Source organism: Pinus tabuliformis, chromosome Q, assembly GCF_031772625.1.
Source record: "Pinus tabuliformis cultivar Carrire ecotype Pingquan chromosome Q, CPIR1, whole genome shotgun sequence".
Taxonomy (NCBI): domain Eukaryota; kingdom Viridiplantae; phylum Streptophyta; class Pinopsida; order Pinales; family Pinaceae; genus Pinus; species Pinus tabuliformis.
Window position 1 is genome coordinate 244278454 of NC_142296.1, and position 144179 is coordinate 244422632.

The 144179-nt window shown below is 39.0% G+C and overlaps 1 protein-coding gene and 1 pseudogene across 3 annotated transcripts; one reads left to right on the forward strand and one right to left on the reverse strand.

Moving 5' to 3' along the window:
* Positions 1 to 9909: 9909 nt before the first annotated feature.
* Positions 9910 to 102272, forward strand: LOC149219097 (phosphatidylinositol-glycan biosynthesis class F-like protein). 3 transcript variants are annotated; one of them, XM_089384259.1, is made up of 8 exons: positions 9910 to 10374; positions 10480 to 10545; positions 10636 to 10678; positions 11893 to 11947; positions 12207 to 12255; positions 61508 to 61575; positions 62223 to 62331; positions 101796 to 101909. In XM_089384259.1, exons 1-8 carry the CDS (start codon positions 10213 to 10215, stop codon positions 101883 to 101885), a joined length of 642 nt encoding a protein of 213 aa, XP_089240385.1. In that variant the 5' UTR covers positions 9910 to 10212; the 3' UTR covers positions 101886 to 101909. The 3 variants fall into 3 exon arrangements, with proteins under 3 accessions (XP_089240385.1, XP_089240386.1, XP_089240384.1); XM_089384260.1 differs by lacking the exon at positions 101796 to 101909 and adding an exon at positions 84708 to 85187 and having other exon boundaries at positions 9912 to 10374; XM_089384258.1 differs by having other exon boundaries at positions 9917 to 10374; positions 101886 to 102272.
* LOC149219098 (chaperone protein ClpB3, chloroplastic pseudogene) lies at positions 64422 to 65323 on the reverse strand (annotated as a pseudogene).
* Positions 102273 to 144179: the final 41907 nt, after the last annotated feature.

Sequence of the window (144179 nt, forward strand, 5' to 3'; positions counted from 1 at the left end):
CTACGCTCCCCTTCCTTTAGCCATTGAACTCTAGATTTTTGTCTCCAAAAAATTTCCTCTTGTTTACATAACTGTTCCCATTCTTGATAATGTTTCTCTACTTGATCATTTTTGTTCTTATCAAATCCTTCCTTGATCAAAGCTTGGCTGAGCTCCCGGATTTTATTTTCAACAGATTTCTTGTCTGCAAAAATGTTTCCAAATTCATTCTTGTTCCAATCTTTTAGCTTCATCTTGATGTGCTTTAATCTTTTGTGTAGCAGGAACATTGAAGATCCCTGAATCTGCAGATCTTCCACCCACCATTTCTCAATGTTGCTTCTGAAATCTGGGTGTGAAAGCCAAATATTTTCAAATATGAAAGGTCGGTTTCTTGGGGTGCCTATGCCCTTGATCTCCATTTGAACCGGCCAGTGATCTGAGCCTCCAAAAGGTAGAATTTCTGTAATTATTTCCTTGTCTAAAAGCATGAGATCCTCTGAGATCATAAATCTGTCTAGCTTGGAGGCTACCTGGGAATCCCCTCCTCTTTTATTATTCCATGTGCAGAAGCCATTGTTTGTCTCAATATCCACAAGCTTCATGTTTTCTGAAAAGTTTTGGAAGGATGAGGAATCTTTGTTTAGAGCTCTTGTGCCCCCTTTTTTCTCCGAGAGGGATCTGATCATATTGAAGTCTCCTCCAATGATCCATGGTAACCCTTCATGCCTGGCCCGTAGATCCACCAAGGAGTTTATAAACCTGATTTTGTCATCTAATCTTTGAGGGCCATAAACATTCGTAACTAGAAAAGTGTCCCTGTCTCCTACAGGTTGTATGACCACTGATAAATAATTCCTTAATGCCTTTGCATCGATTATTCCAATCTTCATGGGGTTCCAGAGGGTGAGGATACCCCTTGCTGTGTTTTCTGCTTTAACTTCTAGAAACTCAAATCTACTGAGCCATTTGCTATGAATTTGTCTTAACTTTTGAATAGAGCATTTCATTTCTTGGTAAAAAATTATATCCGAGGCTGTTTGCTTCATTCCGTTATTCAAAATTCTCTGTTTTCTCTTGCTGCCTAGACCTCTAATATTCCAAGTTGTGAAATTCATGATTAAATATTGGTGAAGGAGTAACTGGTTAGATCTTTCATCTTACCTACGTCTACCATGAGTTTTCTGCATTCCATCATAAGCTCATTCTGCTTTTTCCTTCCTCTTTTCTTTCCAGGATATCTCGGTGCGAGCCCCGGAGTTATTTTTGCTGCTTTCACTCCTTCATTCCTTTGTTTATCAGTGTTGTATACTTCCTCCAAACCCTTGGCCTGAGTTTTCCATAGGAATGACTGCTGAATTCTAATGATCGCTTCTTGTGGTAGTGATTCTACCCCACTTGTAGTTCCCCGATGTAAGAACCCTTCTAGATCTGGGTTTTCTCTGTCCAGAATCTCCCGTAGCTCATTGTCTTCTGTTTCCATCTCACTCTGGTTCATCTCCTGATCCATTCCAGTTCTGAAACACTTATCATTTTTCCTTTCTGTTTTTCATTTTCTTGTGTTTGTTCATTATCTTCTTCCTTTTCCCTCCTTTCATATCCTTCCTTCATTACTTGATCTTCTCCTACTGTTTCTTCTTCCTCTTCGAGAACTTGGAACTGATTCTGACTGGCCTTTTGAGCTCCCGCTTGGTGTTGTTTTGGCCCTTTTTTGATGTTTTTTCCTTTGTGAACTACTTTTTGAAAACTTTCTATATCTTTCATTGTGTTAGTGTTTCTTTTGTTTTCTGCTTTGCTGAGAGGACAGTCTCTTAAAAGGTGCCCATGTTCATGGCATCTATGACATCTAAATGGAATATGCTCGTAGTCTACTGTCTGTACCCATTCCTCATCAAAAACCTCTAAGATGACTTCATCCTGAAGAGCTCCAGAGAGATCCATCTCCATACAGATCTTAGCAAAGGAAGTATATTTTCTCCTCCTAGTGGCTTCAACAGCTTTGACAAACCTTCCTAATTTATTGCCTATGCCAGCTAGCGATTCTATTTGCCAACAATCAAGAGGTAGAGAGTAGAGTCTTACCCATACCGGCACTGAAGTGAAGGTTTCCTTCTCCAGAATGAAATTCATCTTCCATGGCCTCATATAGAGCCCTGTTGCTGCATAAAAGTAGGGCCCGCCTTCAAACACTCTGTCTTTATCCTCAATGTTGGTGAACACCACAGTGAAGAAACCCTTGGACCCTAGATGAAGATCAATGCTTCCTTTAGGTTTCCAGTGGTATCTGATCCAAGATTGTAATGCTTTTTCAGTGGGCCATAGTCCCATGAATTTGCATATGATTGCATAAGTTTGCATGTGCTCCCTGTGTGCCTGCAACTCAGGATTATTTAAAACTACTCTTGGAGTGAATTCAGCCTTGGGTTTACACGGTCCCTTCCGATTTTTGTCTTTTGTTCCTTGTTTTTTGTCACTTTCCTCCTTGTCTTTTGTGCTATCATTCTCCGTCGATATGGGTTCCTCTGCTTCCTCTTCCCTATTTTTCCTTCCATCCTCCGCATTACTCCTGCCTTTATCCGGAGGTTTTTTGCTTTTGTTGACCACCGCTGCTTTGTAGGAGGGGGTGGAGCCCCCTCCTCTGTGCCCATCCATGGAAAATCCTCGTTGAAATAAAACCCTATCTGCTTCCGCTGTGCCTCCGCCGCCCGTCCAGTTCAACCGAATCCAAAACTACTAGCTAAGGTTTTCTCCAATCACTTATTGTTACGCTTAATCCTTTTGCCATTATTATGGACACGTATGAGGATAGGCGGTCTCCTTTCTTGATTCCCCTAGGGATAGGGTAGAAAATTGATGAAATGTAGCTTTGAACTCATTAAATCCATAAAACTTTGAACCCACTGGTATTTTGGAGTTGACTCATAACGTTATAGTTTTGCCTATCACATAGCTTGGATATATCAAGTTTGATCAAATTTCTACTTCTTTTATATTTATTCATGTAATGGGTTGTTTCTTGGGTTATGGTGAACCCATGTAGAATTTGCCAATCTCTACGTCCCAAAATTGCATGAAGAAATATGTTGGGAAGTCATTTAGCCTTAGAGATTTATCTTTTCCTATCTCCAGCATGGCCTAAAACATCTATTTCTTGACCTTTTACAACTAGTTTATATTTTGGTTTTATTATCCCATTGTTGAGATATGTCAACATACTTGGTTTATGGTTTCAAATATGTGTATTGAAGGTTATGTCATGAGATGGTTATAGTATAAGCCTCGTTTTATATATATATATATATATATATATATATATTTATTATTATTATTATTATTTTTTGTCTTGGGTTTAATGTATATCCTTTTTGGCTTTGAAGGTGAATTATTTCATTGCAATTGTTATATATATATATATATATTTTTTTTTTGTCTAAGGTTTAATGTATATCTTTCTTGGCTTTGAAGGTGACTTATTTCATTGCATTTGTACTTTTTTTTTCTCTTGCAAGGAAAACTTTGTAGGAACACAACCCCCCCCCCCCTTCAAACCCCTCTTGCTTCCTTAGAATAAAATCATGATTACTCATGTTAGTCCATTGAAAAAACTAGTGTTATTGTCTTCCTTCTTTAACAATTTATTTCTTAACTTTTGTACCTCAAAAAGTTTACATTAGTGGGTTTTTATGCCCTAGTCTAAATGTTTTACGTTTTGCCTCTTTCATGGGCATATTTTTTGATAAATTTTGCCTAAAACCTAACATGGAATTTTAGAATCCCAAGTTTAGTTTTGTGGTCTACATAGTCCAAGTGCCCTAGGGATTTTTCAAGGCGTTGAATCCATGTATAGATTGAAAAACACATTTTAAACAACAAAATATTACAATCACCCAAAATTGTATTGTCGGATTTCGGCTAAAAAAGCCAAAATATAGATGAGTTAGACAATGCTGTTTTTTAATTTTGAATTTTCATGGGGAGATATTTTCCCTAAATTTGAGGTCATTTGTTAGGCTTATCATATACCTTAATCATTTCCTTATCAAGATTTGTCTTGTTGAATATATCTTCAAGGATCCATTATTCCACTCATCCATGTCCTACTCAAGTCTTTTTTATTTTTGTTGTAACATGTACACATTTGATCCTCATTGATTTATGTTCAAGCACCAACAATTTTGCATGTTCAAATATGGGTCTAGGTCAGTAAATTACATCAATTCAAAATAGAAAAGGGTTATTGTGGCCATCTTCTTTGCTGGAAATGTAGTATGATTAACCAACAATTGAAGCTAACTCCCTTGAGTGTAAATAATTATAGTCTTATGTTATCTAAGAACAACAAGTCATTAATTAAGAATCAATTTAGTCATTATGATAATTAAAAAGGCTCAACTTTTGTTGTTCCATGTGAAAAAGCCATTTTGGGCACAAGACCCAACGATTGTAGATTGTTCATTGCATCTTATATTTTTAGCACATTGCATCATTTTTTTTCTTCTCCCCCTTGTATATATGTAGTTTGGTCTTGAAGTCCCTTCCTATGATTCATGTTATTGTAAGAGTTTCTAGTGATATGTTTCCATCATTCACAACATTCCAATTTAGCTTCACAATAAACAAGGGTATACATATTATTTTTCCCACCATTCATGTCATATACCTAATGGGAGGATGATGTCCAATGTTTCTTCCCATATTGATTTTCATCCTTGTTACCTTACTACTCTATAAATAGTTTTAGTTTTTTTTTTTTTTTTTTTTTTTTAACACTCATGGCTAATTAATTAATTTGTTTATTTATTTAAAGGGTAATGACATTATCCATACCATAGAAAAATGCATAGATTTTTGTAACTCCATTAGGTTGATTCCTTTTCCCAAATAAGGATATGTAGATTCCAATTGTTATAATCTATTATACTCATAAACTAGTTATAGAGTAATCCACAAAATACAACACTCATACACTCTTAGAAGAGGTACTCCTAACACATTTTAAAATTTGAAGGAGACCTTGTAGGATGCATTTTACAAAAGAATTTCATATATAAAACGAGTGAGTATTGGATACTCAAAGCCATATCCCCTATTAGCTCATTTCACTCACACTTTTGGTTGGATTTGCTTCCCTAAGTGGGTGGAGGTGAGTTGCGAGGAAGATGCTTTTTCAATTTTGAAGAGGCACTTCTAAGATGATGGACTAATCCTTTTTCATTTCCTTTCTATTCCTCTTTCTTTATTTATGTGATAATATGTAGGTTAACCTGGATGTTTTTTACTCTACTTCAAGCGTATGGGTTTCTTCCTTTATTTTGTACGTGACAACACCTGTGTGTCTCATTGTTCAACTTCTTTCGACTGGGCTACCTACGGAGCAGTAGTTTGGCCATTTGTTCTTTCACCAATACCTTTGAAGATATATATATCTCCTATAGTTTGGAATCAATTTGTGTTGTAAGGGTTGGTCTTCGGAGCTCTTCAATCCTTGATTGGGCAAGTTGTTTTTCTATTTTCCAATAATAGGTTTGAATTTATTATGACATCCCTGAGTGCATAGTTTTTTTCCTTTTCCTCAAAGTGTCGAAGATGCATGTCAAGGACTATTTGACCTTAGAGGAGGGTTAAATTATTGGTAGCATTATGCAAAATTCCATAGACATTACACTGGTTACATTTAAAGGGAAAATATTTGTAATCTAACTCTTAACAAAAAACGTCATTGCCTAACTAGAGAAGAATCCTTTGGAAGAGCTTGTCTAGTTCTACTTCAATTCACACACAAATCCATGTGTATTGGCATCCCTTTGGTTTTATTGCTTTCATGGAATTCCCAAAGTTATTCTTAAGATCCTTTAGGATATAATTGTCCCAAAATATCAAAAACAAATAGGGGAGTTAAACCAAGATAGACATTATGGAAAGTTCTCCCTATGGGCATGAGTAGAAGATTTGATCTTGATACTTTTTTAATTGGAACAGGAAGACAAACAATCTTTCCCATGGGTAAAGGAATGGAATATGCCATGGATCTTAAAAGATTAGGGGTTTGAAATCCACTTATCAATTGAGATAAGACAAGGCCAAAAGCCAATTGAACTTTTCGATTAGAGACTGCTTTAAAATAATGGGTGTCTTTCATTTATTATTGCCATCCTTGTGGATTAGAGAGAGGTTGTAAGCTTATATTCATGTGTAAAGGCATCCATAAATATGGACAAACCAACAATCAATGGTGCGTCTACAAAAGAAGGTTTTAGGTATAGGACAATGAATTTGAGTGTAACTACTATAGGGAAAATGATGAAAGTGGAGAAACTAGGACTAATAGGGTAGCTAGGGTGAGTAGGGTAGACCAAGCGCTTCTAGGCCAACTTCTCTAGGTATGAGTGACGATGACGATTAGAGCAAAAAACCTAGCTGTAGCAAATCATAAGCATATTTCCTTACAAAGTAATTAGTCCCATAAAATAATTAATCTCATAAAACAATTAATCTCTCATATGTAACCTATTAAATCGAAGATAAAAGAATCACAACCTTTCCAATCATATTGAGCAAATTAGTCCATTAATTACTAACTAGAGTACTATGTCTAACTTTCCACCACAATTTTTTTATTTAACTAATCTTCTTCTATTTAGAATAATTAACCTTTTGATATTATATCACAATATTTTCACTAGTAATTACTAATGATTTTTATGTTGCATTGCAGAATATTGTAGTGATATTTGCACATTACCCAAATTAATTATGACTTAACTTTCTTATGGAATGTGCTTGCTTTTTAGTCATCCATAAACATATAATAAACAATCATATACATTGTAATTAAAATCTTACAATAATCTATATAGCCTCATGGACGTAAAATAATTTTCTTTTTTTTCTTTCTACGCTTCCAAAACTCCTCCCTTAATTTTTTTTTTTTTCTAAATTTTTAATATTAAATATAATTTTTTTTTGACTTTATTATAAATATCTAGATAAAATATTGAGAAAATTGATATAGTTCCAATTAATTTTTGGCTTATAAAATTATTTGTTCAAAACATCCTCCAATACATATTCTTCGTAATGATGACCATAAGAATGAGGATATTTTTAGAGTCTCTTCTTCCTCGTGTCTTTATTATCCCTGCTTTCAATTTTCATTGACTTTCAATTAGTTGGACAATTGACCAAAAATTAAATCAGATTTCACCAAAGTTAACATTAAAGTATTTGGTTTTATTTTTGTTTATTGACAATTTAATTTATTTATTTGCTTTTCTTTTGGTTAAAAAAGATAGAGTCTTATTGTGTCATCATTCTACTTGGCACTATGGCTCTCAGGGCATTCAATGGAGGCCAATTCATTCTACTTGTTGATTATTCACTAGTAGTAACTTGTACATTTCGTATTGTTCAAAAACAAGTTTTCATGAAAGTGCTTGCTATAGTGAATTCCTCAGTGTCACGTATCTCTATTCCAACGTTTTAATGCCCTTCTCCTAATACATTGATAAAACCTACCTCTTCATTGATCAACTCTCCTAATCGTGTTAGTTATATAAAATTCATTACAAAGAATACTATAAAAAATTATGGAGCTAAAATCTCGATGGTAAGGCCTCCTTGGATTATTTCACTATTCACGATTGCCAACAGGTGAGCCAGAGATGAAATGACGTGCCATGATTTCAATGGGTTCACATTGCAAGATACGGTCCTATGATCTCCCTTCCTCAACCACGTATGTAGGCATTAATAAAGAAATAAACTCTTGTTATGTATGTTGTCACAATTCAAGTTATTTTAAATACACATATATTAATGAATATGCATGTACATGTAATCGCGAGATCTAAATTAGGTTCAATTCCCACTTTATATACTCCAAGCATATACGTTATTAATGACTCTGCTAAATATATAATTGTCAAAGTTCTATTAACTTCAAATCTAATTCAATTAACTTCAAATCCAAGTGTGATATTCAAGCATATACGTTATTTATGGCTTTGCTTTGCTATTAGTGTATAATTGAGATATATATAATGAATGTATGGATGAGCTGTGAGCATCTTGCTACGAAGAATAATAAATTCCACCATTATTATATATCTATTAAATGGAAGTAGTTGGATTTAAAATGTTTTTAAATTCAATATTATTTATATATTGAATAATAAATGTCAATGCCATTGTAAGGGTTTGTTGGACTTTAGATGCCTTTAAATTCAATAATATCTATTCACTCTATCTTTTTTTTTTGTTGTGGCAAGGATGTTTATAAACTCATTCTATGTAACTCACTACCTAGCATAATGCATAGGAATTTGAATTATTGAATCTGGAATTTGTTACAATATGAAAAATTGATCAAGTTGATTAATCACTGCATTTTTAAAAATCAACCAGGTGGATTAACTTGCCATTAAACATTAAACATATGACTAATGCCATTAAACATTAAACATATGACTAATGGTTTACTCATGAAGTTATTGATTTAGATGCTTAATAAGGTCTAAACACTTTGGTGTAATGTAAAAAGTCAACAAAATATAAAGTTCTTTAAAACTTTCACTTAATAATGAATCATATCAATTAAAATAATTACAACCATAGTACTAACCACCCACACAACACAATGTTATTGACTTGGAGATTTTCTAATAACTAATTCAACAAAATACTCTTATATATAAAAGAGTTATAATAACAAACTTATTGATTGTGAAATTAAAATATATTAATAATTTAAAATAATTTTAATTTGACATTTATTACATTTTAGCATAATAAAATCAAAACATTAATATTAATTACAAATTTTAGGTTAATATTAATTGCATTTAAAAATATTAATTCTTTGATAAATTCGAAACATAATAAAAGTTCAGTTACTAAAATATTAAATATTAAATCACATTAATAAAAAAAACAATTCTATTCTTATCATTAATATAAAGATCATTTCATTTTCACTTATACACAATTATGATATTTTTAAAAGAAAATAAAACTAGTACAATCACATTAAAAATATTAATGTGGTTGATATGAAAAGCTATTGCAACAAAAATATTATTATTAACTTTGATTTTACTTAACCCCTAAGAATCCAACAAAAAAGCTATTGCAACAAAAAATATTATTGTTAACTTTGATTTTATTTAACCCTTAAGAATCCCAGGGCATGATAAAAAAACATAAGTGTTGAAGAGTTTCTAATACGGGAATTTTTCTAAAATTAGGCATGGTTTCAAAATCCCTAGGAAATTGGTGAGCGAGGGAGCCCACTTGGCACAAATCTAATTTTTTAAATTTATTAAAAGTCAATCCAACCTAACAAACCCTGTAGCACACTACAACCTTTGATAAACATTTAGACAAAGCATATGCTGACCATATGTTGTAAAAGAAATGCACAAATCTAATTTTTTTAAATTTATTAAAAGTCAATAAACTCTGTAGCACACTACAACCTTTGACAAACATTTAGATGAAGTTTATGTTGTGAAAAATTTTTATTTTATTTTATTTCCAAAACTTTATAGCAAGACTCCTCGTTAATTAATAATCACAACAAATTCTCGCATAATCTCTGTCATATATAAGTTGAGTCTAAATAACCTTACAGTACACATATTGTAGACATTCAATCCCCTCTATATATATATATATAACTTTAACTTATTATAAAATATTTAATTACATTAAAATATCAATAATTCATCTAATTTATTTTAGAATTTTAATTTTATTATTGTTAAAAACCATTTTTACTTAAACTAAATTACAAGGAAAACTAGCTATCCAACCTTATTCTCTGTAATGTTACTCGTCAGTTCATACTCATCATTTTTTTTTACCAATTAAAATATAATGCCTATTTCTAATTTTCCTGTACATGCTCATACTCGTCATTCTCAGAAGGCTTTGATTCTGGTATAATGGTGGAAGACCAGAATCTAACAGTCTCATGTTAAAATTATTTGTTCCTAACAGCCTCTCGGTTAAAATAATGTCTTTAAAAACAATTTCTTTAGATTAAAATTATTTGTTCTTAACAGCATCTCGATTAAAATAATGTCTTTGAAAACAATTTCTTTAGATTAAATTATTTGTCTGAGGCACACTGCATCCATTTGTGTGCATTGATCCGACTGAATAGTAGACAATGCATCCATTTGTATACATTCGTCTGACGAAATAGTATGAATACGCGTCTATGAGCGAGTACTAATGTCGAGTGATGTTCAAAAACCCACCAACCAGAGCAGATATGGCCTTATTTACGTGACTCTTCCATGTGGGATTGCCTTGTTTTCGGCTATTTTGATCTCTGAAGTCATTCTCGGATGGAATCTTATCAGTCACCCCGTCAAAGCCATCGGCTTCTTATGGGTTCGTTCATTCATGCTTTCGCTTTTTAAATTTAAAAATAGATCTCCGTTTCAATGAAAGTGTACCTTGAATACCTGCTAACAGTCGTAGTTTCGATTATTCCAGGTAGTAGAAGGCCCTGTTGTCGTTCTGGCCTACAGTCAAATCAGACTCAACCCACAAACTTGCTCGGTAATTTTGTCAATTTAAACGAACAAAACATGGTATTTAGATTTGGGTGCCACTGCCATGGATTGCAGCTAACATAAGATTGTATGACAGAAAATGTGGGCTATAGGGCGTGGCCTTCTAAGCTTTCCTATAGGTAAGTACAAGGGTTACCTATTCAATTTTTTTTCTTGGTTGAGAGTTTTTTTGTTTTGTTTTGTTTGGTAAGTAGACCTTTGTTAAGGAAGCGGTTGCCATATACTACGACCAAGAGGTACCTATTCTGCTAAATTCGTCGAGGACTTGCCCTGACCTTTGCCATTGAGATACACTGCATTGGGCAGTCAAAGTGGGACTTAACCTGGTTTTGGATGCAATATTAACTTTGTTGGCTGCTCTAATTTGGCAAGATGACTTCAGCAACAGAAAGTGCTTTGATATTACCAATTAGGGTCGCGAATAAATATTTTCAGCGTAGACCTCCTGAGTAGCTTTGGGACTTGCCGTACCACGTCCAGTTCCTCGGTACTGAAATCTATTATTTTGCTTGCAATTACTTCACGATTTAACTCAAGACACCGAGCTCATCTGCCTATCATTAGGCCAAAGAGAATTCGAGCATACGAGACGTAGAGTTCAAATGTTGATTTGTTTTGATTTAGTGCTGCTGAATTTCGGGTCTGAGATGTACCTCTGTGCTTTTTAAGCACCCATGTTGTCAGTTGTCACTAGTACCTTCGTATGTTGACAACATACACTAACAAAATTGTCAATCGTCTAGGTCTATTTGCTTTTTATTTGTTGATGGTTGTCCTGGTAACTCAGGGCATTCTCCAAGTAACCTTCCCTTAAAGGGTCCAATAAGATCACTCCAAAGAGGGCTGTGAAACGTTAAAGCCCACTAGTCCTTCTCTAGATGCCCCGAAATGAGGGCAGGTTGTGTTCCAAGACACCTGTTTTTGGTTCCATTCCTGCTCCCATTCTTGTTTCAGTACGACATTAGTACATTACTAATCAATTTTATATGTATAATATACTTTGGAAGGGGGAATTGACTCATGTTCCTTATCCCTGAAAACTCTCTTGTCTGTTTCTCATTTCCCATTCTTGCTAATTCAGGCAGGCTCTCTACATATAGGTGTCTGCTCATTGAGGCCTTCATGCTGTAGCATGGTTCAGAGGATGCATATTACATACCATTGCTTTTGCCCTTTACCCTTTAGCTAAATTTGTCCTGCTGATCGTGGGGATTGATTGATTAATGTTCTTGTTAATTCACGTGTCACCTTGCACTTTTTTGAAGCAAAGGGTAAAATGAAGCTGTGAGAGAAGAACCAACAACTACAGATACTAAAGTCAGGATGTATGCAGGTGCTCTAGTAAATGCATTTGGAGCCATTGTTTTTGGTGCACCTCTTGGCCTTGAGTAAGTCTTTGATTCGTATATTTGAATTTTGCAATCTGCTTTTTTGTTGATTCATGTCCAAACTCTAACCTGCTTTGTCTATATCATGAACTTACTGTTAAGAATCATTACTGGCATGTGCCTTTTTGTGACATGACATTGGTAACGTCTGTCATAAATACAGATTGAAGAGTTTAATGCAGACATTAGGGACAGAGTTGTTGTATATAACTGGTGTTTCATCTCATAGATTGACAATGCTGTTCTGCCTCAATTGCAGGTATGCTGCAAGGACTCTACATTGGTCACTGCTTATTTCTTCATTAACTGTGAGTGTATACCTTTAAAACCAAGCAAGCTTACAATTCCAGTTTACTTAAATCACATGTCCATTGAGGCTTTGTTGAGAACGTTATAATATCATGCTTTGAAGTATTTTACATACTTTCTTGTGATCAATGTGAAATTAACTGATAGCATTCAACAATTTTAGTTAATCATTCATGAGTATAATCCAGATCTATTCTCTAATATTCACTTCATCAAATTTGCAAATCATTTTGCAAGAGCCATACATATTATGATTTTTTTCAGGATCCTTTAGAGAAAAAAAAGACTATCCGAGACATACATCCTTGCTTATGGAAAGTCCAGTTCAGAGCTAGTTCAAATCGATGTTGTCAGGACCGAACCAGTCAACCCTAAAAGCTGGAACTGCACTGAAGTGGGTAAAAAAGCTGGACACAAAACTGGTTGACCAAAAAATACGTTAAATATTCAAATTTTGATAAACAGTTATATCTTAATGTACTTCCTGTAAATCCAAACTATTAGACACCAAATATGCAAAGTTTTCTCATATATATAGCATTGTAAGGGTGAATACAGCAAAATGCCACTGAGTACAATAGATATCTAAACCAAAATACATTAATGTTGAGGGTTTAGATGGTCTGCAGAGTCCAAAAATAATCATGCTATAGTACACAATCAAATCAAACTACATTATCATCTGATTCTAGATTCTCTACATTCTCTGCATGGGTATCCTCAACATCTTTATTAGATACTCTTGAAGGTCCAACAGCAATGTCTGTATTCTATGGTGGTGGATGCGCTACAAGTCATCTGGGATTAAGTCTATTCACCGTAGAAAGGGAGATGCCATTATATAGATTAAAATTAGGTTTTAAGGTAGTTGTAGGGTTTTTGCTTTTTGTGTTCGTAATTTTATTTTTGGTTTTTTTTGGGAAAGGAGGCACACCAGTACAATACTGGTCAAACTTGAATGTTCTGACAGATTTTGTCTTGAACTGGTTGCTTTGGAACAGTTCAGACCTGTTCAGGACTGGTTCAGACCAAAACTGGTCAATTCCGGTTTGGGAGGCTGGTTCAACTGGAAACCTCCCAAAGCCGATTCAACCTGGCAGTTTTACCAGTTCTGGTTCAGTTCCAATAACATTGGTTCAAATGCCCCATTGAAACTTCATCTTCTGGAAATTATCTCCCTGCAGAGGGCCGAAACCTGCTTCATTCTTCTGTTGCAAAAATTGTAAATACTTCATCCAATTAGTGTCCACAGGGTGGCCGAATTGTTTGGCCTTTCAGTATCCTTCTGAGTGCAGATGATCCTTGGCCAAGATAATATTTGTAGAGATAAAATGTTTTATACCAAAAGATTCGACATAATCTTTCCTTTAGTTTTTCCTTGAGATGCACATCTGCTTTTTTGCTGTCATGAATGTCTTTCAACATTATATCACAGAATCGTCAAGCCTTCTACAGAAATCACATTCACTTATCGTTTTCATCATATGCTAAACATTCAGCCAAACTATTCTTACATTCATCAATGATTATTAGGTCTAGTCCTCCAGATAACTTCAATACAGCTTGGTAATCATGGTGTAATCATCCTGTCTGCTCATATGTTGATGAGCCAGCTTCGGTAGGGTCAGGTTCCCTCTTCTCTGCTTCAGTGCACTATCAGTGGATTCATTGTTTACATTAACGTCAATATAAGCATTGAAGTCTGTTTGAAGGAAGCTAACTCTTCTGATATTTCTAAAACGCTGCCTTGCAAATGTTTCTACAAGCATATCTTCTTTCTTTTATGTATTTGGTCAATGGGGGTTTTACTTTCTGGACAAATACTCCACTTGTTCAAGAACTAGAAGTGCTTTGAAAGTTCTAACTTCTGAAACACTGGTCTATTATACCAGAAGTTGAAGCACTACTAGTCGGCAGCAGGAAACAATAAGCAAGTGTAAAGCAGAAATTTGTTAAACTGAGAGCTTATACATGCAATCCTGTTTGATATATTCACTCTTAAAAATATTTTAAAACATCTATGTGAGAGTTGAGACTAATAATGTTTAGCAATTTTATTTATTGGGCCTTGGTGTTCTTGATTTTTTTTAATTAATCTGATTCTCCATAAGAGTATCAATCAGCTCAATCAATAATTCTAAATATAAGAAATTTCTGCATCTGACAATTGATAATGAATAAAAGTGCCAGGTCCTAGACAATGATTGATTATAATGGATGCTTTTAATTGTCTCATCTTTCATTGTGTTTTTTTCACCCACCCTTGAAATAATCTTCAAGGATTCACACTGTCTGTCCTGAAATTGTTCAAATTTTCATGCATCCTAGGTAGGTCTATGACTTAACCAAGCACATAAACACACTAAAGATGCTCAACTATGAAACACTTTGCATAGCGAAATATAATAGCAAACAGATTAACAAAAGTACACAAGATTTTTTGGCCCAATTCACATTTCTCATTAGTCCATCAATAAGAAAACACTAGGGCTCATGGCCCTTTACGAACCTTGATACAAAGCTAATATCCAGAGTCTGTCTTTTGACTGGAACAACTAGAGCTGAGGCCTAATCCTTCAGGCCTTCATCTGCCCATAAAACAACTTAACTTACTTGCTGTCTGCCGTCCTTTGCAAGCAGCCCTTTCAGTCCTCTTTGTCCTTGAAGTACCTTGTTATAACCCTTGTTCTTTGGTTGCTACAGGCTTCTTTTGTCCACAGTCTTATTTAGCCTGCCTTTGTTTGTGTTGCACTCAAATTGTCAAAGTTCTAGGGAAGCGGAAGTACAATTTTTTTGAACAAAGATCGGATCACATATCAGCGGTCCATATGTCACGGTTATCCCATTCTGCAAGTTATGTAATGTAAATGATCTTAGTAAAATGTAACAACCTAGGTAAACTTATTTTGATGACGAATTTCATTCTAGGAGGTTTTTTAACCTCCCTGTTTACCTGTGTTTCTAAACACGGCTAATCAGAAGAGTTTTTTCCCTTCAGCTTAAACCCCAAAGCTAGGGTGAAATTTATTGTCAAATTATTAGATGAGTCCTAGTGTTTTTAGTCGAGTCTGATGTAAAAGTGGTTTGGGAATAATTTAAGCTAGTTGACTTAATTATTTTATTACAAATCACTTGGTTTACTAGATCATATTGTGTCGCAGATGGGTTGTGTCTTGAGGGTTTAAGCCAAATGTGTATTCCCCCTTTGAGGGTTGTAAATGTAAAATCTTATGTATTAGAGGGTGAAAAAAATAATTAAATCTTCTCATGTGTAAATTAATTAATTTTTTTAGCAAAATAAAATTAAATCCTAAGCTAGAAAATTAATTAATAGAGAGTCAAAATTAAATTGTCTTAGGAAAAATAATTCTACAAGTAGAAAAATTCGTGGGTTTTGAATGAATCAATTTTAAGGGTCTCCACCAAGAGAATATTGTATATTTTAAGAAAATTTGGACCCTTGGACCTTGGTGGTTAAGTCAAAGTCAAAAACTTGAGGAAATTAACTCAAAATAATTAATTTTGAATTAATAAAAATGAAATTAAATGACAAATTCGAAAATTCTTCAAAAATAAAAAATTAAGGGCAAAGATTAAAAGAGCTTTAAGTGTTTATCAGTGGCGAAGATTATTTTGACAAGGATCAAAGAAACTAGTCGTTGTTTTTCCAGTTGGAGGATAAATCTATAAATTAGAGTGTCATTTGAGTCTCTAGCTAGAAAATTTATGCTGAAGCAATTTTGTAACTATTGTCCCACTGGGAACTATTTTCTCAATCATAATAAAGACTTTGGGGTGTAATTCAAGGTGTTCTTGCTTATTGATTCGTGGTATGTGCCGACTACGAGCATCTCTATGTGTTGATTTGGGGTAGCATTGGATGTGTTCTAGCCACGAAATTTGGTGGAGAGGTTGGGGCACATGAGATCTCCAATACCCAGAAAGGGTTTGGACAGATTCTAAACAGATCTGGAGATATTAAAATAATTAATATTTTTAATAGACTTAGGGAAAATAAAATATTAATGTGTATTAATATGAATTTGTGTTAGAATGGTCCAAAAGACATGGATCAAGCCAGATCTAATCTTAGCCGTTGAGATGTCAACAAGAAAAGTATAAGAGGAGGCTTGAGGGTCACTTGGAGAAGTACACTAGATGATTAGTCATTCTATTATCTAGAGCGGGGTTTGCTAAGAGAGATAGAATCAGTGATCGGGAGAGCAGCTGAGGGGCATTGAGTACAGAGAAACAGAGAAGGCAGAGATTGTGCTGGGGGAGCAGCGCAGCAGCTAAGGAGTGTGACGCAGAGCCAGCAAGGGCTCACGCAGAGGCAGCCAAGTGCTGCGCAAAGCACCAGAGGGGCTAGCGTAGCTGACGCATGGCCTCTTGGGGCTGATGCAGGACTAGAAAGGCTGACGCAGGGCCAACGTGAGACAGAGAGGGGCTCACGCAGTCCAGATTGGGCAGACGCTGGGGTTGTAGGAGAAGTTTTGTGCTGAGGAGCTGCTAGAAGGGTTCTTCCGGTGTTTCAGCCAGGAGATTTCTCTCAAACTGTGAGGTATAGCTGCTAAGGAAATTCTCTATTGGGTAGGCCAGTTTCGACACCCAGATTGTACTCTCATATTGCTTAATAAGAAAACCCTCAGATAGCTGCACTGATTTTCCCGCATTGGGTTTTTCTGGGGACATTGGTCCAAAAATAATGGTGTCATGTGGTGTGTTTGTTCTTGTTTCTTTTAGTCGCTGATCTGTAATATGTTGAGCATGCACTAGTGTTTATTTTCAGTATTTACTTTGTAAATAACTTGTTAAAGAAAATTTAACAAGTAGTTAGGAATAAATCAGGAAAAGTGCATGAAGGGTTTCTAAATTAAGTAAACTTAGAAACTTTAACATGGTATTAGAGCATGATTGCAGATCACAGGAGGACTAAAAGACATCAGCTGAGCGGAGCAATAACAACAGAAAACAACTGTCTTGAGGTGACAAAAGCTGTTTCTAGCAGCGCAGAAGCCAAAGAAGTGTGACGCAGAGCCAGCCAGAGCTACGTAGAGGAAGCCGGGAACTGCACAGAGCCTCAGAGAGGCCAGTGTTGATGACGCAAAAGGTCAGAGGGTTGACGCAGAGCATCCTAGGGCTGACGCAGACCCATCTGGGGTGATGTAGGCCCAACGTGGGGCAGAGAGGGGCTGACGTAGTTCACAAAGAGGAGTTGCTAGAGTCTAGAAGACTGCAGAAATATTGCAGAGTGGCGTTGGTGAGTTACTGTAGTCAGAACAATACTTGACAGAGCAGGGCCAGAGGAGTTGTTACCGAGGGTTTCTAGCTGAGGAACCTGGATCAGCAGTGCAGTTGCACAAGACGATCAGAGTAAGGGGCATCTCGACAAGCGACATAAGGATTTCCAGGAGGGAAATCAGGACTCAGAGGGAGTCCAGAAGAAAACTTCCAGACGGGAAGTAGAGACTCAGAGGAGTCGAACAGAGAACTTCCAGGAGGGAAGTAGAGGAGTGTCATGGCACTACAGGGGGTAAGAGACCAGGATAGACTGGACAAAGCATCGAACTTCGCAGTCTGGAAGGCCAAAATCTTATTAGTGCTTGACAGGAATCGTGTCAAGAACTTCGCTTTGAAGACGATATCTATCCTAGTCGACCCAAATGATAATGACAAGTACGAAGAGGCAATGATGACGGCCAAGTGCATTATCCTTGACGGGGTCAAGGTCATGTGGTACCACTTATAGCCGAGAAGGAAATGACAATTGAGATATGGGTGGCTCTCAAGAACCTGTACCAATTTACTTCTGTGTAGAGAAGAATGCTGCTTGAGAACCAGATGAGGTCGTATCAGATAATGAAGGGTCAATCGATTGCCACCTTCCTTGGAGGACTGAATGAGATCCAAGACCAGTTGACTGCTATAGGAGAGACACCTGATCAGGTGCTTATGGTGAGGACAACTCTGAATGCTGTCTCAAAAGATTGGGAAGTGTTTGTCCAGAGTATCCTGGGCAGAGGGACTCTCCTACCTTGGGACGAGATGTGGGCAGTTCTTCGCCAGGAAGAGATCAGACGACAGTCAAAGACAGGTAGCAGCAGCAAAGGGATCAAGGTTCAGCAGGAGGAGGAGGATGTGGCCCTAGCATTTGAGGGAAAGCAGGAGAAGCGGAAGAAGAAAGATCCCTCCAAAATCAAGTGCTTCCACTGTGGGGAGATGGGTCATTATGCGACCTAGTGCCCAAGAAAGAAGAATAAGGGAGAGTCTTCTGAGACTAAGGCAGCGCTAGCACGGGCATGGAAGGAAGTTTTGACAGACGATGATTGTGCCATGAGTGCACACACGCCACTTGAGCGGAAGTGGGGAGACATCGAGCTGTAGTCAGGAAGACTACAGGGGATGAGGGGCAGGATCCTTGAGGTACCCAGCCTCTTGGATTAGACCTTGCTACGAGAGCCTCGATGAGGAGTAGCAGGACTGGTTGAGTGGGTAGAGACGGATGCAGATGGAGCGACATAGAGAGATACAGTGCAGGAGTCCCGAGACAACGCAGAGCTAACAGGTTGCAGTAGTGCGAGTGGCACAAGAGTGTTGCACCAATGCAGGACGACACAGAGAGGTGTGCAACAGTGTGAGATGCAGGGAGTTGTTGCAGCAACGCAGATGTCAGAGAGGGAGCACTTGTCAGCGATAGAGGGAGCTTCAGCATTAAAGGGTGTTTCTAACCCAACAGGGAGGTCAGTTGGGAGATTAGTTGCTTACTTCTCAGTAACTGAGTTGTAGTGTAGTAGTGGGCAGCACGATGCAGCATGATGAGAGGAGGTGCAGTGCAGATGCAGTGTTGGGAGAAAGGACTAGCAACAACACGGATGCAGAGAGAGTTGTCGTACAGATGCAGAAGTGGTAGTGGCAGAACCATGGGCAACAGTACAGGAGGCAGCAGTGCAGAGGATGGTGGGCAGGAAGGCCTAGCATCGGCACAGGTACCGATGCCGGATGATCAGAGTAATACTCAGTGAGGAGTATTGCTAGAGCATAGTCCTCGCTAAAAGGGAGTGTTGATTTGGGGTAGCATCGGATGTGCTCTAACCACGAAATTTGGTGGAGAGGTTGGGGCACATGAGTACTCCAATACCCAGAAAGGGTTTGGACAGATTCTAAACAGGTCAGGAGATGTTAAAATAATTAATATTTTTAATGGAGTCCCTAAGTCTAAACTTAGGGAAAATAAAATATTAATGTGTATTAATATGAATCTGTGTTAGAATGGTCCAAAAGACATGGATCAAGCCGGATTTAATCTTAGTCGTTGATTAGGGACTTAATCTCGGCCGTTGAGATGTCAACAGGAAAAGTATAAGAGGAGGCTTGAGGGTCACTTGGAGAAGTACACCAGATGATCAATCATTTTATTCTCTAGAGCGGGGGCTGCTAAGAGAGATAGAATCAGTGATCGGGACAACAACTGAGGGGCATTGAGTACAGAGAAACAGAAAAGACAAAGATTGTGCTGGGAGAGCAGCGCAACAGCTAAGGAGGGTGACGCAGAGCTAGCAAGGGCTCACAGAGGGCCACGCAAAGGCAGGCAAGTGTTGCGTAGAGCACGAGAGGGGCTAGCGCTGCTGATGCAGAGGCTTCCAGAGGTGATGAGGGCCTCCTGGGGCTGACGCAGACCTAGAAAGGCTGACACAGGGCCAGCGTGAGACAGAGAGGGGTTGACGCAGTCCAGATTGGGTAGATGCTGGAGTTGCAGGAGCAGTTTTGTGCAGAGTTGTCGAAAGTGTTTTTCCGGGGTTTCAGCCAGCAGATTTCTCTCAAACTATGAGGTATAGTTGCTAAGGAAATTCTCTGTTGGGTAGGCTAGTGTCGGCACCCAGATTGTACTCTGATATTGCTTAATAAGAAAACCCTCAGATAACTGCACTGGTTTTCCCACATTGGGTTTTTTCCAGGGACATTGATCCAAAAATAATGGTGTCATGTGGTGTGTTTGTTCTTGTTTCTTTTAGTTGCTGATCTGTAATATGTTGAGCATGCACTGGTGTTTATTTTCAGTATTTACTTTGTAAATAACTTGTTAAAGAAAATTTAACAAGTAGGTAGTAATAAATCAGGAAAAGTACATGAAGGGTTTCTAAATTAAGTAAACTTAGAAACTTTAGCACTATGTTGTGTTGAACTTTGGTAAGATTTGTTTTTTCATTAGATGGAGATAAAACCATACTATTTATAGTTTTGGGCTAATCTTAGGTGGTTTGATTCCCCATGTGATCTAACAAATTATTTTTGAGATAAATTCATAGTGTTTGTAGGTACTTTAGTCCTTGGCTTCCAAGTTCTCAAACTTGGGGAAGAATCACTGTTGCTTGGATTCTAGATATTTATATGGTGGATTAAATCTTCTTTAAGGTTATAGTATGCATTGGGGTTTCTAAAGTATTTTTAGCCATTCTTCAAAGGAAAAAACTCCATAAAAATATTTTTCTCAAAAATTTAAAATTTTGTAGATCTAACTTGTAAATTATTTTTTCTAACTTGGGTTTTGGGGTTTTGAATTTTTGTTTGTTTGTTTGTTCTTTTGTTAGTTTGGATTGGGTATTTGAGTTTCTATTCTAAATTTGTTTTAGGATTGAGGAAGAAATTGACATTGGAGACGTCTAGGGTTTTTAGGCTATTTTTGCAGGTTTCTTATTTTCAAATCTGGAAAAAAACCCATTTTTTGAAGGCCCTAGCCCTTACCCAACCTAAAAGGCTAGTGTTTGAGATCTATTTTGCAAGCATTAATAATGCCATAAACCCTACAATGGCTAGATCTCATTGCAAAAAAGAGTTTCTTCAAAGTATTGACATTTTATCTCTAACAATTTGTTTTGCAACAATTTTGGCTCAGTTCTTGTGTTTTCAGGTGCCAAGAACATTGGAGAATTTTGGCAAATTTGGGCAAGTAATCATCAAGGCCTTCGGCCTAGAGTTTGACCTCTAAATCCTAGTGTTATCTTTGATTTATTACAATAGTCAAATCAATAACAATTAAGCCCTAAAATTACATGCTACATGGTCAAAATTGTTTAAAATTGCAAAATCTTCATTTTCATAAATTTTGGCCACTTGGGCATCCCAGATCTAGTCTAGATCTAACTTTTATGCTTGCTGAAATTTACTGCATAACTGAAGTTTTCAGATCTGAACTTTCTGAAGCATACACTTAATAAAGGTCTAAATCTTGAAATTTTCAGTTTCCAGTAAAATTTTCTATTTCTAGGCAATTTTGGCATTGATTGTAACTGCGTTAGCTTGCTGATCTGTCAATTATTCGCTGCTGTAGTAAATAGATCAGATCTGAAATTTTCTGAATCACACTCTTTAAATACCCTAAAAATTGATTTTCCTTCCAAGTTGGGTGCATTTTATTTTTTTTGGGTATATTGGGCATTCTTTCTGACATCTCTAGCTTGCTGATATATGGGTCAATTTACTGCTATAATAACTTATTACAAGTCTGAAATATTACTAAATACATCTTCATAAAATAAGCTAGACACAAATTTATTTCTGCTGGTCATTGGAAAGTTCTGTACTTTATATGTTGGGCAAATTTTATAATTTAGAGTGATTTTTCTACTACTGTCATAACATTAATAAGTGCTGAAATTTTCTGAAGTACTACTGCTGATTTAACTGTTGAGATCTAACACTTGTGTGGTTTACTCTAAGTTTGTACAATTTCCGTAATTTGGCACCTAAAGCATTGGTATATTTAAGCTCTAGATATGATCTTGTGATAATTGGAATCTAATTAGCATCTTTGTCTTTGGTAATCACTCTAAATTTTGGCATCTAAGTTTTCATTTGACTATCTTGAATGGTGATTAGTTTATCTTTAAAGTGGTATCAAACATTGTTGAAAAATTGGCATTTTACATTTTGTGAGAATTTGTTGAAGTTTTGCACTGGTGTCTCTAAAGCAATTTATCTTGTTAATATTGTCATCTTCAGTGTTGAAAATATCGTTATCGGCAAAATATCGGCGAGGGTTTAGAAAACATCTTATCAGCAACATCGGCGAAAATATCGGCAAGCATAAAAAATGCATAATAACATATAAAGCAATAACAACATGAACTAAACACATTGGCACATAAATATGAAGAAAGCACTGATATATATGATGTCAAATAGAAATGATACATCAAACTTCAAAAGGCGATACCAAATCCTGTTGATCCCTAATAATTGTCCAATCAAGGACTCAAACAAAATAACATCACATATCCTACTGATCCCTAATAATTGTCCAATCAAGGACTCAAACAAAATAACATCACATATATTAAACTTTAAAAGTATTTCATCATCATGAGTTATAAACTTATATGTAGCAAAAGTTGCAAAACAAATAAAACTAGCAACTATCTATCTGAGACCATTGGCCTCTCCCTAGCAGCTTTCTTTCTGTCTTGTTCAGCAATTGCTTCAGGAGCTTTTTGTATAACCTCTACACTAGAAACCATACAAGGCATTACATTTGCATCATGTGCAGGGAGTCTAGCCAGATGGTATTTCAATCATGTAACCCCTCTTGACATCTTGGTCCCACATAATATGCATGATATATATGCCTGATTTGCCTCATCAACAAGCTCCCCATACTCCCAAAATGGGTCCAAGGCTTTTGGCATATTTGACATTTGTAGTGGAACTAATTCAAACCTAGGGCACAAAAAAACAAAAATTTGGCATTAAACCCTCCAACACAAAAAATAATAAGTAATAACCACCTTATTTAAAAAAAATTACTACATTATTTGCATTTTGCAATGTGAATGAAAATAGCAATAAGAGGGTGCATAAGAAAGTTGAAAAAAAATGAAGCTTGCTGTCCAAATATGGAGAAAACCCTTGCATTGGCTCATGGGCATGAAAATCATAGCAAATGGAAAAAAACAAAGAAACAAAATGTTGGTAGGCAAAGAGGCAAGCAAGCATAACCCTAAATCTATGAAAAAATCATTAACATGGGGGTTTTTAAGAACATACCTGTTAATGGAAGAAATGAAGTTTGTCTCACTGTTCCTCAATCTTTGATCCACAAAAAAATCTTAGTTGGTGGCGATAATCGTTGTTTGATCCTTAAACCTTCATTGACAACCACCACAAAACTCTTCCCCTTCCTTCTCCAACACTCAAAAACAGAAATGAAGAAAAAAACGATTTTCCCTTTTTCTAGCTGCGGCATAACACGCTCGACGATATTTTCTGTTGCCTCGCGATATTTTGCCAAGATATCGACAATATCTCGGAAATATCACGATATTTTCGGGAGCCAAATATTTCGGCTCGCCGAAAATATCGCGATATTTCCGATATTTGGCGATATATCGCCGATATTATCATCACTGGTCATCTTATCATTGTTAAGTACTCTCTCTATAAGCTAATTCACACTAAGTACTCACCCATAATTCAAGATAATCTCACCCATAATCTCTTGCATAAGCATCCTAGATTTAACGTGCATTAAAACTTACCTCCTAGCATAAGCTAGGTTGATAGAAATCTAGGGCAACCCTTCTCACCTAGCTTGAGGGGCTTGGAAACTCTTCGGTGGTTAACACAGTGACCTTGCAATCGTCAGAGCCACAGTTTGTGCAGTGCCAGAGGCATCGGGTGATAGGAGCACAACAGAAGGTATCATTAATTAGGCCCTAGCCTGCTTTCTGTTGGCCTCCTTGCCACAACCTACCTTGGAGCCCAACTTCAAAATAGTTGAGGGAAGACCATACTTAGACTAGGCATATAATTAAAATAAGCCAAGATCACTACATCTCACATAGATCTTAGGACTTGCACATCATATAGGATAGTTAATCATTCAAGCAGCGGGTGTCCATCCGGTCACTTGGTTTCAAATTACCATAAGCAAGAATTGTGACTCCATTAAGGCATTGGTCTCATACTTAAAATCTAATTTAATCATTAATCTTGCTAAATTTAACCAAGTAACTAGGCCACTCATCCGTGTCTCCCAAACAAGTTGGTTTCCAACTTGTTTTCTTTTACTTCATTCCATAGTGATTGCCCCCCATAGCCTGCTGTTGGGAGTCAAATAGAACAGTGGGCGGGGAGCAGAGTGACAGCCCTCGCCCTGAGCGGTTGTCGCGATCCCTGTATAATCTGGCGGCAACCATCTGTTCTGTCCTCAATCCTTGAGGCCCTCGGCCTCCTTCTCTGCTACGGTCTGATCCTCCAGACCCTTTGCCACACTGTTTGTCCACAACCAAGTTGCTACAATAGCTCTCAATCTGCTTGGCTTCTCCTCCTTTAACTGTGGTCAACACTAAATAAATGTGGCCTTCCTTCAACACACAGAACAGGCCCTCCAGGCCACTGTGATCTCTCTGCCAACCTCCTAACTTCACCTCAGTAGGCTCCTTAACAAGCCTTGGAAGCCCTAATAGACCTCGGCTTCAATTGTTACATTTGTGGGTCACTTTAGGAGGTCTCTTTAACTCCTCAGCCTGTCCTACTTGCTTTCTCAGGCCCTTGGCCTGCTCACTTAAGGTCACTGCCCAACCTTGGATGATCTGACCATAACTCTTTAAACCCTAATAGGCCTGTGAAGGCCTCTCTTTTGCTGCGGCCAGGTTATTCCTAGTCCTTGGCTGCCCTGAGGAGGCCTCAACCTACTCTCTTCTCCATGGCTTGCTGCCTAAGTAGCCCTAACATAACTTGGATGCTCTGGAATCTAGATCAGGCTGCAACCAACCTTATTCCACCTCATCCCTCAAGAATTATCCTCCACAAAATCTGAAACAAACTTCAACCTCTTTTAGACAGATTTCTCTTCCCTCTTGAGAAGAACTTGGCCTCCTTGAATAGAACTCAACCTCCTCTAATGCTCTCTCACTACACACATAAAGTTCATCTTAATGTGTGACTAGGCCTCTCCTTTGGCCTATATTTGTAACTGTTGTGTGAGTGTCTTGGGGGTCTTCTTTGTCTTTTAAGAAACTCTTACTTGACCACTCAACAACAAATTAGAATAATAAATTACTTTCCTTGGGTTCCAAGTGTTGAGAAATCAATAGAGCAGTAATTAGGGTGATTTCTCTTTACTTGATAATTGCTTGTGAAGATATGTTGGCTTCTTATTATTTTTATTATGCTATTTTCATCAAACAATTACCAAAACCATAAACCATGAATATCACAAAAAAAGGCAATGAACACATGATGTAGGCTCCAAGCTAGGGCAAAACCCAATAAATTCTTCTCTTCTTATAGAATCAGATCAAAGTGAGAAATCCAAGATCAAGACCTCCCACAAGACCCAAGTCAGCCCTCTTTTCAAGCTCTTCCAACAAGTCAAAGTCAACTCAAGTAAAAAATAGTTAAAGCTCTTCAAACTTGTTCAAACTTCAGATTTTCGGCCCCTACAATTAGGTTTGCAACTTTGGCCCTTGCAATTTTCCTGCAACTTCACGTGTGAGGGTTTTAGGGCAGAAAGACGATCTTTTAGACCTTCGCTCTCTCTCTTTTGACTTCCTTAGACCTTCGCTCTTCCTTCTAGCCTTTTTCGCTGGTATTTCTCTCTCTTTTTGGCACAAGAATCGAACTTGCTTGCTTGTCTTCAAATGAGGTCAAACTATCCTCTATTTATACACAACTAGGAGGTCAAATGGATCCCATCCAGGGGCGACTTCTCTGGGTAGGGAGGAATTAGTCTTGTGGGGACAAAATTGACATTTTTGACTCAAATAAAATTTCTTTTCCACTTCTTTTCAAAAGTCCAAATAGAACTTGACTCTAGTACAATAGTTTGACTTACAAGTTACAAAAAATATTATTTTGACTCAAAGAACCCTAGAAGCATGAAGAACATGCTTGACCTAAATAACAATTTGACTTGACCATGAAATCCATGCTTGAAAAAAAAGTATTTTTCTTTTTCTTCTTTCACTTTTTACATGAAATATACAATAACACAAGTACAATGATAATTATGAAGACCGAACCTAGTTACATTTTCCAACATTCCCTCTTAACTAGGGAGGTGTTCATAATTAAACAACCAGTACACGGATACTCTGAAATTGAAATATTCTCATAAGAAGAGTCATATTGATAAGCTATCAACAAACATCAACATCATAACCAACATTTTCAAATTGTAATATAGTAAGGCCTTTAATTGTCAAGCTCTAACTCCCCATAAGATTAGAGCACAATGCTGGGAGGCATACATATGGACACTAACACAACAACCTCTCAAGGCACATACCCCATCTGGATGTTCACCAGGTATGTCGTTCCAGGACAATCCTTATCTTGGATTCCCAACCTTCAAAGAATATCGGTCCTTTTCGACCACTCTTATCTTGGATAACCCTGTCCAATCCTCAAAGAGTGTCGGTCCACGAGACTACTTCCTATATTGGATTCCCAATCCTCAAGGAGTACTAGTCCTAGGTTCTTATCCAATCCTCCATTCTCCCTACTAGTGCCTTCACAAGACTTACGACTGTTAGTCTTGGTCTAGTGCATGACACATGGAGAATACGTTGTTCAACATCACTCCCTCTCAATCAGGGAGGTAATCCTCATTCCCTTCAAACAGGGAGTAGATCCTAACTCCCTCTCAAAGAGGGAGATACAACCATAAGCTTCATGTTTGTCTAATTCATCAACTACTAGTTCTTTTGTTGAGATCATAGTAATAGCTTCAAGTGCTCGTTTTTTCACATCATTATATCTTACTTGACCTTCGACCTTTTTGGATGTTATGGAGCCAAACTCTTTTTCAATCTGTCTTCATGACAAGGTCATTAGCCTTTTATATCACTTTCCACCAACCATCATTTATAGTATCTTTGTCATCAAAGGTATCTTGTCAAACCAATCAATGTAGAGCTAATCATAGCTCCCTCTGTCCATCTAGGAAAGTGAATATCATCAGATCCAACATGACCAACAGGGTATCTCGTGACATGCTACCTTTTCGACCTTCATGGTGCACACATTTCTGCCATATATACTTCTAGGCTATTATCCTTGTTGTCCATTCAATCCATGTGCTCTTAAATAGAGTTTAAACCAAACAGTTGTCTATTCAACTGCTTTTTTTTCATTCTATACTTCTGCAATAGATTCTTCTAGGTAGCCAAATCATATCTCAAACAAGCCATCAATATCAGAGTTACCAAATCATGATAGCCATTTTTCAAGATGTCAAATTTTGCTACTAGCTCCCTCTGAGATCAACATCCCTTTGCATGGTCTATCTTCGTACTAAAATCCTTCTGCATGTTCTTCATATATCAATCATCAATCAATGTGTACATGGAATGAACCAATCAACAAGCTTCAATATCATATCCGTAAGAGTCTTTACAACTCCCTTTTCTTACATATTTCATATTGGAAAATCGGAAATGCAGAAATATTTTCTCTTCTTGATAATTACTTGTGATTTCTTTGAGTTATTATTGTTTTTCTTATGTTCTTCTTTTATCTTAGTTCATCAAGAAATTACCAAAACCAAAACATGAAGATCAAGGACACCAGATGTAGGTGCACAACTAGGGCAAAACCCCTATATAGGGGAAAACCTAGTCAAGAACTCTTCCTTCAGTAATTCAAATGAGATAGACCAAGACCCTAGACCAACAGACCTTCCTCCTCCACCAAGTCAGCCTTCCAAGATGATTTAGTAGTCTCTTCTTATCCAACAGCTTCAACCTAACAACAATCTAGAAATTTTGGCTTCTGAGCAACAAAACTTTGATTTCTATAGCATCGGATGTGCTTTAGCCTCGAGATTTTGTAGAGAGGCTAATACACATGCATTCTCTAAGACCTAGAAATCGTTTGGGAAATTTCCACCTAGAGATGGTTTAATTAAAATAATTAATCATTATTAATGTATTCCTAAGTTTAAACTTAGGAAATGTGATTAATTAAAGGGTATTAATTAAATTTGGTGTGAATCTTCTAGATAAAGACGAGGATCAAGTCCCAGTTAATCTTACCCTTTGATTATGTTTTAATCTTGGCCGTTGGTTCTCCATCGAGAGATTATAAGGTGCTTGATGGGCACAAGGAGAACACACTGAGATAGTGAGATCTAGAGATCGAATTTTTCAAGAGTAGCAGCGCTGAGTTGCCAGAGAAAGATCGAGTGATCTTCTTGCAGTGAGGGGCAGGGATAGTAGACCGGAGGGGATTTTTCCAGTTTCGGAGAGTGCAAGGCAGAGAAGGCAATGAGAGGTTCAGAGAGGCAACACAGTGCTTCAAAGGGAGTCTGTAATTTTGCTAGGAGCAGTTGAGATCTAGTGTCGGAAGCTGGGGTGTGAGACGGGAGAGGCCAGAGAGTCGAGTTCCAGTTAGCAAAACGATCAACAAGAAGGGTGACGCAGTGACTGCGCAGAGGCAGCGTGGGGCTAGCCATCCAGAGCCTGGATCAGATTCGGATCGCCAGTAACAGTGTGAGAATATTTCTCACTACCTCTTTGCCAGTTTATTCTCTGTATCAGATAGCCAGTTTGGGCATCCAATGATTTGTACTCAGATTACTACTGCATAATAATAAAACCCTCAACTGTTGCACCGGTTTTCCCAACTTGTGTTTTTTCGGGGACATTGGTCCAAAGACAAAGGTGTAATTGTGTGTGTGTTTATTTCTCTTTTGTGCAGTATTTTTTTCTGCATTATTTTATATTGTGAAGGCTATAGTAGATTTTATTTCGATGTTTACTGTGTAACACTGTAAATAACTTGATTCAAAAATTAACTAGTAGGAGAAATTTAATTATTTGCTGTAGTAGGAATTCGGGTAACCGAATTTTCACATATTCATACTAGAATCCTTCTTCATGCTCTTAATCTATCAATCATCAATCAATGCATTCATGGAATGAACCAGTCAACAAGCTTCAATATCATATCCATCAAAGTCTTTACAACTCCCTTTTCTTACGTTCTTCATATTGGAAAATTGGAAAGGCAGAAATATTTTCTCTTCTTGATAATTACTTGTGATTTCTTTGAGTTATTATTGTTTTTCTTATGTTCTTCTTTTATCTTAGTTCATCAAGCAATTACCAAAACCAAAACACGAAGATCAAGGACACCAGACGTAGGCGCACAATGAGGACCCCTATATAGTGGAAAACCCAGTCAATAACTCTTCCTTCAGTAATTCAAATGAGATAGACCAAGACCCTAGACCAATAGACTTTCCTCCTCCACCAAGTTAGATTTTCAAGATGATTTAGTAGTCCCTTCTTATCGAGCAGCTTCAACCCAACAACAATCCAGAAATTTCGGCTTCTCAGCAACAAAACTTTGATTTTTATAGCATCAGATGTGCTCTAGCCTTGAGATTTTGTAGAGAGGCTAAGACACAAGCATTCTCCAAGACCTAGAAATCGTTTGGGAAATTTCCACCTAGATTTGGTTTAATTAAAATAATTAATCATTTTTAATGTATTCCTAAGTCTAAATTTAGGAAATGTGATTAATTAAAGGGTATTAATTAAATTTGGTTTGCATCTTCTAGATAAAGACGAGGATTAACTCCCAGTTAATCTCAGCCCTTGATTATGTTTTAATCTTGGTCATTGGTGCTGCAACAAGAGATTATAAGGAGGAGCTTGATGGGCACTTGGAGAACACACCAAGATAGTGAGATCTAGAGATCGAATTTCTCAAGAGTAGCAACACTGAATTGTCGGAGAAAGATCAAGTGAACTTCTTGCAGTGAGGGGCAGGGATAGTAGACCGAAGGGGATTTTTCCAGTTCTGGAGAGTGCAAGATAGAGAAGGCAATGGGAGGTTCAGAGAGGCAGCACAGTGCTTCAGAGGGATTTTGTAATTTTGCTAGGAGTAGTCGAGATCTAGTGCCTGAAGCCGGGGTGTGAGACTGGAGAGGCCAGAGAGTCGAGTTCCAGTCAGCAAAACGATCAACAAGAAGGGTGACGCAGTAGAGACTATGACGCAGTGACAACGTAGGGCTAGCCATCCAAAGCCTAGATCAGATTCGGATCGCCAGTAACAGTGTGAGAATATTTCTCACTACCTCTTTGCTAATTTATTCTCTGTATCGGATAGCCAGTTTGGGCATATTGATTTGTACTCAGATTACTACTGCATAATAGTAAAACCCTCAAATGCTGCACCAGTTTTTCCAAGTTGTGTTTTTTTGGGGACATTGGTCCAAAAACAACGGTGTAATTATGTCTGTGTTTATTTCTCTTCTGTGCAATATTTTGTTTTCGCAATATTTTATATTGTGAAGGTTGTAGTAGATTTTATTTCGATATTTACTGTGTAACACTGTAAATAACTTGATTAAGAAATTAACAAGTAGGAGAAATTTAATCAGTTGCTGCAGTAGGAATTCGGGTCACCGAATTTTCACATCTTCAGACTAGAATCCTTCCTCATGCTCTTCATCTATCAATCATCAATCAATGTGTTCACGGAATGAACCAATCAACAAGCTTCAATATCATATCCATTAGAGTCTTTACAACTCCCTTTTCTTACGTTCTTCATATTGGAAAATCGGAAAGGCATAAATATTTTCTCTTCTTGATAATTACTTGTGATTTCTTTGAGTTATTATTGTTTTTCTTATGTTCTTTTATCTTAGTTCATCAAGCAATTACCAAAACCAAAACACGAAGATCAAGGACACCAGATGTAGGCGCACAACCAGGGCAAAACTCCTATATAGGGGAAAACCCAGTCAAGAACTCTTCCTTCAGTAATTCAAATGAGATAGACCAAGACCCTAGACCAACAGACCTTCCTCCTCCACCAAGTTAGCCTTCCAAGATGATTTAGTAGTCTCTTCTTATCCAACAGCTTCAACCTAGCAACAATCCAGAAATTTCGGCTTCTTAGCAACAGAACTTTGACCCAGCTTCAGGACTGCAGTTTCGATCTAGCAATTTCAATTCCTTCAGCCTAGAATCTTCACAGCTTCGACCTTGATGCGACAACTTCATAGCTTCGACCTTGATGCAACTTCACAGCTTTGACCTTGATGCAACAACTTCACAACTTCGACCTTGATGTAGCAACTTCACAGCTTCGACCTTGATGCAGCAACTTCATAGTTTCAACCTTGATGCAGTTTCAAAATTTTGTTGCACATGAGAGAGAGACCTAACAACTTAGATTCCAACTTCTTTCTTGAAGTTTGCACCTTTTTTGCTTCCCAACTACTGCAATTTGAACTTGTGTGAGATGTCCTCCAAATGAATTGAGTTATTGCTTATATATCGTCATCTTAGGTGATCAAATTCTTCTAATGAGTTTGACTTGTCCTTGAGGCCGACTTGGTGGAGGAGGCCTAATTGACCTAATTTACATTAAAATAATTTTCTTTCTTGACAAATAATTTCCAAGAAGGGTTCTTTACATTGTGACATGGACAAGGACACTTAACATAAACCCTAGAAGTCTTCAATGGAGACTTTGACCTAAAAACAATTGACCCAAGCATGAAACCCATGCTTTAATAAGCCAATTTATTTAATAATAAAATTTCTTTTTATTTCTTTTGACAAATACATTTCAAATATAATTATGAAGATCGACACTAGTTACATTCTTCAACACTCCCTCTTAACTAGGGAGGTATTCATAATTACCTATATCTATAGAGGTACATGGAAGATCTCCAAAATGAACTACGAATATTTCAACACACTCAGTACTATGAACTAGATTCTTGACTAATCTATTCGTGTGGGACTAAGATGGACTAAAGCTTTCAGCCAGTCTAGGTACCATTAGGTTTACTAACTAACCATCAACCTAGGGATCTAGGTGCATATCCAAGGTCAAAGCTCCAAGACCAACGCCACCCTCCCTCTTTGGGATCTAGACATCAAACACACATAGGCCGACCATATGTCCTCCCAAGCATCCGCCATTAGATGCTTCATCTCTCCCTAATAAACTAGATATATCCATTTGTCCAAGCATGCTCCCAGAGTGTTCAACTTGTTTATGGAGAGACAAGCACAAACCCCAATTAGTAATAAACTTTCAAATATACATACAAGTAAACACAAACCTTTGGGGTCTTCAATCATCCTGATGCCACTTATATCAAGTTATTCATATGCAACTAGTTGAAAGCTTTTCTTCTTTCATTTCTTCAACAACACCAAGACATCCTCAATACATTGTAGTACTTTCATTCATTCTCCAATTTCTTCTTCAAGGTATCCATCATGACTATCATAATATGCCCTCCCTCTTAATTTGGGGAGATCAACATTAGAGAACCTATCATGGCTTCATTCCTTTTTACAACATCAAGGTCATCTTGATCATCTTCATTCTTCATCATGTTTACCAATATTATCAAGTCAACTTTACTTACAAATATCTCCAACATCTTGCGGAGCAAGTACAACCAAATACAAAAGCATAAATTTAACTATATCAGAATCATGTCAATACAATAATGGAAGCATTAGACTTTAGACATCAAATACCTAAACTTAGTTAGGTTCATAATCAACAAGAGACACATACTTCTAAACTTCAACTTCTTGCTAGGGTTTTGTTACAAACGCTAGACTACAACATAAAATGACTTAATCAATAAATCAATCTCATTCTATCTAGGGCCTGAATATTATTTTCAGAGATATATGACAGATTCTACTATGATCCATTACAAACCCTAGATTCCATCTTAGAGACACAAATCCTTAGATATCAACAATTCAATCAAATAACAATTCTACTATACATTTTAGACTCTACTAGGGTTTGTTGCAAACCCTAGATTTAATCATCATATCGGAAACAATATCATCATATCCTACAATATCAAACTTCTACTAGGGCTTTGTTACAAATCCTAGAATTTACAAACCATGAGCATCGACAATTAGGTTAGCATATATGCATATCTAGGATTTCATAATCATGCACAAGCATATAACAATATCTACTAGTTAAACCCAAGACACCAATATCAATACATTAAAGTTAGACATACAACAATTTTGACGAGGCCAAGGTTTCCATCAAACAAACGAACATACACCTAGGGCTTCATTCCTAGGATCTTACTATAGATATTATAAGGGTTTTGCTCATAAACCCTAATTTATCAAACCCTAAAGATCTAGGGATTCAATACATAACTTTGGATAGCAAACCCTAAAAAACTAGGGATTTGATCATAATAATACCAAAACATCGAAAGAATAGGAATTCTAGATTTCATTAACAACTCCAAGTAGACTAGGGTTTGCATGTTAGCATCGACATACCCTTAGGTTAGGGTTTTACGGTGAACCTTTTTAGGTTTCCACAAGAATGATAATATAATGAGGGTAGATTCAATCTAATGATTAATCACCCTAACAAGAATCTTTGTGATTCAAAACCCTAGACATAACGATGTTAGTAATGTAAAGCAAATTTTAAAAGAAAGAATGACCGTACCTTTTGCATGAAGAGAACTTTATAACAAAGCTTATAGTTTAAGACATACCTCGAGTTGTTCCTTAACAAACCTTGTATGACATCAATTCTTGAAGGGCAGAACTTCTTCCATGCTTCAAGTCTATCCTTTGAAGTCTCCTCCATAACCCTTGAGTATTTAGCAAGCTTTCCTAACACAGAAAATATAAAAGGTTATTAGCATATAATTCAAACAAGTCTTGATGTGAGAAACCAAACATGAAAAGATGAAACAAAGAACAAAATACTTATCTTTTGGTAAATTGGTGGAGGCTCCCTCTTAATCCAATCTTGAGGGAAACCTACAACTAAAAATAAAATGTGTTCTAACAAGACATGTTAGACCTACAAGTTCTAGAAATCAAAACATAAAGGAAAACAATTCAAAACTTAGAATAGAAGGATATGTAAGGGATAGAGTCCCTAAGAGTCCCTAGCAAATAAGTCTTTGACTTTGTATTCTTCCATCTTGTTCTTCTTTGGTGGAGCTTCATCGACAATATTTGCTTGATCCCTATCTCTCTTCTTATTCCTTGGACTCTTTGGACAATGACTTTTGTAGTGACCCATCTTGTGACAATTGTAACATTCGATCTTTGATAGGTCTACTTTCTTCTTTGGTCCTTTGTACTTCTTGAAGGTTCCCTTTTTCTTGTGATGAGCGGAATAGGCATTTGAGATGTTCTCCTCTTCATCCTCCTTGTTGCTTACTAACGATATTCTAGCTTCTTCTTGACTACATGCATTCCACATTTGTTCAAATATTGGAGTATCCTTCCAACTGTTGATTCCTGATGCAAAGGCACTCCATGATGTTGGTAGTCCTAGAAGGGCAGTAATCATGAGCTCTTTTTCTGGTACAATTTCATCTATTGCTTGAAGTTCGTCTTTGATTCTAGATATCCTTATAAAGAAGGATGCTACAGTATCGTCCTTCGTCATCTTAATAGTTTTTAATTCATTCTTGAGGCTTGCAATTTGACCAATGTTCTTGATTGTGAATAATTTGGATAGAGCCTCATACATTTCTTGAGTAGAATCTATGTTGGATATATATGGAATGAGGTTGTCTTTTACTCCATCCACTATTAGGTTCATGGCCAATATTTCGGTTTCTCTGAACTTTTCTTTCTTGGCTTCACTTGATTCAGTTGTAGGTTTTTTGACTTTTCCTCGAACTTAATCCAAAATTTTATTCTTCTCGAGGATGAGATCTATCCTCTTTTTCCATGCCCTGTAGTTAGAGGCTCGTTTTAGTTTCTTTTCTCCCTTCATTGAGTTAAACATAGTTCTTGTAGATAGTAGGCTTATTCCCTTATCTGATCCCTTTAATGATCTTCTGTCAATCTCCTTTTTCCTTCAATAGATCTTCAAGCTACCTTTTTCTTCTTCTTCACCTTAGCTTCGATATCATGTTGGAAAATCGGAAAGGTAGAAAGATTTTCTCTTCTTGATAATTACTTGTGACTTCTTTGAGTTATTGTTTTTCTTATGTTCTTTTATCTTAGTTCATCAAGCAATTACCAAAACCAAAACACGAAGATCAAGGACACTAGATGTAGTTGCATAGATAGGGCAAAACCCCTATATAGGGGAAAATCCCATCAATAACTCTTCCTTCAGTGATTCAAATGAGATAGACCAAAACCCTAGACCAACAAACCTTCCTCCTCTACCAAGTCAGCCTTCCAAGATGATTTAGTAGTCTCTTCTTATCCAACAGCTTCAACCCAACAACAATCTAGAAATTTCGGCTTCTCAACAACAAAACTTCAACCTAGCTTCAGGACTGCAGTTTTGATCTAGCAATTTCAATAGCTTCAACCTAGCAGCTTCACAACTTCGATCTTGATGCAACTTCACAGTTTCGACCTTGATGCAGCAGCTTCACAGCTTCGACTTTGATGCAACAATGTCACAACTTCGATCTTGATGCAACTTCACAGCTTCGACCTTGATGCAACAACTTCACAACTTCGACCTTGATGCAACAACTTCACAACTTCGATTTTGATGCAGCAACTTCACAACTTCAACTTTGCTGCAGTGTTATGTGAAAATTCATTAATCTAACACATCAGAAACCCCTACTGCAATTACTGGTTTACAATCTCCTACTTGTTCTTTACATTAACAAGTTATTTAATTGCATAAACATCGAAGTAAACACTATTGCAACCTTCACAAATATGTAGATCATGCACTGAAATAAACAAAGACAATAACACAAGGGACACTGTTATTTTTGGACAATCGTCCCCGGAAAAACCCATTTTGGGAAAATCGGTGCAGCATTTAGAGGGTTTGTATTAAGCAGATTTCGTGAATACAACTAGGGTGCTAGAAATGGCTCACCCAACAAATATTTTCCTCGGTAGTAGTACCTCTATTTGGAGACAGATATTCTGGCAAATCAACAAATGGATGATCAAACCCCATAGCGACTCCGACAGTTCCTTGTGCTGATCGACTGCTCCAAGCACTGTGTTGGACGTGCGTTACTCCTCTAGGAGCTGCGTCACCCTCTCCCGACTCAAAAATGTGGTTCTGCTGATTTGCTCCCAGTCTGACCCACAGAATCTCCCCAGCGCTGCCTCTGAGGCTCAGTGTCAGCCTCTCCAGCTTCTGCACTGCCTGCGTCAGCCTTCTGCGTCCTCTACGTCAGCGTCTTCAGCCTTTGCGTCAGCCCTTCCAGGGCTTGCGCTGTCTCTCCCGACACTGTATTGCCTCTTTGCTATGTATTTTTCGGCCTCCTCCCGAACTGCCCCTCACTGCAACTGATCACTTGCTCAATTTTCTCAGCAAACCTTGCCCCAGAAAATTGAACTGACTGATCTCTCTTGGTGTATCTCCAACTGACCCTCAAGCTTCCTCTTATACTTTTCTTGTTGAGTCTTCAACGATCGAGATTAAGTCCCTAATCAACGGCTAAGATCAGAACTGGCTTATCCTCGTCACTTAGAACTTTCTCACCTTTATTTTATTAATACACGTTAATATTTTTATTTTCCTAAGTTTAGACTTAGGGACCCATTAAAAATATTAATTATTTTAATAACTCCTCATCCGGGTGGAATTTCTCCAAACGATTTCTGGGGCTTGGAGATCTCATGTGCCTTAGCCTCTCCACCAATTTTCAAGGCTAAAGCACATCCGATGCTACCAAAAATCAACACTCCCTTTTAGCGAGGAATGTGCTCTAGCAATGCTTCATCATAGAAGCATCACACTGATCCTCTGCATCGGTCCTCTGTGTTGATGCTTGGCCTACTGCCCCACATCCACTACACTGCTGCCCATGACACTGCCACTGCCATTGCTACATCTGTACTGTAGCTCCCTCTCAACATGCTGCCCATAGCATTGCCACTGCTAATTGTTGCACTGGAACTCAGTTACCGAGAAGTAACTGACTTCACCCAAACATTGACATCCTGGTCAGTTTGGAAGCCTCGTGATGCTGAAGCTACCTCTGCTGCTATCCTGTGCTCCCTCTGTTGCCACTATGCTACTGCAACCTCTTCTGTGCCTCTCGCACTATTGCAACCTCCATTGCGCTACTACAGACTTCTGCAGTCTAGCACTGCTTTGTCGCTCCATCACACCTTGCTCCACTTGACACCTGTCATCATGCTACTGTCATTAAGGGCTCCCATAGCCGGATGTGATCCAAGAGTTTGGGCACCTCAAGGATCCTGCCCGTTCTTCTGTAGTCCTCTCGACTACAGCTCTATGTTTCCCCACCTCTTCTTTAGAGGCGCATGAGCACTCATGGCACAATTGTCATCAGTGTTGACATCCTTTTCTGCCTTTGCTGAAGCAGCGTTTGAGTCGAAAGCTTCTCCCTTGCCTTTCTTCCTGGGGCACTGAGAGGTATAATGTTCCAGGTCCCCATAGTTGAAGCACTTGACCTTGGAGATATCTTTCTTCTTCCTCTTCTGAACCCCTTGCTATCCCATAGATGCTAGAGTTGCATCCTCCTCCTCCTCTTTCTTGATTCGAACTCCCTTACTGCTACTCCTCGCCTTGGTCAATCTCCTGATCTCTTCCTGTCGAAGAGCTGCCCACATCTCCTCCCAACTAGGGAGAGTCAATTTGCCCAAAATGCTTTGGAAAAACGTCTCCCAATCCTCGGAGACTGCATTCAGAGCAATCCTGACCATAAACTCTGGATCCGGTGTAGACCCCACGGGAGTAAGCTGGTCATGAATTCCTTGCAACTTGAGAAGGAACAAATCTATATCCTCTCCTTTCTGCATCTCATATGACCTTAGCTTATTCTCTAATAACATCTTCCGCTGCATGGAAGAGCCTTGGTATAGGGTGGTCAGCGTCTGCCACATCTCCCTTATTGTGTTATTCTCAACAATATGTGGTATGACATGATCCTTGACCCCGTCTAGAATCATGCATTTCGCCTTTGCCTCGGCCTCCTCATACTTCTCATTTGCATTAGTGTCAACTGGGACAACAACTGCTTTCAAGGCATAGTCCTTGATGCAATGTTTATCCAGGATTGCCAGGATCTTGGCCTTCCAGATGACAAAATTGGAAGCCCCGTCCAATCTGTCCTGATCCCTCAATCCGTTCACTGCCATCTCCGCTCCTCTTTTCTAGACTCCCTTTGAGTCTTGATTTCCCTCTCAGAAATCCTCTGGCCAACTATCGAATCACTCCTCTCCAATCCTCTTTTGCCGCTGCAACCTGGATCTAAATTTCTTGGCTAGAAATCTGTCGAGGTAGTGCTTCTCCTCTACCCTGGTTCAGTCTCCTTAGACACTGTCTTGGACTCACAAAAACAACGTCCCACCAGCTCCACAAATCAAAATGTGCTCAGCTGCCTTAGCGCCAGCAACTGAAGAATTTGAGCCCTTCTGGCTTTGCGCAATCACAGTGAGAGCTGGATCAGCTCCTCCTGACCACTGCGTCAATCCTTCCTGGTTGACAAAGATGACTTGGCACTGCGTAGGCTTGATCTGCCCCCCCCTCTGCCTTTGCGTTGGTCTGGATAACTGACGCAGCTACTGCGTGGGCTCCTTCCAACTACTGTGTCACCTTCACATGGCTCAGAGTGCTGATGTAGGCACTGCTTGAGCCTCTGCGTCACTTTCTTTGCATTGCGTCCCTCCTTCTGCGTCTCTAGCTCTAGAATAGCGCTGTTTCTCGAGACAACTGCTTCTCTGCTGCAAATTCTCAGATTTTCTCAGCTGGTGTCTTCAGTTGCCTCTGATCTGCAATCGCTCCGATACCATGTGAAATTCATTAATCTAACACATCAGAAACCCCTACTGCAATTACTGGTTTACAATCTCCTACTTGTTCTTTACATTAACAAGTTATTTAATTGCATAAACATCGAATTAAAGACTATTGCAACCTTCACAAATATATAGATCATGCACTGAAATAAAAAGAGACAATAACACAAGGGACACTGTTATTTTTGGACAATCGTCCCCGGAAAAACCCAATTCGGTAAAATTGGTGCAACATATAAAGGGTTTGTGTTAAGCAGATTTCGTGAATACAACTAGGGTGCTAGAAATGGCTCACCCAACAAAGATTTTCCTTGGCAGTAGTACCTTTATTCAGAGACAGATATTTCGGCAAATCAGCAAACGGATGATCAAACCCCACAGCGACTTTGACAGTTCCTTGTGCTGGTCGGCGATCACTGCTCCAAGCATTGCGTTGGACGTGCGTTACTCCTCTAGGAGCTGCGTCACCCTCTCCCAACTCAAAAATGTGGTTTTGCTGATCTGCTCCCGGTCTGCTCCACAAAATCTCCCTAGCGCTGCCTTTGAGGCCTAGTGTCAGCCTTTCTGGCTTCTGCGCTGCCTGTGTCAGCCTTCTGCGTTAGCGTCTTCAGCCTCTGCGTCAGCCCTTCCAGGGCTTGCGCTGTCTCTCCTGACACTGTACTGCCTCTCTGTTATGTATTCTTCGGCCTCCTGTCGAACTGCCCCTCACTGCAACTGATCACTTGCTCGATTTCCTCAGCAAACCTCGCCCCAGAAAATCGAACTGACTGATCTCTCTTGGTGTATCTCCAACTGACCCTGAAGCCTCCTCTTATACTTTTCCTGTTGAGTCTTCAACAACCGAGATTAAGTCCCTAATCAACAGCGAAGATTAGAACTGGCTTGATCCTCGTCACTTAGAACTTTCTCACCCATATTTTATTAATACACGTTAATATTTTTAGTTTCCTATGTTTAGACTTAGGGACCGATTAAAAATATTATTTATTTTAATAACTCCTCATTTGGGTGGAATTCCTCCAAACGATTTCTGGGGCTTGGAGATCTCATGTGCCTTAGCCGCTCCACCAATTTTCAAGGCTAGAGGACATCCGATGCTACCAAAAATCAACACTCCCTCTTAGCGAGGAATGTGCTCTAGCATTGCTTCATCATAGAAGCATCACACTGATCCTCCGCATCGGTCCTTTGTGCTAATGCTTGGCCTGCTGCCCCACATCCACTGCACTGCTGCTTCCTGTATTGCTGCCCATGACACTGCCGCTGCCATTGCTACATCTGTACTGTAGCTCCCTCTCAACATGCTACCCATAGCCCTGCCACTGCTAACTGCTGCGCTGGAACTCAGTTACCGAGAAGTAAGTAACTGACTTCAACCAAACACTGACATCCTGGTCAGTCTGGAAGTCTCGTGATGCTGAAGCTACCTCTGTTGCTATCATGTGTTCCCTTTGCTGCTGTCGTGCTACTACAACCTCTTATGTGCCTCTCGCACTGTTGCAACCTCCTTTGCACTGCTACAAACTTCTGCACTTTAGCACTACTTTGCTACTTCATCACACTTTGCTCCACCCGACACCTGTCATCATGCTACTGTCATTAAGGGCTCCTATAGTCGGATGTGATCCAAGAGTTTGGGCACCTCAAGGATCCTGCCCGTTCTTCTGTAGTCCTCTCGACTACAGCTCTATGTCTCCCCACCTCTTCTTTAGAGGCGCATGAGCACTCATGGCACAATCATCATCAGTCTCAACATCCTTCTTCGCCTTTGCTGGAGCAACCTTTGAGTCAGAAGCTTCTCCCTTGCCTTTCTTCTTGGGGCACTGAGAGGTATAATGTCCCAGGTCCCCACTATTGAAGCACTTGACCTTGGAGATATCTTTCTTCTTCCTCTTCTGAATCCCTTGCTATCCCACAGATGCTAGAGCTGCATCCTCCTCCTCCTCTTTCTTGATTCGAACTCCCTTACCGCTACTCCCCGCCTTGGTCAATCTCCTGATCTCTTCCTGTCGAAGAGCTGCCCACATCTCCTCCCAACTGGGGAGAGTCACTCTACCCAAAATGCTTTGGACAAACGTCTCCCAGTCCTCGGAGACTGCATTCAGAGCAATCTTGACCATAAACTCTGGATCCAGTGTAGACCCCACAGAAGTAAGCTGGTCGCGAATTCCTTGCAACCTGAGAAGGAACAAATCTATCTCCTCTCCTTTCTGCATCTGATATGACCTTAGCTGATTCTCTAATAACATCTTCTGCTGCATGGAAGAGCCCTGGTATAAGGTGGTCAGCGCTTGCGTCATCTCCCTTGTTGTGTTCTTCTCAACAATATGTGGTATGACATGTTCCTTGACCTCGTTTAGAATCATGCATTTCGCCTTCGCCTCGGCCTCCTCATACTTCTCATTTGCATTAGGGTCAACTGGGACAACAACTGTTTTCAAGGCATAGTCCTTGATGCGATGTTGGCCTTCCAGATGACAAAATTGGAAGCCCCGTCTAATCTGTCCCGATCCCTCAATCCGTTCACTGCCATCTCTGCTCCTCTTCTCTAGACTCCCTTTGAGTCTTGATTTCCCTCTTGGAAAACTGCTGGCCAATTATCGAATCACTTCTTTCCAATCCTCCTTTGCCGCTACAACCCAAATCTAGATTCCTTGGCTAGAAATCTGTCGAGGTAGTGCTTCCCCTCTATCTTGGTTCAGTCTCCTTAGACACTGTTCTGCACTCATAGAAACAGTGTCCCACCAGCTCCACAAATCAAAATGTGCTTAGCTGCCTTAGCCCCAGCAACTAAAGAATCTGAGCCCTTCTAGCTTTGCGCCATCACAGTGAGAGTTGGATCAACTCCTCCTGGCCACTGCGTCAATCCTTCATGGCTGACAAAGATGACTTGGCACTGCGTAGGTGTGATCTGCCCCCCTCTGCCTCTGCGTTGGCCTAGATAGCTGATGCAACTACTGCGTGGGCTCCTCCCAGCTACTGTGTCACCTTCACCTGGCTCAGAGTGCTGATGCAGACACTGTGCGAGCCTCTGTGTCACTTTCTCTGCACTGTGTCCCTCCTTCTGTGTCTCTGGCTCTGGAACAACGCTGTCTCTCGAGACAGCTGCTTCTCTGTTGCAAATTCTCAGATTTTCTCAGCTGGTGTCTTCAGTCGCCTTTGATCTGCAATCGCTCCGATACCTTGTGAAAATTCCTTAATCTAACACATCAGAAACCCCTACTGCAATCTCTGGTTTACAATCTCCCACTTGTTCTTTACATTAACAAGTTATTTAATTGCATAAACATCGAAGTAAACACTATTGCAACCTTCACAAATATATAGATCATGCACTGAAATAAACAGAGAAAATAACACAAGGGACCATTATTTTTGGACAATCGTCCCTGGAAAAACTCAATTCGGGAAAACCGGTGCAACATATAGAGGGTTTGTATTATTAAGCAGATTTCGTGAATACAACTAGGGTGCCAGAAATGGCTCACTCAACAAAGACTTTCCTCGGCAGTACTACCTCTATCCGGAGATAGATATTCTGGCAAATCAGCAAATGGATGATCAAACCCCACAATGACTCCGACAGTTCCTTGTGCTGGCTAGTGATGGCTGCTCCAAGCACTGCGTTGGACCTGCGTCACCCTCTCTCGGCTTAGAAATGCAGTTCTACAGATCTGCTCCCAGTCTGCCCCACATAATCTCTCCAGCGTTGCCTCTGAGGCCCAGTGTCAGCCTCTCTGGCTTATGCGCTGCCTGCGTCAGCCTTTTGTGTCCTTTGTGTTAGCGTCTTCGGCATCTGCATCAGCCCTTCTAGGGCCTGCGCCATCTCTCCCGGTATTGTACTGCCTCTCTGCTATGTATTCTTCGGCCTCCTGCCGAACTGCCCCTTCCTACAATTGATCACTTGCTCGATTTCCTCAGCAAACCTCGCCCCAGAAAATTGAACTGATTGATCTCTCTTGGTGTATCTCCAACTGACCCTCAAGCCTCCTCTTATACTTTTCCTGTTGTGTCTTCAATGACCGAGATTAAGTACCTAATCAACGACTAATATTAGAACTGGCTTGATTCTCGTCACTCAGAACTTTCTCACCCATATTTTATTAATACACATTAATATTTTTATTTTCCTAAGTTTAGACTTAGGAACCCATTAAAAATATTAATTATTTTAATAACTCCTCATCCAGGTGGAATTTCTCCAAACAATTTCTGGGTCTTGGAGATCTCATGTGCCTTAGCCTCTCCACCAATTTTCAAGGCTAGAGCACATCCGATGCTACCAAAAACCAACATTTTAGAATTTTGTTGCACATGAGAGAGGGAGAGATCCAAAAAATTCGATTCCATCTTCCTTCTTGAACTTCGCACCTTTTCTGCTTCCCAGCTACTTCAATTTGAACTTGTGTGAACTTGCCCTTCCTTGAGGCTGATTTGGTGGAGGAGGCCTAATTGACCTAATTTACATTAAAATAATTTTCTTTCTTAACAAATAATTCCCAAGAAGGGTTCTTTACATTGTGACATGGACAATGATACTTAACATAAACCATAGAAGTCTTGAATGGAGACTTTGACCTAAAAACAATTGACCCAAGCATGAAACCCATGCTTTGATAAGCCAATTTATTTAATAATAAAATTTCTTTTTCTTTCTTTTGACAAATACATTTCAAATATAATTTTGAAGACCGACAGTTACATTCTTCAACACTTCAATAGACCATATCGGATTTTACAACTCCCTTTTCTTACATTCTTCAAGAGACCATATCGGATGTTGATTAATACCATGCTCATCTATCATGCTTCTCTGTATCGAGTAACCAAATGAAAGAGTTCTGTCTTATCCAAATTTAACCAAGACATACCATGCTCATGCTTCCAAGCACATTTATGTAATCAACACTTCCTACAATATTTCTGAAGACATGAATTTTACTTTCTAATGAAGAGCTCTAATGACATGCATACCTCTTTCTTCATATAGCCATCTAGTCAACTTCCTTTTGAATGAACTGCTTCTTTACTTGAAGATGATGTCTAAGATGAGACGAGCTTCAATTATATCTTTATGTTGCAACTTGGCTATCAGCAGGCTTCTTCGATGCTTGCTTCCATAATATTCTAGTAAAATATATTTGTGTGATGTCAGAATGTTTCTTCCACATACTGAAGAAAATTCTCATAATAATGGTTCTATCACTGTCGAGGATCCTTGTGATCCTTTTCTACTAAACACTGTTTCTCTAACAACATGATGCCAAATAGCTTGCATGAACTGAGGAGTGCTAGATGGTCCAAATCCTTCTATCCTTTCCTTACTGGATGACAACTATCAATGAGATGTAACTGAGTGTGTAGACTCGAATAGATCCAATGCTATATGCTTCTTTCCATGATGTCATAATTTGCAAAAACTAAGACTCTTCTACAAATGCAACTGCATATGCTACTCTAACTGCCTTCTTCTATTAAAGAAGAAAAAAATTCATAATCAGAAACAACTTCTCCAAGCCCTTGTAATTGATCCTTCAACTTTGAGACCTTTATAAGATATGATGCCAAGTCTTCATCCCTTGTTAACCTTGTCTTGTAAACTCTATTCCTTAGAGATAATTTTTGTCTTGTCCTACTACCAAAATATAGTGTTACTAATTTGTCATAGGTTGATTTAGATGTGCTCAAATCTGCAACAAAGGGAATGAGATGATCCTTGATGGATTCAATGAGAATCCTTTGAGCCCTAACTTCTCCTTTATTGTACTTGGCCCATTCTTGAGTTTTATCCTTCTCCAGTTCTGCAATTTTGCCTAGAACATGGTCCATGACTTCATTTTCTATGAGTACCAAATCTATTTTCTTCTTCCATGCTTGAAAGTTTGCTGACCCATCGAGCTTATTGCCTTCCTTACAAAATGAAGTCATTTGATTTGAAGATTGAGACATAGAGAATAATGTAGTACTTGTTAAGAGAGTGTCCTGCTTGATGATGATGTCTTCAAATATGTTGATGCTCCCAAGATTTCCAAGATACTTTAAAGATGTCCTTGAAATATGAATTCTAGGATGGATGGCACAATGGTATCTTCATGCTGCTTCAAAGATGAATAATAATGTAATTTTTGTAATGTTGTCCTTTGTTCCCTCTTGAAATTACCATGGTTCTTGATGCTTCTTGAGTAATGACTTCTATAGAGATGCCTTTCAAAATGAATAATTATCAAAGAGCTTCCAAGAGAGAGAGATTGATCTTCTTCAAAATGATGATGAGTAACCAATATCCTTTAATGATAGATGGATAGTTGATGTAGTAGTTTTTCCTTGAGCCTTCTTCCTTGAGCGAAAGATGTCCTTTCAAATTAGCTTGGATGAATGTCTTCCCCTTATGCCAACAAGAGTGATATTCAAGTTGCCTTCTCCTCACCTTAGCTCTGATACCAGGGTGAGAAATCAATAGCGCAGTAATTAGGGTGATTTCTCTTTACTTGAGAATTGCTTGTGAAGATATGTTGGCTCCTTATTATTTTTATTATGTTCTTTTCATTACCATAACCATAAACCATGAAGATCACAAAAAAGGACAATGAACACAAGATGTAGGCTTCAAGCCAGGGCAAAACCCCACCAAAGGGAAAACCCTGTAAATTCTTCTCTTCTTATAGAATCAAATCAAAGTGAGCAATCCAAGACCCAAAATCCAATATCAAGGCCTCTCACAAGACCCGAGTCAACCCTCTTTTCAAGCTCTTCCAACAGGTCAAAGGCAAATCAAGTAAAAAATAGTTAAAGCTCTTCAAACTTGTTCAAACTTTAGATTTTAGGTCCCTACAATAGATTTTTGGCCCCTGTAATTAGGTTTGTGACTTTGTCCCCTGCAATTTTCCTGCAACTTCTCACGTGTGAGGGTTTTAGGGCAGAATAACAATCTTTTGGACTTTCGCTCTCTCTCTTTTGACTTCCTTAGACCTTGGCTCTTCCTTCTAGACTTCTTCACTGGTATTTCTCTCTTTTTTGCACAAGAATCGAACTTGCTTGCTTGTCTTCAAATGAGGTCGAACTGTCCTCTATTTATGCATATCTAGGAGGTCGAATGGATCCCATCCAGGGTTGACTTGGTCTTTTTTCCAAGGAAAAAGGCATAATTTTATTAATGGAAATAAAATTACATGTTGCATTTGCTGATAACTAAGCATCACCAGGCCATTGATCGATGATAAGCATAAACATACAAAGGAAAAACGAACCAATATAGAATGGGCAAAAAACTAAGTTTTCCTCCCTTTTTTCTTCTCAACCTTGCGCCAACCCCCTTGAGACAACGAAGTAGTGACAAGAGCGAGCTGAATATCATTAAGTCTAGTATTGTCTTTATCTGAATCTGAATTGTCTGATGAATGTGTACGCTTGTACCCACTAGGTTCCATTGTTTCTGGCATGTTTGTTGTTTGTACCTGGTTGATCTGTGGTTCCATGGGTTCTTGTGTGTGTTCCCCTTGGGTTTCTGGTGCTTGTGTTGTTTGGGTGTTCCCAAAAGCTATGGGTTCCTCGACTGCCTCATCCTCCTCCTCTTCCTGCTTTGGTGGAGGGAAATTCTAGCCTTTAGGCTATTTACTAGTTTTCTTGTTTTTATTGGAGTCTTTCTTAGCATCTGGACACAAGTTCCTAAGGTGTCCTATTTCCCTGCAAATAGTGCACCTGAAAGCTGTGTTCTCATAGTCTAGTATCTGAGTCTAGTTCCTCTGATTATGGATCAGTTGGATACGGTTTGGTAGTCCTTTGCTGAGATCTACTTCCACACATATCCATGCATATGTGTAGATCCTCTCCTCCAATCTTTGAGTATCTGTCTTAATATATGACCCAATAATGTTCCCGATGCCAGAAAGTACATGTTCATCCCAGAAATGTAGAGGAAGATTGTGCAAGCGGACCCATACAGGCATTCTGGAGACAATCATGGTGTTAGCATCAAATTCAGGGAACCAAGGAGTGATGAACAGGCCCGTCGTTCCCCAGAACCATGGACCATTCTGTAGAATGTTGTCCCTAGCCGTCGAGGAAGGGAATTTTACTATGAAGAACCCTTTTGAGCATAGATGAATTTCATAATCCATAGACCAGTTGGTCAAGATCCAGTGAAAAAGCTCAACTGGTTTTGGCCAAAAACAGTTGAAACGACAAATGATTGCTTGTGATTCAAACGAAAGACAGTTTACATCTGTTTCTGTGTTATCAATTTCAAGTTCAGGGATGGAATTCAGCTGCTCCACTATGTATGGGCTAGGGGAAGAACCACCCAATTTTGTTTGTTTTGTTTCTGCTCTTTTCCCCTGTAGAATATTCTTGAAAGATTCTGCTCCCTGTTTTTGTTTCTTTTTAGGCTATGTGTTTTTTGAATTGCTGCTCCCATATCCACTGCCCTAGAATTTAGATTTGCTGGCTGTTGCAGCCCCACCACGCAGACTTGGGTTGAGAATAATGGTAGAAGCTGCAAGGATGTGGTATTCTTTTAAGGACCTATTGTCTTGCAATGCTCTGCCCTCATATAACAAATATTGCATTTGGGCCGGGTACCCAAACAATTCCTCGATGTTTTGCTTCAAAAATTTAACTCGGTCTGAGTTTTTTACCCAGATTAACACTGTTGACCGAGCATGGGTTTGAAGAAAAATTTGGAAACGCAGAGGACTTACCATGTTTAGGGAGCCAAAGATCCCGTCGTGATTGTTGGTTCATACCGCTGTGGGGAGCCCGAAAGGCCCGGAGAGCAGCGCAGAGCACAGTAGGAGCGAGGAAGGAAACAAGGTCTCCGCAGACAAACCCATGTCCAGATCCTAATCCCACCAGGGCAATGACAAGCCAATGTGCAATAACAACACTTCAGAGCGGGTGAAGGCGCAGGGGATAAAACCGCTACAGATGAGAGCGAAGCACCAAGAACAGGTAAACGCCCATCCCCTGACGCACCAAGGCATAGGGGATGATGAGCCCACTGATCCGTCCCCTCCACCGCGACGAGAAGACCATGACCTAGCCGCCGAAAGGAGCACACCGTTTTGCCCTGCGCCATTGAGTAGCTAACTGCGGGATTCAGGGCGCAACAAGAAAACCAAACCCGAACCCAGTAGAGGCCAACAGCACAGCCCTCAGTGCGATATCTGGTCTGCACCCCTTGAATGTCCATCCCCATGCTCCATATTAGCCACGCCGTCCAGGATGAGCATACAACAGAGAGCCTCATGCGAAACAAAACGCCAAGCTGGCCAGGCGATGACAATCTTACTGCTCGGGATGCAAAGACCTCCGTTGACCATGGCTCGCCTGTATTCACCAACTCCAGGGAGCCTGCATGCCAGCAAATAGATTGTTCCTGCCAAAGAGGATCAACAGAAAGCCCAAAATAGTAAACGAGGACCATCCTTCCACCCAATGCATCAACTTCCTTGATGCATTGTGTGCAGGCCATGGCGGCTGCCTCCAAACCACCGTTCAGGGACCTGGATGACCTAGCTCCAAATTGCTCCATTCTTCGTTTTTACTCAAGGGTTGACTTAGTCTTGTGGGGACAAAATTGATATTTTTGACTCAAATAAAATTCTTTTTCCACTTCTTTTCAAAAGTCCTAATAGGGCTTGACTCCAGTACAATAGTTTGACTTATAACAAATACTCTTTTGACTCAAAGAACCTTAGAAGCATGAAGAACATGCTTGACCTAAATAACAATTTGCCTTGAGAATGAAATGCTTGAAAAAAATAATTTTCCTTTTCTTCTTTTGCTTTTTACATGAAATAAGTACAATGATAATTATGAAGATTGAACCTAGTTACATTTTCCAACACTCCTCCTTAACTAGGGAGGTATTCATAATTACACAACAGGTAGAAGGATACTCTCAAATTGAAATATTCTCATAAGAAGAGTCGAATTGATAAGCTATTTTCAAACATCAACATCATAACCAACATTGTCAAATTGTAATATAGCAAGGTCTTGACTTGTCAAGCTCTAACTCTCCACAAGATTAGAGCACAATGTTAAGAGGCATAGATATGGACACCAGCACCACAACCTCTTAAGAAACATACCCCTCTCGGATGTTCACCAGGTATGTCCTTCCAGGACTATTCTTATCTTTGATTCCTAATCCTCAAAGAATATTGGTCCTTTTCGACCAATATTAGGTCTTGACTTGTCAATCTCTGACTCTCCACAAGATTAGAGCACAATGTTAAGAGGCATACATATGGACACCAACACCACAACCTCTCGAGAAACATACCCCTCTCGGATGTTCACCTGGTATGTCCTTCTAGGACCATTCTTATCTTGGATTCCCAATCCTCAAACAATATTGGTCCTCCTCGACCACTCTTATCTTGAATACCCTATCCAATCCTCAAATAGTGTCGGCCCAAGGGACTACTTCCTATCTTGGATTTGCAATCCTCAAGGAGTACCAGTCCTAGATGCTTATCCAATCCTCCATTCTCCCTACTAGTGCCTTCACTAGACTTATGGTTGTTAGTCCTGGTCTAGTGCATGACACATGGAGAATACGGTGTCCCACATCACTCCCTCTCAATCAGGGAGGTAATCCTCATTCCCTTTCAAACAGGGAGTAGATCCTAGCTCCCTCTCAACTAGGGAGACACAACCATAAGCTTCATCTTTGTCTCATTCATCAGCTACTTGTTCTTTCGTGGAGATCATAGTAGTAGCTTCAAGGGATCCTTTTCTCGCATCATCATATCTTACTTGAGCTTCGACCTTCCTAGATGTTATGGAGCCAAACTCTTTCTCAATCTATCTTCGTGATAGGGTTCTTGCCATTAGCCTTTTATATCACTTTCCATCAACCATCATTTATAGTATCTTCATCATTAAAGGTATCTTGTCAAACCAATCAATGTAGAACTAATCATAGCTCTCCCTGTTCATCCAAGAAAGTGAATATTATCAGATCCAACATGGCCAACAGGCTATTTCGTGACATGCTACCTTTTCTGCCTTCATGGTGTACACATTTCTGCCATATATACTTTTAAGCCATTACTAGTATTGTCCACTCAATCCATGTGCTCTTGAATTGAATTTAAATGTTATGAAACCAACTCAAGAAAAAGATAGAAAAGATAGATCAATGCCTTAGAATTCAGCCTCTTTGAGGGGGCAACCTCCTTTACATTACATGAATGAACAATTCTTGGATGATACAAATGAAAAGACCTCCTTTCTATATATAGGAGTCTAAGGGGTCATAACATAATCAGAGCCGACATAACAATAATAATGTAAGGGCACAATAATAACAATAGTGGGCTTCTATGGGGCACAATACTAACAATATGGGCACTACATGGGTACATCAATATAATAAGTGGGTTGTACTAATAACAATAAGGGGTTACACTAGTAGTATAGGGGCCTAACATTAAACCAAACAATTGCATATTCGGTTGCTACCTTTTCATTCTATACTTTTGCAATAGATTCTTTCAAGTAGCCAAATCATATCTCAAACAAGTCATCAATATCAGAGCTACCCAATCATGATAGCCTTTTTTCAAGATGTCAAATTCTACTACTAGCTCCCTTTGAGATCAACATCACTTTGCATGGTCTATCTTCATACTAGAATCCTTCTTCATGCTCGTCATTTATCAATCATCAATCAATGTGTTCATGGAATGAACCAATCAACAAGATTCAATATCATATCCATCAGTATTTACAACTCCCTTTTCTTACATTCTTCAAGAGACCATATCGGATGTTGATTAATACCGTGCTCATCTATCACACTTCTATTTTCAAGTAACCAAATGGAAGAGTTCTGTCTTATCCAAACTTAACCAAGACATACCATGCTCATGCTTCCAAGCACATTTTTGCAACCAACTCTTCCTACAATATTTTTGAAGACATGAATTCTACTTCCTAATGAAGAGTTCTAAAGATATGCATACCTCTTCCTTCATACAACCATCTAGTCAACTTCCTTTTGAACGAACTGCTTCTTTCCTTGAAGATGATGTTTAAGATGAGACGAGCTTCAGTTATATCTTTATGTTGCAATTCGACTATCAGTAGGCTCCTTCGATGCTTGCTTCCATAATCTTTTCGTAGAATAGATTCTTGCCATGTCATAATGTTTCTTTCATATAGTTGAATTGAGGCTTCTGTGATCCATAATAGTTGAAAGAATAACTTCGGCGTAAATCACATGTAGACAGACATTTGTTGACACTTTTCTTTCATATATTGATGAAACTTCTCATAATAATGGTTCTATCATTGTCAAGGATCCTTGTGATCCTTTCTTGCGAAAAGACTAGTTCTCTAACAACATGATGTCAAATAACTTGCATGAACTGTGGAGTGCTAGATGGTCCAAATTCTTCTATCCTTGCCTTGCTTGGTGACAACTATCAATGTGATGCAACTGAGTTTGTAGACTTTAATCCTTCTAATGCTATATGCTTCTTTTCATGATGCTATAATTTGCAAAAACCAAGACTCTTCTACAAATGCAACTGCATATGCTACTCTAACTGCCATCTTCTAACAAAGGAGAAAAAAATTGCTAGTAAACCTGGTAGAGGTGGAGTTCTTCAATAAAAGAGATCCTTAGGATCTTCACTCTTCGACTTTTTTATTTTTTATTTTTCAGGTACTTCATTTTCTTAAGCTATGTGAGCTCCATTCCTTTCCTTTCTCTTCTTGTTCTTCCTGTTTTGAGGATCTTTGGGACAATCTCCTTTAAAGTGTCCATATTCATTGCATCCAAAGCATTGTACTTTGGACATATCTCTTACACATGGTTCATGGTAATTGTTGTTCTTTCGACGAGGTTCAAATTTACCAAACTTTCCTTTCTTCTTTGATCTAACAACAAAAGCTTGAGACTTTTCATTGGGTTTGATGTCGTCTTTGGCTTTCAATCTTGTCTCCTCTAGAATACACAAAAACCACGACTCATTGAAGTTTGGAGTGTCCTTTCTTGACTAGACGCTTGTCACAAAACTACTCCATTCTGAAGGTAAAGCATTGCGTTTACAAGTGGTTAATTCAAAATCAGAAACAACTTCTCTAAGCCCGTGTAATTGATCCTTCAACTGTGAGACCTTTATAAGATATGATGCCAAGTCTTCATCCCTTTATAACCTTGTCTTGTAAAGTCTATTCCTCAAGAGATATTTTCTGTCCTGTCGTATTAACAGAATATAGTTTTGTCATAGATTGCCTTAGATGTGCCCAAATTTGCAACAAAGGAAATGTGATGATCCTTGATTGATGGATTCAGTGAGAATCCTTTGAGCTCTAACTTCTCCTTTATTGTACTTGGCCCATTCTTGAGTTTTATACTTCTTCGGTTTTGCAATTTTTCTTAGAACATGGTCCATGACTTCATTTTCTATTGAGTACCAAATCTATTCTCTTCTTCCATGCTTGAAAGGTTGCTGACCCATCGAGCTTATTGCCTTCTTACAAAATGAAGTCATTTGATTTGAAGATTGAGACATAAAGAATAATGTAGTACTTACTTGTCAAAAGAGTGTCCTGCTTGATGATGATGTCTTCAAATATGTTGATGCTCCCAAGATTTCCAAGATATTTTAAATATGTCCTTGAAAGATGATTTCTAGGATGGATGGCACAATGGTATCTTCAAGTTGCTTCAAAGATGAATAATAATGCAATTTTTGTAATGTTGTCCTTTGTTCCCTCTTGAAATTCCCAGGATTCTTGATGCTTCTTGAGTAATGACTTCTATAGAGATGCCTTTCAAAATGAATAATTATCAAAGAGCTTCCAAGAGAGAGAGATTGATCTTCTTTAAAATGATGATGAGTAACCAATATCCTTTAATGATAGAGAGAGATGGATAGCTGATGTAGTAGTCTTTTTTTGAGCCTTCTTCCTTATGCCCTTTTCTCCGCACACAATGTCCTTTCAAAGTAGCTTGGATGGATGTCTTCCCCTTATGCCAACAAGAGTGATCTTCAAGCTACCTTCTCCTCACCTTAGCTCTGATACCTTGTTGAGAAATCAATAGGGCAGTGATTAGGGTGATTTCTCTCTACTTGATAATTGCTTGTGAAGATATGTTGGCTTCTTATTATCTGTGTTGCACGGGTACCTGCACCCGGGGGTGGGGTTCTCGAACCCGTCCTGGGTTCCCGCACCCAAGTACCGGATTCGGGTATGGATTCTTCCCAGACGAACCTAGAAGAACCGGGTTCTTCAAAAAAAAAAATTGGGTTCTTTTCCTTTAACGGGTTCTTGGGTTCTTCGGGTGCTTGGGTTCTTCGGGTTCTTCAGGTTCTTTGGGTTCTTCATAAAAAACTATATTAAAAATATAATTAATAATATATAGTTGGATTGAGGTTAAGAACAAAGTGCATACATTTGTTGTAGGAGATAGATCACACCCACAGACAGAGGAGATCTATGCAGAATTGCAGTGACTGACAGGGTTGATGAAGGAAGCAGGGGATGTACCTGATGTGCACTTTATGCTGCATGATAAGAAACAGGAGCAGGTGGTAGTGATCATCACATGATGTGCAATAGGAGTGGTGGGAATCTGCATTGTTTTACAAGAGGAAGAAGCTTATATTTTGTTTGTGCTTTTCAGCAAGTTGTAAAGACCACTGAAGTCTCATCAAAAGCGCAAGAAGTGCATATGTCGTAATTGCCACTATTGTGCCAAGTTCATAAATGAGGTCACCATGCAGGAAACCGTCCCGAGTGATTTAATCCACTTCATTATTTCCTCAACTCTGTTTTTTTGGGATTTATATTGAGGCTTAAGTAAAATAAGTTAGCTAGAAGTGCTATATTATTCTGTTGGTGTCTCTACAAAGGGAGTGGAGGTTTGAGGACTGTTTACTGTTTTCATGTATCATGCCAAAGGCTATATCTCCCTAGGGCATTTCTCAAGGACAAGAGCCCATACAACAAGTTTGAAGTAGCATGGGTATTTTCAAAATTTTTAGGTTGAAGTTACATCAAGATATTCAAGTGAACAAAAGATGTGAGTGGACTGTCGACCTCCTTGGATATATGATTGCAGAGAGCTTGTCTGGGCAGAATAGGGATCGGGCTTCAGTTAGAGACCTTTTTTTTCCTTGGAGCTTCAGGTAATGACTTATAAATAGCAGTAAAGGCATTTTCAGAGACACTCTTGTTCTATTTTTGCTCATGATGAGAAGTGTTGAAATTCAAATCTCACATAAATACATATAAGATGTAGATGTATGCACACAAATCGATGCATACACATAGACAGACATTAATGGACATAGAGAGAACATACATTAATGGACATAGAGAGATGCACACAAGAATTATAGTTTATCGCTGTAATGTATTATTCCATATGTTGGCTTGACAAAAGACGCTTGCCAGCAAGTTGTATAATTGACTTTGTACTGATTTCGTGTGTTTCATTTTTGGATGAAAATATGGTGCAGCTCTAAATTGAATAAGTTAATTGCATCAAGCAACAAATGTTATGCTTGTCTGTATAAAACAATAGTTAATATCTTCACTCTTTTTATGGTAGCTAATACTAGGGACCTGTGTTTGAGGGTCAAACAGGTAACATAACAATTGAGAAAGGTCTGAAATTCTGTTGGATTTGGAAAATAAAATGAAAGATAAGCATAGGAAGAGAAATTGGAAGCATGGAAAAGGATGGACATTATAGCAGTGTGATCAGACAAACAATGATGCCTGCAATGTTAATATGGAAATATAGAGTTAGGGAACAAGTTTGACCTGCAAAACTATATTTGATAGGATGCTTGCGTGGTATGCGGTTTCGTGGAACTCAATGACAGCAAGATATGCTGACCACAACTGTTGCATGGATGATTTCCAATTTGTGGCAGAATGATTTGGTTTGGCATAAATCCAAACCAGGTGATCTTCACTATTATTCTGAAGGCATGTGCCAGACTGCCATCAGATGAAAATGGTAGGCAGGTCCGTTTATGCATTACAGAATGGGTTTGGAAAAAATATACAAATTCAAATTTCATATATATTATTAATTATAAATTATAAATTATAAATTTATAAAATTTAATTATTAAAATTTAATATTATTATATTACCCGATGAACCCACGCACCTTGTTTCCAAAAATGTCGTCCCCGTCCCCGTTCCCGTCCCCGCACCCACGTTTCCTGGCAACATAGCTTATTATTTTTATTATGTTCTTTTCATCAAACAATCACCAAAACCATAAACAAGGAAAATCACAAAAATAGACAATGAACACAAGATGTAGGCTCCAAGCCAAGGCAAAACCCCTCCAAGGGGAAAACCTAGTAAATTCTTCTCTTCTTATAAAATCAGATCAAAGTGAGAAATCCAAGATCAAGACCTCCCACAAGACCCAAGTCAACCCTCCTTTCAAGCTCTTCCAACAAGTCAACTCAAGTCAACAATAGTTAAAGCTCTTTAAACGTGTTCAAACTTAAGATTTTCGGCCCCTACAATTAGGTATGCAACTTCAGCCCTTGCAATTTCCCGCAACTTCGCACGTGTGAGGGTTTTACGACAGAAAAACAATCTTTTAGATCTTCGCTCTCTCTCTTTTGACTTACTTAGACCTTCGCTCTTCCTTCTAGATTTCTTTGCTGGTATTTCTCTCTCATTTTGGCACAAGAATCAAACTGGATTGCTTGTCTTCAAATGATGTCGAACTATCCTCTATTTATACACATCTAGGAGGTCGAATGGATCCCATCTAGTTTCGACTTGTCCAGGTAGGGCCGACTTGGGCTTGTGGGGTCAAAATTGACATTTTTGACTCAAATGAAATTCTTTTTCCACTTCTTTTCAAAAAGTCCAAATATGAATTGACCCTGATACAATAGTTTGTCTTATAACAAATATTCTTTTGACTCAAAGAACCCTAGAAGCATGAAGAACATGTTGGAAAATGTAACTAGTTTCGGTCTTCATAAATGCCAATGTACTCAAATCATTATGTATATTTTATGTTACAAGAAAGAGAATAAAGAAAAATATCATATTTAAGCATGGGTTTCATGTTTCATTTTTGATGGTCATCTAGGTAAAGCATGTTCTTCATGCTTCTAGGGTTTGTCATGTCAAAATAATATTTTTCTTGAGTCCAGAGAATAATTATCATTTGTATGAGACCCTATTGGGCAAGTTGTAACATGTAAAAGTTAATGATTTTGAGTCAAGAATGTCCTATAACCCTGCAAGCATAAGTCAGCCTTGGCAGTTACAAGTCGGCCTAGAAGAGACTATTCGACCTCATGGAAAGTCTATAAATATGGACAAATTCGACGTCATTTAGCACCAATTAGATCATCTCAAGGAAGAAGTTCGATCTGAGGCAAGGAACAAGGAAGAAACTAGAGTGAAGATCAAGGAAGCAAGGAGTCAAAAAAGATTTGTTGATTTTTAATGTACCTTGGACAAGTGGTTTCCCATGGGTTAGTCTCTACCTAGGGAAAAATGTCCAAAATAATTCTTTTCCTAAGTGTGACTTGATAAAGTGAAAGTGACTTTATAAGTGGTAAAGTCAATGTTAAATTATAAAGTGAAAAGTGACTTTAGACATAAAGTATGATGTGGGTATTTTATTTAATGGGTGAATTAAAAAATAGAAAGTTAGAATTAAATGCACATTTATTCTCATCCCTTGATCTAAATGAATCTGAGCCATTAGATCTTAGGGTTGCCCAAAAGTCATTTAGGGAAACAAAAGGGGGAAAAGAAAAGAGAGACTGCATTCATTCTTCATGAGCAGATTGGAGAAAGGAGGTTGAGAGCTGGAGAAAAGTTCTAAAGGAGAAATTTGTTGTAGCAAGCTGAAGGAGTGATTTTTGAGCAAAGTTGGGCACAGAAATCAAGGCATATAAGACATCAAAGGTACAGTACGAACAACATTTAATGCTGTGAGCTGCACGCCATTCGAGAGAACTTTTGGAGTTTTTTTTGAAAAAAAATCTGTACAGCTTGTATGAAATTGTATAGTACAGTCCGTACCTGTACAATACATATTTTCAGCTTGAAGCGGGCATGAAAATCGAGGCATAGTGGGCACAATTTTCAAGGAGTTTTGCTTTGAAGAGATAAGTTGTATTTTGCTGTTTTGTTTGTCTGCAAATGTATTTTTCCTGAACTTGAACGATAAATAACTTTGAAGAGCTCTCTAATAGGTTTTCCTTGGAGAAGATTGAAGGGGATTTTGCTTGGGTCTACGTTGACCAAAAATCTGTGTATATTTTTATGTGTGTTGCTGGTCTGTTTATGTCCATATTTATTTTCAGCATGTGTTGACAGTCCCATGTGTTTTAATCTGAAAATTTCATTTCCAGAATTCTATATGTTGAAAACTTGAATGTATGTTTATGGGAAAGGGCATTTAACTGAATGGGAGTGATAAGGTGAAATGAAAACCGGGTTGGTTTTGCTGGAAACTTTTTAGTAATCAAACTTCAACATGGTATCAGAGCAACAAGCTGAAAATTGCAGTGTGAAAGTAGACAATAGTTTGGGACAGCAAACAGTTGTTTGGAACACAAACTGAATTTTTGGACAACGAACTGATATTTTGGGTCAACAAGGTAAAATTTTACACAGACTGAACTTTTGGGACAACAAGGTGTGCTGGAAAGTTCATTTCTCCATTTCTTAAGCGGAAGCAATTATTCCATAGGCCCAACCCAAAATACGGTTATTAATTTATTGGAGAGGTTTTTATTTCAACCCCTAAAGACTTTCAAGATTGGTCTAGGGTTTACAAACCCTAGCTCTGAAATATTCATCCCTGCAATTGCAACTTCATCATTACTGACAATCCTATGATTTTACAACCCCTAGGGTTTTCTTGATCACATCCTTACTAATTATACTTCAACCTTGCATCAATATTCATGCTGCAGATAATTCAGTAAAATCCATCAAGGCAGAACAAATTCTCAGGACCTTATCATAATCTTTAGCAAAGTAAACTTTATCTCAGAAAGGTTGGCTCAGATGCATATCAACCAACATCATATATATATGTCATCAATTCCTTAATAGGTCTTAGTTTTGGCAAGGTGACATGGGAAATATATTTGATGAGGTTCTTGAATTTACGTGCTTGAGGCTTCAGAGGGTTCTTGTCATAGAGCTCCAAGCTTTCCTTTATTGACTTTAAACTTGAATTGAGCTTCGATGCCACTACCATCAAGGTTACTGTCTTCATGTAACATTGTCACTACCATGTCATTCATCAACAAGGTCACTGTCACACTGTACTAGGATTATTGTCACCCATCACGGTGCTAGGATCATCGTCACACATAATACTGAAGATGTCAATGCCATATATCTTATTGTCATAAAGACACTTATCATTACTGTCATGAGAACACTTTACCATACATTACTTCCCTGATATATACCACAGTTGTGAGAGCATTTTGTCATATGTATCATTCACATGAGCATAGGAATTTCTGTCTTATGTCACTGTTTATATATCACTTCCATACAGAACAAAATTATTGCCAAATCAAACAAGGTCAAGGTTATTGCCATGTCAAACAACGTCACTTACCATATCAAGGTACTAATATTTAGGAGTCCTGTTATCACTTAAGGTCATTCAGCCATATATCGTTAGCACACAAGTTATACTGCCAGCATCTATAACTCAGAGATATAATCAGATCACATAGAATTTTGACTAGGCTTTTAATGAAAGAGCTTCATATGGTCTCAGGTCCACACGAATTCACTGAGATAGGAGTTCGATAAATCTGACATCTTCAGATCACAATAGGCATTCCACCTTTGCACACGCACATTTGAATTAGGAATATAGAGCCACAGAAATTTCGATTTTCCATAGGAGAGACAATCCAACAAATGTTATAGAGAAGTTCGCATGAAGAATATATATGTAGACGTTTAAGCACAGGATCAGAACTTGCCACAGGATTGGTCAGATATAAAGGAGGATTTTCAAGTGCCTTAAAAATCCGCATGCCACAGGGAAGAGGAGTCTCAGGAGTTTCAGTTAACATAGAAACAATGCTTCATACAATGCCACAGAACTTCATAATACATAACTTCACTTTCCAAATTAGCTTAAGATCTTTCAACTGAGCTCGGATAGGTTCTTTGAAGATTCGTATTACAAAACTAGAAATTCGGATCATCTTGCAGAGAAGGAAGGGTCGAATTATGGAACTAGGGCTACAAAAAAAAGTTGGACCATGAACATCAGACTTCGGATGCTTTATGACACCTCAGGTCTTTGAATGGGAGCTTCACCAAGTTCATAAACAGTTCGCACATTTGTAAAGAATACAAAGAAAATAGACTTGCATGAATAGAGACACAAATACCTGAACCGGACCTTTAATTACTTTGGCCTTATTTCAGACTTCGGCTACCTCAGTTTAGACCTCCACATGGAGTACAATACAGAACTTCGGCCTTCATGACTACTCTTGAATGCCCCCCAACTTTGATACCATGTTGAAATTTTATCTAGGGCATAACTTAGAGTAATTTTCATGTTTTTTGCAGCATCAAAACATTATTAGCATTATCTAATTACTTATTTATACAATTATGAGAAAATCATTCATAAGCATCAAAGAGCAGTAGAAAATCACAGTAGAGATATCAAGAAACCATGAAACACAAGACACAGAAATTAGGCACACAGCCAAGGGCAAAACCCACAAGGGCAAAACCCAGAAAAAGTTCCTCCTTATGAGAGAGAGAGAGTTTCCAGATTCAGCAATACATCATAAATAACAATAGTAAAATAATAGCCAAAACAGTAACCAAAATCATGATCAAGTGCCATGTCAAAATCCAAGTTCCTAAAATTTCGGCCTCCTCCCAACTTGAACATCATGAGGCCGACTTGAAATAAATTTGGAGGCAAATTTAAAAATTCAAATTTCCCATTTCTTTTCCAAGATGAAAATACCGACCATGGCTACCATATTTTCCAACAAGGCTTAGGGTCTAATCCTAGCCATTCATCACTTAGGAGATCTAGGGTTTGAAATCTAGCTCAATGAGAAATTATAAAAGAAGCCTAAGGGAGGGTAAAGATACATCCATTCTTGGGAGAGCGATTTACTCAAGCGAGTGAGAGACTCGAGACTGAAGAGAGGTGAAAAGTGTGTAGCAGCTACACACTTTTGCCGGTTGAGTGCTCAAGAGGAGGGCCAAGACTCATCTGTGGGCAGGCTGGGGGTGTGCTATGTGGAGGAGCAGGCTAAACTGTTGAGGCTGAGAGGCTTGATGCTAGACTTGAGAGGAGGCCGAGTTGATACAGGGGTTCTGATATTGTGAAGGACAACCAGCACAGGTGCAAGCCAAATTTCTGAGGGGCTGAGTTGCCAGGTTCCATCACTGTATTTTTTGTGTATTTTCTGTGGGTTGTTTTCCATGTTAAAGGAGGCCCTAATTTTCCTGAGTAATAGAAAGGTGAAGGAGAATTTGTTGGGCAAATTTCTGCTCCAAATTATTTAAGTTAAATGTCAGTGTATTTTTTATTCATCAGTTTTCAGAAAAAAAATTACTTTGCTATGGTGAATTTAATTTCTGGGTATAAAATAAATTGTTGAGAATCATAAATCAGATCTTGTATTGAAAAATTAATATCAGCGGCTCCTCATTCTGATGTTAATTGGTTACATTCTTTGGTCATTTGTGGACTTACTAAATTTTTCTTATCTTAAAGCATGTTTGAACTTCTTGAGATTCACTGCTGTTGTATTTTGGTTTGTTTGATGAATGGCCTAAAAAACTGTAGTAGTTGGGCATAGACTAATTCTTTGTGATTCTAATAGTTAGTATCCTGCCTTGTATGAAACAATAAATGTTCTCATTTGTTTTTAATGATTACATTGCTTGACTCAGATTTCAACCAATTTCTTTCTTATTGTGGACATTTCCACCTCCCTTATTTGGGTAAATCTATGTTTGAGCATCAGACTGAGAAAGATATGAGATTTTGAATAACCAGTCCTGGCATTGAAAGTAAGACATTGAGGAAGTGGTAGACGGATCATGTTTCCACATGGATGGGCACTATGGAATTAAATCTTTTGATTTTTCATGCCATCATCAATCATCTGATCCATGCTTTTGGCTATCTAACAAAGAAATCTAAGCATCCTCTCATCCTGTCGTTTTTTCGTTGTTATGCTTTTTGTAGTATCTCATCTCATCTTTAATGTCAACATTATCTTCTTGTTTGGCATTAAGAGGGTTTAGCCTGCAGTTAAATTAAAAATGGCAACTATTATGTTTCCTATATTAATATTGAAATAGCTTCTTTTCAATTGTTATAACCCACTCTTGTACAGTGTTTAAATGTTTTGCATTAAATATTTTTAAATTTATTAAAAGATCGCAAGACTGAAAATTAGATTTTGTATTGTTGATCCCTTGAACAATGACCAATTTAAGCATCTGGCAGGTTGTACCAGCAGCAACTGTTTTTGGTGCATCATGGCAAGATTGGCAGCGTGTTTTTGCACATATGAAGTCAGTATGATTGTTTTAATGCTCTCTCTCTCTCTCTCTCTCTCTCTCTCTCTCTCTCTCTCTATATATATATATATATATATATATATAAAGTTTAAACCTACTTGACATTTACATAGATTGTTTGAGGAGACTTCAAATAATATAATATAAATATGAGTTGCATTCAGAATGTGCATTGATTACTTTTCAAATGCATAGAATGGTGGGGTAAGATCTGGTAAATTGTATAGATGAACATCCGCTAGGGCCTTGCAGACCTAGTGAGCAGTAAAAATTTTGTATCTGGTTTTCCTGCCGTATTCAAACTTCTGTGTAAGTTTGTCCTTATTGTTTGTGCCACTACTTAAGTTGAGCACAAATTTAAACACCCTTTCATAACCATCTATCTTTAAGTGGTGCAAAGGTTTGAACACTGACTATACATATTGGAGATAATACGAACGGAAATACTATGATCAGATTACCATTTTCAATTATTTTAATCCATATCCTTTTAGTACGATGTTTGGAACTTGTTCACTTTGTGAAATATACAACGGAATCTCTCTATTTCAAGGAAGTGAATGCAGGAAAAATATTTTGCACTCCGTGAGTTAGTTCCTTGTTGATGGAATATTTATGTAGCAAATAATGAATATTTGCAGGCTTTTAGGAGGTATTGATTATGCACTCTGCTTACCTGCATATGGAGCTCTGATTGGTGCATGGTTTGGAGCTTGGCCAATGCCCTTAGACTGGGAAAGGCCATGGCAGGTGAGGATATTATTAGCATCTCGATGTCAGAAATTCACTTATTGTTATCTTAGGTATAATCATTGTGGTATAACTGTGTCAGGCAAATGTAAGGGAAGTTATTGCATGTTTACTAAGTTTGGCTGAATCAGAGCTTTTAGTATGGAAATTCAACAAAAATCCAGTTCAGTTTGGGTTTGGTATTGTCAACAAATTGTTGACCAAAATGATTAAAACTGAATCTGAATTTTTGCGGAGCTTTAGTGTTAGTGAGATGTATACTCCTAATTTTGTCCATATTTGATGTTTTCCGTACATGTTTTTTCTGCATTGTATCGTATTTGTATTTGAATTTGAATTTGCACTTGGTAATTCTAAGTTATAGCATTTTTTTACATTGTTTTTTACCTTTTTTTTTATATTACTGATTAACAGAAGTAAGCCTTGGTGTTATGAGGAATTGTTTTTCAGCCTAGGGAATAATCAACAATATACATTCCATTAGAACTATATCTATGAGTTTCTTTTCAGCTAAGCTTTAGACAGTTGAAGATCCATCCTTTTAAAGATTTAGAAATCAGAGTATATTTATAGTAAAGCTTACCTGTTAGAGCTTTATTAAGCCGAAGGGTTGCATTGTAATTTGTAATGAGAGATAAATGCACTAGATAAGATAAGATAATTATACTAATGTCCAACAAGTGACCACATAAGTAGGCCAATCAGACTGCTGAGTACAATGATGTCAATACAAAGCAGGAGTACCAAAATGTGTCCTATATAAGGAACACTAATCAAAGTAAAGCATGAGGTCAGTGCTAAAACATTGAAAATCCTCGACTCTGAATGTGGGCAGCTGCAATGAGAGGGAGATGTGTAGAGGGAAGGGATCCAAGGACTAGATCATTGTCCAATAGACCCTATCTCTCCTAGGATTGAAAGACGAATGAAGAAAAATCGAGATAGAATGGTGTGTCGAGGAAGAGTTGGGGGAAGATCTAGGCCACCTACTACATTGTTGTTTAGAAGAAGTAACCCTCCTTTGATGTGTAGGTGATCTCATATACTTATTGGTAAGGGATCTGGTCTAGCAAATTTATTGAGGACTACGGGGAGGGGAAATGGTCGCTTGGGTCCACATTGATTTGGAGTCAGAGGCAATGCTGCTATCAAAGTTTTGTTTGGTGCCCCTAGCTGATGGGAGCATCGTAAAGAAGGAAGTAATCTGCTAAGTGGGATTTGGTCTAGTTTGAGGCTAGAGAATGTGTGCATGAGGTCTGAGGGCCTCTTGCATTTAAAGGGCTAGACATCTTTGGTCTGCGTACCAAAAGAAATTGGATAGGGTCTGGATCCCCCCAAACAAGCAAGGAAATCTCCCACGAATCTCATAATAAATGGGGTGGTGGAATATGAAGTGCTCCTCTCTTTCCAAGCTAGGATGATGGCAAAGTTCATAAATCCTCTCTGCCTGTACAACTTAGTGGTTTATCTCAACTTGAATTCTATGTGAGCCCACTCAGAATTGGCCTAGGGGGGATCTGAAGAGAATGTGCCCAAGGATGATATGTGTATCGGGATTAGATGATGAGTCCATCCTTTACTTCTACGAATCGCTGAATATAGAAGACCATCTTAGATTGTAACCAATGTTCCACCAAGTCTCCGGGACGGGGAGACGCGGGTGCGGGGAGACGCACAAAGGGGACGTGTGGGAGAACCCTGAAATTTTAGGGAAATTTAGGGGAGACGGGGAGACGTCGAGGTATATATAATATAATTTTTAATTATATATATTATAAATTTATATATATGTATATAATTTTGAAATTTTCATGTTCATATTCATTGTTCAATAATGCTAATTCATCAAGATTCAATACCATAAGATTCAATAATAAAATTCAATAATAAAATTCAATATGAAATTCAAATATTCAAATACAATGTACATTGATCCATATCAATTATCATTCATCAATCATCATTCTATAATTTACATTGAAAACCAAAATAATAACTGAAACTAACATATATTCCAAACAGTTGTTTCTATATGATTAAATCAAAAAGTTATAAATAGATTAACTTCTAATATATCTGACCAACCTCTGCTATTTCGCTTTGGTTTTCACTAAAAGAATGACGATAGATGAACCACATACCTGTAATCTTACAATGCTCTTAATTTGTTCACGGTCTAGAGGTTGGAAAACAATATACTCATCAATGCGATTCATGAACTCAGGGCGGAATGTCGTTTGAGCCACTTCCATAACCCTGTTCTTCATTCTCTCATACAGTTCCTCTTTTGAGCCAGGTTCGTCATCAAGCCTACTTAGAATGTACTGAGAACCAATGTTTGAAGTCATAATAATGACAGTGTTGGTGAAGCTTACAGTTCGACCCTGAGAATCAGTGACCCTTCCGTCATCTAAAATCTGAAGTAGAATATTGAAGGCATCTGTATGTGCCTTCTCAATTTCATCAAACAGAATAATTGCATAAGGCCTTCTACGTATAGACTCAGTCAACTGTCCCCCTTCTTCATAACCCACATACCCTGGTGGTGCTCCAATTAGCCTTGAAACTGCATGCTTCTCCATGTATTCACTCATGTCAATACTCACTAGAGCTTCATCAGTATTAAATAAATAGGATGCAAGAGCCTTAGCTAATTTTGTTTTGCCAACACCTGTTGGGCAACGACTGCTAAGTGCTAACAGCAAGCCGCTGCGTGGAGAAGAGTGAGGATGCGCTGAAGCTCTCGTGGGAGCAGATGGAAGAAAAAAATGCGTTGAGGTAAGAGCATAATGAATGGCGGCAGAATGAAAACTTGAAAAGTGGAGTTAACCCTAACTTGTTCATGTAATGTTTTATTTGTAATTGTTAATTTAGTTTATTTTTATTTTTTATGTTTTTTTAATAAATAAATTTTCATTTTTTTTATTTTTTATTTTGGTTTATAAAGGGTAATTAGAAAAAAATGAAGGGGGGACGCCCAGAAGAACCCCATTTTCGGGGGGACGCCCAGAAGAACCCCATTTTTGGGGGGACGCCCAGAAGAACCCCATTCGGGGAGTCGAGTCTCCCACATTGGGGAAACGCACCCCCTTGCGTCTCCCCGAGTCTCCCCAAAAGGGGGACGTGGGGAAACGCACCCCCAAGAGTCTCCCCGTCCCGGGTGCGTGGGGTACGAGGGGTGCGCGCACCCCACCCTGGGGGACGCGCCCCTGTGGAACACTGATTGTAACCCACCCTGGGGGTTTTGTCTGAGTGACCTACCATATGTAAATGTCATCTCTGATGATTCTGTTCAACTCTTGCTTAGTACATAGAAGGTGGATAGGTGCATCCATGGATTATCTGAATGGAGGAAATTAATCTACTAAAATACCAACGGGATCCAAAAGGCATAAGACCCCTACAAACCAACACCTAGTGCGACCATGGGGACTAGATAAGGAAATGGACTTAGATGAGTGATATGCTAGTTGTAGGTATTGGTCTTGGCTCGTTGCTAAGTCGGTGAAACTCTGAATGTGATGCAAAAGTGACACTGGGAGAAAATTAGTCTCAAGTTGTGACGGTCATGCACCAAATTCTGTAAGGATGATGTGTTGGGGGACTGTCTGCTTGCATTTGATGAGGAGTCGAAGGAGAAGGATCTACCTTTGCTCGACTGAAGCCCATTCAATTTCTAGTAAACAAGGCCCCAAACCTTTGAAACATAAAGAACTATGGGTCGGATAAGGAAAACCCATGAGAGATATTTTGGATGGAATGTCTTGAAAATAGTGTTAGAAACATTGTCTCTCAAGAGAAGTTAATGATCCATAACCTTCGTTTACATGAGGTTGAAGAGCATGTCAAATATTGAAGCAAGGCCTTGAGTATTGTACTCCCAAATAAGTATAAGTGTTGGTGATCTAAATCTCCTCTCATCTAAAAAGGAAACGATGGTCTAATAGAAAACTTCTTCGACCCATTGAAGATCATCACCTTGGTTTTACCCAAGTTGACCATCAACTTTTGTAGATCACAAAAAAGTGCCAAAGCATCTAACTGTCTTTGTAGCCCTCTCAAAGATGAGGCCAAGAGTACCACATTTTCAATGAAGAACATGATAGAAATCAAAAGTTGATGGAGGCAGCACACATTGTTGTCTTGGATATGATCATGCAGAAAGGATTTAATCTCATTTATGTAGACACTAGAAAGGGTGGGGGATGAAGGGCACCCCTATTTGACCCATTGTTACTCCTTATAAAGTCAAACATCCCATGAGCAATGCAAAGACGACCAAGAATTGAATCCTAAAGATGCATAATGGTGGTCAAGAGCATCTTGAAAATATCGATGCTTTTGAGTCTCTAGAACAAGGCCCTTAATAGGGGATAGAATCAAAAGCTTTGCAAAGGTCTATACAGCAACAATAGATTTTCAAAGAGTGATGTTGTGCCTCCTCAATGATGGCCGAGAGTATAGGATGTGGTCAATGTTCTAATGTGTCAAATAGAACCCTTCTTTTTCTCTATCTCTAAAGAGTCTCCTCTCAAACTCTTTAGAGAGCTTCAAGTGAAGCATCATAGGATAGAGTTTGGAGGTGTGGACTACCATGATCATTCTGTAGTTGTTTTGATTTATACTAGAACCTGATTTATGGATTAGGTGAATAGTGTGCTATGACCAAACTTGTGGAAAACCTATATAAGCAAATGATTAAACAGGTTGACCAAGTAGCAATCTAGGGCATGAAGACCATGCTTAAAGAACTTTGCTTGGAATCATTATCTACTGCTTTGCTAATACTCATATTCCAAGCAACTTAGATATCTCGATATGAGAATAAATAGCAAGAAAGGGAGGAGAGATGACTTGAATTGGGCCTATCCAAGAACATCATATAGAGTAGAGGGACAAGAACATGGAATCTGGATTGAGATCTAATGGGAGGGGAGAGTGGTGGGAAAAGATGGTGCACCAAAAATTGTTACGGGTATGGAGAAGAGAAGCACGCAATTCACATCTCCTTCGTGAGATGAAGAGGTGTTTCTTGTGCTGGAGGAGGCATTGATAGGAAGCTTTAAGGCTAGGAAAATAATGATGATCATAGGAGAAGGCATGTTTAAGCTAGAAAGGGAGAGATTTGCAACCTACGTCATACCATTGAGTCATGAGGTGCGAATCAATTGATTGAATTTAGTGGATAATAACTCAATCTACATCAAAAGTTTTTTGTCAAAAATGGATTCACTATTCTACAAGTGTAATTGATGCTTGTCACTCAATAAAGTCAATATGTTGCACTTTCTTGATATGTTTCCTCTAGCAAGTTAAATTAATTTACTAGCCTTGAAGTTTCATGTACTTTTACATATGCCGCAAGGAAGGAAATAAAATCAAAGGGGTTACTCAAAGTTAGTTCTATTCTCACCCAAACTTGCATTAGAAATGGTAAGCCAAGTTAGCTTTTGGCGTTACTCCAAAATGTTTTCACCTAGATAGGAGAGCACTAGGTCTCCTAGTCCCTTTGAGATGCTTGATGGGATATTGATGGCTTAGTTTGGGTGAATACTTGACCTTGGTTAGACTGCTACATGGCACACTTACCTAAAAGGTTGTTATCCTTATTAGTATAATGGCTAACCCATTGGGTGTGTTGACCTTCCCGCCTACATCTCCCTACAAGTCAGTGAGAAAAGCCTTCAACCGCACAAGGTGTGGTTGGTGGCAGTGAACTAAGAGAAGGGCCTGTCACACTAATTCCCTTCTCTCTCCGTTTAAGCTATCTCCTAGGTTAGTTATGTGGGGTGGTCCCTAATATGGAAAACTAAGTTAAAAGAAATGTGAGGTTCTAGGAGAGATGTTAAAGTGAAAGTAGATTACTTTTAAGAATTATGAGCAATAAAAATCATTAACATGATAAAACCATAAAACTAGTGCCTTATAAAGAATTTGCTCAACAAAATAAAAGATACATTTGCTCAAAGTAAAGATGGAATGTTTCTAGTAATGAAAACAAAGTAACCTTGAAATGCAAATTAAAGTTGTTAGCACAAGATATTTGTAAGATATAAAATCAATTAATGAATCAAAACATATCTTGCCAAAACTCAACAATTAGAAAATTTACTTTGAAAAAAAGAAAGTAAAATAGGAGATGCTAAATGCTAAATCAAGATGTCAATATGGAATTAGACTCTAGCATGAAATGGGAGCACTTATTACCAATTTGAAGAATCACAATACTTGCTTTGAAATGTTTATTGAAAATAAATTTTGCAATATAACAACTCAAAACATCAAGAGACAAGTAAAGTGAATGTGATGGGAAGTGCTCTTGGTTAATTTTATTAACTACCTCTACAACAAGGTTGCAATTGAACTCTTCAATTCTTAGACCTCACTTGCGCCCAAAGATTTGGGTCTCATAGTGAGGAATCCATAGAGGAATAAAGGGTCCCTAAGATGTTTACTTCAACCAACTTATGTTTGAGGTAAAATATTAGTGAGGTTTAGGGCCTTCCTATACTAAAATGCCTAGATGAAGTGCAAATTGTGTTAATTCCCCAATTAAAATAATGCTACATGCAAATGCTTCAAAGAGAAATAAGATAGTTGCAAAACTTGAGAGACTAGAATGTAAATGAGCTCATATGTGTTTGCACCATTAAATGGAAAATAGGTAAGTAAAATGGAATAGATTGCTTTAAGCTACAATTGTTTCAAAAAAATGATAGTGCTCCAATAGTTTCTATGATATATAGCATAAATTGACCAAGTAGTGAAGCATGTACTTAAAGAAATTATGAAACAATTAAAACTTGCCAAAGTATGAAGTGTTTACACATGAGATAAGATTTGCTCAAGTTTACAAGTTTGAAGCTTATGCATGTGAGAATTTAAATACAAGATTAGGAAAAAATGCATGTGGAGTGAAATGTGTTAATTTTAAACATGCACAAAATGAAGTTAAGTGCTAGAAAGCTAAGAAAAACTAGAAGAAAAATTAGTCTACCCACAAGAATTCCCTCAAATGAGGAAGGGGGATTTCATGGGAAAAATTCCAAGGTCCCTCAAAACAAAATTTTTATTTTATTAGAAAATAAGGTCATCTTATAGAAATAAGGGACTTGGGAAGAGCTTACAATATGCACTTTAAACTTACTCTTTCCCAAGTTACAAGTGTAAGATTTTAAAGATTTACTTGTGAGATGTTACAAAGTAAAGACCTAAACCCCTGAGGTGAATAATAGTTACAATTCCTCAAAAGAATGAGGCTTTAGGAGAAGAGGAGAAATGATCAGAAGGAGGTATCTGGGCTTGAGGTTCCAAATGGAAAAGGGTTCCTTAGCTTATGCTTCAAATCCCTTTCTTCAAATTTCAATTTCCTCCAAAAACACCTATAGGAAAACAAGCAAAATAGTTAGCATGAAAAAGAAATGGTGTTGAAATATATGAGAGGAAATCACATGCATGAGAAGGAAAGAGTTAAAAATCCAATGCAAGTGTAAAATACATTTTATATTACAAATTCCCTCACTAAGATTAGCTTGAAAGAATTGATTTAGTGAGTGAGAGTTAAGATTAAAATCCAACAATTTAGCCTCAAGTGATAAAATCAATATGTGCACAAATGAGAGAAGAAAATATATGATTTTTTAGAGATGAAAAAGAAGCAAAGGGCTCATGCAAGCCCTTTTTAAATAAATCTCTTGATGTATTATGAGATTGTTGGCTTGAACTATGTGTGGGATCTTTGATATCCTTGGAGGTGACTATTCCAACTGAAGAAGTCCTCACACTCCAATAGACTTGACAGCCTATCCTTTGGACACACAAATGCCTGCAAACCAATTGGTAGTGCAAAAGAGACTTGGCATATAGAGGCCAAGTTGAGCTTGTCATTCAACTGAAAATAACAAGCTATAACAAGAGCACAAATTATACCAAGCCCAAAGGAGATTTGAGATAGCTGCAAATCTCCCATCCCTGGACAATAGTGTCCTCAGGCAAATGCACAAAAAACCAACTAGATAGCAATGTAAAATCAAATGAATAACAACATCAAATGAAACAGGTATACCTCATCAACCAAAGAATGCACCACAAGAGAAGTTAGTAACCCCAAAGACATTCACTTTATTTAGCTCAATAACAATTTCGGTATAGTAACAATAAGCATAAGCTTCAAAAACCATGCTCAGCAATGAGAGTTGGGTTACATTTATAAGAACCCGATGTTGAAGAATCTAGGGCAGTTAGCATTAGATAGATTCTTCTATACTTGATAACAATTTGTGAAATGCTTTTACTATTTATCTTATCTTGATCTTCTTCTTGTTATGAGTGTGTGTGTTTACTTCATCAAACTGCTACCAAAACAACGAGACAAGAACACAAGAAGTCGACGTTCTGCCAGGGCCAAAACCTCTTCCTCTTGGAGAGGAAAACCTGCACATAATTCTTCTTATAGAGATTCTAATTGAAGAACACCAAGATCATGACCCTTGACTTATTTAGCCACTCCAAGACCAATACGCTAATCCTCTTCTTCGTCACTACTGAGATCATCATCATTGCTGCACCACTGAGGCCATCATTATTGCACCATCGAGATCTTCATTACTGCTGCAACACCAATGCAGCGCCTTCACCAGGGTCTTCTTGAATGAGTTCTCCATATGTATATATACGAAGGAGCGCTGCACCTAGATCCTCCGAGATCATGGTTGTCTCACTATAGATATACCTTCACCAAGATCATAACCTACACTCTCACTGAGATCATCACCTTGTCTTCATCTGGATCTTCATTGTGACCTTGACCTTGATTCCATGGTTGCCATTGTGTCTAGTTATGTTGAGAGTATATTACTGTTGGATCATAATTAATCTGAGACAGTGATTTGAGACATGTATACTGAGACAGAGGTATGTCAAGAGTACATCACTGAGGGATCTTCAAATATATCGAGACCATGACTGTGTTTTCTCCTTCTGGAGTACCCATCCAAAATACACAAAGATGTTGGTCTATACCCATCCAAAATACAATACTCCTGTGCTCGTCCGAAATACTGTACCCCCTGCACTCAATCGGTAACTTCAGAGACATCTGAGATCCTGAATTGTGCTTGTACAAAAATTTCAGTAGGGTATTTATAGTAGTTCGTCCAGCTATTAAGCCGACATGATAGTATGAGCAGATGTGTCTATTAAAATTGAGCCGACATGAGTTAATTTAATTCTTTTAGGCCGACATGATTGTATTTTGCCTCACTTTGCTTGCAGACTTCTTTTGTGCTCATCTTGGAGGATTGTGCTTGGTCTTGGAAGGCTAAACTAATTACTAGGTAGAATCATTTACATATATGCTCGAGAAGAGCTCTTTACACATGTATTTGACTCTTTGACTTTCCTAGACCTAAGGAATGAGCAAGAAACTCATTCTCATAATTTACAAAAATAATATTTTCTTTTTCTTGACAATTACAAAGATCAAAATTACATTTGTAAATACCGAACCTAGTTACATTTTCTTCAACACTCCCTCTTAACTAGGGGGTATTTATAATGGTACTTGATCATTCTCAATCTGAAGAATTTCTCATAAGAAGAATCAGGTTGGTAATCCCATCTGTATAGCATATTATCAATCAACATTGTCATAGTGCAAAGCATTGACTAACATCTCCATCTCTCCATGAGACCATGAGCTACAATGCTGGCAAGACCAATGATTTATAGACACCTTCATCATTGTCTCTCAAGGTACATACCCACCCGGGTGTTCACTGAGTATGACCTTCTAGGACTATTCTTATTTTGGGTTCCGAACCCTCAAAGAATATCGATCCTCTTGCCTACTCTTATCTTGGATGCCCTACACATCCTCAAAGAGTATCGGATGCCAGATGATTACCCAATCCTCCCATTCTTTCTTCCCAATTGAAGACAAGACTGTTGTGTCTACATTTCCATTCATGGCCTTTATCTAGACTTACGGTTGTTAGTCCTGGTCTAGTGCATGACACATTGAAATGGAAAAGACACAATTGTCACTCCTTTGTAATTAGGGGTGATCTAATTCAAACTCCTTCTTGATCAGGGACCTGTCAGAGCTCCCTCATAGCTAGGGACTATTTTATACATCATCAACTTCTTCTTCGTGGGTTTTTCAGCTGCTTGATCAACTTTTGTCCTTGATGTCATGAAATTTAGTTAAGCTTCTTCCTTGTAGGGCAACAACCATCGATCACTTTCCTTCTTATTTCATCATGTCATTCCTTTCTTCATGGAAAGTGGCCTTCTTGGTATACATCTAGAACTTTCTTCATATGGCTACTTCTTTTCTCTCGATGCTTCTTTCAGGAGTTTCCATCCATTAGATGAATGTTGGTTGTACTTGTACTTACAAGTCTTGTTCTAGTAGCCCTACATGAACTCATCCATATATTATTCAAGAAATCAAAACATCATATTAAATTAAATCATACCTTATGAGATGACTCTTTATCGTGACATCTTCTTGTACGTATCAACATCTTGCACACTAATTGACATATCTCCCAAAGATATCCATTGTCAAGGGTCTTCATCATTTTTTTTTAGCTTTTCATCAGAGTCTTTATATCTTTCTAGGAGATTTCCTAGTCAAATCTTGCCTTCATCATGGTTGCATATCTCACGATCTCTTCCTTCTTCACACATTCCATTTCCTGGAGCTTTTAATCAGACTTTCTTAGTCAACTACCTCATACTTCATATGAGGACATATTATGTTGATTTCATCTAGTGTGATTTATGCCTTCCTGCATTCTTTTAGAGGAGAAGATCCTTTTTCTCTTGATCATGCTTCTCAAGATAGAAGTAATGATCCATTGTTACCTGCAACCATATGACATGACATTATAATATTAAATACAAGCATACATACCTCATTTTACCTTTAGGTCATCTAGGCTTCTTCCAACAACTTCCTTGATTGAAGAGATCTTCAATCCCTTGATCTGCTTCATGTCATCACACCATTATCCCATGAATTCCATAAGTTGGAGTTCCTGATGAAACACTTGCTTCCTCTCTAGATTAGTGAACCCTCCGATGAGGATTCCATCAGAGAACCTTTAGGATCTTGCATATCCCCATTTGGCAGATGTTTCTTGATGTATGATGAGCCTTGTCCTGGATGACATCTTTCTTTCCTTTAATGTTCAATGAGATTCCCAAGAGCTATATCCTTCATGTTTGACTGCCGTGGATTTTATCCTTTTTGTCCTTCATGATTCTCATGGTGATGTCACGAGTTCTTGCTTCTAATGCTTTCATAATGCCATGATGTATCTTATTATCATTGTCATATCTTAGAACACAAGATATAGGAGCTTATGATAGGATCCTTTTGTGAGAGATACTATCTTACTCATAGGAGAGATTTGATACTCCCTCTTTCCTTGGCCCTTTCCTTTAGCTTCCTCCATCTTTCAGTGATATGAACTTCCAAAATCTTTCTATAGCATTGAATCTTAACTATACTTATTTTTGTCAACCTTGCCTATCTTTTCTGCACATGGTTGAATTCTTTCATCCTTTAATACTATAGATTGCAACTTGTCTTTCTCTATCTAGCATAGAGACCACAAATTGTCGGGTGAGGTAACCTTCTTTGTTCATTGATATTTGTTACCTTGCTCATTAATGATGACTTCCTTCTTATCATCTTTCCTAGATCTTCATGAAGTTATTCCTTCATTCTTTGATACCTTTACTATTGTGTAGGTCTAAGTGACCTTCTTTACTTTAATTTCCGAGAGTATATCTAGCATTTCATATATCTCTTTATGTCTCCTCTTCTGCTATTTAGGTATGAGAGGACTTTTAAGTGATATCATATGAATCCTATGAATCTCTTGATGGATTCAAACAATGCTTGACCTTCATAGACCTTTTCATAGATATCAATGATTTCCATTTTCTATGAGGATTATGACAATCCTCCTTATTCTATGCAAGGAATTTCGATTATCTAATCGATTTATAAATCCCCTTGCAATCATGAAATCATTTAACCAAATCTGATTATAAAATTGAAAGATACTTACTTCTTGTGTGAAGAGGAGATCTTCACCTTGATGCTTCTTTTGCTTGAGCTGCCCATCATTAGTATCCTTTCATCAAGAATTCCTTGGAGACCTTCTAGCACCATGACATTAGTGGACTTGACATCACCGAAACAGCTTCATGACCTTCCCAATTCATCTTTAAGGTATTTTTGACTTCAACATATTGTTGACATGCTAGTGCTACTATGTTCTGATTCGAGCATCATGCTATTGAGATCATATTCATAGACAGAGCTTGAGACTGTGACAAGTATATTGATGTGGTATTGCACTGAGACAGTGATGTCTATGTGCATAGAGTTGTGTAGAGATGCAATGTATAGAGAGCCCAAACTTGTCACTGAATAACATAACTAAACTGTGGGTAGCACTGTATAGAGAGACCGTCTCATTACCAAAACTCCCTTGATGTAATAACTATATTGAGACATGGATTGTGAGAGGTATTCCTCGGATTACTTCTGCAAGATATATATATATATATACCTGAGACTATCTTTTATGGCATGGAGAAAGTTCAGTGATCAAGAAGTGAGGATCACTGATATACTCCATCAAACTGAGCATGAGTTGAGTGCATGACTGTAATTACTGAAGTTGATACTCCATGACTGTTGTAGACCTGCTTGTTGTATACTTGCTCCTTTAATCCTTTCAACCTGCTTTGATGTCTTGAAGACAAATCCTTGTATGTCTCTTTTGCTGCCCTTCATTTGACTTTAGCACCTTACCTCTGATACCATGTTGAAGAATCTAGGGCAATTAGCATTAGATAGATTCTTCTATACTTGATAACAATTTGTGAAATGCTTTTACTATTTATCTTATCTTGATCTTCTTCTTATTATGAGTGTGTGTGTTTACTTCATCAAACTGCTACCAAAACAACGAGACAAGAACACAAGAAGTTGGCATTTTGCCAGGGCCAAAACCTCTCCCTCTTAGAGAGGAAAACCCACACATAATTCTTCTTACAGAGATTCTAATTGACGAACACCAAGACTAAGACCATGACCCTTGACTTATTTAGCCACTCCAAGACCAAGACACTAATCCTCTTCTTTGTCACTCCTGAGATCATCATCATTGCTGCACCACTGAGGCCATCACTACTGCACCACTGAGATCTTCATTACTGCTGCAACACCATTGCTGCACCTTCACCAACGTCTTCTTGAACGAGTTCTTCATATGCATATATACGAAGGAGAGCTGCACCTAGATCCTCCGAGATCATGGCTGTCTCACTATAGATATACCTTCACCAAGATCATAACCTGCACTCTCACTGAGATCATCACCTTGTCTTCATCTGGATCTTCATCGTGACCTTGACCTTGATTCCATGGTTTCCATTGTGTCTAGTTATGCCGAGAGTATATCACTGTTGGATCATAATTAATCTGAGACAGTGATCCGAGACATGTATACTGAGACAGAGGTATGCCGAGAGTACATCACTGAGGGATCTTCAAATATATCGAGACCATGACTGTGTTTTCTCCTTCTAGAGTACCCATCCGAAATACACAAAGATGCTGGTCTGTACCCATCCGAAATACAATACTCCTGTGCTCATCCGAAATATTGTACCCTTGCACTCCATCCAAAACTTCAGAGACATCTGAGATCCTGAACTGTGCTTATACGAAAATTTCAGTAGGGTATTTATAGTAGTTCGTCCACCTATTAAGCTGACATGATAGTATGAGTAGATGTGTCTATTAAAATTGAGCCGACATGAGTTAATTTAATTCTTTTAGGCCGACATGACTGTCTTTTGCCTCACTTTGCTTGCAGACTTCTTTTGTGCTCATCTTGGAGGATTGTGCTTGGTCTTGGAAGGCTAAACTAGTTACTAGGTAGACTCATTTACATATATGCTCGAGAAGAGCTCTTTACACATGTCTTTGACTCTTTGACTTTCCTAGACCTAAGGAATGAGCAAGAAACTGATTTTCATAATTTACAGAAATAATATATATATTTTTTTCTTGACAATTACAAAGATCAAAATTACATTTGTAAATACTGAACCTAGTTACATTTTCTTCAACACCTGGGAGAAAATCCCAATGTAAAAGAGAAATGCCAAGTGCCAAAGAAGCAAATCGAACCCTCCAAGTGTAGAGATGACTGAAGTGAGTGTCACCCAACTGCTCTAGATGTGTCCAACGAATTTATGAGATGATCCCTCTGTTGGCTAGCGAACCCTCCAACTGTAGAGATGACTGAAGTGAGTGTCACCCAACTGCTCTAGATGTGTCCAACGAATTTATGAGATGATCCCTCTGTTGGCTAGCGTATTACCTTTTCTGCAACTTCCATGTGTGATTGATGGTAGGTGGATGGGGGAGCCAATTCCCAACGAATCTCCAATCAAGAACCGTGTTGTGACACCTTGCAATGCAAGCCAACAAATTGCTGCGTTGACTGCATAATTAGCTGATCCGCTGTGCGTATCTCTGTGTGTAGCTGCCAGCATGTAGCCTTAATTGCTGTGCGTAGATCCTTGTGTGCGCTGACATTGTACAAGTGGAAAGTAGGTGTATGCTGGTGGAGGCATATCTCCAAATCAAATCCTCACAAATCTGGACTTGCGTAACTTGTTTTTCCTTGCTTGTGTGGAGTTCTGTGATGAACGTGGAGATGATGCCAACAAAATCCACGTAAATTTCTGTAGGGGACAAGTGATGTTCCATTGGCTGGTAGTGGATCACATGTAGGAGAATGTGGGTGACAAGGTATGCCACATGGCAATGTTGTCCCCCAATCAATTTCATACTAAATGTGTGGCCCAAAAATCTGTTGTATGTTATATTTTTCTTTTACTTAGAGGACATATGCATGAGAAAGTGGGGACAAGTTTTGCCATGTCACTTTTCTTGTCCCCCTTTAATTTTGGAACCACCTTAATCTTTTGAGATTTCTCATCTCCCTTTTTGGGCCTTGGAATATATTAAATAAATCACCACCTTAAATCAAAACATTAAAATTTAGCCATACGTTGTGTTTCAAGTTTCAACGTGGGCCCTCTTTGACTAGAATTGTGCTTATGTGGTGGCCCCCATGGCTGCCACATCACCATTTGCTTCTCCACTTAATTTCCACATCAAAATTTGACTTATTTTGACTTTGGAAAAATTTCTAAATTTTTCCAATTATTCATTTTTTTGAATTTTTTCCTCATTTTTGTCACTGACATTAGAAAACTCAACTCTTGAGGGACTATAAGTCATTTTTTGACCCTCAAAGTGGGTCTTAAAATAATGTTGAGCCTCTGAGGATGAATTTTGAGTAAGCCCTAGACTTTTCCGAAGACCACTTATTTACATCATATCATAGAAATTAATTAAAAAATCTCGTTTTGTGGGAAATTTTTAATTATTCAAAAATCCTACTTAGACCCAGCCAAATTCCACAAATTTATTTGTGTGATTTAGTTTGGTAATATACATAGACTCTAGATACTAAGATGTGTTAGGGGCTCAACCTTCAAACTATCACCCCGACTTTGGGGTAAAAAATGAGTGAAGAAACCTAGAAAATTATCTGTCTCTAAAAAATAAGGGATAATTAACCAGATTAAAAAAAAAACATTCCAAGGTGTACTCGTTTGCTGATCGAGTTCCAACATCCTAGGCCTGTTATAGACTCAAAACTCATCATTACTAGTATCACTTATTACAATTCCTTGCAGGGTGTGAAATCTGGGTACAAGAAAGATGATAAAAAATAGAAGTAGAGTTTACAAACTTTGTTGATTGATGATATCTGATGGTACAAGTGTCCTTTGGATTATCCTTGGGCATGGAGTCTTCATATAATCATCAGGTGCCATGCCAGTGGTCAACAGGGTACACATAATGGAGGAGTTGGTTGCTTGATTAGGAGAGATACATACCCAAGAAGAGGAGCACTAGGCATTTGTAGGAGGGGCACTTAGCTCTAAACGCATGGGACCATGTGACATATTCTGTGGAGGTTGGACACTTAAGGATACTTTGGTTGAGGAGCATATTTCATGGAGTTTTGCTGTGGACTTGGACACATATGTTGAGGGGGAGTGTCGGAACTCAATAACTACCTTGGCACACATTTAGAAGGGTGTTGGGCACAAGGGATATGTGGTAAACAATTAGAAGAGAAGTACCATGCATGAGGATACTTGGATAGTGAACCACCATGGAATAGGTAGCGTTGGGCTAATAGTTTATTGGAGAGCACACCTTCTTGGAGGAGGAATGTTTAGCTCAATGAGGACCATGCTTAGACGGTGGATGACCTTGGGGTTTTCTAAAGCCTTAGTATGACATTTATCACTGTATTGTATAGTGCACCTTTTGGGCTTTCCTTGTTGATTATTTGTATGGACTTGTTACTGATCCAACTAGCAAGGTTGCTAAGGTCCTGACAAGTTTGCTAGATGGGCACACAGGGCAAGGACCCACGGTTGCCTTGGCCTAAGCCCTCGTTCTTTAGACATAACTACCTCCTAAATTGTCAATGGAGGATTTCCAAAAGTAACACCTGTCAACCATTGAAGTGTACCCAAAGCAATGTTACTTGGGAGCGGGAGCGAGAGTGAAAACGGGAGCGGGAGCGACATTTTCAGAAGCTCCCGGTTTGGGAGCAAATCCTAGAGTGATTTTTAAAAAATATATATATATTTTTAATTTTTGATACATATATGTCAACAAAAACATGTAGAATGATGAATTAGATATAAAAAACATAAAAAAAACATAGATTGATCATTGAACCATATCACATCAATCATCTAGAAGTTATAATCTTCATCAACCATGTCCACAAGTTAGTAACATACATATTACAACTGCAACATATTGAGTCTCGTGAATCATGATTCATCAAATTCAATCTTAAAGTTTCAACTTCAAGCTTTTAAAATTGAAAATTCAATATATAACATTTATTATCATTGATCACCAAAGTTGTACTTGTAAGCTAAGTTTAACCATTACAAGAAATAATATCTTAGATATTTCTAAGTTCTAACTGTTAACATGAAATGAAATGTTATAAAATGAATTATGAATAATGAAATGAAATGAAACAACTTTAGTATTTCACGAAGCATCATATTCATAATTCACAATCATTACCAATGAGTTATAATTGCCAACTTCAAACTTCCAACTTTCATTGTCACAGTCATATATTGTTTACAAAAAATATCATTATGATATGAAAGAGTCAAGAGTCAAGGACTCAAGACTCAACAATTATGAAAACTAATAGAAACTAGAAAAGACAAGTAAACTGTAAATCTACATGTGGCCCTTGCCACGAGAGTCTCCTATATGAGCAGGTCGTGGTGGTCTTCTAGGAGTCTCCTACACAGACTGACGAGCAGAACTAGAAGGCACATGCCCTCCACGTGAGGGTGTAGATGGAGGTGGCGACAGCAAAGGAACAAGACTCGGAACTCGAGCACTGCTACTGGATGGTGGAGGTGGCATGGCTGCTGCAGCTGCTTCATCTTCATCCCTTATAAGTTCCTCTTCCAGTTCTTCAAGATGTATAGTGCCATCCTCCAAATTGTCATCCTCTGGGTGGTTGTCCCAAATTTTGTATGTGGGATCCTCATATGCCCGATCACAGTAATGACTCAACAACCTCAAGTTGTAGTGCACATAAACCAAGCTTTTTGCCCGGTTTTCATTGAGTCTGTTTCTTTTCACATTATGTATGAAGCTGTAGGTGCTCCAACACCTCTCTGCAGAAGAAGTATTTACAACCTGTGATAGAACTTTTTTTGCCAATTTTGGCAAAAGTCCCTGGCTGCCATATGTTTCCCACCATGTGAGAGAATCAAATTTGTCTCTGTCTTCCATTGCATGGAAGGTACCAAACAAACCAGTGCCATTCAAGTATCTGCCTATTTCAAGGCACACAGCTGCACATTCCTCCCTGTCAGGTATCAACTTTTCTAATGCATCCAAATATCCTCAAGTTAACTCTGCATCTAAATGGGGTTTGGTCCTAATCCCATTCCTTGGTGCAGGTTGGCCCAACCAAGATGTAGAGTAGTATTTTGGCGTAAGGATATACACCAAACAATGTAGTGGAAGATTAAGTTTATTCCATAGTACACACACACAATCGTGAATCAGTTTGTACAAGTCGGGATCTTTGTTATGAACAGTATCTTTTATTTGCCCCAACATGGTATCCATCTGCTCATACACCTCGCCAATCACTGGTTTATCTGTATCTGCAAACCGAATCATGTGATAAATGGGCTTGGTGAAATCCAATACTTGCCTCACACTTGACCAAAACATACCATCAAGAGCGGCCTCCTCCACCAGTGCAAAACCTCGCCTGTCAGTTGCATTTGTAGCCCTTTCCTTTAATACCTGCCAGTGTGGACTTGATACCATGCTAGCCAATGACTCTCTTACCTTCAAAAGGCGCCTGAAGGTGAGGTAATAGCTATCAAATCTAGTCTTCGCAATCTTCAACAACTCCAATCTTGAGTGATTGCGGAAAAGGCCATGGGTATTGCTATGATTTGTAATAAATTTTATCATTTGTTTGCTTTTCTTGTACAAATCACCAATCCATTTGTATTGTGCATTTTTGTTCTTGACAACATCATGCATCAAAAGGTTCAATGTGTGAACCAAACACCCAGACCAAAATATGTTGGGGTATTTATCCTCAATAATTGTTCCCGCTGCCTTACAATTAGGAGCATTATCAGTGATGACTTGGATGACATTGTATGGCCCAATACGGTCAATTGTTTCTAGTAATGCTTCTGCAATGTTGATGGCGGTCTTGAACTTGTCTGAGTAATCATATGCATTTAGAAAGATGGCACCACTAACAGACACAGCAAGAACACTTACCAATGGCTTGCGTTTTACATTTGTCCATCCATCAGATACAATGGACACCCCATGGTCAGTCCAAGAACTTGTCATTCTATTCAAAGAATGCGATATTTTTGCTTTTTCATGATCAAGTCCAATGGTTCTTGCCTTGTCATACCCAGGGCTCTTGTATCCTTTAGGGGCATCATTTATGGCAGAAACCATTTCGTGCCAATAAGGTGAGCGAAGAACATTGAATGGTATCCCACATGCATAGAGAAACCTGTAAACTTTTGAATCCAAATCATTCCTACATCCCTCATCAAGGAAATCTGATATGGTTCTACGCCTTAAAGCTGGTGACCCTGTGCCTCCATATCCACTGCCTTGGGAGGATGCTGAAGGAGTTCTTTGTGCTTGTGATTGTGAGCTTGGTTCAAAGAAACCCCTTGATTTTTTAGATTTGTATTGGGCTTCCTCCTCTTCCCTTATGTATTGGGCTCTATTTGCTGTTGACACAACTGCATAGGTTTTGATTCCTATTTGTTTATCTCCATCCCATGGCCTTTTCTCGCAGAGGTGTTTTCTGGCACGGGTGTACGAACCTGTGTAATTATTTTTGCAATGAGGGCAATGAAATTTAGTGGTTCCACCCCCTTTCCCTGCTACAGGCCTGTTAACATATTTCCATAATGGGGTTTGGTCTTGTTTAGTTTTTTGAGAGTCATGTTCACCCTCCTCCAGCGCCTCTTCACCGGGGTTTTCATCAAATCCACCTTCTCCAGCTTCTTCATCCCCCTCTTCATTTTGGCCCCTCCGTTTCCTACTCTCCAGCACCATAATAACCAGAAAAGGGACCAAGAAGAAGAAAATGCCAAGAAATATAACCAGGCCCATGATGTTTGATATTTGTAGGCTTTTGAATCTGCAAAATTTAATGGGAATGGGAATGGGAATAGGAATGAGAAAATTAATTTAATTTATTTAGATTCATGATTTATTTACTAAATAATTTATATATTTACCAAATTACTAACTAAACTAAACTAAATTATTAAATTACTAAGTAACTAAAGTTTAAACTACTAAATTACTAACCTCCTTGCAGGCTTGCTCCTTGCTCCTCGGTGCTCGCTTCTCGCTTCTCCTCGCTCCTTTGCACAATCTCCTTGGCTCTCCTCAACTCATTCAAGTCACAATGAAATAAAAAATGCCCCCCAAGCCTTTTTAAAACAATTTTTTTTTGGTAAATTAAATTTTTCGCGCGTTTCGCTCCCGGCGTCGCGCGCGTCGCTCCTGGAGTGAAAATTAAAAGCTCGGGAGCGATCGCTCCCAGGCTTTAATTTTCGCGACGGGAGCGACGCTCCCGAGATCTCTCCCGATTTTGGCAGGGAGTGGAAATTTTTTTATCAGGAGCGCGCTCCCGACCTAGTCCCGAGCCGCTCCGTCCAAGAGCGCGGATTGGGAGCGGGTTCAAAGGGGGGGCGCTCCCTCGCAACTCTGACCCAAAGATTTTTGAGGGCTCCATGCGCAAGGATGTATTAGAAGCTTCATGTACCATTAGAGATCATCATATCATCAGAGTTTTTCAACTCTACTTCTTCTTCTCATCTTATTCTATTGTCCCAGATTCCACAAGCCCTACGGGGATGATGTAAAATGATGCTAGTATGATGAGTTTGAGTCATGTAATAGGCCTAAGTAACTTGGGACCTTGTCATCAAGTGAGTCTACTTTGAGAGGTTTTTTTCACTTGGTTAATTATAATTTTCTTCCAAGAATTTAATAATTAATTGAGTATTTTCCTCCAAGCATACCCCCAAAGCCGGAATACGGCTTGAAGTCAAGGCCTTGGGCGAGTCTTAATGTTTAGAGTCGTTGTATATTACCATACTAGAACACTCGTAAAATCTCGTGGAATTTGGTTAGGTCTAGGAGTCATTTTTAAAATTTCCCACAAGGTAGAAATTTGAATAAAATTTGAATGTAATATGTAATAAGTGATGTCTAGAGAAGTATGGGGTATGTGTGCTCAAAACTACACTTCTTACCTTCAACTTTCTATTAAGACACTTTGATAGGTAAAAAATGTGTTCTAGACCCTCAAAACCCACTTTTCTTAAGTCTAGTGGAAAATGTGGCAATAAATTGAGCTAACAATTAAATAAATGGAGAAAAATAAATATCCACACATGTTAAATGATGTGAAAATGAGGTGGAAAATCATTGAGTCAAAGTGAAGTTCCAAGGTGATGTGGACTCCTTAATTTAAGGAAAAGACATGTGCTCCAAAGAAATTGAATTTTATGGAGGGGACCACGAATTTCTCAAGGAAAAACACATTTAATGAAGAGAGGAATTCAAATTGGCTTGATGAGTCATCATTTGGTGGGCTTTGGACTTGGAGTTCCACTAGAGATGAGTGGAGAGTGGTCTCCCACCACTCCACTCCCACATACACTTGTCCCTTCTTCAACAACAAGTTCTCCTCCTAAAGGATTGCGTGGGCCTCTTTGGAGGAATTCGAATGGCACTTGGGGGAAATCAAATTGCATGAAGGAGCCTTGGGATTGTCATCATCACACTTGTCACATGGTTTTTCATTGGGATTTGCTCCCATTCTTCTATATAATAGAGCTTTGAGCTCTCATTTTGTATCTTTTGTTACTAGCTATTGTGCTTGTAGAAGCGCTACTACTTTGTACACTTTTCAAGAGTTTCAACAAAAAGACTTAGGGGGTCCATTCATGAGTGTTCTTCCTCTGGAGCATGGTGTATTGTGAGCTATTGATATAATTTCTTCTATTTATGCTTTGAGTTATTTCATTTTCCATATACTCTTTTAGACTTGCTAGTGCAAAGCTATCTTGTATTAACATTTGATTTTGGAAGTAGGCTCTAGATATTGAAAGTTCTAGTTTATTTTCACATAAATTTCTAGAAGTTTTGATTCATTGTTTGCTTATCTAAATCTATATGGACTAATGTGTGAGTGGAGTATTGTAGAAGAATCATTTTTGGATCAAGCGTGACGAGAAGTCTTTGGGAGTCTAACCCACTCTTGAAGCATTTTCAAAGGAACTCTCATTTGTTATTTGGATTTTCATAGTTCATCTTACGGAAAACTGTTCTTGCAAGGATTCGTTGGACATAACTTGTATACAAGCAACCATTTAATAATTTAAATCTTTTCAAATAGTGCTCCATTGATTTTATATTAGCTACTTGAGAACATTTTCTAAACCAAAGCAAGTGATGAGTTTCACCCCCATCACTTGATTTGGTTTCTTGTATACTATTTGTATTATATTTATTTGTTTCACATATTCTCTCTACACTAATTGTCTATTGATTTTGCAATCCTAAGTTGGAGTGTTGGTGACAAGAGCATTGAAGAAAAATCACTGAAATTCTAATCATTTTCTTATAGGACCTCCCAGAGTTCTTTTTTCAAAGTTCATCTTATAGGAGGTCGTGGGCATAGAAGACTAGCTCATATCTTGCAAAATTTCATTCACCATTGGAGGCCAAGTTTTGGAATACCAAGAGACTCTTAACATCTTCAAATCTTGAGAGCACTCTTATTGTACTTACTTTAGTTTCTAATTCTAACTTTCAAGAAGGAATTCTAGTGCTTGAAAAACCTCATATGTTGTAAAGATTCCTCTTGAAGTTTTACGTGAGAACTTTTGGAAGGTTTCTCATCTTTGTAACAATCTAATAAAAAGGCTTAGTTTTCTTGTGGGAGCTTAGGTTTCACCCAAGACATCCTCTTTTCTTTATTTAGGAGAGACATGCGGGTGGATTAATCTTGCATTGTTTTCTTAGTTTTTATTTTGCATTCGTTAAGAATTAACACAATCTCACCATCACAATCTAACTTTCCAAATTTAATTTTGCTATTAGTTTCCATTTTTTGTTTTGCATTTGAAGTTTTTCTTTTAAGTACAACTTGAAATTTCACTTTTGGAGCATCTTATTTCATTATATGAAAGCATCTCAATTCATATGGCAAAGTTTAATTTAGTTTAACAATTTGTTTCATGTTTGCCTCACTATAGGCTTATTGGTTACTTGTTCATTTATTTTAAAGTTATTTGCTCACTTTGCAAACATATCATATTTTGAAGCTTCATCTCATTTCATTGCTTTAGTTGGTGGACCATTGATATATCATTTGTTAAAGTACTTACTTTGAGCAACTTACAATCTTATGTGTTTATGAAGCTTATGTTCTTGTATATTGTACAATTTTGAGCAATTATCTAAGTTATCTCATTGAACATATTTTCATTTACTTAAAGCACTTTTTTTTACAAACACTGATAAACTTACTTGCATTTCATTTAAGCATGTTAACATAGCTTGTAGTCGTCAGAGGCACAGTCTCTGCAGTGCTAGAGGCATTAGGGGTGTTGGGTAATCCAAGGAAGATATCGTTAATATAGCCTTGGCGGCCTTTCCTTGGACCCCTTCCACAACTTACATAAGAGACTTGTTTCAAAACAGTGGAAAGAAATGTCATATCTAGACTAGGCATTTAGATTAAAATCAACCATGATAATTGCATTTAATCTTAGTTTAATTGCATTTCATGTTAACATATTTTATTATTTTAGTTGCAAATTATTTTATGTACTTGTCATTGATGAAAATATTTTGATTTGATTATCTTATTGAGGCGAGTATCATCTTGTTCACTTTTGTAAGAAAAGTTTAATTTGTTCCCTTTGCAAGTCATTCTATATTGCTCCCTTGCACGCTTTGGATTTGTGAATGATTATATATTTTGAAAGCATTTCTTGAAAGAAAATTTTATATCTTGCATGTGATATCAAATCTTGCTAACATCTTGTGTTTGACTGACAGAGTTACTTGTGTTTCAATTTGAAACACTTTCTTTTTTTGAGCAAGTATTATTTATTAGGCAATATTGAAGGCTCTGGTTTTATGAATGCAAATCTTTGATTCGTGTGTTGATGGTTAGATATTTCATTTCATATTGTTCATCATATTAGCTCATAATCTTAAAAGTAATTCAATTCACTCTAACATCTCCTAGATACCTGACATCCTTTTTAACTTAGTTTTCCATTTAGGGACCACCCCTTTTAGCTGACCTAGGAGAGAGATTAAATAGAGAGAGTTGGGAATAGGTGATAGTCCCATCTCTTAAATTTACCACGAACCACACCTTGTGGGGTTAAAGGCTTTTCTCACTAACTTAGTTGTGCGTCGCAGGCGGCAACACAACAACACCAACTAACTCCAAGTAAGACTAGTGCCTTAAATGAGGCCGAGAAGGAGTGGAGGAGTTGATGTATGGGGTTGTCCTGTTGTTTCTATGTAAGTTGTAGCAAAAAACTCAACAACAAATAAATTCACACAACATGATAGAAAATATGTCTTGTAACCAGTCAAATCTGATGTACATAAAATATCCTAACCATCTATGGTCTTACTTTTTAGTTTGAATCGTTGGTTATGGACTTATGGAGCAAAACAACTTGCTCTCTTGTAAAATCAGAATGCAAAGTCTACGTAACATAACAGGGACAACAACCTATTTGGCGCAATTTAGCAACTCAATGAATGCCAAAGCACTCCTAAATGTTGGATTTAGGGATGGGAAGGTTGGAGGATAAAAGATAAGGCTTATGAGACCTTTCCTCAACTAGTGACAGTTGAAGAAGACAATTTTGAGCAAGCTAGAAATCGCTTTTTATGGAAAATGGATTAAACCCTTCCAGGCAAATTCCCCAGAAATTTTCAGATCTAAAAATATTATTTAAATATGGTTGGAAATTGATTAAATTGGACTCTAAATAGTAAAATCTAACTTGCACAAAACACCAAAACGTCTCAGAGTTTCTGAAATAGGCACGTTTAGAAACGTCACCGCCCAAAAATGGAAACATTAGCCGAAACATCATATATGTCTAGATATATATAAAAAAAGGTTATAAATAAGTGAATAACACATTATCTTGCAAGAAAAAAGGGAATAAGACCCGTAGATGACAATTTAGAAGGAAAACCAAGTCTATATTAACTCTCATACATGGTTACATGATGGTCGAGTTTTGGAGTTTCGGGTACGGGTACGGCTCGAAACGTCGGGTTCCTAGAAGTTTCATGCAACAGAGAGTAAAATAGACAAGCACACTAGAGCCATTACAAAGATTTTTGGAATAGTAACTTACTTGCATAGTGCAGGGAATCTTGGTCCTTAGTGCAGGTCGTGTGTGCTACAGCGAAGAAAAGATTGGATTTGCAAGGTGCTTTGATTAGGTACAAGTGTAAGATATGCTTCACGAAACAATGTATCTACCCTTGGTTTAGATCTAACATTCAACTCAATTTCTCCATGGCTAAACTTGTTAATATGATGTAATCAATGAAAAACCAGTAAGTAAATATTCCTAATCTAATGTTCAAAATAAAAATTATAGTATTTTATGAAATAGAAAGTGCTTGTTGGAAATTTTCCTTGTATAATTTTTACCTCACTATGTAAGGATGTGAAACTTGTACCTCCTAAGTTTGATCTTGTAAATGGTCAAGGTGTTGATTTGTGTAGTGTTGACGGTGCTGGACCCGCCAACATGTCAGGGGATCTCCCCGGTAAGAAGTCCCAATTAGACCTCAGACCGTTTGGTGTAGGAGTCCCAGCAGTGGGTTGTACGGTAATGCCTTGACCGCGGTTTCGCACAGAGGCAAGTAAGATGTCCCTATTGGTAGCAAGGGTGTGACATATGCAGTAAGTCAAGGAAGGTGCATGAGAGGTTCTAACACACGGAGGGTGAGGTGAGTGCGCCCCTTGGAAACCTGTGATAGCACGAAGTTAAGAAGGGAACACACGAGCAAAGATGCATCACAACATGGAAGGCAAGTTAGCTAGCAATCCAAAGTGATGGTTAAACCAACAACACATTTCAGAAAGATTCATACATACATATACAAAAATAGCTACACATGCATGTGTAAGCAAACAGATACATATATCATTTGGAGTACTCAAGATAGCTGAAATACAATACAACATATGCATGAAACGTGCTGGTTCTGTTATATTACGAAGTGTAAGTTCTAGTCATACAATACATCCATGTCCAACCACTAGTTTTGACAGCGGAATGTTACAGCCACAACCGCCTGCTCCTCCAAAGAGATATACTAGCTTTGCGTAGTGGAGAAGCCAAGGCTCGTTAAAATACTATCCAAGATTTATCTAAGAAACTCCTATCAGAAGCTTGGCTGACCAAAAGGCTATAGAATGAGTTATGAGGGACTATTTATAGCAAAGGTTGGGGTGACCCTTGACATTCCCCTTTGAGACCGTTTATCTACCCTCATGACTCTTCAATTACTCTATGACTGTTACATTCAACTATCGATATTTGAACTTCCACTTGACAAAATGTTACATTACAATGCACATGTGCCCATGTGAAACAGAATGGCTTGAGCAAGCCATGTAAGACATCACTGAAACTCAAACCGTTGTGGTGAGACCAACTCTTTGACATCCTTGTGATGGTCAAAGGTGGTGAGTTGATGCCAAGCTTGGTTGTTCGTGATGGTGTTCGTGCGCTCAATGGTGACATCTTGTTGAAACGAACTCTTGCCTTAGTTACATCCGGGTGCACTGATATGGCTCCTTTGTCCAACTCGTCTGATAGCATGCGCATGGTAGTCCTAAGTGCGACCGAACCGACAACATGTTGATGCATAGTGTCTATGCTGCTTTCCAAGCATGTGTTGGTGGCCGTGCACATCAACTTGTCAAAATACATGTTCAGCTCTAGTTGGACTTGCTTCTTGTCTTCGCCTCGGTGAGTGTGCCAAATGGGTGGGATCGCATGCGTGCGCACAATGACATGCATGTTGTTGAATTCCCTTGCATACGATCAACAACACTGCTCACCTTGTCCGCTTCATGCCAACTGTTGAGATGGATCTATAACTTGTACAGGTGCAGTTTCATTCGTCTGTGCATGTTGCGCCCCCTGCTGTACCTATTCCTGCTGCAACTCATTCTCTTGTCTATGCAATTCCTGTTCTTCCTTGAGTTGTTGCTTCAATACATGCAACTCCTTCTCTGTTCCGTTCTCTGCCTTCGCCCTGATCTTCATGTTGCACCGTCACCTCATAGCCTCAGTCTCCAAAGTTGCTTTCATCACAAGTGGATCTGCTTGAGCTTACAACTTTGTTCCACCTCTGTGTTGTCAACAACCTTCCTCTTGCATTCATTGCATGCAGGTGTGTTGCCTTCTGTTGCTGCTGATGGTGCTGCTTGCTGTAATGCTGCTACCATATTATCTTGATGTCCTTGTCTACAAACAACTTGATGTCTTCATAGGTAGGCGAGCTCATAGACACTTGCTTGGCTGCAAACCTCGTTGTGCTCTCAACGGTGTCCTTTGACTCTGCTCTCCTGAAGGCCATTGTACTTGTGCTGCTGAGAGACAGACGAACACCTGTGATGCCTGGAGACATAGCAACACTCATGGCAAGCAATCTGTTAGTCAAAAACAAAAACAAACTTGAGGACTGACTTGCAACATACCTGTGTGATTGATCGTGAAGGTTGCGCAATTTCCGCTGGGAGGTCGAGAGACTGACTGCCAAAACTGTGCAAGGCACAGTCCGGGCTGTCAGGAGGCTGACTAACTACTGGAACTGCGCAATGCACAGTCCAGCCTGGCTTGCTGAGGACTGAAATTGTGCAATGCGCAATTTTAGTCAGTGGTGACATGCAACCAACAAACTGCATTGCGTAGTTTCTGGGGCCAGTAGAGCACTGCCTCCAAGAATTGCGCAATGCAAGTCTGGAGGTCAGTGCTGGGCCAGACTTGTGTAATTTATGGAGGGAAGGCAGAGCCTTCGCTTCCGGAAATGCACAGTGCTAGCTGGGTAGGGCACAGGTTGGGCCAAGGCAGCCTAGACCGACCGACAGGCAACTGAAAACGTGAGAAGTCTGGATGCATGATGAGATGAGTGCAAACAAGAGTGAATGATCATTCATGCAAACAACAAGTGCAAGATTTAGAAAACGGAAAAGCATGCTTGTGTGTGAAGCGAGTCGCCGTAATGACGATCGTCCGTGCAAAACAGTGTCATGTATGCGATAGCAGTGAGATGCGAACGAAAATTGAAACTATGCTTCTACAAGCTAACATACATCAAAATGGCAACAAGCTTCACTGAAATCAAGCAGACAACACTCACATGAAGCGAAACACAAAAAGCGACAGAAACGCAATGCAAGACATGTAAAGCGGGCTTACCCTAAAACAATTGAGTTGAATGTGCCGACGACTCCTAGATGCAATGTGGGATGTCAGAGCTGCAAGGTCAATGTGAGGAATGAGCTCTACAGTGCTCGATTGATGAGTTTCGATAAAATCAAGGTTGTGACGCGCATGCCACAAATCTAGTAAAAGCGACACTTGGCAAGAGGTTTCTGAAATGATCCTTGCATGTAACCTCCAGCTGCTAAAAATAGATCCCTGAATCAAAGGATGCCTTTGCATGCTGCCTTAGGATAAACAGTCCACGCATGCAAATCAGTTTTGCTCGGTCCCGGAGGGAACCGATCAACCTGAAGGCACATGCAACATCCTGCTTCACTGATGGGGAAAATTTGCGCATTTCTGGGAGGGAGTTGGGCTGGCTGCCCAGAGGAATTGCGCAATTTCTGGGCTAAGCAACAAACCACTGCGCAGAATTGCGCAATTTCTGGGCTAAGCAACAAACTACTGCGTAGAATTGCGCAATTTCTGGGCTAAGCAGTCCTGCTGGGACATATTGAGCAGTTTTTCCAGTGAAGCTTGACAGGCACAATTGCGCAATTCTGGAGCACAACAAGCTGCCAGTCAGGATTGTGCAATTTCTGGAGGGAAGGCTGGTTCCCTTCTAGAATTGCGCAATATCTTGAGGGAGCTGCTCAGCTTGCAGTTGGACCAAGTTCGAAGAAATATCCTGTGAGGGGGATGCAACAAGCTGTCATGCACAGGTTGGAAATCTGCTAGAAAACCACTGAAGCTCGTGTACTTGACAGTGCAAGACATGCTGCTGAGGATGGTTGGTAGGGAGGCTCCAAAACGAAGCTAAGGCAAAATTTTGGAGGATGGTTGTAGCTGCTACAACATGTAGCTTGGGAGATACTCCAAGCCCTAGTGTTCGAGGGTTGGAGGTCAAAGCACCACAAGTAGGCTTGTGGGCTTGGAACCCAATCATGGGGTTTTGCACCCATCGGGATTTGGGTCAAAACCATGATGAATTTGAGCTTGACAAAATTTGAGGTGATAGAGCTTGGCGAGCCTATTCCAACGCTCCAAAGATCACTCAAATCAGAGCTCTAGAAACGAAGTTATGAATTTTTGAAGTTGACAATTAATTATGGACAACCAAAGTCATGTAGGCTTGGTGAATTTGTCCAAGAAACATGTCTCTTCAAATGAATTCTTGGAGCCCTCTTTATGTGTATATATAGAGGTGGAGAGGAGTCATTCTAATCATCCATTGGTGCAACACGTTCTAAAAAAGGAAGGCTCGTTAGAGGAGGATTCTCTTGTGCCCTAGCCACAACAATAAGGAGGAAGAAACAACGTGAAAGAGTAACTGTCTTAATGGTCTGAGTTTGTTGTTTTGTGGGTCTGAGTTGCTAGTAGAGGGGCCGAGGTCCCTTGGAGGAAGGTTGAGTCTGCTGGGAATATTGCAGATCTGTATGAGGGCTAGAAGGGGGTTGTTTTGGTGGGCTGTTGGAGGGCCGCAACCAGCTGAGGTAGGCTGCAGGCCTAGCCTCCCAAAACAGGCTTGCGTTGAGTTGTTAAGGGCTTCCACATGCCCAGAACAACAACTCACAAGAAAGGCTTTACTCCTTGCCTAGGCCGTAGTAAATTCAAGGTTGTTTTGTGGGTAGAATGAAGGGTTGTTGCGGCAAGAACAAGCCCTAACCAGTCACAGCAAAAGACAGCAGGTGCAACAGACTTGGAGGGCAGCGTGTGGAGAAAGCATTGGGTCATTGTTTATGACCAGACTTGGATCAGTTGATGGGCTGCTTGTAGGAGACCTTAGGAGTTGTTTGGAGGAGCCCACGTGGATTGTTGGGAGGCCTACCAAGCAGCCAAGGTGACAGCAGGGACATCAGATTGAGAGGGAAGAGGACAACAACAAGGAGAGTTGCCTAGATTTGTGTAATAACTCCTCTATTGCAGAGCAAAGGGCAGATTGATGGAGTCTATTGGTAGCCGTGTGTAAGGGTCTCCCAAGTTTGGGGATGCCCTAGCTAGGAGCAAATGCTACAACGTGGACTTGGTCTCTCGGGCACTGTTGGAGGGCAGCGTGAGAGAAGACCAAGTGTGGATGTGATTGGGCACTATGGTCTGCTGGAGGACAACATGATAGTGTCCAAGTTGAGCAGTTGTGGAGCCCGAGACTTGTGTGTAGAGAAGGACTTCTACAACAAATGATGGGCAGTCCTCCTAGCCCGTGTTCATTGTGGGAGATGGACATCTTGCAGTGATAGGTGGCAGCCCTCCGTGCCCTATGTTGGTCTTCGTCAGAGCAACATAGGAAGACCATAGTGGGCTGAAGTCCTAAGTCGCTATGGAGCAGCAGTGGTCATTTAAGAATTGTTCACAAGTGGAGCTGTGAACAACTCGACAGGAGTCTTGATGTATTGTGGCCTTAATGGAATAAGGCACAACCAGAGAGCAGATTGACAACCGAGATCCAGTGGCCAGATGGACTTGGAGCATTGATAAAGGCAGGAACTGCAGATCGGGAGCTGAAGAACCGGGTAGGTAGAGGGTATGACCGAGGGGCGCTGAGAGAGTCGGCTTCATCATCCAGATGGTGAGAGTATCTTGTTGAGAACATATTGGTTGTTGATGGATTGACACCAAGTCCCAGTTTTGTATCTTGTACTAGTGGATGTATAAGGGCCATTATCCCTGGTACGGGAGCCCTAGACTGTTGTATTATATGTTGTTTAATATAATGAAGTTGGGTTGAAAAATGTAAAAAGTTATCTATATCCTGTGCATGTGTGATTTCAACACCCACTTCGGTTATTAGTTTTCCTTATCACTCCATGCATTTAGTTTTAAATACAAGCATGATAAAAATTCTAAAATATGGAAATGACAATATTTTTCTGAAAACACAAATTAGAGATTTCACAACTGCTGAAATTGCAAAATTAAAACATAGCAAAATTATGACAACCACACACAGAAAATAACACAATGATTTTTGGTCAATGTGACCCTGGAAAAGCCCCCTACAACTCTTGGGGAAAACTAGTTTGAAAACTCTTCTTTATTTCTGAAAATGCTTTTATAGAGAAACTGAAATACACAGTAAAAATTTCAGCAACCACAAATGACAACTTATCTCAATTTCTGTGCTTGCACTCCACCTCGAAAATTGTGCCAATTAGCAAACAGCCAAAACAAAAAATTTCCAGTGATAAAAATAGCATTAAATGTTGTACGAACTGCCTCGAAAATGTGCCCAAAATTTGTTGTACGGATTGTACAGACCGTATAGATTTCAGCAGTACAACTGCTTCAAAATTCATGCCCAAACCTGCCTCGAAATTTATGCCCTTGCTGTTGTCCCCCTTCCTCAATTTTTGTGCTGTCCCTTTTCCTTGATATATGTGCCTTTCCCCTGCTACATGATTTTGCCTTGGGATGTGTGCCAATGAATGCTATTGCCCAGATTTGCTAAAATGTCTTCTTGCTACTCTCTTTCACTTCCTTACTGCTTAGAAATTTTGTCCTTGCTCTCTCTTCTCTTTCTCTCAAATGCTCATGAAAGAATGAATGATATTTTCATCTTCTCTTCTCCTTTTACTTTCTAAATGACCTCTTGGGTTACCCTAAGATCTAATGGTTGAGATTCATTTAGATCTAGGCATGAGAATAAATGTGCATTTAATTCTCACTTTCTATTTTTTAACTCACCCAATTAAATAAAGACCCACTTATCCTTTTATTTCCATAGTCATTTTTTCACTTTCTAATTCTTCATTGACTTTAATAAAGGCACCTTTAAATTAGAATCTAACTTTACCATTTATAAAGTCACTTTTAAATTAGAATGTAACTTTACCACTTATCAAGTCACTTTTAAATTAAATTGACTTTACCACTTATAAAGTCACTTTAGGACTAAAGTACAAATAAATTTGGACACTTTTCCCTAAGCCAAAGATCAAAGCCTTAGGGAACCACTTGTCCTTTGGTACCCAAATTTTAACACTCCCTCTTACCGAGGAAAGTGTTCCTCACCACTCCCATCTTGTCTCTGAAGTAGACATGCTTGCCCCGTGGTAAGGTTTTGGTGAAAATGTTCGCTTCTTGCTTATTTGTGGAAATGTACTCAAGCTTGACAACTCCCTTTTGGACATAGTCTCTAATGAAGTGATACTTGGATCTCAATATGCTTTGACCTGTCTTGAAAAACTGGATTCTCCGTAAGTTTTATGCAACTCTGATTATCACAGTAAATTACTGAAGGTCTCAATGCCTGACAAAATAGACCAAACAACATCTTGCGAAGCCATATGGCCTCACAACTAGCCAAACTAGCAGCCGTATACTCTGCCTCAACTGAGCTCAATGCAATTGACTATTGTTTCCGACTGATCCACGACACAACTGCCGAACCCAACCCAAAACAACACTCAGAAGTATTCTTCCTATCTGAAGCACAACAGGCCCAATCTGAATCTGTGTACCTTGCCAGTCTCACTCCATCACCCTGTCTATAATCCAGACCAAAATCCACAGTCCCCTGCAAGTAACGAAGAACATGTTTTGCAGCCACCGAGTGCACTCTCCTGGGCTCACACATGAACTGACTCATAGTGTTAACTGCAAAACATATATCTTGTCAAGTGTTGACTAAATATATCAAACAACCAATCAGCTGTCTGTATAGAGTATGATCTACCAACTCGGAATCAACAACGTGAAGCTTCTTCCAGTTAGTGAACATAGGTGTAGACATGGGTTTGCAGTTCTCCATGTGAAATCTGCTAAGAATATCCACAATGTACTTCCTTTGTCCTAGGAAGAAATGCCCCTCCTCCTGCCACACCTCCAATCCCAGAAAATAATGCATCAAGCCGATATCCTTCATCTCAAACTCTGAAGCAAAATCTCTCTTGCAACCCTCAATGAGTCTCTCTGCCCAGTGATGATCAAGTTATCAACATACAACACCAGAATGAGAGGCTCCTCACCCACCACAATGAAGTATAGGTTTGAATCAACCTCACTCTTTGTAAAACCCAACTGCTGCAAGTATGTATCAATCCTCGAGTACCAAGCTATGGGAGCTTGCTTCAGGCCATAGAGTGCCTTTTTCAATCTGCATACATGGGACTCCTTCCCATGCACTTCAAAGCCCTGCGACTGCTCAATATAAACCTCCTCCTAAATGAAGCCATTGAGAAATGCAGTCTTGACATCTATCTGGTGGATCTTCCAACCCATCTTTGTTTCAATCGATATAATGGAGCGAATAGATGTATACCGAGCTACGAGAGTGAAGGTATCCTCATAGTCAACTCCCTTTACCTGTGAGAACCCTCTCGCCACAAATCGAGCTTTGAACTTCTCGATGCTGCCATCTACAACATGCTTTATTTTCTAGAGCCATCTGGAAGTAACAATTGATTTACCTTCAGGCCTCGGCACTACCTCCCAAACATCGTTCTTCATAATAGAAGAATACTCCTCCATCATGGCCTCTCTCCAAACCTGCTGGTTGACTGCCTCCTCATAACTAGAAGGCTCGGAATCAACAATGCTTGTTACCAATGCCATGTAACTACAGAACTGCTCAGGTGGTTTACTCTCTCTAACCTGTCTCTTTGGCCCAGCAACTGATGTGGCCTCGCGCAAGGTATCTTGAAGCCATTTGGGCTTCCTCTTCCCTGAGCATACTTCTCCCACAAGAGTGAAAGAATCCTCATCATCATCAGAAGCCTGAACTCCTGAAGGCCTGCCAACTGACATCATGTCTGAATCTGTGCTTGTATATGCTAAAGTACCATGCAAACTGTCCATTAGTGGACTACCTTGTGAACTGCTTTGCGGATTGCCTTGCATGTTGCCCGAGGAACCACCCACCTGACTCTTGGAGCCACTGCTCACTAATGGACCTGACACTGTAATCGATGTACCTCCTGATCCCTGACCACTGGATCCCTGTGACTGACTCAGCTGCTCCTGAGGGTGTGGTGACTCTAGATACTCTAACTCCTGTGACCTCTTGAAAGCTCTCTCCTCCTCGAACTTCACATCCTGCCTGACAACCACTTTCCTCTGCGCATGAATATAAATTCGATAAGCTTTCGAGGTCTCGTTATAACCCACAAAGATGCCCTTGTCTGCAGTGGGCTCTAGCTTGGTCTTGTTCTCCTTGGGGACATAGGAATATGTAAGGCACCTAAAGATATGAAAGTGCCTAACATCAGGCTTCTTTAGTGCCCAACATCAGGCTTTTTCCCAAAAAAAGCCTTCTCCAGAGTCACATTCCCCAAGGCACGATGTGGACTCCTATTCTGTAAGTACACAACAGTGTTGCAGGCCTCTGCCCACAAAAATAAAGGTAACCCCTGATCATGGCGCATGGCTTTGGCAACCCCTACAATGGATTTGTTCTTCCTCTTTGCAACCCCATTCTGCTGGGGGTAGTAAGGAACTGTGAACTCCCTCCTAATGCCTGCCTCAACACAAAAATCAACAAACTCACGAAGGGTATACTCACCTCCATTGTCTGACGTGAGGACCTTGATCTTCCTACCTGTCTAGGTCTCCACAAGAGCTTTGAACTCTTGAAACCGCTTGAAAACCTCGCTCTTGGTCTTCAAGGAATAAATCCAGGTCTTCATGGAGTGGTCATCAATGAATAAAACATAGTACTCATAGCCACTCAAGGATACATGATAGATTCGACCACTCACATCGATATGAATCAAGTCAAGGATTCCGGTCACTCTGCTGTCATTGTTGGGAAAAGGGGATCTGGTAAACTTCCCCACAGCACATCCTCTACATACATCAAGGTGATCAGAACTGAAATCTGGCACACCAGTGGTGATCTTCCGCAATGTACTTAAGGCCCCATGATACATGTGCCCCATCTTGAGGTGCCAAATCTCACACAACTCTAAACTGCTAGATCTGTTGTCAGTCATGTCTCGGGTGTTGCTACTCAATGCCATCAGGGGCTGGAATGAGAACTTGTACACCTTGGCATGGCGCACACCAATCTCTCTAGCTGAAGAAGCTGGAGTTCCCCTAGGATATATAAGCACCTGCCCTCTCTTGAATAACACATTATACCCTCTGTCCTCAAGTGTTGAGACGGATATCAGGGTCTTCTTCATTCCAGGCACATATAGAACATCTGACACTTTCAAGGGAGGTTTGGGTCCCCTATCAAATGTCAATGTCCCCACACCGACTGCTCTAACAATGCTATCATCACCAAGTACTACCTCCATATCAGTATCACCCTCTGAAATCTCTGAGAAGTACTCTCAGACTCCTGTCATGTGGCGGGAAGCTCCACTGTCATCGTACCAAATGCTAGAAGATGCTCTGCTAGTAGTGGGGAATGCACACTCCCTCTGAACCTGTAGGGCAGGTGATCTTGCACTAGTGGCCTCACAAGCTATGAAACCAAACTCCCGATCAAAGCTCTCTATCTCTACAGAAGTTGCCATGGGTTTGTCTTTCCCTTTCTTGTTCTTCTTCTCCGGACACAAAACAGCATAGTGTCCCAACTTTTGACAATTCCAACATTTGACTTTGGAATTGTCCTTCTCCTTATTTTGCTGCTTGCCTTTACCTTTGCCATTGCCTCCACTGTTGGAATCTTGCTTCTTTACTCTGCCTTTCTTGCCTCTTGCTAACAATGCCACGTTGTCATCCTCCTCCACCTGTTTGGCTGCCCCAAGATGGTTATTTCTGATCTTATTTTGAATGCAATCATCCCACAACCTCTCCCAATCAGGAAGGTTTTCCCGTTCAACAATGTCGTCCACAAAATTCTCCCAAGTCTTGGGAAGACCATTCAAAGCAATCCTCACCAACTCAGTGGGTGCAATGATCTCACATACGGCTGCCAACTCATCTCTCACTGAAGTGATCTTTGTGAGATATGTTGTAGCACTGTTAGTCTTAGCCATTTTAATGGCCTTCAGTTTCTGCTTTAGGACCGTTTTTCTGTTTTCATTTGAGCTCTGGTAAAGACTAGTCAAGGCTGTCCACATCTCGTGTGCATAAGTCTTTCCTCTCACATGAGCAATCACATGGTTTTTGATTCCTTACAGAATCAATCTTTTTGCGTTAACATTATTTTTGTTAAACTCTGCCAATTGTACAGGGTCATCAAGTACTACTAGGTTCTGTGTGGTATTTACCATAATTCCCTAGACTTCTGCCTCCTCAAAGATGCTCTGGATTCTCTCCTTCCATGCACTGTAGTTGTTCTACCCATCCAACCTGCCTTCAACTCTCAAACCCAAAGACATGTTTCATTGTCCTAGCAAACTGAAATTTTCAAATCTGTGGTAAAGGTTTCTGTTTTCTGTGTAAAAATCAACTTGCTGTAATTTTCACTCTGTTGTCCCAACTGCACTTTTCAGCCAACCAAGCTCTGATACCATGAAAAAATTTCAACCCCCACTCCGGTTATCAATTTTCTTTATCACTCCATGCATTTAGTTTTAAATCCAAGCATGATAAAAATTCTAAAATTTGGAAATGACTATTTTTCTGAAAACACAAATTTAGAGATTTCACAATTGCTGAAATTGCAGAAATAAAACACAGCAAAATTATGGCAACCACATACATAAAATAACACAGTGATTTTTGGTCAATGTGACCCTGGAAAAACCCCCTACAACTCTTGGGGAAAACCAGTTTGAGAGCTATTCTTTATTTCTGAAAATGCTTTTATAGAGAAACTGAAATACACAATAAAAATTCCAGCAACCACAAATTACAACTTATCTCAATTTCCATGCTTGTACTCCACCTCGAAAATCGTGCCAATCAATAAACAACCAAAACAAAAATTTTCTAGCAATAAAACAACATTAAATACTGTACGGCCTGCCTCGAAAGACGTGCCCAAAACTTGCTGTATAGACCGTACAGATTTCAGCAGTACAATTGCCTCGAAATTCATGCCCAAATTTGCCCCGAAATTCGTGCCCTTGCTGCTGCCCCTCTTCCTCGATTTCTATGCTGTCCCTCTTCCTCGATTTTTTATGCTGTCCCTCTTCCTCGATATCGGTGCCTTTCTCCCGCTATACGGTTTTGTCTTGGGATGCGTGCCAATAAATGTTACTGCCCAAATTTGCTGAAATGTCTTCTTGTTGCTCTCCTTCACTTCTTCACTGCTCATAAATTTTCCCTTTGCTCTTTCTTCTCTTTTTCTCAAATGCTCATGAAAGAATGAATGATATTTTCCTCCTCTTATTTTACTCTCTAAATGACCTCTTGGGTTACCCTAACATCTAATCGCTGAGATTCATTTAGATCTAGGGATGAGAAAAAAATGCACATTTAATTCTCACTTTCTATTTTTTAACTCACCCACTTAAATAAAGACCCACTTAGTTTTTTATTTCCATAGTCACTTTTTCACTTTCTAATTCTCCATTGACTTTAATAAAGTCACCTTTAAATTAGAATGTAACTTTACCACTTATAAAGTCATTTATTAGAATGTAACTTTACCACTTATAAAGTCACTTTTAAATTAGAATGTAACTTTACCATTTATAAAGTCACTTTTAAATTAAATTGACTTTACCACTTATAAAGTCACTTTAGAAAAAAAATACAAATAAGTTTGAACACTTTTTCCTAGACCAAAGATCAAAGCCTTAAGGAACCACTTGTCCTCTGGTACCCAAATTTTAACAGTTTAATATAACGAAGTTGGGTTGAAAAATGTAAAAAGTTATCTATATCCTGTGCATGTGTGATTTACTGTTGTTTATATTTCATTGTACAAAGTAGTATTGTTGAGATTCTTTGTTTAGCAGTGTCAGAGATTTTAAGATTCTAACCTAGACCCAAGGTCATGGAAAATCAACATGGTATCAGAGCGTATCTGAGCTGCTTTGAGAGACAATGAATCAGAGTGTGCATAGCGAAGCAACTCAGAGGGAGTTGTGCGTGTCTGGATCATGGAGCAAAGGGTTCAACTGAGGAGATGGAGATGTGGTCTCTATAGACTACATGATGAGATGGGCTGGGAGTTCTCGTGGATCGGTTGTGAACCTGGTGCACTTCAGTATGTTGTGTGGCGGTTTGTAGATCGTGGACTCCTTATGTCTTGTCATGGATGGTTGGGACAATTCGAGGGTTTCTTTGGCATGGGCGAGATCAAGTTGATCGAGATGGCTTCATGTGATGGACTACTGGTTGGCAGGCTAGAGTCTTCATCGAATCGTGATGTTGCATATACGAGATTGGAGGGATTTGCACAATTGGTATTTGATCCAGGAAGATGAGTGTTTGCAGGACTAAGCCAGTGGAGATCGTGTAGGCTAAGAGGGAGTCTAGCCTCAAATGGAGCAACCCTATGGAGGTTTGGGATTTTCAGGTTCGGATGTGATGAGGCAGAGGCACCACTAAGATTGCCGGATTCATTCTATAGGGTATGCTGCAATGATGGATGCTAGATGGGCTAGTGTTGTCGCCGATTAGTTTTAGGCTAAATATAAATTTTTGCTGCAAGTCTTATGGAAGAGTGTTTAAGTTTTAGGATAAATACTGCGTTTTAGTAATTGTGACAAAATTTCTTCCAGTATTAAGTTTAAGGTTTACCCACGTGTGAAAAATATAGTCTCTGCTTATGCCATTCATACTATCAATTTTGCCTATAAAGATTCTAATACTGAAGAATACATTTGCCTCTCGAATGCACCAAAAAACATTCATGTTTCCCTCTTAAGATACGACTAATTCTGTTTGCTGTGTATCACTGTTTTCTAATCAAACCTTCGTTAAGTGACTGAATGATTATCCAATGAGTTGTCATGTATCTTTGCATACATATACGTTGTTAATTATTCAATGATAATATCTTATTGTTTGATTTGTGTGAATTACGTCTAGATTATTGTTGTTTAGGGTATGTGATAGATAACCGACTTTTCTCATATTGGCAAAACGATGCCTATACAAGTTTTACAAGCTCACGAACACATGATTGAGATGGACCACCCCTTTTGTTATTTATAAGCTCGGAATCAATGTGGTATTTGGGTTTCTAAAGATTCTTTGGAACCAAAGAAGTAATGCTATTGTTCAGAAATGTGCAGTGGAGCCCTTCATATTCAGGGAATGCTGTGGAAGTTTGGCTGCCATAAAATTCATTTTTAGATATTTGAAAATTTCGAACATAATAGTAGTTAGCATGCTCAATGCAGCTCAAATAACTTGGTCTATTGCAATGCATTATTCAGGTAAGTAGAAAAGAATGGATGAAGATAATTTTTGTAGCATCTAGACCGTGCAAGAAGTATTTACTATTCAACTTGGATTATTGTTTGTAGGAGTGGCCTATTTGTGTAACTTACGGCACAATAGGTGGGTATTTCTTGGGCTTGACAACAAGTGGGATTGCTGGTGTTTTAAGCTCGAGATGGGTACGTGAAAAGGAGGATTAGTTATTTTAAATTATACATTCATCATGTAACACTGGTTACTAATTTTATACCTATCGTCTTAAGTTTATTGACCAAGATCTGAGATGATAAGAGAAACAAGTGAATGTAGAACACGCAATGTTTAGCTTGTTCTAAAAGGGTTTAATCAAGGAAAACTGATTTTGGCATGGGTGGAAGTGGTTGAACATGGAGATCCTTTCTTTGAGTAAATTTTGCAAATGTTTTTATCTGCATTCTAATACAAAAATACTGTATTTTTATGAATTAATCTCAGTGGCTACAGATGTATGTGCTTCTTGCATATTTTAGGGTTTTCATTGTAAATGCTATAAATGTGAACCTTCTTAATATGAGATAAGTTCTTTGAGTAAATTTTGCAATGGTTTTCTTCTGCATTCCAACACAAAAATATTATTTCTTTTTATGGATGGATCTCAGTGGCTACGGATGCATATGTTTATTTGCATATTTTACGGTTCTCACTAAGTGCTATAGATGTGAACCTTCTTAATATGAGGTAAATTGTTATAATATAGAACATAGTCATGAACGTGAGAACCTTGCCCAATATGAAACTATTCTTCAACGAGGTTACCCTTTGTATCTATTCAATGACCCTCAAGTCAATGATCTCTACAGCCTGATTCAATGACCCTGGTATCAATGATCTCTTAATCCGACTGTGGAACAAATAGCACATGCGTTTTAGCTTTACATCATATCATCTTTTGCTATAGCACATGCGTTTTAGCTTTACATCATATCATCTTTTGCTATAGCACATGCGTTTTAGCTTTACATCATATCATGCGTTTTTGGGCTTTACGATGATCATACCACTCTAATCTTAGTTTTTGCTTCTGTAATATTAATATATATATATATACTACTAGTTAATATTTGGGTTTCTCCTGTTTTAAAAAACCTTTTGTGCACGATGATCCATTTATCTGACCACTCTAATCTTAGTTTTTGCTTCTGTAATATTAATATATATATATATACAAACTGTTTTTAATTGGTTAAGTATTCGTCTTCCTTGGAAGCAAGGAAACAGATTAATGATCTAAGATCCAGAGGCATATAGTAAACATGAATGCATGTTTTTTCAGGAACTAGCAATGGGTTATTTAGGTGGTGTGGTTTTTGTTGAATAATAATGACGAGTCAACTTGTATTAATGAATAGTAATGAGTGATGGTTGTCTTCATTGTTTATTAATAAACATGTTACGATGGGTTTTACCACTTTTGGAGAAAAATAAAAATAACATTGATAATTATTTATTGATTCAGTTCAACATAGTTTATCCACACCTGTTGTTGAGGACATCTTGTCATCTATCTAAAAATCAACTATGCCACATCAAAGACAATAATGTTTAACATAGTTTATCCACGTAGTTGATAATTATTTATTGATTCAGTTCACCATAGTTTATCTACCCCTGTTGTTGAGGATATCTTGTAATCTACATAAAAATCAACTATGTCACGCCAAAGACAATAATGTTTGTGAAAAAACAATGAGTAATGTCTATATTCATAATTAAAGATTGTCCTCCAGGGAAAAAGGAACAAAATAAAATGGGTTGAGCAAACATAAACTAACTTTCAAAATGATAACATACCACTCAATTTCAACATATAATATACAAAATTTTCATATATAACCAATTTCAACATTTCAATATAGACAAAAATCACGTCCACTGTAACTCTATGGAGAGAGCGCATAAACTTTTCCTAACAAGATGTGCGTTCCTTTACAAGTTTGCAATAATACATATACCCTACTAACGTGGTTAGTGTTGATATAAATAGTTCAAAAATTTCTTACTAATCATGTCGTCACTCCTACGAACATCATTAAGTTTTCCATTGAGCCGAACGAACTTGGAATGCATCCTACTCAGATATTCTTGAATCTTCAAGTACAGCAAACTTAAGGTGAATGGAAGGATAAAGGAAACACGAGTCAAATTAATTGCTTAACTAAAACAATTCTTTTATCAGTTGCTTAACTGATGGGTTGGTTTCCATTAGTTATTAATTACAATTTGAAATATTGTCTACAAAATTGTTATCATTTTTTCTATTTAATGCAAATTGATCTCTAACAAGTTGGTTAGTTGGTTGGTTTGAGAGTGTTTTATTTTTAAAAATTTATGTAGGAATATGAGTAATATTTTATATATTTAAAGTTAAAAATAATTTAAAAGGTAAATATTTAGGAAGTGATGTATGATAGGACTGTCTTAATTGTTTTATACTCTAGACCCATATGTATTAATTGTTTGAATTATTATTTTTCTTCTTGCTGTTATTTTAAATTTCTTTTAGAAAAATGGTTTTATGAAATATATGTTGAAGTGTTATTTATAAAAGCAAAGTACAATATTTTTTACATATTACACTATTTTACATGTAAGACATTTTACTATACTTACATATTGTTGAGATTGAGTTTTCCATTAGTCTATAAGGCTAATTACACTGAAGATATTGGTATGACAAAAATTACCTCATTTCAAAGGTATATTTAGTCACGATTCTAAGATTTGGGGATGTAACTTGACGATGTGTGATATTAAATATATGGAAAACATAAAAGAAATGGAACAAGATTGTAGTAATATTTTTGTTAACTACCTTGTGGTAGGTTGGGACATAAATGCACATGCAATATGGTAGAAGATAGCTTGTGTCCGCTATTTTTTTTACCTCTAAATGTTTTTTGCCTACGAAAATTAGTCATTGAACTCATTGCCCTGTTGTTACCACTTAAATATGTGAAAATTACGCTTTGGGAGGGATCAACCAACTTTTCATACATATAAAAAAACAATTTTAATTTTTTTTTTTTTTTTTTTTGGAAGAGGAACTATTCAAAAATACCCCAATATCATAGGGTGCTCTTAGGAGTCCATGGCACTTGGGAGTGCCAACCTCAAGTACTAGGATGTATTGCTTTAGCATGGGACATTCTCATTGATGCCCCTTGCCCTACAAAGGATGGTATGTAATGTCCCCAAGGATGCTCATGCACTTAGTGAATGTGGGTGATGCATCCCCATGAGTGTTATATAATGTTACAATACAAAAAAAAAATTACATCATGTTTAGTTGAGGTTTTCCAAAACAAAAACCAAGCCTTAGCCAAATGCCAAAGCATTTAGTTAGTGATGCCAAAATAGGCTAACGATTGAATTTTCCCTACAGGCAAGTATAACCACGCAATTGCCTTAAGAGGCCCATATACTGTTGATATAGATACTTAAAAGCTATAGAAAATAAAACAAGCCAAAAAACAAGGGTTACAAAGGCTTCTAAAAGGGACTAGCCTAAGTTGAGGTAGTCTAGTCCTTGCCTTTATTGGATTGTTGTTACATGGGTTCATCTTTAGTAATGATGGGATTGAAGCTAGTACCTTTGAAGGTGGAGGAGCTCAGGAGCTCCAAAAATTGTTCCTATTTGTCAAAGACCTCTCCAAATACTTTGAAGCCAAGATCAAACACCAAACAATAGTGAATTATAAATTTTTGTTCCTATTATGGCTCATAAGTATTCTACGTCTCCAAGATAATGGCAACCATTGTTTTAGTGGGCCAATAATCTTCCATTGCCTGGAATACTTTGATGTCTCGAAATCAAATCCTACAGCCAATCTTGAAAATCTACATGGTTTTCTCGTATGAAGTTTGTTTGGGTCATTGCATCGAGTTGACCAAATGGTCAATCTCTTTTTGCGTGTCCAAGGGGATACTTCGTCGAAAGTGTTGTTGGTCCAGTTTAGCAAACTACTTAGCACGAGTACCCTAGTTACACTATGAAGCTTGTTGTCAAGCTTGCCCTATAATGCTCCATATTAATAAATTAATAATAATAATAGTAACAACAACATAAGTAAAAGGAAAGAATAATAAAACAATAATAGTTAATTCATAATAAAGTGAAGATAATAATAAATAAATAAAAGAAACTATTTTGTTAAAAGTAAAAGAGTAAAATAAGTAAGAGTAAATTATGGAAAAAACTAAGTTATGAAAAGTTTAAGATAAAATATAGAAATTGCATGATGACATGTGGATTATGTACATAAATATTTCCTTCCATTTCGAACAAGTTGTTCTATTTAATGGATGAATGGATGATAAGTAGGACGTGAGGTATTCTTTTCTTGCGAGAATTCTAGGATAGGAGGGATTCACTGGTAGTAGTTGTTGATTGAAAACTTAAGAGTGGCCAACTATAGAAAGATCATAATGCAGTTGAGCCAATGGTTAGGTGGAAAGTCATCCCCAACACCTTGGTTGTGGTTTGTTGCATCATACCCTAGTGCATGTCAATTTGATCTAGACAAATTTGTAAGTGAATCGGGTTTTTCATTTCACAAATATGTTTTCATCACCCACTACAATGATGGATAATGTAATTATTAATTAAATCTTCTTTACATTTTCCAGTTAATGATTTGAATTTCTATATATAATTTGTGCCTAGTTATGTTTGAAATCCAAGCCATTACATATAGTATTAGAGCTTGGTTTCAATTCTTATGACCTATGCATATTGAATATTATCATATACATACTAGACTAAGTTGCTCTTATTGCATTCTTAATATATCCCGTAAAGTAATGCATATTTATGGCCTTTGGCCATTAATAGATTAATATGGATTGCCTTTAGTATATTAGTAGCGTGAGCTTCTCTAGCCTTTTTTTGAGGTTTGAAAATAAGATATATATATATATAGAGAGAGAGAGAGAGAGAGAGATGCCATGAAGTAATGCATATTTATTGTCTTTGGCCATTAATAGATTAATATGGATTGCCTTTAGTACAATGGTACCCTGAGCTTCTCTAGCTTTTTTTTGAGGTTTTAAAATAAGACATATATATATATATGGAATAAATTATTATAAAAGTGTATAGACTAAGTTGCTCTTATTGCATTCTTAATATATGCCATGAAGTAATGCATATTTATTGCCTTTGACCATTAATAGATTAAAATGGATTGCCTTTAGTATAATGGTAGCATGAGCTTCTCTAGCCTTTTTTTGAGATTTTAAAATAAAAAATCTCTCTCTCTCTCTCTCTCTCTCTCGATATATATATATATATATATATAACGAATTATTATAATAAGTGTATAGAGGATTATATTTTCCTTTCGAGCAAATAGTGGAAACCATAATGTGTATGTTTCATGGCAAGAGCTTATGAATATGGCCAATGGATTATGCCCCCAAACAACATGGCAATCGAACCCCACCTCCCCTACATAGATTTGACAACCTTGCATTTTTCGTATAACCGTATAACCTTGAATGTGACTCTTCACCTGAGTTTTAATTTTAAATCCATCATTAGATCAGAGCAATCATTCCACAAGAGAGAGTCGTATATTTGTCGAGCCACCATATTGAGAGGAAACGGGTTGTTGTTGTTCTAAGCCACTAAAAGCCACTGCCATTGTTATTGTAACGTGTCCTCATCCCCAACCACGAGTTGTAATTTCCATTTCTTTGCATGATCCATCATTTTATAAGTAAATCCCAAGGAAATTGAGGGTTCATAATAGTTGTTGAATATTTGACTTCTATTTCATAATGTGTGATATGTTAATGAGCATGCAACAACGTAGGTGGTGTTGTTGGCATGCTTTACAAGAAAACATGGAAGTTAACCAAACCATAACCCATCCTCCACAAGAAAACATGGAAGTTAATCAAATCATAACCCATCTTCCATGGAAGTTAATCAAACCATAACCCATCTTCCAATGTGTTGCATAAGTCTTTGATATGCATGCATATTAGATATCATTTTTGGGATTCAACTGCATTAAGTATGTCATTCACGTATGATCGTTTCCATGAGAGGTAATCGTAACTGACTAATTTCTCATGATTTTTTAATAGTTCACTGAGCACTCATTGCATCGGGTGATGCTCATAGGGGTGAAGAAGTGGGATTAAAACTAGTGAAATGAATCACATAGCGTCAATCATCACTTCCGGGGCTTGCACCCGTAACCAGGACTCCCTGGGAGGTCACCCATCCCAAATCGCCTCTGGCTCAAGCGCGCTTAACTGTGGAGTTTTCCCCACAATCAAGCCCACTTATCTTGCTACCCCATTTGCAAAACCTTAGCAAGTATTGTGCCTCATGAACCATTCAAGTAGAGATCCCTTCACTCTTTTTGAATTTAAGTATTATGGGGTTTACGAAACTAGTGAAATGAATCACATAGCGTTAATCATCCCTTCACTCTTTTTGAATTTAAGTATTAGGATCTCTACTTGAATGGCTCATGAGGCACAATACTTTCTAAGGTTTTGCAAATGGGGTAGCAAGCTAAGTGGGCTTGATTGTGGGGAAAACTCCACAGTTAAGCGCGCTTGAGCCAGAGGCGATTTGGGAAGGGTGACCTCCTAGGAAGTCCTGGTTACCGGGTGCAAGCCCCGGAAGTGATGATTGACGCTATGTGATTCATTTCACTAGTTTCAATCCCACTTCTTCACCCCTGTGAGAATCACCTGATGCAACGAGTGCTAAGTGAACTATTCAAAAATCATGAGAAATTAGTCAGTTACGACTACCTCTCATGGAAATGGTCATACGTGAATGACTTACTTAACGCAGTTGAATCCCAAAAATGATATTTAATATAATGCACTGCGTAAACCCCCTAATACTTAAATGCATGCATATTTTAATGTTTTAAAGGTTATTTATGTATGTATTAAATGAGAATATATATGATTTTGTTTTAATTCTTATAATAAAATGTTTGTCTCATTATATATAATTCTTATAAATAGAATGTAGATATGATTATATGTAAAAGATTATTAATAATTAAATTTTCGATATATTGAAATATACAAGAAAGCATGGAAGTTAACCAAACCATAACTCCTCCTCCAATGTGTTGCAGAAGTGTTTGATATGCATGCATATTTTAATGTACTTGGGATTATTTATTCATGTATTAAATGGGAACATATTTGATTTTGTTTTAATTTTTATAAATAAAATGCTTGTCTCATTATATATAATTCCTATAAATAAAATGTAGATATGATTATATATATAGGGCGGCGGAAGCTAGGGTTTGTAACGGTGATCGAATGGTGACGGTATTGCAAGGTTGCAGGCGATTTGTCTGAGAAAAAAGGGGTTTCTCAATAGAATATGGAGTAAAATATGGTTGACTATTCTGAAATCCCTGGTCACATGGGTTGTTTCATCTCAGACACATAGTTTTGACTGTCACAAGCAGGTTTAAACCAACCACCTGGGTTATCAGTTGGGGGTATGGTTACTTCCTGTGGACTTTCCTCATGGGAGGCTCCGGTTTCTGGTCTGGAGTTTGGCAATCTCGAACAAAATTTTACCTGTTTACCATTGAGTTCCCAACCTTTCTCCCTTCCCCAAGTAAATTTGGGTTTTCGGAACTAGAAGAGTCATAGAAGGTCAATTTTTTAGGTCCCCCTCTTTCTGGGGGGTCTAGTTTCACTGTCGTGGGGTCGTTGTTAGATAGTTTTCAGGGGTCAGGATTCGATTCATCTCTAATTTATTCTTTGGGTGGGGAGTCTCTTTCTTTCTTAGCTTTAGAAGGAGGCTTTTACTTGTTGGCCACGGGGCTCATATCGGAGGGGGAATGGGTGTCAAAAGGCTTTCAACTGTAACGAGTATTTTATTGAAGACCTTCATAGTCAATGGGGAGAGTGGTGAATGCTATGACAACTAAGTCAGGGAAGGTGAGGGTGATGAAGCCTCACACTCGCCAACTAATGTTCAAACTAGCCCTGGTCCCAAACAAAAAAATGATAGGGTTTTGAGAAGTGCTAAAACTCGTATAGATTCTGGAATTTTTTTTTGGGTTGGAGGTGTTGGATGTTGAGAATTTGATCATTGGTGGGGATTTAAAATTCTCTTTGGTTGTTGTTGAATCTTGGGAGCCCAGGGCCAGAGTCAATAACCTCTATGATTACTTTGTTAGCAAACTTGTGGGGAAAAAAACGTTGGATGTAGAGCCTACAAAGCTAAAACCCTCTTGGAGAAACCAACGTGTTGGGGAGGATCGAATTACAAAAAGGATAAACATATTTTTAGTGGTGGAGGCAATGCTGGAGTGTTTTGATAATATATGTCAGTGGTTTGTGTCCGAGGGAGATTCTGACCACTCGCCCATATTGTTGGAGCTTAAAAATCATGGGCCCAAGCATGGAAGTCCATTTAAACTAAATTCTTCATGGATAAAAGATGAAGGGTTTGTAAAATGTTGGAAATAATACTGAGAGGGGGGAGGGGGCGGGTGAATCAGTATTATCAATATTAATAATCTTTTTCTTTTCTATACTTAGATTCATGTACGCAACTTCAGTTAAGGGAACCTGCGTGTACACACAACTTTGTCTAATGTAACTAGCATATGTCCAGTAAAAATATGATTCAATTAATCCATTAAATGTTGATCTTTAATCAGTGCATCAGAACTTCATTAGCCATATGAACAGTAAACAGGTGTAGTAAAACAGAACAGATCATCACACATAAGAAGCACGCATGAACACCATGATGTAAGGTGGAAACCCAATGTGGGTGAAAACCACCTGCTGCAATTCGTCTCTATATTCTTTTAATAAGGAACTTCTTTTTACAATATTTCTGTACTAGTGTAGTCTTATACTAGTACGCAGGCTTCTACCTGCAGAAGGCTACAACATTCTCGTGTTCTCTAGCTTCTCCTGGAAGAGAGCTACAACCCCCTTAGCTCTTGTACTAGCTGATGTACTAGTACATGGGTGCCGACCTACAAAAGGCTACAACCTTCTCTTATTCTCCAGCTTCTTCTGGAAGGGAGCTACAACCCCCTTAGCTCTTGTACTAGCTGATGTACTAGTACGTAGGTGCTGACCTATAGAAGGCTACAACTTTCTCTTTCTTCCTCCAGGTACCACGTTTCATAAATTTTCAGACTGGATACTCATGGAACACAACATCATAATTTGAAGGCCACGTTTCATCCAATTTTCATATTGGACCCATCAATATCATTGAAGCACAAAATCGATCACCACTTGCATCATCAATCTCTGAATCACCCAATACTGAATCACTGAAACCCTGTCAACAAAATGCAGTCACCAAAACATAGAGCAGAACACAAAACTTTGCAACAATATTCAAAGCCAATTGTATCATCAAAAATCATGCATCAGAGTGCATACGCTACTTGGAAGAGCCTAACCAGCATGTATATGCAACTTCACCAAAGCAAACCAGCGTATATGTCATCAAATACCTACTTATAACTTTGCTGCACTTCCTGACTTTAGGCATACCCAGATCATTACATATACAAGGATGATACGTGTGTTAGCAACCAGATCTAGTCCATCAGATCACATAAAGATAAGTCATTATGATCCTGATCCATTATTAGATCTCATCCATCAACACTGAAGCTAAACACAATCAACCAATCTGAATATGCAGAATACTGACACCAGTAAACAATCACTAGAACTTAGAACTTTGCATCAACAACCAAAACCACCTGTAACTTCAAACATCATAGTTTATATGGTATACGCTATTTAGATGTATCTAACCTGCGTATGTACGCGCTTTTATCATAGTCAACCAACGTATACATCTGTAAATATTCATTCATGATTTGCAGCTATTCCAAACTTGAGTTATACCAAGATCATAATATTTACAAAACATTACATGCGTCAGTATACAGATCTAGAATAAGCATGATCAAACCATATAGAGATGATTCATTCCAAGCCATAAGATCCCGATCCATCATTAGATCTTGTCCTCCATCTACTGCTAAGATTCCTCCTTGGCTCAGATCAAGTAAAGCATTATAAACCCATAACCTGCATACTGGATCTCACACTTCATCAGATATTTGAGACTTTCTAAGTGCTTTTGCCTAATGATCTTCTCCTCCTTTTATAGTCTTAGGCCTTACTCAATACCATGGTCCAAAACCACTTAGAACCAATACCTTGGACCAAATACCTGGGGTCAACACGTTGGACAAGATACCTTGGACCAATACCATGGATCACAATACCACGGATCAAAACCAAATGTACGCGCCTTTCCTTGCATGAAAGTGCGTGTATACGCATACGCGCCTTCTGTACTGCTAACCCGCGTGTATACGCGGCTTGGTCAAGGGGAACCTGCGTATATATCTTTTCTTTCATTCTGAGAGCCTGAACTGTCATCTGAGTGAGTTGCCATCTGAATTGATTCCTTGAAGCTGCCCTGCAAATACTACTGTCATGCATTCTGTCACATCTGATATCTCTTTTGTAGATTCATCTAGTTACCATGTATAAGTGAGTTGTTCTGCTACAAGAGGGTTGCCATCAAGTACAACACATTCATCATAATGCCAACAATCTCCCCCTTTGGACTTGATGGCAACAACAACACCAAGTCACTCTCCCCCTTTGACATCAAGGGCAAAGGGCAGACCAAGATCTTCTCCCCCTCAGAGCAGAAGACTTTCATATCTGAATAGCTAAATATTAATCATGCTTCCCCTAGGCATATGTTTAAATCTTTGATTGAACTCCCCCTTTGTTCATGCTAAGATGTATTATATCATCCATACTCCCCCTGAGCACATGCAGAGTCCGCAAACATTTTCAAGAAAATAACATGACTCTATAACTCAACTATGTGAGTTTGACCTTCCTATCACCAATGACTCATCCATACATTCATCCTCCAACCAAGTGGGGATAAACTTGACTCATCCACCCAACCAAGTGGGGATATACCAGATACCAATTGTTTATACATGACTGAAATATAACATCATCCTTCCCATGCATTGTGGGGGTACAAATTACATCATATGACCAAAAGGGATTCATCAAAAGACTACAATAGACAAAGACAGACTATTACATCATGGGTCTTGTTATGACCTTTACATTGAATGAGATGACATTTATAACAGAGACCAAATATCTAAACAAGACCATGATAGTCATCAGCAACTATCATACACCATGTATGATCTGCTCCATAAGTATCTGTCAACACCATCCAGACCAACAACCTGTATATGTCCATTAGTGTAGATATAATCAATCTCATACAGATAGCAACTCATCCTCCTCATTACATCAATATCAACTTGCTTCGTTTCCTTAGTAGAAAAGACTTATCATAACCTTAGCATATGTCATATCTCCAATCATTCACCTCATATCATCTGTATGTGAAAAACACCATGGTCATCATCTATGATCATAACATTGTCATAAATAATAGTATGATCTTTCCACAAGAGCCTTCAATATATCAACCATGTATCATCACTAGGGAAAATCCCACATCTGATAAGCATCAACCATGATAATCAACATATGTGAGTATCAACCTATCATCATAAGGTAAGAACTCAAAGTGATTAAGTAAGCCATGTCTTCGAATAGCTATGTCTCCATGCGACCTGCAATAACACCATTCTCTTGGCCAACCAACAATATGAAACTTAAGTAATCATCCATGTATCCATCATACTGTATATAACACTATGTATCTAGCAAACCTTGAGCTCAAGCAACAATCCTCAATCATGTGAGAGCCAAGAACTATAGGAATCCTGCATCATAACTGTATTATATGATCTTTATGCATATGACAACAACAACATATGAGTGACTCATCATCAAGTAATGAAGTTGTATATTCAAGCTTTGTACTCCTTATCCTTATGAAGATTACCATGTAAGCAACATATATGCATCATCAGAGAATCAACCACAAATCTGATCTGAACACCAACTATGTAACCCCAAGAATCATATGAGATTTTGTCATGGACAACTCATAACCATATCATAGCAAGATGTATCATTTAGCCATATAAGCATCATCACCAAGGACTTCTAACCATAATGCCAACAATGCATTATTCAAAGCATATGCTCCCCCTGAACCTGTGCTATCTGTTCACTGTCAGATCTGATCATGCATATATCAGCAAGAAGTATCAAGGCATCATCATCATCAAGTTAGGATCAAAAACATCTTATGAGTACCAAGACATTTCCACACATTATCAGCAGATTGTAACCATCATCAAACAGAGAAATAATTGACTGAACCATATCAGATCCTTTTTCCTGAGTCTGTCCCACTGCTTTTCTCAAACTAACATATACGCGACTGTGCAGTGTCTAACTAGCGTGTATACGCGACTTCTCTTCATGAAACTTGCGTATGAGATTTAGAACACTAAAGTTTTACACTTTCAGCTCCCTTTGATTGTGTTGTGCCACATCTTTCTAACTATACTTCCTTCTTCTTCCATATCTTCAAGTGTGATGATGTTTTCTCCTTTTGGTATGGTGCCCGTACTTTGTTCCTGCATTCCTTTGCTATATGTCCAAGCTTGTTACATGCATAACATCTTACATGTTTCATATTCCTTCTGTAGCAACCAACAACTTTGTAACCAAACATATTGCAAGAAAAACAATATCCCTTAAAGTACCTGGAACGTGATCAACTTTCTGTGTGATGGTCTTGAACCATTCTACTTCTACATTTGGCTGCAACATGTCCAAAATTATGACATACATAACATTCAACATTATTCATCGGAGGAAATAACCGACTATCACTTCCATAGTTAGGAGTAAAAGATTTTCTTTGAAGATTTTCTTTCCTTGGTTGTTGATGGGATTGACCTCTCATCTCCTTGTTGAGCATTTCAGATTTTGCATTAGAGTTCCTTGTCTTACTTTGTGAACTAGATTCACCTTCAACAGATTCATGAAAACCAAGACCAATTTTGATAGCAGGAGACCTTTGACTACTAAGAATATCATCCAAGATCTTAGTACTATCTTGAAATCGTAAGAGCTTATCCTTTTCTTCTAATTTATCTTTTAGAATATTTACCTCAACCTGATGTTGCTCTTCCTTCTCAAGATACTGTTTCTTCATGATTCCTTCAGCTTTTCTTCCTTCTTCCAACTGATGACTTATTTCAAGAACTTTGTTTTCTTGTTTTTCAAGGGCTTGGAGTAGTTCTTTATTCTGCTTATTTGATTCTTCAAGATCTTCTTTTAGTGAGAGGATCTTAGCTTCAAGACTTTCATAGTAACTGGATCTTTCTCTGAGTTTCTTGATTATTGTGCTCCTTTCATTTACTTCATTTTTTAATGATGTCACTTCATCTTGTAACTTTTGACATTGATTTTCCTTTTCTTTGAATAGCTTCCTTACCTTATTTCCTTCCTCCAGTTGAGCTTTTAGTTTGGTAGCTTCTTCTTTGGAGGCACATTCCCTTTTGTCCAGTAGATCTTGTTGATCTTTAATTTTGTCCGTAAGCCTTTTAAATTCTGTCTCTATTTGGTATCTTTCATCCTCACCCATAAGAGCAAGTTCAGTTGTTTCGTTATCACTTTCATCATCTTCAAATGGATGGAGAAATGTATCACCAGAGGATAACAAACTCATACCTGATAGTTCTTTTGCTTGTTCATCTTCATTCTGAGGTGATTCTGAATCTGAAGTGTTTCTTCCACATATTCCCCAATCGATTCTCCCACTGTCATAGTTCCTTTGAGATGTCTTCTTCTTCTGAAGCGCTTTCTTCTTTAGCTTCCTTCCCATTGTTCTACGGATCTCCTTCAAGCGATCAAGCCTCTACCAAAGGACCTACTCTGATTCCAATTGTTGGAAATAATACTGGGGGGGGGGGGGGGTGAATCAGTATTATCAATATCAATCTTTTCTATACTTAGATTCATGTACGCAACTTCAGTTAAGGGAATCTGCGTGTACACGCAACTTTGTCTAATGCAACTAGCGTATGTCTAGTAAAAATATGATTCAATTAATCCATTAAATGTTGATCTTTAATCAGTGCATCAGAACTTCATTAACCATATGAACAGTGAACAGGTGCAGTAAAACAGAACAGATCATCACACATAAGAAGCACACATGAACACCATGATGTAAGGTGGAACCTAATGTGGGTGAAAAACACCCGTTGCAATTCGTCTCTATCTTCTTTTAATAAGAAACTTCTTTTTACAATATTTCCATACTGGTGCATTCTTATACCAGTACGCAGGCTTCTACCTGCAGAAGGCTACAACCTTCTCTCGTTCTCCAGCTTCTCCTGGAAGGGAGCTACAACCCCCTTAGCTCTTGTACTAGCTGATGTACTAGTACGTAGGTGCCGACCTACAGAAGGCTACAACCTTCTCTCATTCTCCAGCTTTTCCTGGAAGGGAGATACAACCCCCTTAGCTCTTGTACTAGCTGATGTACTAGTACGTAGGTGCTGACCTATAGAAGGCTACAACCTTCTCTTTCTTCCTCCAGGTACCACGTTTCATAAATTTTTAGACTGAATACTCATGGAACACACCATCATAATCTGAAGGCCACGTTTCATCCAATTTTCATATTGGACCCATCAATATCATTGAAGCACAAAATAAATCACCACTTGCATCATCGATCTCTGAATCACCCAATACTGAATCACTGAAACCCTGTCAACAAAATGCAGTCACCAAAACATAGAGCAAAACACAGAACTTTGCAACAATATTCAGAGCCAACTGTATCATAAAAAATCATGCATCAGAGTGCATACGCTACTTGGAAGAGCCTAACCAACATGTATACGCAACTTCACCAAAGCGAACTAGCGTATATGTCATCAAATACTTACTTATAACTTCGTTGCACTTCCTGACTTCAGGCATACCCAGATCATTATATATACAAGGATGATACATGTGTTAGCTACCAGATCTAGTCCATCAGATCACATAAAGATAAGTCATTATGATCCTGATCCATTATTAGATTTCATCCATCAACACTGAAGATAAACACAATCAACCAATCTGAATATGCAGAAAACTGATACTAGTAAACAAAAATCACTAGAACTCAAAACTTTGCATCAACAACTAGAACCACTTGTAACTTCAAACATCATAGTTTATATGGTATACGTTATTTAGATGTATCTAACCTGCATATGTACGCGCTTTTATCATAGTCAACCAGTGTATACTTATGTAAATATTCATTCATGATTTGCAGCTATTCCAAACTTGAGTTATACCCAGATCATAATATTTATAGAACATTACATGCATCAGTTTACAGATCTAGAATAAGCATGATCAAACCATATAGAGATGATTCATTCCAAGCCATAAGATTCTGATCCATCATTAGATCTTGTCCTCCATCTACCTCTAAAATTCCTCTTTGGCTCAGATCAAGTAATGCATTATAAACCCATAACATGCATACTGGATCTCACACTTCATCAGATATTTGAGACTTTCTAAGTGCTTTTGCCCAATGATCTTCTCCTCCTTTTATAGTCTTAGGCCTTAGTAACTCAATACCATGGTCCAAAACCCCTTAGAACCAATACCTTGGACCAAACACCTAGGGTCAACACGTCCGACAAGATACCTTGGACCAATACCATGGATCACAATACCATGGTCCAAATACCTCAGATCAAAACCAAATGTACGCACCTTTCCTTGCGTGAAAGTGCTTGTATACGCCTACGTGCCTTCGGTACTGCTAACCTGCGTGTATACGCAGCTTGGTCAGGGGGAACCTGCGTATATATCTTTTCTTTCATTTTGAGAGCTTGAACTGTCATCTGAGTGAGTTGCCATCTGAACTAATTCCTTGAAGCTGCCTTGCAAATACTACTATCATGCATTCTATCACATCTGATATCTCTTCTTTAGATTCATCTAGTTACCATGTATAAGTGAGTTGTTCTGCTACAAGAGGGTTGCCATCAAGTACAACATATTCATCATAATGCCAACAATCCTATTCAAGGAAGGTTGGACATCTTATGTACCAAACAATGGAATTTTGGTTGCCCAACAATTTGAAGAAAACCTTAAATGGGTTAAGGACTTGGTTGTGGGTTGGGCCAAGAAAAAAGGAAATAGAGAGGAGAAGGATCCTGTTGATATTGAAAGGGGGATTCTTGTTGTCTCTAAATTTGGGGATGGGTGTTTTTTGTATGAAAATTCTAGAGATAAGTTGGTTCGCTTGGTTTCTTATAGGAAGGCAACCATCCTAGAGGCACAAGAAGTTGCATGGAGGTTAAAAAGCAAAGCCATTTGGCTTGAAGGTGGGGATGAGAACACAAAATTTTTCCAAGCATATGCTAAGGGAAGGAAGATGAGTAATACAACATGGAACCTTCAAGTCAAGGAAGGTAGGGAGGTTTCAAATTTTGAGGGCCTCGCTTCTTTGGGACGAGGATAATAGAGCCTTGGTGGAGGAGATCTCTAAAGAGGAACTAAGGGTTTTTCTTGTCTTTTTTTCAAAAAGACAAAAGCCCCTGCCCCAATGGGTGGGAGATTGAGTCTTTTTAAGGTGTTTATGAGCTTATTGTCTCAACTTGTTGGTTGTTGTTAACAAATCTAAAAGGGAAGGTAAATTCCTAGCGGCTTTCACATCACTTTCATTGCCCTTGTTCCCAAAGTGGACAAGCCTTATACCTTTAAGAACATTTGTCCTATTTCACTTTATAATTGTATCTATAAGGTCATCTCCAAAGTTATTTCCAAAAAATTAAAGCCTATCTTGTCAAACTCTATTTCCAAAGAGCAATTTGGCTTCCTTGAAGGGAGACAAATCCATGAAGCCATTGGGGTGGCTCAAGAAGGGCTCCATAGTATCAAAACTCTCATATTAAAAGGAGCGGTTAAAACTTGATCTTTATAAAGCCTATGATCATGTGAATTAGATGCACATCATACTCCTTTTGACTCACCTAGGCTTTGGGGTTGATTTTATAAATTGGGTGATGAGTTGCATTCGATCAGTCTATTTTGTTGTTTTAATAAACAGGTTTGCCTCTCCATTTTTCCATGCTCAAAGAGGGTTGATACAAGGTTTCCCTTTGTCTACCTTACTGAACATGCTGGTAGCTAAAGGGCTAAGCCGTTTGTTGCATATGCAAAATGTAGAGGCAATTTCCAGGGTGTTGTTATTGGTAATGCCCTAGCAATTACTCATTTACTGTTTGTTGAAGATACTCTAATTTTTTGTAATGGTTCATGTAGAGATGTTGCTAAATTGGCTAAGATTATTAACATGTTTGAAAGATCTACTAGCATGGTGATTAATGACATAAAATCCTCTCTTACTGCTCAAAACTTGGTAGATCATGAAGTGTTGAATCTCAGGAATGTTTTTTCCTGTTCTCCTATTAGAGATGGATGCAAGTTTAAAATATTTGGATCTTCACTTGAAACCTAACTGCTACGAGAAGGAATATTCGTCATGGTTAATTTCATAGATAGAGAAAAAATTGAAAGGTTGGAGCTTAAGGTGGTTGTTTAGGGAAGGCAGGCTTGTTTTGGTCAAATTAGTTTTGGAAGCCATTCATGTGTTTTGGATGTCAATGGATTTGATCCCTCAGAGAGTTTTGGAAAGAGCTATTAGGATTTGTTTCGACTTTTTGTGGGATGGTACTCAAGAAAACTTTGTTCTCCCTTGGGTAAAATGGGATTGTATTGTTGTGCCTAAAATGCTTGGTTGTTGGGGCCTCAAAAATATTTTTATGTTCTCAAAGGACCTAGTAGCAAAATTTGGATGGAGACTCTTGTCCACACATAGCTTATGGACCCGGGTGGTATATCAGAAGTACATTCACCCTTTCTCTCTAGAGGATTAGATAAGGTTGTGGGACAAGCCTTGTGTTAATAATTCAATGATTGTGTGTGTGTGTGTGTGTGTGAGAGAGAGAGAGAGAGAGGGAGAAAGAGATTATAAGATGAATAGATAAAGTGATCCATAAAAGGGTAATATGTAAAAGTGTAAAGAAAAGAGGAATATGCATTTATGATTGAATTATAAGTGATGTTTTCAATAAGAATATATATAAAAATACAAATTTACTTCAGAACAAAAAATCATAAATAAATATGGTGAGAATGGTAAATTTTATTTATGAAAAGAATTTAAAACAATATTAAATATACTTATACATTGTTAGCTACTTATACTATTTTTTATAACCATCAATGCTAACTTATTATATATATATATATATAGAGAGAGAGAGAGAGAGAGAGAGAGGTGTGGGGGGGGGGGGGGTAGTTTGTAAAATGAATTAAAAAAAGTGTAATATTTAATATATGAGGAATCATTTTGTATGGTTAAGATAGTTTTGGTTATTACCTTAGTGTATGTTGCTAACCCATATTCAAAAATGGGATATTAAAACTAATCTAGCCTTGTAGAATATGTTTTCCATTAATAAAACAATTGTTTGTAAACATTGAGACAAGTAGGTTTCAAGTGGACATTGATGATTTTTCTTCTTCATCAAGTGGATGACTTTGGTAAGGGTTTTATGTGCTTAACAATGGATTCAAAGACATTTTGCAATATAAAGTTTGATTTTACATAGTGATACTTTTAATCAAAAAATTGATGCAAGGATTAAAAACGTATTTGATTACTACACAATCATTAGAAGAGAAAGTTAATGAAATAACAACCTATTAATATTATGGGAATCTAGTTATGGTTAGGATTATATGGTAATTTATTTAGATGAGTAACTTTTCATGATTTTGGATGCTAGGGTGGGCTGAAAAATATTCTCTTGCTGCATTTTAGATGAGCTTTTAGGTTAGAAATTTTATATGTTACCATGTTTGTGTTGAATGGTGTTGTCATTGATGTCAAATTCAATCTTTGAATGCTTTTAATATATGTAAATGGATTACAATAAATGGACAAGAAACCCATTGGTGTGATCAAGATGCCCCACATTTGTTGAAGTAAATCAATGATTGCAAGCAAGACCATCATAAGCTGATAGTACTTGTCGTGTCATTTCAAACACACGGTTGAGGAGATATTCCCTCTTAAAGTTGAAGCCCAGATGTAATGGTCAAAGTACCCCAAGTTGAGTTATAAAGGAAGCACTATAGTTGACATAATATCAAATAGTCGTTACAAAAGGTTCACCTCTCCATCTTAACCAAGAAAACAGTAAAAGAATGGTTTCAATTAATTGGAATATTATTTTCAAATTAAATTATGAGCTCAAGGTTGATCAAAAGTTGGCACCAAACTTATTGAAAATATGCATGGGTCACATTTGGTTCTTGTATTATTTAATAAAAAGAGAGAGAAATTTGTTAGAAGAATTGATACTCCTTGTTTCTAGGCATAAATATTGGTGCCTTGTTGGATCATACACCCCCTGACCTCTCAACAAATTCTATAATATGTGCATGATATTGGGCTTAAGTGTGAAGTGTGGTCTTTGTGAAGAATGTGAAGAATATGTGTTCTAGGTTATGATTCAAGATTCAAATTTCCACATAAGGCAAATAATCTGGTTGATATTTTTTCCTTTTTCGAGGTTTGAAATAAGATCAAAGTTATTTTCATGGTTTATTGTCTCACACAATTGGGTTCAGATCAAGCTACAGAATGATCCTCTTATGATATAGCTTGATACATGAATCTTGGTCGCACATAGATCATTGTTGAGCTCTGGCAGTTTTTTTGTTTACTCGCAGCTTGGTTGGTGTTTTGAACTAAGATTTAATGGTTTCCAACAAAATGCACTGTAGCAGATAAACCACCTCACATATGATGACTAAGGAGAAGCAAAGCTTCTTGGGCTTGTTGTTGTTGTTGTTGTTTTTTTTTTCTTTTTTTCATTTGTAGATAGTATAATGCATGGTCACAATTATGAAATTGTAGCTACAATATAAATTCGCAATTGTATCCTAATGTTTGCCATATTTCCTGTCAATAAGAAATTTATAATGTTTTGATATGGTTGCAATTGGAATCATAAGTGAATAGAACACATTGATCGAATATTAAATTCAGAGTTGTTGATATGGACTTCCAAAGCCATGGTGATGATGTTTGTGCCTAATTGTCCATAGAAACAATTCCTTGTGATTCGATCTGGCACGATTATTTATTAATCACAAGAATTATATTATTCTGGTTTGACATAGCGCTTGCTTGATTTTTGCGACATCAAAGTTCAGTGATGAGGAAGTTTATTTGTGTTATGGTTCCACAATCTTCAAGGTATGTTTCTGGTTTGTATTCATCATTGATCGATGAATTTTGAACTGAATTAAGTTTGGTCTAAGTTTACCATTATCATTACAATCCATTGATAAACATGTTGAAAAATGTGTAATTAGGTTTAGTCTTCATAAATATGAAATGTACTTTTGATTCTTGTATTTCGTAAAATAAAAGAAAAATTAGTATTGTTATTTTTTAGCATGGGTTTCATGCTCAAGGTCTTTTATTTTAGAGGTCAAACACCCATTGAGTGCTTCTAGGGTTTTCCCTAGGTCAAGAAGTCAAAAGTGTCATTGTCATAAGTTGAAGACCCCATCGGGCACATTGTAACTTGTAAAGAAAATTATGTTTGTCATTAAAAGTGTCAAAATACCCTTCAAGACCAAGTTGACTTAGTAGCTAGAAAGTCGGCCTATTTTGAGGAGCCACGTCCACCTTGAGAAGCCTATATAAAGGAAGGAAATCAACCTCCTTGAGACACATTCATGACTCACTCATTCAAACGAAGGAGAAGAGCAATAAGGCTAGCGAAGAAGGAAGAGGATGAAGAAAGATTTTTGGGCTAATTCTTTCTCACACGTGCGAAGAAGTGAAGTTAGGGTTTGTTGCTTTAAGATTGAAATTCTTTATCCACTGGAAGAGGATCAAAGTTGTTGGAAGGCCCTAATAGATCATCTACTAGCCCTAGACAAGGAAGTAAGGCAAGATAAGTTGTTGGGAGGCCTTGGAAGGCTAAATTTGCTCACAAGTGTGGTTGCAACAATAGTTGTTGGGTCCAAAAATTTCAGACCTGCAGTAGAGGCCGAAATTCTAAAGTTATGGGTCAGAGTTGTGCTACTGGAAGAGATTTGATTGGGTTTGACTTGGACAAAGGAATCACATCATGAGGAAAGGTTTGGACTTGGTCTTGGAGGTTATTGGTCTTGGTCTAGAGGTCTTGGAATTCGTTAATTGAAGAATCTAGAAGAAGAGAAGAGATTTGTGGGTTTTCCTCTCAAGTGGAGAGGTTTTGGCCCTAGCTTGCAACCTACATTCTGTGTTATTGTGTATTATTTTTCTTCTTGTTTTGGTAGTTGTTTGATGATATACAAACATAATAATATTTGAAGAAGATAATAAGTAAAAATAGATCACAAGTTGTTATCATAGAAAGAGAAATAATCCTAACTATTTCCCTATAGATTTCTCGAAAAAACATTTACAACCTTGTGTTATAGTTTATGATTTGATTGTGACAATATTTTTTACATACGAAGCAAGTTGGAGTAATCGGGAAAAACTGATTGGATTAGGAGATGACACATGGGCCTAATGTACAATTATCTAATGTGCACGTTGGACCACACCCTGGGCCTATGGATGGTTATTGTTGGGTGTGGAGCCTGATTATCTTCTGTATTCAAAGGTATCCCCACATTGGACCCCAGTTCGAAATGGGGCGGCAACGCCGCTTGAAAAATATTTGCTGCAGGGGGGGGGGGGGGGGGGGGGGGTCCAGGGGGGGTGGCTGCCCTCGCAGCTAAGAATAGATGTAAAATTTCCTTGTAAAAGTATAGTAATTTCTAGTCAATCTGGATCGTTCATTAGGGAGAGATCTGACGATAGAAGTTATGTTTAATTTAGGGTTTTTTGCCCTAGAAGGCAACCCCTCACTATATATGAGGGAATTGTATTGTGTTTATGTAGATCTGTATTCTGAGTGAGAAAGAGAGAGGAGATTGAGAGAGAAGAGGGTGTTACAACGGATCTGTTGTAGGTTGTATCTCTTCAGTTTGCTGGATAATATAAAAGGAAGGACTGGTTGCTTCTCCATGGACGTAGCCCAAACTGGGTGAACCACATATATCTGTGTCTCTCTTGTTTTATGCGTTTTCTATGTTTATATTTCTGCAATATTTTATGTGTTCCATTGCTCCGTAATATATAATTTTCTAACAAGTTGTATTAGAGCCAAAGGTCTTTTTTTTGGCTGACAAACTCGCAGGAGAGAAGAATTCCTGGTTCGAGTGGGAGCAATCACAGAAGATGGTAAGTTTAGGGTCGAGAAATTTAACGGCCAAAACTTCTCGTTGTGGAAGATGCAGATGGAATATTATCTGTATCAGAAAGATCTGTACCTACCATTGGGCGGAAAAACAAAGATGCCAACATGTATGACAGATGAAGAATGGAACCTTCTCGATAGAAAGGCACTCAGAACAGTACGGTTGTGTCTCGCAGCGTCGGTCGCCTTCAACATTTCGAAGGAAACAATGATTGAGGGTTTGATTAAGGCGTTGGAGAAACTATATGAAAAACCCTCGGCCTCAAATAAGGTATTTCTTATTAAGCGTTTATTTAATATGAAGATGTTGGAAGGTGGATTTGTTGCAGACCATTTAAATGATTTTAATAATGTTACAAGTCAGTTAAGTTCTGTAGGGGTAAACTTTGATGATGAAGTTAGAGCTTTGTTATTCTTATGCTCATTGCCAGAAAGTTGGAATGGTTTAGTAATGGCCATTAGTAACTCTGTTTCTGGATCTAGTACTTTAAAGTTTGATGATGTTGTCGGTGCTATCCTTAGCGAGGAAATGCAACGGAAAAGCTCCAGTGAGACATCGGGTAATGCTTTGAGTGCAGAGTTTAGGGGAAGACAAATGGAAAGAGGAAAGGGCTCATGATATCCCAGTAAATCAAGGAAAGACAAATCCAAGTCCAGATCGAGGATAGTCTGCTGGAAATGCGGAAAGAAAGGACACCTAAAGAAAGACTGTAGATCTCGGAAGGGAAAAGAAGGAGATACACAGCAAGAAAACAATCATGAAGCAAATGTGACAGGTGAGGTGTTACAAGATGCTTTGATTCTTTCTTTCGAAAATATTATTGATTCCTGGGTGGTAGATTCGGGGGCCTCATTCCATGCCACACCTGATAATAAATACTTTCATGACTATGTTCAAGGAGATTTTGGAAAAGTCCATTTGGGTGATGATAAACCCTGTAAAATTGTTGGAATGGGTAAGGTTCTTGTAAAACAACAAAATGGAAACCAATGGCTACTAAATGAGGTAAGGCATGTTCCAGATCTGAAGAAAAATCTTATTTCAACAAGGTAGTTAGGCGATGAAGGTTGTGTGACAACTTTCACAGATAAAGCTTGGAAGGTCACCAAAGGAGCCCTGGTAATAGCAAAAGACGAAAAGTTTGGTACATTGTATTTATGCAATGGTATTTCTAACTCTGTTAATGCTTTAACTTCCAAAGGAGCAGATGCAGCATTATGGAATCATAGGCTCGGACACATGAGTGAGAAGGGGATGAAGATCCTTCACTCAAGGAATTTGTTGCCAGGTTTGAAGAATGTTAATTTGGACTTCTGTGAGAATTGTATTTATGGAAAACATAAGAGAGTCAGATTTCTCAGAGTTGGGAAAGAAAAGAAGAGCGAAAAATTAGAGCTTGTGCATACAGATGTATGGGGACCTGCTCAGGTATCATCTCTGGGTGGCTTTCGTTATTATGTTACTTTTATTGATGATGCAACTAGAAAACTTGGATTTATTGTATTAAGAATAAATCTGATGTATTTGATACTTTCAAGAAATGGAAAGCTTTGGTTGAGATTGAGACAGGAAAGAAATTGAAGTGTCTCAAATCAGACAATGGAGGTGAATATTGCAGCAACGAGTTTGATAGGTACTGTTCAGAGCATGGAATTCACAGAGAGAAGACAGTTCCAAGAACACCACAAGAAAATGGTGTGTCAGAAAGGATGAACAGAACAATCATGGAGCATGCAAGGTGCATGAAATTGCATGCAGGATTGCCTTTACAATTTTGGGCAGATGTTGTAGATATTGTTGTTTATCTAATAAACAGAGGGCCTTCAAGTTCCCTCGATGGTGGTGTTCAAGAGAAAGCCTGGACAGGTAAAATGGTAAACTACTCTTTTTTAAAGCCTTTTGGTTGTGAGGCCTTTGTCCATATTAATAAAGAAAATATAACAAAGCTTGAGGAAAAATCAAAGAAATGTACCTTTATTGGATATGGTGTTAATGATTTTGGTTATCGCTTATATGATTATGAAAATCACAAAATCATTAGGAGCAGAGATGTAATATTCAATGAAAAGGTCTTGTATAAGAATTAGTTGCAGGAAAAGAAACAGGAAAAAGAAAACAAGGAATACACAGTTCTTGATGAGATCACTGAAAAAGTAAAGGTGCCTGAAAATAATAATAATCAACAACCACAACAACAACAACCACCACAACAGCAACAGGCACCCCAAACACCTGAAAGTGGTGTTAGAAGATCTACCAGGATAAGTAGACCCCCTGAACGATACTCTCCTTCATTATATTATTTATTGTTGACTGATTCTGGTGAACCCAAATGTTATGAAGAAGAAATGCAGGTTGAAAGCAAGAAGAAGTGGGAGCTAGCCATGGAAGAAGAGATGGACTCCTTAATGCATAACTAGACTTGGGACTTAGTCAGGTTGCTTGCAGGTAAAACTACATTGCAGAATAAATGGGTTTACAGGCTGAAGGAAGAAGATGGAGGAAAACAGAGGTACAAAGCTAGACTTGTGGTGAAGGGGTTTGCACAGAAGAAAGGTATTGATTTTGATGAAATATTTTTTCCTGTTGTTAAAATGACTTCAATCAAAACTATTCTAAGTCTAGTAGCAGTTGAAGATTTGCATCTTGAGCAGTTAGATGTAAAGACAGCCTTTCTCCATGGGGATTTGTAGGAAGAGATATATATGCAGCAGCCACAAGGATATGAGGTAAAAGGGAAGGAGAAACTAGTGTGTAGGTTGAAGAAGAGCTTGTATGGCTTAAAACAGGCTCCAAGGTAGTGGTATCTAAAATTTGACAAGTTTATGTCTAAACAAGGTTATACTAGATGTCACTCTGATCATTGTGTCTATCTGAAAAAGCAAAATGATGGCAACGATATTATATTGTTATTGTATGTAGATGACATGCTTGTTGCAGGGTCTAACATGCAGGAAATAAATGTGCTCAAAAGAAAATTGGCAAATTCATTTGCAATGAAGGATTTGGGAGCTACAAAACAAATCCTTGGCATGAGAATAACTAGAGACAGGAAAAATCGCAAACTAACATTGTCTCAGAATGAGTACATACAAAAGGTGTTGAAAAGATTTAATATGCACAATGCAAAACCAGTTAGTACACCTTTTGCTAGCCATTTCAAACTTAGTAAGGAAATGTGCCCAAAGACCCAAGAAGACATGGACTATATGTTTAAAGTTCCATATGCATCAATAGTTGGAAGCTTAATGTATGCAATGGTTTGTACAAAGCCTGATATTGCACATGCAGTGGGAGTTGTAAGCAGGTACACGAACAATCCAGGAAAGGAACATTGGATGGCAGTGAAATGGATTCTCAGATATTTTAAAAGGTACCACAAATCAAGCATTATGCTTTGGTGGTTCAAACATTTCTCTACAGGGATATGTTGATGCAGATATGGCAGGTGACAGAGATAACAGGAGGAGCACTACAGGATATGTATTTACTATAAGTGGAACAACTGTCAGTTGGGTTTCAAAAATCCAAAGTGTTGTTGCACTTTCAACAACAGAAGCAGAGTATGTTGCTGCTACAGAGGCTAGTAAAGAAATGATTTGGTTACAAAGGTTTATGGGTGAATTGGGTAAGGAGCATGATATGGGCACGTTATACAGTGATAGCCAAAGTGCCATTCACCTTGCAAAGAACTCAACATTTCATTCTAGGACTAAACACATACAACTCAAGTACCATTTCATACGATCAGTGTTGGAAGATGGAGAGTTGAAGCTGGAAAAGATACACACTAGCCAGAATCCTGTAGATATGCTAACAAAAGTTGTAACCAGGGAGAAACTGAGAATATGCTCAGTTTCCATTAGTCTTCAAGTATGATGAAGAAGATGAGAAACAGTTAGGTCCAAAGAGGATTCATTGTCCAGCAAAGGAAGCAGCGGTGGAGTTGCTATAATCAGTCTCGAAGTGGGAGATTGTTGGGTGTGGAGCCTAATTATCTTCTGTATTCAAAGGTATCGCCACATTGAACCCCAGTTCGAAATGGGGTGGCAACGCCACCCGAAAATTATTCACTGCAGGGGGGTCCAGGGGGGGCAGCTGCGACCTTTGGGGAGCCCCCCCTTGGCGGGGGGTTTTGGGGGCAGCGCCCCCACAACTAAGAATAGATGTAAAATTGCCTTGTAAAAGTATAGTAATTTCTAGTCAATCTAGGATGTTCATTAGGCGGAGATCTGACGATAGAAGTTATGTTTAATTTAGGGTTTTTTGCCCTAGAAGGCAACCCCTCACTATATATGAGGGAATTGTATTGCGTCTATGTAGATCTATATTCTGAGTGAGAAAGAGAGAGGAGATAGAGAGAGAAGAGGGTGTTACAGCAGATCTGTTGTAGGTTGTATCTCTTCAGTTTGCTGGATAATATAAAGGGAAGGACTTGTTGCTTCTCTGTGGACGTAGCTAAAACTGGGTGAACCATGTATATCTGTGTCTCTCTTGTTTTATGTGTTTTCTGTGTTTATATTTATGCAATATTTTATGTGTTCCATTACTCCGTAATATATAATTTTCTAACAATTATTAAGCAAACTATCGTCTGCATTGAATTGAGTAAGTGGTTTATACGTTGGATGAGCTAACACGACTTGCCAAAGTCGAATACTAAGATTTAATGGGGTGCAGGGTTTTGAGGTATCAAGTACCTAGGTGGACGGTTAGAAAATGATTGACATGAAGAACATAATAAAATAATATCGAACCAGCAATAGGGCAAGTGACATTGGACATGAAATTTGGTATCAAGTTACTGTGGGTGACCATAGGTATTAAGTTCGATTCCATGGACGGTTGAAAGGTTATATTATTTTTATGGCCATATTATCAATTTGTAGAACATTTAGTGGTTTACAATGGCTGATTCTGGAATTTGGCAACTTATTGAACTGTGCCTGAAAAGGAGCAAAGTGTAGAGCATTTAATTTCATGTATGGTTCATTGTGGTTGTTTTGAGTTTTTGAAGTCGTTGTTTTTCCAAATTGAGATTTGGAAGAAGATAATCAATTGTGACTTAAAGCCAAATGGATCCAGAGGGTGGTTGTAGGTTTGAAAACAATTTAATGGTTGTAGGTTGTATGGTTGAGATTGTTGTAGTGGCTAATTTGATGCAGTAATAGAGACAATGGAAAATCTTATTTAGTTTTCTTTTATCTTCAAGGTGGCAGGGTGGTGTAAGGTGGAGATTGAAGTCTCCTTTAAGTTGGATCCTAAGAATACTTCAAGGTGGTAGGGTGGTGCTAGGGAAACAGATTGATGCTAGCAAGGTATTGGAGCATCCCTCCAGTTGGAGCTGGTAAAACCAAGGTGTTGGTGCATCCTTTCGGTTGGAGCTAGAAAAACCAAGGTGTCGGTGCATTCTTTTAGTTGAAGCTGATAAAACCAAGGGGTTGGAGCCTCCTTCGAGTTGTTGTTGGAGAATATAGGAAATTGGATCTTCATGTTGATGTAATATTCAAGACATATATTAAAAAGTGTTATGTGGTTTTCTCTCGTTTGGGTTTCCACTAAAAATCTCTTGCCATATTTTGTATGATGTTATGCATTGTTGAATGTTTTTGTTAATTGTTAATATTTACATGATATTATTAAAATGGTAAAAATTTATCAATATTGATTTAACCCCCTCTCTATATTGGTGAATATTCCAACAAATCGAATCAGAGCATGTTCCTTTAGTTCCTTTAGATACTTAGATCAAAGAATCTAACAACGATGAAGAAGAAGAAGCATAAGTGGACATGGAGAGAGAATAAATCAGTGCATTAAGTGATCTTAGAAAAACTAAGAAGAAAAAACATATGCTCAAGGAAGAAGTTTCCCTCCTAAGACTTCAAGAAGAGGAGGTAGAAAAGAGAGAACAAAACTTGAAATTTAGGAATATGAGGCAGAAGTTACTCAAAACCAAAAATAACTTGATATAGTTCTAGCTTAAATAAGAAAGCTCAAGGAATGGAAAAAGGAGCAATTGCAGGATGTTGAAAAGAAGAATCATGTCATTAATGAGAAGGAACAAGAAATTGCTTGCTTAAATATGAAGGCAAAATAAGCAAGTGAAGCTCCATGCAACAAAGGCACAAGTTCCAAGCCCCGAGAGAGAAAGGTTGAAGAGAAGCCTAAAAGAAAATCCATCATCCTTCAAAGGACAAATTAAAATGCAATCTAGAAGAATATTGAAAATGTTGCTGCTCCAAGGAGTTATGATAATCAACAAAGGATTGGACCTCCTCCAAGGAATAATATCTTTAGAAAATCAACATCATCAAGACAAGCCATCTCATTCAAGTACTCTAGTATATTTCCTAGTTATTGTTTTTCTTGTATAAATTTTGGACATGAGGCTAGGGATTGCAAATCCTATGACAGGGAATCATGATTATCAAGGTCATTATCAAAAACCTAGAATCAAGTTTGTAGGAACACAAGTTGGATGTCCAAATGCTATCATCAACGGAAAATATACATCACTTTTTATGTCATTCGGGTATCATATAGAATGCTTCAGATGCCATAACCATGGACATATAGCTTGTGATTGCATAAGCGTGATGAATTATTCTATAAGGGAAAACACTGATATCAAGTACAAGAAGGCTTGGAGAATAAAACAAAAACAAGAAGAACAAGTGAATGAAGAAATCCTAGAAGGCCCTAAGGGTTAGCTCAGTCCGTCGAGTTCCCATTCCTAAGTACCTCGCCAGTTGGGAGGTCACGGGGTCAAATCTCCTTGATGCCCTTGGGGATAGGCCTTGCTTGTATGGTCAGTGGGTAGATCCCTTTGGGTTGATCTGCCTAGATTTTTCCTGTGGATGTAGCGTACACCCAGTGTCTGTGAGCCACCCTTAAAAAAAAATCCCAGAGGTCATGCTCACGAGATTTGTAAAGTGGCAAGACCATAATGAATTTTCAGATGAAAAAGAAGATATCACGATTTATAATGATGATCCTACAACAAAGCAAGTTCATATATCATGTTAAACAATCTAGCTTGAAGACTCATAGTACTATGTATGTTGAAGAGGAGGATTCTTTTTTTTCCACAGAAAAAACCAACCTTCTATTAAAAAAGGGTTACATATAATATGCAGCATTTCGAAGAGACTTAATTCCACCAGAGAACGGGGAAAGTCTCAGCCGGCAGCCAGAACCAGCTCGCTGTGTAAAACTCTTAGCAAGCCAAAACATGAAGGACTACTCCTCCAGAAAAACACACGCTTCCTGGGAACATATTCACGTAGGAAAAAACGCAGAGAGATCAGAATAAATACATTGACCTCGAGAATCCACAGTGAACACTTGAAGGATTCTCGCACGGCTGAAAAGTAAAGAAGAGAGAGCAGCTTCCCGGGCCTCCACGGTAAAGGAAAACAGCCCAAGAAACTGGAAGAAAATCTACAGAAAGGGAAGGAGCAAAAAACATAACAGATCCAGAAAAATTATATACAAAGACCGAAGAACTGATGAAAAAGAATTTTAGACAAAGATGGGCTGTTCGACAGATCGAACCACCCCAAATTCATCCTCCGACACAGACCACGACCCCATCTCGAGCTCAACACCTGCTTTGGAAAGGCGGTCCGCGTCGAAATTCCTTTCCCGAAAGATATGACTGAGGGAGATCTCCATGAAACGACTCTTGAGGCGAGAAACTTCTTTAAACAGGGGAATCAGAGTAAGATTGTTGCAGCGCTGAGCCCCATTAAACCACTTCACAACATTCATTGAGTCCCTGAAAATCTGAGCTTCTCTCACATTTCTAAGAATAAGCCAGCAGAGAAGGAGATGTAAGGCTTTCAATTCTGCAAAATTATTGGAGCCCTGTCCCAGGCCTATTGAAGCTTTAACAACCTTCTCCTTTGAAAAGTGGATGATCAAGCCTGCCCTGCAACGGCCATTAATATCCGAGGCCCCGTCAAAGTAAGCCCACGGCATAGAATATCTGATGGATTCTTGACAAACAGCTCTGGAAGTAGAAAGAGCTTGAGGAACAAGAATACTTTCATAAATGGCAGCTCCTTCTGCGGCGAGTCTTCCAATAGGGAAGACAGAATCCTTGAAGATAACTTGATTTCTAGCAAGCCAAGTCCCCCAGGTGATGAGTAACGGAATGGTTCTTTCTCTTTCATTTGAAGATTCACCACCTCTGCCAGGCATCTAAGAGCCCCTGCCCTTCCCACCTAAAAGGAACATTTATCAATCTTAACATTTCGGCCCATAGGCTGGAATTAAATGGGCAAAGGAGGAATAGATGTTGAACTGATTCGACACTGTCTTTACACAGGGGGCACCTGCCAGGACCAATCCTACCTCTTCTTTGAAGAAAATCCCAAGTAGGAACTTTCTGGAGTAGGACACACCAGAAGAACAATTTTGATTTAGCTGGCCCTTTTAACTTCCATAACGATTTAGCCCACCAATCCGGATTCTCCCAACCATTTTGAGACATCATCCATTTGTATCCCGACTTTGGAGAATAAAAACCATTCTGAGCAAAAACCCATTTAAGCTCATCTGGGGAATCAAAAAGCCTGACTGAGGAATTGAGGAGGTCCCTTGTATACCAGTCCCATTCCTCCAACCTATCATCGTTCAAATTTAAATCTCTTCCCTGTAACCACCCTTGACTCCAGATGGTGGAAGCCCGAGGATCAGCCACCTGATTTAAAGTATATAGACCCCTATCTTTTAAGGCCGATACCAACCCCTGAGATAGAGAAAATCTCTCTGAACAGCCTATCCAAGGATCTCTACCCAATCTGATCTGAGTTCCATCTCCCACACTCCAGGCCAATCCCTTCTCTATGATATTAACAGAAGCAACCACTGCTTTCCAGACCACTGAGGAATTTTTGGAGGACTTTTGCGGCAGTCTGATCCAATCTAGCATTGATAGAGGATCAATATATTTCCTTTTAGACACAGAGGTCCACAGATTCTCAGTGGAGATGAACCTCCAAGCTAACTTTGCTGCAAGAGATTGGGAAAAACAAGCGAGGTTTTTAATACCCCAGCCTCCCCATTCTTTAGGACGGGCTATTTTGTCCCACTTGATCCACGGGATAACTCTCTCAAACTTGGACCCCGCCCACAGAAATCTGCTGCATAATTTCTCTATTGAGTTTTAAATTCCTTTGGGAACCCATGTCAGGCTAGCCCAATAGACTAGGATTGCCATCAGAACAGATTTAATTAAGACAAGCCTGCCAGCCCTGGAAAGCCACTTGTAACTCCAATGTTTCAGTTTGGATTCCAGTTTTGCAAGGATCCAATGCCAATCTTTTATCCTGTAATTGTCGGGCTTCAGAAAGAACCCCAGATATTTAAAGGAATCCTCCAGCGATTTGACTTCAAAGTTCAGGACCAATTCCACTCTGCGCACCTGCTCTCTAGACAGACCTGAGCAAGTAAGTGTAGATTTTCTCTCATTTATGCAAAGACCAGTAGACTTCAGAAAGAGGTCCAAGATCCTCTTGAGCGTCCTACAGTCCTCGAGGCTACCATTGCTGAAGAGGATTATATCATCCACGAAAAGGAGGTGAGTGACCCAGAAATTTTGAGCAACTTCGATTCCTTTGAGAGTCCCCTGTCTTTTTGCTTCATGGATCAAGAGACTGATACCGTCTGCTGCCAGCAAAAACAAAAGGGGAGAGAGCGGGTAGCCTTGGCGCAGGCCACGTTCAGGGCTAAAAAAACTGGAGGCTGCACCATTAATCAGGACAGCTATGGATGAAGACGAAACACAACTCATAATCCATCTTACAAATTCATATCTGAACCCCAGATGAGTTAACAAAAGTCTAAGGTACAGCCAGCTGATTCTGTCATAAGCCTTAGATAAATCGATTTTCACAACGACTCCTTTTTTCTTCCCAACTTTAAGACTGTGAAGCGTTTCTTGAGCTACTCCAACAACTTCATGAATTTGCCTGCCGTCTAGAAAGCCAAATTGCTCCGGGGAAATGTTTCTAGAAAGGAAGGGTTTTAGCCTGACAACAATAATTTTAGCAATAATTTTGTAAACACAAGTACACAAAGAAATAGGCCTAAAATCGCCGAAAGAAACTGGAAGATCTGATTTGGGAATGAGTGCTAGAAAAGTGGCATTGAAGGGTTGATAGATAGAACCTGAACGCCTGGAATCTTCCACGACAGCCACTAACTCATCTCCAATGAATTCAAAGAAATGCTGGAAGAATTCAGCAGTCCAGCCATCCAGACCGGGGCTTTTGTCCCTTTGCATCGATTTAAGGACGCTTTCAACCTCCTCTTTGGAAATAGGTGCCATGAGGGAATCATTATCTTCCTCCTCTATGAATCTTGGAAAAATCTGGGCAACCCTAATAACTTCTACAATGGAAACTTCATCTGGAGCTTTAAAAAGATTCTTGAAATAATTGACCCCCTCTAAGGCCAAATCTTCGAAAGAACGTGCTATTTCACCGTTGTCTTTCTTCATTTCCCATATTGTATTGGAGTTTTTTCTCCCTTTGGCATAATTCTAAAAAAACTTGGAATTTTCATCCCCTGCCTGCAACCAGATCGCTCTGCTTTTTAAACGCCAGCTTTGCTCCCTGAGCTAAAGAATTCTCCTTCTTTCCATCTCCAACTCATGAATTCTAGTCCGAGACTCTACTGTACCATAGCCATTTTGATCCGGATTTAAAGAGGAACGCAACAAATTACAGAGATAACCATATACACAAAGATGCAGCGGAAATAATACTTCATTTCATTAATGGAAAATACTGAAATATGCTTACAACCAGAAATGGAAATAAACCAGCTAGGGCGATGGTAGCTTATCTCTGAGAAGAGATGTGATGGCTACATGCCTCTGAACTGTGTTACAATGAGGCTCGAAGGCCTATTTATTGTTGAGAAACAATGGAAAACCCTTAACATTCCAAAACCTAACCCTAGGAGATAAAACGCCAAACTGTGGGCCCCGTTTGGGGGTAAGTTGGTACATCAACTTCCCGGGGTCGTAACTTTGGCATATGATCTCTGTTTGACGCGTACAATAGCTCATTAGAAAGATCTATCCGAGCACTATCATTGTTGGAACGGGCAACATCATGTTGCCCCCTGATTCCCCAAAAAACGTCGTTTAGGGCCTCAAAACGGCTCCGAAAGTTCAGGACCCGAAAAACTGCTAAAAATAGTAAGTTGTGCTACAATTAAGGAAACTGAAAATGCTGAGAAAGACAATGGTGGGGGTCCAGGTGGACTTGGCAGGTGGCCACCAATATCCACCTGGATCATTCCTCCCCCCTTAGGAAGCAATGGTCCCCATTGCATTGAGCTCCTCCATGAGATGAGGAAACTTCTGCTGAACTTGTTCCCTGGTGAGCCACTTGCCCTGTTGAAGGAGTTGGCCTGCTTTGACAACTCGATACAGTTGGATATTCTGTTGGCGAGTGTTCTTGATCTGTGTGTCCATGATCCAATCAGTTGCAGCTTGTTCCATGCAATCTGGATTTAATTCTGTGGGTTTGAGTTGTTCAGCAATGTCGGATGTGTCTAGCAATGGTGTAAAGTATGGCCGAAGGCGGTCCACATTGAACACTGGGTGCAGGCCAAGGAATGGGGGAATGCTGAGCTCAAATGCATTGTCTCCCATAGCCTTAGTAATGGTGTAAGGACCATATCGGAGTGGTCTCAATTTCCGATAAGCTCCAGTAAGGCATTCCTTTTGCAAATGCAACCAGACTTTGTCGCCCACCTGAAACTTGTGTGGCACCCGATGTTGATCATGTCGTTGCTTGTACTTGGCATTTGATTTCTCAAGAATGTCATGGACCTGCTGGCGAATATGTTGGATGCGCTCAATGAAGCTGGTGGCCTTATCTGTTTCGGACTGGACATGAGTTGAATTCATGTGAGTAGCTGCAAGTGGCATGGCCACATCAATGGGGCATAGTGGTTGGAATCCCAAACCCACCTCAAAAGGGCTATGGCCAGTGGAGCTGTGAAGAGCTCGGTTGTAGCTGTGCTGAACATAGGGGAGGCTCTCGTCCCATGTGCGTGGATGCTTTGAGTTATACATGCGCAGAATGTGCACAATCATCCTATTGACAACCTCTGTCTGGCCATCAGTTTGAGGATGGAAGGCTGTGGACTTCATGAGTTTGGTGTCCAGCATTGACCAGAGACTGGACCAAAATGTGCTGAGAAACCGACTTTCCCGATCTGAGATGATAGACTGTGGGATCCCAAAGTGCACACACACTCGTTCAAAGAAGAGTTTAGTAGTGGCTTCTGCTGTGATATTCTTCTTGCAGGCCACCATAATGGCCATCTTTGAGAACCTGTCGACGACCACAAAAACGCAGTCATTTCCATGCTTAGTGGAAGGAAGGCCTGACATGTAATCCATGGAGATGGATTCCCAAGGTCGACTAGGGGTAGGCAACGGGGTATAGAGGCCGTGCTTCTTAATGGCCGGTTTGGCAATGGCACAGGCAATACATGATCGGATGTACTTCCCAACATCGTGTCGAAGATTCGGCCAATAGAAATAATTTTGCAGTACTGCCATTGTTTTCTCGACCCCGAAATGCCCAGCAGCCCGACTGTAGTGTGCTTCCCAAATCATCTTGGCACGCTCGCTTGAAGGAACACAAAGGTGACCGAGGTGGCATAATAGGGCATCCTGGAGGTGAAAATCTGCAACCTGCCGACCCTCCAAGAGTGTCTGGTATGTGTGGCCGAATTCTGGGTCACTTTTGTAGAGAAGTGGCCAATCAGAAGTCTCGTGCCCACAAGAGTTGAGCACGGTGGTTAGCGCCATGATCGGTGGTCGACTGAGGCAATCTGCAACATTATTGGTGCTGCCCTTTTTATACTTGATATTCAAGTGAAACTGTTGCAGGTATGTAGACCACTTCTGATGGCGATCATTCTGCAATTTCCCTTGGGTCTATATGAACTGCAGAGGTCGGTGGTCTGTGTGGATGACTGTTTCCTTCCCCAAAATGTAATGCTTCCATTGTCGGCAGGCCTGTACAATGGAATACATCTCTTTATCATAAGTGGGGTACTTCCGGACTGTGTCTGAAAGTGTTTCACTGTGATATGCCACTGGATGTCCATGTTGAGTAAGGACTGCCCCAATAGCATAGTCAGAGGCATCTGTCTCGACCTCAAATGGTTGTTGTAAATCTGGTAACGCGAGCACTGGTGCCGTGCAGAGGCGATCCTTCAACTCCCTGAATGCCTTCTGTTGAGATTCAGACCAAAAGAATTTTGCTTTCGCCCCGCCCTTGGTGACTTGACTCAAGGGCCAAGAAATATGAGAAAACCCCAACACAAACCTGCGGTAGAAGTTGGCAAGACCTAGAAAGCTGCGGAGCTCTGTTAGAGTGGTTGGAGAGGGCCAATCCCGAATGACTTGGATCTTGGCTGGATCGACATGCACCCCCTGTTCATCGATGATGTATCCTAGATACTGAACCTGGGTCATGCCAAAAGTGCATTTCTCCAAATTGGCACATAGCTTGTGTTGTCGCAGTGTTTGGAGAACCTGTCGGATGTGGTGGAGGTGCTCTTCCCAACTCTGGCTGAAGATCAGAATGTCATCCAAGTATACTACTACAAAGGAGTTGGTGAATGGCCGCAAGATGTCATCCATTAGCCTCATAAAGGTTGCAGGAGCATTCGTCAATCCGAAAGGCATGACCAACCATTCGAAGAGGCCCTCCTTGGATTTGAAGGCAGTCTTCCACACATCGGAGGGTTCGATTGGTACCTGGTGATATCCCGACTTCAGGTCAATCTTGCTGAAATATTTCGCCCCCTTTAGTTGGTCTAGGAGGTCATCAATCCGCGGGATCGGGTACCTATTACGGACAGTGATCTTGTTCAGCGCCCGATAGTCAATACAGAGTCTCCACGTCCCATCCTTCTTCTGTACCAACACGATCGGGCTCCCACAGGGCGATGAACTCGGACGGATGTGACCTTTCTGCAGGAGCTCCTGAATCTGCCTCTTGATTTCATCGTTCTCCAGAACGGAGCGCCGATAAATTGGTCCATTGGGTAGCGGCGCACCTGGGGTCAGATCGATGGAGTGCTTGACTTGACAGTGCAGAGGAACCCCTGCCGGGGAGGTGAAGATGTCCTCGTACTCCTCGACAATCTTGTCCATCTGTAGTTGTCGTGCAGAGGGGCCCCGTTTGGAGGCCGCGGCCACTGTCTTCTTCTTTCCTTGAGGGCGTATCATCAGGAAAACAAATTTCCTGGTTTTGGAGATGATCTTATTGCATTGTTTTGCAGTAATCAAAGAGAGGGCGGCAGGTGGTGCTACCTCTGGTATCCTGAACAACTTATTTCCAATGTAATAATAACAGCACGGGGCCTTGATTCATACACAGCATGCCGCTTCCACAAGTATGGTTGTCCTAGTAATACATCACAAACTTCAAGGGGAGCAATGTCACACAATACCTCATCCGTGAAGGGCTTGATGTTGTATGGAAGGCGACACTGCTGGCTCACGCGAAGATCTCGTCCTTGGTGAAGCCACCCAATGGTGTACGGTTGTGGATGTGCTGTGGTCGGTAAGCCCAACCGCTTCACGACCTCTGCCGAAATGAGGTTCTTTTGACTCCCGCTATCAACAATGAACTGTATCGGGGAGCCCTTTACCCACATCTGAGAGTGGAAGAGACGCTCCTCCTCCTCTGGATCTTCGGGTTCATTTTTCTGGATCTTTGCGGTAGCAACAGTGGCGCTGGGGTCCGCATCAATGATCTGCTTCCCTTTTTCATACCCCTTATCGGGTTCTGACTCAGAGTCGGAACATGCATCTGATTCTGAAACCTTTAGCTCAGCCACCAGTGACTGCTTGGCCCGACACTCACTTGTGTTGTGAGTGGAGCTCTTATGGAACTCGCACCATTTTCCAGTGTCCTTTCTTGGCTTCGCGACGCTGTTCTTTGCTTGCAGCTTCGGCTGGTTGTCTTGGGCTGTCCCGCCTTGGCTTTGTCCTTTGTTCTGTGGTTTAGGGGCACCTTTCCCCTGTTTTGGATTCGCAGATCCAAAGTCTCACTTCTTTTGTTTAAACTTCTGCTCGACCTTGACGGCATACCGGTATGCTGCGCCGAGCGAGGGGATGTTTAGGAATTGTATTTCTTCCTGGATGTACTTGTGCAGGCAGCCACGGTATTTGAGTATCAAATGTTGCTCTGAATCCTTGATACCCAACTTTGTGCGAAGGGTATGGAAAAGATTGGTGAACTCCGGCACGTCTTGGTCCCTTCCCTGCCGCAGCGTGGTCCACTTTATGTATTCATCCTCATAGCTCCCGACAGGGTAGTACTGCTCCTTGATGGCATCCCGGAACGAATCCCAGGTGGGTACGGCTGAAAATAGTGAGCCAGTACTTTCATCCTTCTGCTCGCAGTAGGTTTCCCACCAGTCCTTGACGTGGGGGGCTGCTTTGAGGAGAGCAAAAACAATCTTTTCCCGACTCGAAAATTCATGAACAGAAAAATAACCCTCTAGCAGATTTAACCATTTATCTACGGCATCTGCATCTATCTGACCCTCGAATATGGGGATTTCAAAATTAACTTGTACCTTAAAGGGTGTGGCGTTTCCAGAGTAGCTGCTGGAAGCCGATGCGTTGCTTCTGGGTAGCCGCTGAAGGATCTGGGCAAAGCTGTCCATCATCGCCTTCCATTGTCGCTCGAGGGCTTCTTCGAGCAAGATTTTGATGGGATCTCCTGCCCCCTCGTCTTTCTTCTCGTCCGCCATGGGAGGCCGTCGAGATTTGCGAGGCTGTTCTTGCAAAGGTTCAACCAGTTCAAGCCCTAACTCCTTATATCCCGACCTTGTTGGGGACATGCAAAGAAAAAACAGAGAAAAAACAGACCGCTCTGATACCACTGATCCGGATTTAAAGAGGAACGCAACAAATTACAGAGATAACCATATACACAAAGATGCAGCGGAAATAATACTTCATTTCATTAATGGAAAATACTGAAATATGCTTACAACCAGAAATGGAAATAAACCAGCTAGGGCGATGGTAGCTTATCTCTGAGAAGAGATGTGATGGCTACATGCCTCTGAACTGTGTTACAATGAGGCTCGAAGGCCTATTTATTGTTGAGAAACAATGGAAAACCCTTAACATTCCAAAACCTAACCCTAGGAGATGAAACGCCAAACTGTGGGCCCCGTTTGGGGGTAAGTTGGTACATCAACTTCCTGGGGTCGTAACTTTGGCATATGATCTCTGTTTGACGCGTACAATAGCTCATTAGAAAGATCTATCCGAGCACTATCATTGCCCCAAAAAACGTCGTTTAGGGCCTCAAAACGGCTCCGGAAGTTCAGGACCCGAAAAACTGCTAAAAATAGTAAGTTGTGCTACAATTAAGGAAACTGAAAATGCTGAGAAAGACAATGGTGGGGGTCCAGGTGGACTTGGCAGGTGGCCACCAATATCCACCTGGATCACATTTCCATCTAGATCTTCAAGGAGGGCGAGTTCAGAGTTAACAGCATTCATGGATTCTTCTTCCTTTAGCTTCTTTTGGAGAGCCCAATGTTTTGAGGCAGCCTTCATCCTTACTAAATTGTCCATAAAAACCTGACTTCAATTCTCACCTTCATTGGAAACATCTTTCTTCCAAGTGTTATGGAAAAGACTAGTGTAAGAGGCATCCAAAAGCCAAGAAGAATTAAATTTAAAGGGAGTACCAAGTTTAGTAAGATCTCCCTTCACTTCCAGGAAGACAGGTAAGTGATCTGAGATACCACCATCCCCAACCCAATGTCTAAACGCCTGTAAATTCTCAGCCAGCGAATCACTTATCAAGAATCGATCAAGTTTCTTCCCGATCCAATCATCTCCTATTCTGTGATTCCTCCATGTGGGTCGCAGCTTTAAAGGGGCAACATCCACCAGCGGAGAAGAGGCCAATTTATGTTGGAAGAACTCAGAAAGAGGATCTGCTCTGGCATTGACCCCCTAAGATTCCGTCAATCCCAGAGAAAAATTGAGGTCTCCACCGATAATAAGATTTGGGTGCGCCAGGAAAGACTTTGCGAAGAAGGAGTTCCAGAACTTCTCCCGCTCCAAGACAGGACCATAGATATTGAGGAAAAGTAAGGGAATGCATAGTTCGTTGGAGAAAAGTTCCACAGCCAAAACGTTTTCTGATCCCTAGGAGGAGATCTCACGCACCACCTTCACGTTAAAACCCAGAACCACACCTCCCGAGTGTCCATTCACATCAATTGCACGAAAACTCCAACCCGGCAAAAGCTTATAAAGACAGCCTGAAATTTCTTCCCCCTTACCAAGAGTTTCTTAGAGAAGAATAATATCAGGTTTGTTAGACCTGACCAACTCCTTTAGAGCTAGTTTTTTGGGTAGACTAGCTAGACCCCTGCAATTGAAGGATAAAATGATCATCTAGAACTCTCATGGGGTGAATTCTTTGCTCTAAGCACCCCTGGCAGAGACATCTGTTTCCCTCCAGCAATATCAATGACAACCTTCAACTGTGCCTTCAACAAATTTGATTTCCTTCCTCTTAGCTTTCTCGTACCTATTGACCCCTCATCCAACTCTAGATCGCCTACAACCGAGCCTTTCCCTTTCCTGATGGCTAAAGGTCTTAGGTTGTAGTGGGGTTCATGGCCTCCAACTCCAGGAGGAAGAGAAGAGACGTCAACCATGGGGACAGAGAACTGTATAGGAGAAGATGGGATTGTCATTATAACACTTTCTAATGGGGCTAGTCCCATCTTCAGATCTGGCATATCATTTGAAAGTTGTCTGACCGGACCCACCTCATCACAGCAAGAACTAGGCAGAGCATTAGAAGAGCGAAGGGAAGAGGATTGAGGAAGGAGTGAACAAGACTGAATCGATCCATCGATTACAGGGACTGCTGAGATACCAAAAGAAGAAGGCGGAAATGATATAGATACACTAGCTGCCACCCCAGGCTGTTCATTTCCAATTTCCCCCACATGCTCTAGATCCAACTCCTGAACGCTTGCCAGAGCTTCGAACTCCTTGATCTGAGCCTCTTCCTTCTGAGAGATTACCTTCTTATTTTTCTTTTCCTCCAGATTATTCCCATTTTTCCCCTGCCTTCGACGACGGCGATGTCCAAGAGGGCACTCCTAGGACAAATGTCCATAAACATGACAGTGATGACATCTAAAAGGGAGGTTTTCGTAGTCCAGGGTCTGGATAAACTCTAGACCACGATACTTCAGGAGCATAGCATCCGCCAAACCTTCTCTGGGATTTAAACTTACCAGAAGGCGGGCATCGCTCCAATCATGAGTGTGTAAATAAGTTTTGTCTGTGTCGAGAAACTTACCCAGAGTATTTCTGATTGAAGAGAAGGCTGAATCAGTCCAGAATTGAATAGGAAGACCCGGTAATTTGACCCAGACTGGAAACTCCTCCGTTTTTTCTTTCTGTGCATCGAAAAGGGGCGACCATTTCCTGAATAAGATAGGCCTCTTCCCTAGACTCCAGTGCCTTTCCAACACCCATTCGACATGCTCCTTTTGTCCAAACCGAATACAGAACCAACCTCTGTCAAGAATCTTGATCTCTTCTAGCTGACCCGGAGCATCTTTCCATTCAGCCTGAGCCCATTCCTTGATGAAGGCAACCGAGAACTTTCTTCCACGGACTCTGCCAACTAAGAAGGTTTCCGAGGCTTCCAGCGCCCGGTCTATATGGATATCCACTCCAAAAACACAGCTAGGCCTCTCCTCCTTTTTCCTGAAGAGTTTGGACTTCTTCCTCTTTCCACCCACTACCTCCGTCTTGGCTTCTCCCTCTGCTGCCTCAAACAGCTCAGAACGCCTTTCAGATGGAAGAATGTTACCTTCATTTAACTCCACGGCCATCCTAGTTAACCCAACAGCTGAAACTGAGACCTGGCTTTGTTTTTGTCCCTCTGCTCCAGATCCGTTCGACTCCCCTCCAGCCTCTTCTATGGACATGGACCTTGTTAAGCTGGGAAACATTCCTTTCAGCATCAGATTTTTCCCAGATATCCGTTCAAGGGCGTCTTTTTTCCCTTCTCCTGCTTCCACTGCCTTATCCAAGATACCTGACTTCACTGCCTTCTTCAGAAAATAATATAGCAGGTTTTCCTCGGACACATCATGTCCCCAACAGGCAAGGAGATCTTCAAACGCAGGTTCTATATCCACCGACTCACTTTCGTGATGCCACTCCCGCTCATCACAAAGACCGGACTCCATTCACGACGAAATAATAGTCATCAGCTACATACTCCAGAGGCTTGGGACCCACAGCAACCAGCTCCCGAAAATCATCCATGGCCACCCAGAACCACCGCGCAGGAAACCAGTTCAAAAAACCCCTGTTCGTCCATGGGCGCCGCTCCTCCAGATCTTTTCTTTTTTAGCTACTTCCTTTTCTCCGAAGAGGAGGATTCTAAGTAGTAACGATTATGAAATTAAATATCTATCCTTCAAGCAATTTTATTTAGTTATACTAATTCACAATGGTTTGATGACAGATTTTTGGAATGTCTCATGTTAGATATGTTTATTTATTCAGATGTAGTTAAATGGTTCATGATTGTATACGTATGTATTCAAGCGGAAATATGTATTGCAGCAAATTTGAAGAAGTCGTCATTATGGTAAAGAGGCATATTAGTCAGCATTGTGTATAGTTGATCATCAGATTTTAAAGGCAGATTCATGGACAGATTATGGCACTTCAAGATCGAGCTAGGAAGAATTGCAGAAGGACTCATTAACAGGTGGAATCAGAATGGCAAGTTGTGAGAGGCACAGTAAGACAAGGGGAGGGAAATTGTCAAAGGGAGAAAGGCAAATTGTAGGAAGACAAAGGGAGATACTTCGTCAAGGGGAGTTACCCTTTGTCATTGATGTTAGAGGAGGAG

Excerpts from the sequence above, each read along its gene's own strand:
- LOC149219097 (XM_089384258.1), top strand. The coding sequence starts at position 10,213 with ATGTCGAGTGATGTTCAAAAACCCACCAACCAGAGCAGATATGGCCTT. Across the intron at positions 10,375-10,479 it reads AAGCCATCGGCTTCTTATGG|GTAGTAGAAGGCCCTGTTGT; the intron begins GTTCGTTCATTC and ends CGATTATTCCAG. Across the intron at positions 12,256-61,507 it reads TGCTTATTTCTTCATTAACT|GTTGTACCAGCAGCAACTGT; the intron begins GTGAGTGTATAC and ends AGCATCTGGCAG.